Genomic DNA, 131309 nt, shown 5'->3' with positions numbered 1-131309 from the left:
AGCGCAAGCTGAAAATTGTTGACATTCTGACCTAAAAAACTGACATTCTAAGCACTTTTTGTAATCATTAACGGTATAGGTATATAACCAAACAATATTGATGCGAAGCGCAAGCGGATAAAATGTGATTTCTGACCTAAAAACTGGACATTCTATTCATGTTTTGTAAATCATGAAAAAGGATGGGTAATTTGGTATCTTCCTACATTAATAATGCGAGCGCAAAGCGCGAGCAGAAGATTTTTTATATTCTGATCAGAAACTGAAAAATTTTAGTACGTTTTGAATAAAGATCAAGCTGCTTATCTCAATAAACATGCTGTGCGTGTTTTAGAATTAGACAGAATCTGGGCATTCTGAATACATTTCATTTTTATCATGAAAATCAATAATGCGTGCGCGAAGCGCGAGCTGAAAATATTTGATATTCCGGTATGAAAAGGGTAAATTCAAGCACCATTTAAAGCACTTTGTAGGGAAATTGTGAAGTGGATGTGGATAGCACTTTATAAATGATGCGAGCCCTAAGCGCGAGCTGATATTTTTATTATCATTTTGAATTAGGACCTGGACATTCTTGGCCTAAGGACATTTTGTCATCATATGAAAATGATGACTATCTTCCTATTCCTCTTCCTAAGGGCGATATCAAACTTGTCGATATTGCTTTCTGAAAAGGGAAAAATTATTAGGAATTCATGAAAATTTCATCATCTTATTTATTAATCTAATAAGCCTAATGAGTGCGTGAAATTTACATTGAGGCCTGAAAACTGAATATTTTAAGCACTTGTATTCATGAATAGGATCATGGGTTGATATATTTTTAATAATAAGCCAGTTCACGGTTAGCTCATGATCAACTTCTCTCAAATGACCTTTGTGATTTTTCATTAGGATAAGCACTATCATTTTCAAATGTAGATGTTGCGTAAGCTTTACCGGTAGAGTATTCAAATTCTAAGAACAAAAGGCATTGTATATATAGACCAGGTGACTAGAATAGTACATCAGGGATAAAGTTTGGAAATCTGTTTTATTGTCTGCCTTTGGCACATTTGACTATTGTTTAGGCTACTGTCAAATACCAGTGATTATGAAGGCTCTATTTATTACTCTTCAGCTTGGATGTGACAAATATTTTGAAAGGAATACATGAATAATCATCAAATCACAAATGCCTATGTCAGTGAATTTGAAAGCCACCTTCATGGTTGTCTCCAATGACCTTTTTCTGCTCGTGCGCAGTTTACAACCGTGAACAGGCTTATTAATGCGGGCGCAAATCGCGAGCCGAAATTTTTGATACACTGTCATAAAATGGGGATTTTAAGTAGTTTGTTATAGAATTAATATAGAGGTATGCATAACTCACCAATCAAAATGCGAGCGCACAGCGCTAGCTGATAGGCCTTTGTTTTTTACAATTACACCTGAAAAGGGATATTTTGATAATCTCATGGAATACACAAAGACAATAGGTAGGCCTACTTGGCAAATCAAATAATGTGAGCGCACAGCGCAAGCATGAAAATGTTGACATTCACACCATAAAACGGACATTTTACAGAGCAATTAAAAAAAATCAATTTGTAAATCAAACAAAATACAATGTAATGAAAGCTCGATGTCCTAGCTGAAATATGTTTTTAATTGACTTTAAAAAATTGATATTTTAAGCTCCATATCAGCCTATTGAGTAAGATTTGTACATGTATCTCATCGAATAAGCAATGCGAGCTCGAAGCGCCAGCGAAAATTCAATAAAGTGACATGAAATATAAAAAAAAAATATTTTCCAAGTCTTCCCTGACCTTATTTTATTCACTCGTCTCCCTCCTCTTATTTTTCCTCTTCTTTTTTCCCCTCCTTTCTTTCCCCTTCTTTTTCCTTTTTTCTTTCTTTCCCCCTTTTTTCATTGTTTTGCTCCGCCAATAGGGGGGGGGGGGTCTGGGCTCCTCGCCCCCCCCCCTGGATCCGCCTATGCATACGCCTGCCCAGTTGCTTCTCTGGTCGTTCATCAGATTCAATTTCCAAAGGCTTCCGATTCCCTTTCAATTCCACTTTTTTTTCCTCACCCCTGGTAGTGTCATCCGGGTACACTTCCCCTTTTTCCAAGGCAGTATAGCAGAAGTAAATATTTAAATAAATCATTCGGAAAGTCATCTTGCAAATCATACTTTATATTGAACCTATTATTTTGAGCATGATGATTGTTGTCTCCGGTTGACGCTCTTATGTATAAACATTTAAAAATTGCCATCTTAGAGTGATTGTTTGCATCTTCAGCACCCCCTCCCCTTTCCCCACTTTCAAAACCGTTCCGCGCGGCCCATGCAACGGAGAACTGTACGTGTATAGATTTCAGTTGAGGAGAGCACTGCATCTGTAGGCTGACAGATCAGACACCAACAACTTTGTTAACTGCAACCCGACCTACCCTAGTAAAACAGGCCAACTTTTATTTTCTTATTCAGTTTTGACTCCTCAAAATGTGCCTACCACCCCAGGCGCGGGTCTAGACTAATACATATATATATATATATTTTTTTTTTTTTGGGGGGGGGGCTTCTTGGGGTTTGAGAAATTCGACGTTGGTTTATTCAGTACAATGAAAATGGCCTTTTGTAAGTGCCCTATACTGACTAAGCAGCTAGTTCCCCCTATAATATAATTAATATCATGCGAGGAAGTGTAGCGACCGAGTGAAAAAAAAAATCACATTTTCAAAATGCCTGAGAATTTTTCATCTATATTATGCATCAGTGCCTGAAGGGTGTTATAGATGTAGATGGCGGTAGGACTGGTTATCGGGAAATGGGTTTGTGTTATTACTCTCTCCATGCGTTTTTTAAGACTTCGAACGTAAACAGGTATAATAGAAGAAGGCAATTAGAGACGGGGTTTTAATGCCAATGACACCCCTTAAAAATATTACGAGGGAGAACATTTTTAAGTGAAACCTAGCATTTGGAGCACTTTATGAACTTCCAAATAAATCTGCAACATCTTTACTGGATGGGATATTAAACATGCATAAAAGAATCAAACCCAATGATCACTGCCCAGTATAACACAAGAGTCTACAAAATAGAATATTGTAGAAAAAAGAGTCAAATCATTTTACACGATTTCTTTCATTTGGCGGGGGCAGGAGCGATCGCAGTGAAAATATTGGGGATGCGGCAAACATATAGATTTGCCCTTTCAATAATTTTGACAAACTTAAAAATATGATCATCCATTGCAAAAATGTAATTGAAAAAAAACTGGAAGGGTTATAAAACCATCAAACTTGACATACAAATACAATTGAACATATAAAATTGTAAATTTGACGGTATGCTTCACGTGCAAAATTCTGCATTATAATTTGGCGCCGACAATTTTGGACATTGTCTTTACCCTCTCTCGCCATCCAAATCATGGATCGGCACTCCTGACTCTATTATGTTTTAAATAAATTTAGCCTCAATCAGGGAAAATATAGCGACAGACCCATTTTTCAAAAAAAAATGTATCCTAAAGAACGACAAAAATTTTTTGAACGCTTTTGACAAAGCACGGACAGATTTACAGTTAAAACTTCAATTTTATGGCATTAGTATTGTTATATTGAATTGAATTGAATTGAATTTATTTTCATACTTCACAAGATAGCAAAATAATAACATAATACAATATTCGTGGTGGGTGAAGTATATAGGGAGGTTAATTTGGAAAAAAAAGTTGCAAGGCAGTCTACTATATTGCAGGAGATCATTGAATTCCTATACTTGCACTTTAAGAGAGCATTAGTGTATTCTGCATTTAGATGATATTTTGCGAGGGAGCGTTTAGGGACCGAGCGAGAACATTTTCGAGTTTGAATAGTAAAAACTTTTATCTTAGAGCAATTGACCACATGAATGGAATACTGCATTAATCGTGCCTACATAATATATTTATTTTTTGTGGTCGAAATATATATATATATTTTTTTTTGGGGGGGGGCCTTTAGTCCCCAAAGCCCCCCCCCCCTAAAACCTCGCCTGACCTACCCTGATTTTCATTCATTTTATTTTTTTAATGTTGATACCAGTCGGGCTAAGAGCGCAGAAGAACATCGTCAGTATCGTATCAGAGCAGAAAAAAATATATACATATACACGATGCGTATCTAACTAACCCGGGCTAACTAAGCAATTAATGCGAGCGCTAAGAGCGAGCTGAAAAATATTGATATTCACACCTGAAAAAGTAACATTAAAAAAGAAATAGGAATTCATATTCATAGAGATTATATGTATCTCAGTAAATAAATCGACCTAATATGAGGGCCAAGAGCGAGCTTATATATATATATATATATGTATATATACACACACACACATGATATATATATTATCTTAAGTACTCTAACTAATCATTAACATGATGCATAATTATATAATATTGGCCTTGAGGGGAACATCAAATATGTCGCCCGCAACAGAATCATATTGGCCCGAGTCTTTCGAGGGAAATATGGTTCATTTCAGGGCAACATATTTGACGTTTCCCGAAAGAAGAGCCAGTCAATATTATTATTACTACCAAAGACTGTGCAATGGTTAAGCTATTATTTGGAACAATCTATATGCATGTTTGCTTATCACGACTTCTGATTTCAGGTTATCCACGAACTTAGCGAAGTAACTTGTAAACTTGTAAACTGGTATTATCATTGCATTGCATTAGATAACAAATTCATTCATTCATAAATAAAAAATAAGCAATTGTGAAGTAAATTGCAGTCGCGCATCATGCATGGCGCGCACATACACTCAACGCGTAGAAATCTTGCGCTTGGGTTACGTTTGTGTCAACGAACGTAGAGGGCAGCAACACACAAGCTTGTGTGTTGCTGCCCTCTACGTTCGTTGGTTTGTGTATGCACCATTAGTATACATCTCTATGGTATGCACTGGCAGCGCCGCGCATTATCTACAATACGTTGGTTCATGAACCGGTTCCAGCTATATTTCTCAAATACTGAAATTAGCGATCAAAATCGACTCCTATACTGCGCACTAGCAGAAATATATGGACAATGTTGCCCTCTGTTTTGTACAGGATTCCTCTGGGCAAAGCCCGGGGTGGGCAACATGGCGAATGTTTACCTCGTTGCTTTCGGATTGAAAATAGCGAGCGAAATGGGACTTTTATTTATCTCCAGCTCCTAGCTCCTTGTATAGGTAATAATAACAATTCTCGCTACCCCAAATAGCGATTTCGCCGAGATCCGGGAAAATCCCTGTAACGTGCATTGCATTATGGGATAGCTTTTTCGGTATTACAACTTCCTGTTCGGAAGTCCAACGCTCTGTTTTGCCATTTAGATCAACAGTGCCGTCATGCACAACAACACAACGTAGCTTTCGCTCGGAAAGTTCGTGATCACAACCCTCTCTTTCACTAACAGTTTTACAGCCTTTTCTGCTAAAGTCACTAATTCTGCCTGACGCTTTCCATTGCACGGTATTCATCTGTCAGTTAAGATTTTTTAAGTTCCGAAACTGATTTTTATCCATTTTGTGGTCGACGAAAAATTGAACGAAATGAATGCTGAATATATTTAGTGTCTAGTTGAATACGATCGTGATGTCAGGCCGGTCGCTAAATGCAAAATTTTAAGATATTCATTATTTGTTTGATTTTTTTATAACCAAATAAAAACATGAATAAAAATTATTCTCACGTGAAATATATTTTTTATTTTTATTTATTATTCAAATGGAATCAAAACTGACCAAATGTAATAAAAAGTATTATACTCTGTACATATTACGCTGATTGGCATCGATTTCAGCGTGGTGGAAAACTCAGTATCGCGAACCTCGCGCGAGCATGACTCTAAACCGGAAGTGGTGATGACGACCCGACGGAGTGAAAATTATCTCGTCTCGCGCATTATGAGATTTTTGTTCCTATTTGGGGTAGCGAGAATTCATTCGAGCGCGAAGCACGAGCTGAAAATTATTGATATTTAGACCTGCAGTCGGGACATTTTAGGGAGAAGTAATCCATCGATGCGTAACTAACTAAGCAATAAATGCAAGCAGGAAGGGTGAACTGAAACTTTTTATATATACAATTACCAGACAAGGAACATTTTTTAAGGACTATTTGTAGGAATTCATGAAAAGGATACCTATCTCATCGGTGTAATATATATATATATATATATTTATCCTCATTTGATAAGGGGACATCCCCGGGGGGGGGGCACTCGACCAAAAAAGTGGTAGGGGTGTGCCGCGGGCGAGGCAAAATACGGGGGCCTTGGAGCGGGCTTATTGTAAAAAGGAGGGTCCTCGGAACGGGCTTCGGAACTACAAATGTTTGTGAAAACGGGGGTCCTCGGAACGGATCTCCGTATCTCTGTGAGTGCGTATGCATCCCTATGGAACGGGCAATCGTGCATGACGCAGCTAGCGCGGCCTCCGCCGGGTGCGCTCGCGCTTAGGCGATGGTCGAAAAGCGCTCTACGGCCGCTTTTCACCAAAATTGCAGCTCCTTGTAGTAGATCAATGCGACCGGAACGGCGTAACGAAAAATATGCGAAGCTTTGGAACGGATTTCTTTCTTCTATTTTCTCGATAAGAAGGAAATGCTATGCCTTGGAGCGGCTTTCTTTATTCTTTTTCTCAAAAAGACAAAAATGCTATGCCTTGGAACGGAAATTTGAGTGTAAAAATGGGGGTCCCCTCCGCGGCACATACCCACTATGCATTATATACTGAGTGCCCCCCCCCCCCCCCGGGGGGACATCTTAAAGGAGAATGAAACTCTTGGAGCAAGTTAGCTTTTGTGAAAGCAGAAAAATCAAAGAATAAGATCAACAAAAGTTTGAGAAAAATAGGACTAGCAATAGAAGAGTTATGAGCATTTGAATGTCGAGATCACTAATGCTATGGAGATCCTCCCATTGGCAATGCGACCAAGATCTATGATGTCACAGATGAACAACTATCCCCTTTTGGACACTGAAAACATACCCCAAAACATCTCTTTTTGCTCATTCTAATCATATGACAAACGATTCATCAATGATATATTGTTGTGAAACCTCTGTACTTGTCCTCTCATAAAGAGAACACCGCATCTTGTGATAGACTCTATAAAAGTGAGAATATAAGTGAGATAAGTACTAAAGTAATGAGGGAGTTGTACGTGTGTGACATCACAGATCTTGGTTGCATTGCCAACGGGAGGATATACATGGCATTAGTGATCTCAATATTCAAATGCTCATAACTTTCTTATCATTCATTCAATCTTCCTCAAACTTCCAACAATATGTTTCTTTGATTTTTCTCTTTGATATGGATTCAGCTGGTTTCAAGGGTTTCATTCTCCTTTAATGATTTAAAATCAATGAAGAGGATTTGCATCTTTCTTTTCAAATCAGCGCGTTATGAAAATCTTAGACAATTAAACCAGAAAAGATGTTTTTCAGAATTAGTGTTTGTAATAAAGAGTAACGTATCAAAATGCAAACCAATTGCGTTTGAAAATGAATCTTTTATATCGTGTATTTGTTGGAATTATATCACTATTCAAAAGTTGGCACGAACATATAGCTGGATAATTAAAGACATGCAAAATTCATTTTCTTAACATGTTGGAAACTGCATTACCATAGTATTAGCGCAGCATAGGGCAGTGCTATTTCTTTTCTGCGCCTTTATTTCTTTGCCAGTTGTCGCTTCATTTGGTTTTGTTTTCCTTTTCTTTATTTGCGCCCCCTCCCCCTGAAAGTGGCGCCCGGGGCACGTGCCCCCTTGCCTCACGCTAGATACGCCACTGCATATAATAATAATAATATAATAATGAAAAACAAAAGTGATAATAAATACCGACCGACCAACTGCCGATTTTTCACAAATGTTATATGAGCGATGGTCGAGAGTCATTGAATCAATGGTCGAGAGTCGTTTATTTCAAGCCGTAGGTGGGGCTATTTGAAAATTTATCACAGTGTCCATTTATCAGAATAGTTGCACGACATGCATGACATGAATCTCATTGTTTGTATTTTTCATCGTTCCAAAGCGGAACATCATTTGGTCCGATAGGCGCTGAATTTTAAACATACTCGAAGGAATACAAATCGGACATCAATAGCTACAGGCTATCGAATAAAATACAAAACAAACATCATGAACATCAGCTCAGGGGACGAAACGCGGAGATTCAAGGCAATAGGCCTATTCTTCTTTACTTGTTAATTAATCCTCCATAATACTTCCCGTTGGAATTTAAAGAGGAATAGAATGGATTCTCAAGAAGAGTATCTCTTTCATAAACTGTAAATGATCTGGATTGTATGACGCTGCGGTGATTAAGTTTATTTCTATTGAATATTACAAGGCGGATTAAATGGAGATTGGACTTGAAGTGGACACAAAATGGCTTTAAAAATTAGCTGTGTTCAACTTTTCTATAAATAGATAGGATGTAGACTATCCCAGTACCAAAAATACACTTTTACATTACACCAACCTAAGATATAAGTCTAGTCGGAAATGAAGGTTCCAGTGCACCATGTTTTTTTATATGAGGTTTTGCAGTTCTTTGTAAATCAGTTCTATAACTGAAAGGGCTACCCTGCGTAAATAAAACTGAAATAAATAAATATATTTTGAACCAACTTTTTTGTATTATGTCTAGTTAATGAATCTTGATGTTCCCTATGCCAAATCCTGTCCCAAAGGGTTCAAAATAGGCAAAGTTTGGGCGGCTATCTTGGATTTTTCATGACAATTAATTATTTTCATATATTTTCCACAGACAATGGGAAAATCTTAAATGAATACACGTTTTACTGTATGGTTTACATATTACAAATCGATTACAATCGTGTTTTTTTTGGACAGTCCAAATATTTTTTGAAAACATTGAGAATTTATGCCTAAATTTTCATGTTTTGTCTAAATTTTGCTTGTGCATTGATATCTTTCTGTTTTATCATAAACATCATCAAATACGAAAAAGGGGTAGTGTGACTTCGGCAACCCCCCTGAGGAGGTAGGCTTTGCTGTGCCAACAATTCTTGATAGCTGATAGAGAAGAGTCTCCTCTTTCGTCTCCAATTGATTTCAATAATATAAAAATGGTTTTTCTACATAGCCGTAATACAATTTGGGGGGGGGGGTCCAAAAGGCACGATATTTTGAGAGTCAAGCTACGGATAAGGGTGGGGCACCTTTGACAGGCTCTTGCGGGACTATGCTTTAAAGTGCCCGAACGTAATTGCATGCAACATGCATGCAGAGAGCAATGCATCCTCTAACTTTTCCAGAGTTTTTATTATCATAAAAGTTGCTTTGATAATGTAGAAAACGCCTTTTTTGCCCTCATACCCATAAGACTTTACACCTTTCCATCGCTACGCATATTACATTGTATTTCTGCGTGTTATACCTCGGTCACATTATTTTGCTCTACGGCGGCCGTACACTGTTAGAAAATTTATCCTTAAAATAAAAGAAGTTCCTGCAGCAGAGTCTCGAGAACACCTGTAATCTTACCAGATTGCGTAATCTTACAGGAAATTGGTATTTGGTGTATGGAATCTTACAAATTTTCTTAAATAAAACACCATTTTCCCCTTTTTAAACAGACATGTTCTGTTAAATTGCAGGAAATTCCTGTTTTATGGATTTACAGAATGATTCTGTTATTGCTTTCTGCAAAATCTTCTTTTTTTTCTGTAAAATCACAGTTTTTTTAAACAGTGTACGGCAAGTCGAAAACAGCCGTTTAAACTTTTTTAGGTGGTTTGAATAAAATGAACAAAACGGCTGTTTTCGACTCACCGTACGGCCGCCGTAAAGCAAATGTGACCGAGGTATTAGTCAACAAAGGCGATGCCAGAGCGATTTAATCTAATCTACCCTTTTGAAAGGCATGCCAGCGATAGCATAGAAGTCGGTATCATGAGTGTGACTTAAGCCCGTCTCACACTATTTTGATCCGGTGCGACACGATTTTTCAAGAAATCGCATTTTCCATCAAATATGAAAATTCCAAGAAAATTATTTTATTTAAGGTTTGGCATATTGCTACGAAAATTAAAATCATATTTTTACTTTGTGGCAAGCCCTATGGTCGGATTGAAGTCCAAATCGGCTTCAAATCGCAGCCGATGATGACGTCATTGCGATTTGAAATTGAATTTGTTTTTATTCATTCAGGGAGGCTCTAAATGGACTGAATTTCGATTTCAGTAGTCTTACCACTATTCTGAACTCTGATCCGTAATATTTTAATAGTTAGAATATCCATATTGATATGTTATCACAATTGATTTGAAATTCGGATTGCAACGAATCGCATAGTGTGAGACGGGCTTAAAAGCCCCCTCACACCTGACCGAATGTAGGCGGGCGAAGGGTGACGAATGGTGAAATGAACGAAATGCACGCGAATTCAACGAAATTCAAATAAAATTTCCTTCAGATCATGCGATCAGTAACTATATATTGTCAAATTTTATAAACGAACGGTAAGCGAAGGAGAAATATGACATTCAAAGGATACCGATTTTTCGGTTCACCTCTTTGAGAAAATTGCTTCCGAAGGCGAGCGAAGGGTTGATAATTCAGTGGCGGATCCAGGGGGGTGGCGCAGGGGGCGCGCGCCCCCCCTAATATTTGAGCGGCGCCACCTAAATCTAAATCGGGGCCGGACAAGAATAATCAGCGCCATCTGGTTATAAATCGGCGCTGCCAGCGTCTTAACCGGCGCCGATCAAGATTAATCAGCTCCACCTAAATCTAAATCGGCGCCGGGCAAGAATAAACGGCGCCATCTGGTTATAAATCGGCGCCGGTAAAGAAAAATCGGCGCTGCCTGAGTTCGTAACCGGCGCCGATCAAGAATAATCAGCTCCACCTAAATCTAAATCGGCGCCGGACAAGAATAATCAGCACCACCTGGTTAAAAATCGGCGCCAGTCAAGAATAATCGGCGCCTACTGGTTCTAAATCGGCGCCAGTCAATTATGAATTGCCGCTGCCTAAATCTTACGTGACGTCGGTAAAAATAATCGGCACTACTATTCTTGTTCCAAATCGGCGCCGGTCAAGAATAATCAGCGTCCCCTGGTTCCAATAAATAGGCGCCGGTAGAATAATGAAGAAGGGCCTATTGCCAACCAAAATCTAGATCGGCGCCGGTCAAGAATGATCAGCGGCACCTGGTTATACATTTTATTGTTGAATGGTCATAACAAAGCTTATCGCATGCCCTTAATGAGTGGACTGGGGCGGAGCAGTTGCCCACAGAATGACAGATGTCATGAAATCTTTAATTTGTTTAAAAAAATCCCAGAATCATACAAAAGCGTAGAGCAAATCCTTTAAGTTTGATCTTATTTTCCAATGCTTTAATAAAAAGAAGGTCAGTCACGTTTCTTCTTTACACATTCCACATTGTGCCACCTCTATGGCCTTTAGTTTAAGACAGCTACTATAGTGTTTTATGAAGATGATTCGATATTTTAGCCCAAAACTTTGCTAAAACCCGTTGCTAGTACCGGGAGTGTATAATTACGCAACCAGTCGTATATTGAGATTGAGCTACACAACTCGTTCTTTATTTAAAATCGTGCTTAAGTTATCCGCTTCTCAGATTGGAATATAAAAATTTTCAGCTCGCGCTTCGCGCTCGCATCATTTCTGTAGCTAAACCCCATAGTTTTCATGATTAAATAGGTGAATAGAATGTCCCTTTTCAGGACTAAACGTCTAAAGAACTCCCGCTTCGATTTGCAATAATCTTTTGCTGGATATAATCTTGTTCTTTATTACAAACGTCCATTAAACTGTCATTTTTTTCAGATCGAAAAATCAAAATTTTAAGCTCGCGCTTCGCGCTCGCATCTATTTTTTTTTTAGATACCCATCTTAATCATTGGTACCAAAAATGCATAGAATATCAAGCTTTCTGGTCAGAATATAAAGAAATTTCAGCTCGCCCTCGGCACTCGCATTATCTGTGCAGCGAGATATGTATCCTCCTCATGAGTTACTACAAACAGTCGTAAACAGGCACCTTTTTCCTGTTTTCAGGTCAGTATACTAAAAAATGTCAACTCGCGCTTCGCGCGCGCATTAATTTGTTGGTGAGATATGTGTTTCTATCTCATGAGTCATATAAATATATATATATGCATATGTGTGTTTGTGTGAGTTTGTTTGTTTTGTGTGATATCGAGCGCTTTTGGAAAGTTGATTCATGATTTTGCCCCCAAAATCTTTAAAAAAGGATCGACGCCCCTGTGTGTATATATATATACATACAGTAAAAAAAAACTTGTATCTCTATTAATATACAAAAGTATTGGCCTCATCGCAATAAAAGGGTTAATACACAAGATTTTGAAATCGCACATAACATGCATAATTTGTGTTACTTTTTGCTTGTTTCTTTCTTTAATAAGTTTTTCAATCTTTCTCTATATATGTTTTAGAAAGATTATATGTTTAAATTGATTTATATTTTCTGTTATAATGAAATATGTTTAATTGGACTTCAGGGAATGGTCGTACGCAGCAAGGGGATGGGGGGGGGGCCACATTCGCGATCTGCTGTTGTGAAAAACAATTTTTTTTACTTAACATTTCATGAAAACTATTAAAAATGTGCAAATGTGAGATGTGCACCAAATTTTCGAGTCTTGCCCCCCCCCCCGGAAATATTATCTGCGTGTGGTCATGCAAAATGGCATGACTGGAAATCCTAAATTTTGAAAAGAGCATTTGACAGGGTCAGACTTTACCCCTTTTTCAACATTTTCTTTTATGGCGCCGGTGAAGTGCAAAAATATGTGCGCCGCTCGGCAGTGCGCCCCCCCCCCCTTTCGCCAAAAGCTGGGTCCGCCTATGTAATTATAACCCAATAAGACGAAGGAACAGTCACCAATGGTTTGATATGGCGTGCGATTAGAAACGAAGACGAGGGAATGTTGCTTCGTTACGGGTTCTTTCGAGATCGGTCCACTTTGGCAAAAGCGCGAAGAGGGACTATGCGCGACAAAAACACACGAACGATAACGAACGATTACCGCAGACTAAATAGGAGATGCGAATTCAAACAGATGACCAACGATTTTTCAATTCGTCGGGAAATTTTAAACATGTTCAAAATTTCCGCGCGAATTTGAATAATCGCAGCTGTTAGTTCAGAAGATGTACGAACCCAAACACGAAGGGTAAATATGATTTACCATTAGTTACCATTGAAAACGATTTTGTAAAAAATGCCTTTCGCCAGCCATCGCAAGGCATATTTCAGGCAATTCGGTTATTAGGTGTGAGGGGGCCTTTAGACACGGAGGTTGCTTTTTGATGTAATTTTTATCATGTTTATTGCAATATCGAGTAATACATTTGGCAATATTTGCCCCTTTTCTAAGCAAATTAGGACATTAATACTGCCATGAAGCATATTAATATTCTCGTTGATATATCCTCTTTCGTGTCAAATGCTGATATTTGTCATTAATTGATGATGTTTAAGGATAAAACAGAAACATATCAATGCACAAGCAAAGTTTTGATAAAAAAAACATGAAAGTTTAGGCATAAAGCTTAAATTGACCTTTTTCAGATCGTTATATCTATTTTTTCAGCTCACGCTCGCGCATTATTAATTTAATAATAAAAGAAATGTATAAAGCAGGGGCCTCGGAACGGTTTTCAAAGTGGGGGCTGAGCCAAAAGTGGGGGGGGGGGGGGCTGACCATGCAAAAAAATCAAAATCATATGGTCATTTTTACGTTTTTGTACACGGTTTTGGAAAAAAAGTGGGGGACTGAAGCTACCCCCCGCTTTCGCGGCCCCAGTTAAGAATGCCCAGATCCTAGGTCTAAATCTCAAAAACACGCGCACATAATACGCAACTTGTTATACAAAACGTGCTTAAATTATCGGGTTTCATATCAGAATATTATAAATTTTCTCCTCGCGCTTCATACGCTCGCATTATTAACAGAGAAAAATACCAAATTACTCAACCTTTTCATGATTTAAAAAAACATGAAGGCATAGTGTCCTGTAGAAAACATGAAGGCATAGAGTATCCTGTTTTTAGGTCTAAATCTCATTTTTCCCGCTCGCGCTTCGTGTTCGCATTTATTGTTTAGCATAGGCAGATCCAGGGACCCAGGGGGCCCGCCCCCCCCCCCCCCCTATTGGCGGAGCAAAAAAAAGAAAAAAGGGGAAAGAGAGGGAAAAAGGATAAAAAGATAGGGAAAAGAGAAGAGAGAAAAATGTATAAAGCAGGGGCCTCGGAACGGTTTTCAAAGTGGGGGGGGGGGGCTGAGCCAAAAGTGGGGGGGGGGGCTGACCATGCAAAAAAATCAAAATCATATGGTCATTTTTACGTTTTTGTACACGGTTTTGGAAAAAAAAGTGGGGGACTGAAGCCACCCCCCGCTTCCGCGGCCCCAGTTAAAGGGGAATCCAACCCAAATAAAAACTTGTTTTTATAAGAAAAAGAAAAATCAGACAAGTTGATAGGTGAAAGTTTAAACAATATTGGACAAACAACAAGAAAGTTATGAATTTTTAAAAGTTGTAAATATTGGTAATCACTATCTATACTCATGGAGACTTCAAATTGGCCGCATATGGGATCTCATAGTGATGTAAGGCAAGGACTACTCTTTCATGCTACTCCAATACATATTATGGCTAAAATGTCATTTTTCCCAAAAGTTTTATTTCAAATTATATTTTTCTTTCATGAGGACATAAAACAATATACTACCTGGGTTATATTTAGATTACTGCCCCAGGGGAATGGGTACTTAGGAGAAAACCACAAATCCCTGATAATAAAGTACATGGCCTATGGGAAAGTTGTCCTTGCCCCTTGTCATAATTTACTTACCTAGTTGCCAATTTGAAATCTACATACTATTAGTGATCTCAATTTTAAAGCAGCTATAACTTTCTTATTGCTTGTCCGATTTCTTTCAAACTTTCACCATTCTGTTTAAATTATTTTTCTCCTTCCTAACACAACATTTTATGGCCAAGGCTGGATTCCCCTTTAAGAGTGCCCAGATCCTAGGTCTAAATCTCAAAAACACGCGCACATAATACGCAACTTGTTATACAAAACGTGCTTATTGTCCGGTTTCATATCAGAAAATTATAAATTTTCTCCTCGCGCTTCATACGCTCGCATTATTAACAGAGAAAAATACCAAATTATTCAACCTTTTCATAATTTAAAAAACATGAAGGCATAGAGTGTCCTGTAGAAAACATGAAGGCATAGAGTATCCTGTTTTTAGGTCTAAATCTCATTTTTTCCGCTCGCGCTTCGTGTTCGCATTTATTGTTTAGCATAGGCAGATCCAGGGGGCTCGGCCCCCCTATTGGCGGAGCAAATAAAAGAAAAAAGGGGAAAGAGAGGGAAAAAAGGAGAAAAAGAGAGGGAAAATAGAAGAGAGAAAAAAGGGAAATAAGAGGAGGAATACGAGTGAATAAAACAAGTGAGGGGGAGACTTGGAAAAAAAAAATTTAATGTCACTGTATAAAATTTCGCCCAAAGTGCCCAATTTTCAAGATTTACAAAGCATGAATAGAGTGCCCCGTTTTGGGTCAAAATATTTGTGTTCGCTCGGGCTTCGCTCGCATCAATCGTTTAGTCATATACCTATCCTGTTCATGATTACAAAAAATTAATGCTCAGAATTCAGTTTCTTAGGTCAATGACGTCAAAAAATTTCAGCTAGCGCTTCACGCTCGCATTATTTGATTGTTGAAATATGTATTGTCTTAATGGCTAACTACAGTCCTTATTAGGTCCCTTTCCGATCAGGCTAGAACGTATATTAAAACTTTATTTAGTCATAATGTTCAGGATCACAAACATTGCACAAAATGTACAATTTTCAGGACAAAATACATTAAATTTCCAAAAAAAAAATTCTCGCGCTTCGCGTTCACGCTATTTAAATAGGGCTTATGAGATTATTGTATATTTTATGTTGTGTTACAAAATAAAGCTATAGTGGCTGCTAGGACTACCCCTTCTAAGAAACAAACAAAATCAATTTTGAGCGGCTGATAGGGGAAAATATGGGTTAAAAAAATTCGCCCCCTATTGGCGAAGGCTGGATCAGCCACTGGTTTAGTGATATATATACCTATCCTGTTCATGGTTATAAAAAGTGCTTATAATGTCAAAAATTTTCAGCTCGCGCATCGCGCTCACATTATTTGATTGTTGAAATATGTATCGTTTTCATGAGTAACTGCTAACAGTCTTTAACAGGTGGCCTTTTTCGTTCAGACCAGAACGTATATTAAAAATATCTGCTTGCGATTCGCGCTCCCATTAATTATTTAGTTACATACACATCTTGTTCATGATCACAAACATTGCTCAGAATGTTCAATTTTCAGGACAGAATACATGAAATAAAAAAAAAGAAAAATTAGCTCGCGCTTCGCGCTCGCACTTAATATCAGTTACAATCTAAATTCCAAGGATTGAAACTAAATCCAGATCGGCTGTGAATGGTGACCAGCCAAATTTTGGATTAATCTTTAGGATTAACTTTTAAATCTAAAATGATTTAAATTCAAATCTTTTAGCTTTATTCTTATATCCTAATGGTTTGAGTCTTAATCTAATATTCGGCTGGTTACTATTCACAGCCGATCTGGATTTATTTTAAATCCTTGGAATTTAGAGTGTAGGGCTCATGAGATTATAATTCATTAATGTTTTTTAAGAATAAAGCTAAGGTGTTAGGGACTGCCCCTTCAAAGAAACAAACAAAATCAACTTTGAGCGGCCGATCGGGGAAAATATGGGCTTTTTTTCGGTCCCCCTATTGGCGAAAGCTGGATCCGCCCCTGAATAGCTCCAATTACAGTTTGGTTTTCAACAAACTTTATGTATTTCAAACATACAAATTTACATATTGCTGACTTTCCTTTCAATATAATCATAGACAATACTCCTCTGAAAAGAAAAAAAGGATACAAAAATTTTAGGTGTTAAAATAGATGAAAATTTAAATTGGAACGAACACATACGTTGCATATCTACTAGTATCTCGAGAAACGTCGGTGAACTTTACAAAATGAAAAACATTATTCCACAAACTACCCTTGTTACACTATACAATTCATTAATTTTACCCTATATATCGTACTGCAATATAGTTTGGGCAACCTGTGCAAAAACTAAAATTAATACAATATATTTATTGCAGAAAAAAGCTATTCGAATTTGTACTGATTCGCAGTATTTAGCACACATAAACCCATTATTCCATAAACTAAAGACTAACAATATTTGACATAAATTCACTTCAAAGTTTACTGATGATGTTCAAGTACATAAATAACATGCCTCCATCTTCATTCGACAATTTTTATACAATGAACACATCTATTCATTCATACCCTACACGGAACTCTTCAAATTTTCACTTAATCAACCCCAAATTGCTCATTGCACAGAGATCCATAAGACACCACGGTCCCGATTTATGGAACTCTCTACCAGAGTCTATCAAAAAATGTTCATCTCTTTACTCATTCAAGGCAAATGATAAATCTATATTATTATCAGAATATTTGAAGTAAGTTTTCTGTGTCAGTATTTCAGTTAATCATTAAATCACTTTTCCTGTGATTTAATCATCACCAAATACTCTCCCATGACCATCATCATCATCATCACCATCTCTATATATCTCCATCATGGCCTTCATTTCACCATTATCACCATCATCCTCATTCATCTCCGTCTTCATCATTATAAATTTATGAACAAAATAAAATTTCCATTCTGCTTTATAAATGTATATATGTATTAATTTAATGAGTTTTATTCCGGGGTTGTCATTTTTTTTTCAAGCAATCTGCTTATGACAATCCTTCTCCTGCAAACTGTAAATGTTAAAATTTCTTTGTTGGTAGTAGATCATATTTGTAAGAATGGCTTTTTTATTTTTTATTTTTTCTCTTTATGATTCATACCAAAAACCAATTACCGATTTATTATGTTTATTACGTAATGAAAATTGTATCGTTTATACGAATGTCATGAATGCAGAAGAAAAAAAATCAAATCAAATCAAAATCATATGAGCTGGATAGCCCTCTTTGGCCGAACGGCTGTTCTAGAGAGGTCCAGAAGTTATTATTAAAAAGAAACATATAAAGAATACTTTTATTTTTAATTGTCATTTACATCTTTGTGTTTTTAGAGCCTGCTGAGTTTGAGCTAAAGTATTCACCGGAAAATATTGCTCCATACGTTGTTCGTGTTTTATGTTTTTTTCTTTACCACTTCTCATGCACAAACAAGGTCAGTAATCAGACGCCAATAGTTTTTATTGATATAGGCCTATACATAATTGTTAATGTATTAAACTTATAGGCCGACGGACAGACAGTAGGCCTTTATAGGCCTAGCTTTATAAACAGTAGAAATACATTTTCCTGAAAATAAACTTTTCCTAAATTTATTGGCTATCTTTAAAACTAATGAATCCGTGTGAAAGAGACAATCATAACCGTTTTTCTCATCTAGATGCAAATTGCGATCAGCCATGCATGAATATAGTGACATTCTATTTAGTATTATGCAATGTATATTACCCTCACTTGCCGTAATAAATAAGCCTGTTCACGGTTGTAAACTGCGCACGAGCAGAAAAGGGTCATTTGAGATAAACCATGAAGGGGCTTTCAAATTCACTGACATAGGCATTTGTGATTTGATGATTATTCATGTATTCCTTTCAAAATATTCATTTTATCACATCCACGCTGAAGAGTAATAAATAGAGCCTTCATAATCACTGGTATTTGACAGTAGCCTAAACAATAGTCAAATGTGCCAAAGGCAGACAACTTTATCCCTGATGTACTATTCTAGTCACCTGGTCTATACAATGCCTTTTGTTCTTGGAATTTGAATACTCTACCGGTAAAGCATACGCAACATCTACATTTGAAAATGATAGTGCTTGTCCTAATGAAAAATCACAAAGGTCATTTGAGAAAAGTTGATCATGCTGAGCTAACCGTGAACTGGCTTATTACATCGTCCCCGGGGCCATTTACGTTATTATTATTATTATTATTATCATTATTATCATTATTATTACATGGAAGAGGTTCATCGTGGCGAAGGATTGAGCAGTAATCGGTTGTCTCAAACAATGTTTGATCCATCGTGAGACAACCGATTACTAATCTTCTACTCTATTATTATCATTATTGTTGTTGTTGTTGCTGTTGTTGTCATCATATCGTCATCATCGTAGATTAGTAACCAAGGAAATAGAGACAAAACTTGTTCCAGGTCATATGGGGAGAAGTGGTCCGTCGTAATATTCAGGCGAAAAGTCGGAAACAATTATTTACCAATATTGATTTTTTTTTCAAAGGCGACACGAACTGCAAAACAAAACTGAAAAGAAAATTTAAAGTTATACAAAAATAGTACTTTCATTTCCTTTTGATAGACCGCGTCCTTCCTCCAAGTGTGATGTTACCAGTATGTGCAAGCTCTCTTTTTACACATTTCTATCGATAAATGATCGAATATGATGACAGTTATTTTTGGGAAGAGTATCTTCAACAATATTCATCGTTTCACGGATCAATGAACATTTAATGAAAGCAAAAAAATACGAATTTCAAATATCATAGGCAAGTATTGTTTCATTTTGGTAACTGAAATGATCTTTTTTCAACTTTTTTCGTTATGTTCATGACCAATTAACATGCGTCAATGATTCAAATGCGTTTAATTACACATTCACGCTTGAATAAACATGTGGAATGTGATTAGCTCTTTTTTACGTTATTGGATATCTGTCACAAACCTCCTTGCATAGTTCATTTGATTTGATTTTTGTAAAAATCCCCATGTCAAATGCTTCAGTGAGCTGAAAATATTCGAAAATTATGCAAATAAGAAGAAATTCTAAGGCCTTGGCCCCACTCTGCATGCCGTATCGAATTATTATTTTGGTTTGCGCGCCTTTTGGATAGTATTAATCTGAAGCCATGTGCGAAGTTTCATGAAAATTTTTTTGGCAGAAGTAACAAAAACCGTCCATGAAACAAACCCTCGTTTCATTTTTGTTAAAATTTTGACTTCCTCTCTCATAGACATTGCGTACACTATGGGTGCATAAAATTATGTTTAAGAATAGGTGACCCCTTATTCATTACGGTGGAACTTTTTTCAAGGCTGTCTTTAGCAATGTCATTCGGCAGTTATGTTTATCAACCTACGGGCAGAATTCTGTGCAAAAATGAAATCGATATGTTTATTTCTGGATGAGTGAGCATGCATCAAAGTGGGAAAAGGGGCATTTTCAATGTCACAGACTCATTTCAGGGGTAAAAAAGTGAATGATGGGGGCAAATTCGGTTTCAAAAGTGACTTAATTGCTGTTGTTTTTATCATCCATCAGTTTTATCACCACACACTTAGGTTGAGCGAGCACATTATAAAATTGGGAATGTATACTCTTTATACTGCATAAATGTATTCTTTTCCTAACAAAATTTCTCAGGATCAGTTGAATTCATGGACAAATCAGTGGTGGATCCAGAATTTTAAAATGGGGAGGGGCCAAGTAATTGGGAGAGCCACCAACATTTTCCCATTTTAACATGTTTTAACGAGTTGTAGGGCATACTATACCATAAACCCCTATGATGATACGTCACAAATCATTGTGCTCACTCAACCATAAACATACGATATCAAAATTTTGTGTGAGGTGGCTAAATGAGGGATAGTAAAACAGTATTAACACCATAAAAATTCACCTAAAAACAACCTTTGCCCAACTTTGTATTTACACAATCTGAAAAACGACTCTTGTGACTTTCAAAAATTGTCCTTTTTAATTCAATCTTTGATTACTCATGCATGACTCAACCGCCAATCTCATTTTCCCCCAGGAGTTGCTTAATGAGTGTAAAAAACCACCTACGAAATATCATATTTCAAAATTATTCCGTTCAAAAGTTACAGCAATTTGATTTAGGGGGGACTTACTTTTTTCTTGTGTATAATATATTGATATATTACGTTTACTAAAAAATGCTTTTCTTTTGAAAATTTAGTAGGCCCCTATAGACTTTATGACAAGTTGATCTCATATTTTTTTTATTTATTATTCTTCAACGATCCGTACCCGATTCCTAGTGCACTATCATGTAACAAACTTATTCATTATTTATTTCAGGCCTCGAGAAGAGATAGCCTATTTATTTTATTTTTATCTTTAATACCTAAAAAATGTTTTCTATTTCTTGCTTTTCTTTTGATTGTCTTAGGCCTAACAAAAAGTATAAAATTGCCAGTATAATAAGTATTGTAAAAAGAACAAAGATCATAGAAAGAAAAAAAATGAAGAAAAGAGGAATATAACAAAAGGATGGCCGGGAAAACCGGGGGGGGGGGCGGAGAATTGGAAATGAGATAGGAGTAGGCCTGGCCGCCTCCCTATTTAAAGGACAAGTCTACCTAAACAAAAAATGGATTTGAATAAAAATAGAAAAAACCGTAAGCAAAACACTGAAAATTTCATCAAAATCGGATGTAAAATTAAAATTTATGACATGTTAAAGTTCCTCTTAATTTCACAAAATAGTTATGCACATCCCGGACGGTATATGTAAATGAGGGAACTGATGACATCGTGGCAGTCAAGTTGGTCTTTATTGGCAAATCATAAATTGAAATATTGTTTAATTCAAACAATAAAAAAAAATAGTGAGAGAGGGACATCATCGATTCTCTCATTTGCATGTGACTAAATTATGCATATAACCCCATATAACTATTTTGTGAAAAATAAGTGAATTAACTTTAAAATGTCATAACTTTCTTATTTTACATCCGATTTTTATGAAATTTTCAGCCTTGCTTGTCTGATTTTTCTCTATTGATTCAAATCAACATTTTTCTGAGGTGATGGACTTGACCTTTAAGTACTTGTAATAGGTCCATGATTTAAGTCACCCCCAAAAAAAAAATGTCTCAGAGTAGGGTTCTTCTGTCCGAGGCAGGCTGCATTCAGACCAGGGAAATAAGAGCGAGTGACAGTTTTTGCACAGCAAAATAGTCTATTGATGGGGCCGGGGCGCCCCACACGTGGAAATTTCTGTAGATCGAGCAATTCAGCGGCGTGCACATGTGACCCATCTATATAGTGCAGTGCGCATAACGTATACCGGGTATAGGTACCATACCGTATTCTCAATACGCGTGAACCTGTACCGTACCGGTACTGTATACTTCATCAACTTAGGCTTAGCTTCGCTTCGGGGAATATTAAAAGCATTTAGCTTTCCACAAGTGATACCAGCAATTCACAAACACTTACCAGGTTTTTTGCTACTGGAGTTCTCTTCTACCCATCTTTATTTGATCAGGATGAGCGTCGAATCACAGGAAGGTGAGCCAGAATTTAAGACATAAAGTAGCCTAAAGAACTAATGACTGTTCAACTTCAAACTTCAATTTCAGCGAGACGGAGCTTGAGACGTGACCCACGGCCACGGCCACGCCGAGTTGAACCGGTGGACGACCCCACGACATAATGAGCGGTATGATGGTGGTCCCCAAGTCTGTGTCAGTGTGTGCGGCTGCGCACCTAACGATTTGAGTTCAGATTTAAAATGAATTTCACAAAATATTTAACTTTTAAGTTGATGATGTTCCTTATAGTTATATTATTATGAGTAGACCTAAGGGCAGGCTAAGTGTGCCAAATATCTCATTAGATTAAAAAATTGAAAGAAATACTAAAATAGATCTAAATATAAAAATTAATAGGCCTAGATCTAAGTTCTATGGTAGTAATGGAGGGAGAGGGTGCCGCGAAGTAATGTCGTAAGTTGGAGCAATAACGGGATCGGAGTTCGGTTCATAAGTTTTGCTCCTAAAATCGAAAATAGGTTCAGATTTTGGATCGGCAGATATTCAAAAACAAGAAAATACATTAAAATTTGTGGGTGGCTGGCGTGTGAACAAATGCTGCTAGCTACAATGATGACAGAATTTGTTTTGATCTCCGACAAAATCGGAGGAAGAAGATGATTTGTTTTGATCTCCGACATAATCGGAGAAAAGAGAAGAAGATGATGTCGCAGCGTGCGACAATACCGCTGATCAACGATAGTCCTCTTCTCTACAATACAACATCGTGATGATTGATTGCGGAGGCAATTGTAAACTCTTGGAGGACGCATTACCAAAATAGACGCACTGCTATCCGAAGTTGTTTACGATGATTTTCACCTTCTCTACAACGTCGTGGTGATTGCAGAGGCAATTGTAAACTCTTGAAGTTAGAGGTCGCATGACCTACCGAAAAAGACGCACTACTATCCAAAGTTGTTTATGATGATATTCACCTTCTCTACAACATTGTGGTGATTGCGGAGGCAATCATAAACTCTTAGAGGTCGCATGACCTACCGAAAAAGACGCACTGCTATCTGAAGTTGTTACAATGATATTCACCTTTTCTATAACATCGTGCAGAGGCTATCGTACACTCTTCTTAGAGGTCGCATGACTTACCGAAAAAGATGCACTGCTATCCAAAGTTGTTTACGATGATGTTCACCTTCTCTACAACGTCGTGGTGATTGCAGAGGCAATCGTAAACTCTTAGAGGTCGCATGACCTACCGAAAAAGACGCACTGCTATCCAAAGTTGTTTATGATGATATTCACCTTTTCTACAACATCGTGGTGATTGCGGAGGCAATCGTAACCTCTTAGAGGTCGCATGACTTTCCGAAATAGACGCATTGCTATCCAAATTTTTAAACGATTATATTCACCTTCTCTACAACATCGTGGTGATGGCGAAGGCAGTCATAAACCCTAACTTAAGATGTCGCAGCTTGAGATCATTCCTAAAGAATATACATGTATATATTTTTATCTATTGTAAATCGCTAGCACCTAAATTCAAAATATTTTTAAAACATGTTCCACCGATCAGTCATTATTCTGTTGGAGACTTCTGCTCAATTTTAATTGCATTTGCGACAGTGTCAGGAATATGTGTCTTTTATATTTCTTCTACTTCTAGGAGAGCGAGAGATCATTGCCAATAATAATTCTTAATTGCTAACTCCTCAAAACACGTCTAAAACATTATCACACATGTCAGCGTGTTCAACTAAATTTATTTGCCTCCGCTTATTAAAGATCAAAACAAATCATCATCTTCTTGTTTGTCTTCTTCCTCCGTTTTTGTCAGAGATCAACACAAATCATCACCATCATCTTCTTCCTTTCTCCGATTATGTCGGAGATAAAAAAAAAATCATCATCTTCTTCCTTCACTTACGTCGGAGATGAAAACAAATCATCATCATCTCCTTCTCTTCCGCTATTATCGGATATCAAAACAAATCACAACTTTCTTCTCCTTTATCTTATTTTCCTTCTACCGCTTTTGTCCGAGATCAAAATAAATCATCAGCACATGTTGACGACGAACATGAGGACTTCGCTCGAAGCATGTTCATTCTCAGCAATAGCGCTCCACCGCAATACATGTTGCCATATGTTTTTTGTCTTGTTATGTTTTGGTTTTTCTGATCCGATTTTTTCCCCACTCATCAAATATTGGAGTTTGGAAAAATGAAGAAATAAAAATCGGTTACAACATTACCGTGAAGCCAGACAAAGTCTTAGTGGGGCATATCCTGACCAAAATAGACTGACTTTTCGGTCTACGGCGCACTTGGCTTGGCATTCAAAATACAGTCACACGAGCCTGACCAGGCGAGGGTGACTTTTATGTAAAATCTTATATATGGCGGCGGCGTCAACATTGACTTGAAACCTTAACCAATTGAGTTTAAAGGGATGGTCCAGGCTGAAGATATTTATATCTCAATAAATAGAGTAAAATTCACAGAGCAAAATGCTGAAAATTTGATCAAAATCAGATAACAAATAACAAAGTTATTTAATTTTAAATATTTGCATTATTCCGGTGAAACAGTTCTAAGCGTGTCTTCATGAATATTCATTAGGTGGGCTGATGATGTCATATCCCCACTTGCTCTTTTGTATTTCATTAAAATTTTTCTACCAAGAATTAAAACAATTTGATTGACAACTGATTAAATGCTTCAGTTACTTATTGCCGCAACTTATTTCATCATAATGGAGACACATCATTTATACATGTTTGAAAAAATGACAAATTAATGATTTCATGTAATATCATAAGAAAAAGGAAAGTGGGGATGTGACATCTTGAGCTCACCTAATGAATATTCATGACGATGTGCATATAACTGTTTTCATAAAATATTGATAAAATTCAATAACTTCGCTATTTGTTCTCTGATTTTGATGACAAATTTTCAGCATTTTGCTCTGTGAATTTTACTCTATTTATTAAAATATAAATATTTTTAGCCCGGACCATCCCTTTAAGAAACAACATTTGAAGTGGTTCTGGGTGGGGGGAGTGTTTTTTTTTATTTGAATCATTGTATAGATTATGTTGCAATTAAACAAATATTTTCCAAGTTAAAGATTGTGGCAACTTTGTAGGCAAATCTGTTTCTCTTATGGTACAGTATATGTATGTTTGTATGTATATATGTATGTATTTTATTTCTAAAAGCCCCCTCACACCTGACCGAATGTAGGCGGACGAAGGGTGACGAATGGGAAAAATAACGAAATGCACGCGAATTCAACGAATTCAAATAAAATTTCAGTCTGATCATAGCGATCAGTATCTATTGTCAAATTTTATCAACGAACGGTATAGTAAGCGAAGGATAAACATGACATGCGAAGGATATCGATTTTTTGGTTCACCTCTTTGAGAAAATTGTGGCCGAAGGCGAGCGAAGGGTTGATATAACCCAATAAGAGGAAAGAACAGTGATCAATGGTTTGATATGGCGTGCGATTAGAAACGAAGACAAGGGAATAGATCGGGCAATCTTGTTCATTGTGTCATCGTGTTGCTCCGTTACGGGTTCTTTCAAGATCGGTCCACTATGGCAAGAGCGCGATGAGGGACTATGCACGACAATAGAACACGAACGATAAACTAACAATTACCGCAGACTAAATAAGAGATGCGAATTCAAACAGATGACCAACGATTTCTCAATTCGTCGGGAAATTTTAAACATGTTCAAAATTTCCGCGCGAATTTGAATAATTGCAGCTGTTAGTACAGAAGGTGTACGAACCCAAACACGAAGGGTAAATATGATTTACTATGAGTTACCATTGAAAGCGATTTCTTAAAAGATGCCTTTCGCCAGCCATCGCAAGGCATATTTCAGGCAATTCGTTTACATTGTAGGTGTGAGGGGGCCTTAAAGCTGACATGAAAAATCCATCTTCCCATTCAAAACATCAAGTCTAAAATAAGTATTGAGATTCTGTTTTTAATCCTAAGTTGGCTTTTTTTTTGTTCTGTGGCCTAATGTAGGGGGAGGAGGGCCAATCTCCCCCTGGTCCTACATGTACCCCTAGTTCATGGCCACTTATCGTTCTTTTCCTCCATTTTACATGGTAGTATGATAATGTGCTACATGTATTTCTATATGATGTTATTCTATTAATTAATTCCATTGTACATGTATGCATAAATTTTTGCATTAATTCACTGAATAAAGCCCCTAAAATTCTAATATTTGGTGTAAATATTCTTTCTATTATTCCCAACCATTTTTTTTTTTTTTTAATTGTTTTTCAGTTGGTTGTTTTATCTTTTTTGTCAAAATTTGTTTCATTACCTTTTTAAAGCATGACTTTGGTAAAATTGGTTAATACATTGTACCAGCCAATGAAAATGAATAAAATAAAAATCTTAAATCAAGGTGAAACAGCTCCATTTGCATTGAACTTGTACCTACAATCACATTTTTAGCAATTATAGGTACATGCAGGCCTCTACAAAAAAAAAATCATCACTTGCCCTGTTGGGCAAGTGATAAAAATATTTGCTTGCCCGATAGAAAAAACTGCTTGCCCGATTTTTAAAAAACAATTCTTTTGCTCTTAATTATTCTTTTCCATTCTTTTCTGTCCTGGCTGAACTTGATTTACTGGCGCTGCCCTTGGCATTTCTTTTTCTTGACTCTTGTTCAAGTTGTTCTGGTCGCCGATCACGACGACAAAAGTAGCCTATTTTAGTCTGACGACTCATTGTTTATTTGGTTGAAGTTGAAGCCGAGTCCTGGCCAGGGTGACAAGATTTCACAAAATTATGAAATACAGGACAATCGACAAAAAAAAAGATCAAGAAAGAAGGCTACACAGTGTTAGACTTGTGAAAAAAATATACAGAATTGGAAGGGAGGGTGAACGAAAGAATAAAGGAGAGAAAGAAAAGAGATAAATTGAGAAGAAAAAAAGAAAAAATGAATGAAATAATAAAGAATATAAGAAAGTTCTAATAAAAGAAGGATCAGAGAGAGAATAAAAATAGATAAAAAAGTTTCCGTCATTCTTTGAATTGAATATAGAAAGAAAAAAAAGAAAAGAAGGGAAGATGAATAAATGTGTGAAAGTCAAAATAAAGAAGAGAAAGACAAAAAGAAAGTAAGAAAAAGGGAGGAGGAAAGAAAGAATGAAGGAAAGAAAATGTTTCCTTCATTCTTGGAAAGAAAGTATAAGGGAAAAGAATAAGGACAAAATGAAATAAATAATGAAAGAAAGTAAGGAGGAAAGAGAGGGAGGAAAGAATGAAGGGAGGCCAGAATGAAAAAAAAGAAGAAAATAATGGAAGGAGAGAAAGAATGAAAATAAAAACGAGTGGAAGGGAGAAGGAATGAAGGAAATAAAAAAGGAAATGTAATAAAGAAGGCAAGTAAGAGAAAGAAGGAAAGAAAGAAAATGAACAGAGAGAGAAAGGATCAGGAAATAAAAATAAATATATAACAAAAAAGAGCAAGAAGGAAGAAGGATAGAAAAGAAAGAAAGAGGAAAAAGTTCAAACTTCAAGCAAATAAAAACAATCCAATCATATAACAAAAATCCTAATGATATTTGGTGTTTTTTTTTATATATTAAAAAAAAAAAAAAAACTAATCTGTTCTAGAAATGAATAAAATATGGGATGTCTGGTCACCCTGGTCCTGGCCGAGTCAGTCCGAAGCTTGCATGCATTCAGTGCGATCTATAATGTAGCTCGAGAGTCGACTGGCTCGCGATTGCTCGTGTACGTCCGTACATGTACTGTAGCGCCGATGTATTAGAGCATGCGCTCAGAGGGCGAGAGAGGGGTTTCCCCAGCTAGCTCCTTCGTCGATTGGTAGCGCATGCGCACAGTGTAGTTTAGAAAGTAAGATGGCAGCCCCCATCGAACGGGACCGCTGGCGATAAAATGTTGGTAAATTGGCGCTGATTTGACATGTTTCCACTGTTTTTTGACTGGTATGACATTGTATGAGAGATAATTGGCCGATGATTGCAATTTATCAAAAAATTATTAAACTTTACTTTCAATTTATCTTTTTCATTTTCAAAACAAGCACTTGCCCAATCGGGCAATTGACTTTGAAAAATGCTTGCCCGCATGTCAATTTCACTTGCCCCGGGCAAGCGGGGTTTGTCGCGCCCTGGGTACATGTATGAAATACACAAAATATTACATGATTTCAGAACCATTAAACTGAGCATTGCTAATTTTTGTTTCAATTGATATGCAAGATTTCATTGTTGAGCCACTGAACATTGGAATACAACTGGAAAAGTTGTACAGTGGAGCCACATTGCTTAATGTACAAGTATAAGGGAAAAGAATAAGGACAAAATGAAATAAATAATGAAAGAAAGTAAGGAGGAAAGAGAGGGAGGAAAGAATGAAGGGAGGCCAGAATGAAAAAAAAGAAGAAAATAATGGAAGGAGAGAAAGAATGAAAATAAAAACGAGTGGAAGGGAGAAGGAATGAAGGAAATAAAAAAGGAAATGTAATAAAGAAGGCAAGTAAGAGAAAGAAGGAAAGAAAGAAAATGAACAGAGAGAGAAAGGATCAGGAAATAAAAATAAATATATAACAAAAAAGAGCAAGAAGGAAGAAGGATAGAAAAGAAAGAAAGAGGAAAAAGTTCAAACTTCAAGCAAATAAAAACAATCCAATCATATAACAAAAATCCTAATGATATTTGGTGTTTTTTTTTTTATATATTAAAAAAAAAAAAAAAACTAATCTGTTCTAGAAATGAATAAAATATGGGATGTCTGGTCACCCTGGTCCTGGCCGAGTCAGTCCGAAGCTTGCATGCATTCAGTGCGATCTATAATGTAGCTCGAGAGTCGACTGGCTCGCGATTGCTCGTGTACGTCCGTACATGTACTGTAGCGCCGATGTATTAGAGCATGCGCTCAGAGGGCGAGAGAGGGGTTTCCCCAGCTAGCTCCTTCGTCGATTGGTAGCGCATGCGCACAGTGTAGTTTAGAAAGTAAGATGGCAGCCCCCATCGAACGGGACCGCTGGCGATAAAATGTTGGTAAATTGGCGCTGATTTGACATGTTTCCACTGTTTTTTGACTGGTATGACATTGTATGAGAGATAATTGGCCGATGATTGCAATTTATCAAAAAATTATTAAACTTTACTTTCAATTTATCTTTTTCATTTTCAAAACAAGCACTTGCCCAATCGGGCAATTGACTTTGAAAAATGCTTGCCCGCATGTCAATTTCACTTGCCCCGGGCAAGCGGGGTTTGTCGCGCCCTGGGTACATGTATGAAATACACAAAATATTACATGATTTCAGAACCATTAAACTGAGCATTGCTAATTTTTGTTTCAATTGATATGCAAGATTTCATTGTTGAGCCACTGAACATTGGAATACAATTGGAAAAGTTGTACAGTGGAGCCACATTGCTTAATGTACAAGTATAAGGGAAAAGAATAAGGACAAAATGAAATAAATAATGAAAGAAAGTAAGGAGGAAAGAGAGGGAGGAAAGAATGAAGGGAGGCCAGAATGAAAAAAAAGAAGAAAATAATGGAAGGAGAGAAAGAATGAAAATAAAAACGAGTGGAAGGGAGAAGGAATGAAGGAAATAAAAAAGGAAATGTAATAAAGAAGGCAAGTAAGAGAAAGAAGGAAAGAAAGAAAATGAACAGAGAGAGAAAGGATCAGGAAATAAAAATAAATATATAACAAAAAAGAGCAAGAAGGAAGAAGGATAGAAAAGAAAGAAAGAGGAAAAAGTTCAAACTTCAAGCAAATAAAAACAATCCAATCATATAACAAAAATCCTAATCCATGATATTTGGTGTTTTTTTTTATATATTAAAAAAAAAAAAAAACTAATCTGTTCTAGAAATGAATAAAATATGGGATGTCTGGTCACCCTGGTCCTGGCCGAGTCAGTCCGAAGCTTGCATGCATTCAGTGCGATCTATAATGTAGCTCGAGAGTCGACTGGCTCGCGATTGCTCGTGTACGTCCGTACATGTACTGTAGCGCCGATGTATTAGAGCATGCGCTCAGAGGGCGAGAGAGGGGTTTCCCCAGCTAGCTCCTTCGTCGATTGGTAGCGCATGCGCACAGTGTAGTTTAGAAAGTAAGATGGCAGCCCCCATCGATCGGGACCGCTGGCGATAAAATGTTGGTAAATTGGCGCTGATTTGACATGTTTCCACTGTTTTTTGACTGGTATGACATTGTATGAGAGATAATTGGCCGATGATTGCAATTTATCAAAAAATTATTAAACTTTACTTTCAATTTATCTTTTTCATTTTCAAAACAAGCACTTGCCCAATCGGGCAATTGACTTTGAAAAATGCTTGCCCGCATGTCAATTTCACTTGCCCCGGGCAAGCGGGGTTGTCGCGCCCGGGGTACATGTATGAAATACACAAAATATTACATGATTTCAGAACCATTAAACTGAGCATTGCTAATTTTTGTTTCAATTGATATGCAAGATTTCATTGTTGAGCCACTGAACATTAAAATACAACTGGAAAAGTTGTACAGTGGAGCCACATTGCTTAATGTACAATGATGTACTGCCACGTGTTTGCAATTCCCTGATGTTAATAGACATTCAACTTGCCTTGTCCCGCCTCTTCCTATCACCTTTTCATCAATGTCTACTTCTGTTTCAAATAGTGGGTATCAGGTGTAGAAGTAGATCATACTGGCAGCTAAGGTCCACATCTTAGGCAGTTAGTGATACAGGATGTTCATATGACTCCAACACTGTCTCATCTGTGACAAGATCATTTATGTTTCTGATGACTACATGTGTGTGAAATAGCTCTTTAAAAAATTGAAATTCTGGGAATATTGTTGTGTCTTTAAACCAAAGTGTCAATCATACACTCAAATTTGAATGAGATGCAGTGTTTCCACACTGGCAACTTGTTTGCTTGAAATGTTACAGTATTGTGCTGTTCTTGAGTTTGGATTACTTTACTGATTGTTCATCACTGAATGAATCAAGGAATTGCTGGTTAAGTTTCTTTGGTCTTATACATATATCCACATGTATATAGGCTTTGATCACCTCAACACAATCAAGTAAGTACATATAAGCACATGTCAGTAAGTAAGTAGCAAGTCAAGAGAATTACAAAGGAAATCACCTTCAAGAAAGTTATCTGATTTAATGAAGAACCAGAAGCTATAAAACGTACAATGTAGTTCTGGTTTATATGTAACTACATGTAAAATCAATTTGGAAAAAATGGATGGTTTCAAATTCTTTATTAAAGCCTCTCTGAAGTCCTCAATCAAAGATCTTCTTTCTCAATTTGATTTCATATTTTTCTTGATACTTACATGTATACTATAATACTCCTATAATATTAAAGATGCCCCTCCCTTTGATGCGAAATCACCTCTACTTTTATTTATAGAGCTCTGCATACACGTAGATCTATTAAATTACCTGTATAGTTAATATTCTCCTTATAGGCTTATTTTTGTCTCGCCTGCATAGCAGAGTGAAACTATAGGCACCGCTTTTCCGATGCTGGCGGCAGCGTCGTCAAACATTGAATCTTAACCAAAGATTAAGTTTTTGATATGCCCGTCCGAGACGGGACGTATTATGGTATCACGCTCGGTGTCCGTCTGTCTAGTTTAATCTAACCTAGGCTCATATAACTTGGTGTGTATGATACTAGCATGGATCCCAGGAAGCCTATCAATTTTGAGGTCAAAAGGACAAAGGTTAAGGTCACAGTGACATGTTTTCATCTTACCCTTCTGAAGTCCTTGTTAACACGATAACTTTAGTTGAGTTTAACCTAGGCTCATATAATTTGGTGTGTTTGATGCTAGCATAGATCCCAGCAATTGTATTGACTTTGAGGTCAAAAGGTTAAAGGTGAAGTTGCCACCTTCCCCCTTTTCTTGCTTGACCAATAACTCCATTTTCTGCGTTACAGGCGGGCGTATTATGTGCTCGCCTTAGCGACACTCTTGTTTAAAATGTCATCATAACTTAGAAAGTACATTGTACATGTATATGGGCGTAGTTCATGGAACTTGGACATAAAGGTTATCAAGTATTACTTAGTAAACATCCTGCCAGTGTTTGAGGTCACATGTCCAAAGTCAAAGGTAATTTAGGGTCAATGAACTTAGACCATGTTGGGGGAATCAACATCAAAATCTTAAACAAAGGTTAAGTTTTTGAAATGTCATCATAACTTAAAAAGTATTAAAATCTTGGACAGAAGGGTAAACAAGTATTACTTAACACCCTGCCTGAGTTTGAGGTCACATGACCAAGGTCAAAGGTCATTTAGGGTCAATGAACTTTGGCCATGTTGATGGAACTTGTTGATTTCCATTGATCATAACCTTGAAAGTTTATGGATCTACATGTAGTTCATGAAATGTGGACATCAGGGTAATCAAGTATCACTGATCGTCTTGCACAAGTCTTCGGTCACATGATCAAGGTCAAATGTCATTTAGGGTCAATGAATGTAGTATTTTATCATCATATGAATGATGTTTTTTTGTGAATGATTATTCTATAGTTTTCAAAGTCTGCACTGCTGCTATCGCGTAATGCAGGCAAGTCTGCCAGAGGCGCTCCACTCGTTTTTTGTGACCATAAATTTGCGCAGGGTTGTTATCTCGAAAAAGTAATCAATACATGTAGCTTGAAAATGTGATATCACCAACAAAAAAAGCAACATAAAATTGCCTTGTATAGTAACTTCATTTATGATAAGGACTGCATATACATGTATGTGAAAATATTGGCAACACATCAGCAAGTTTTGTCACCTTTTGCATCTGTTTTAAGAAAATTCAAAGTTTGAATTTTTCAAACTACTCTAATATGCTTTTCACACTGCATTTCCTTAACCCCATACTATCCTTAACCCCGGACTATCCTTAACCCCATACTATCTTTTTTTTGGATTCACACTGTCTTTCTTGACCCCATACTATCTGCTTAGCCGGGGTTAACGCCTTAACCCCAGACTATCACACAGCTCATGAATATTGATGATTTTACCATACAGAGCGCGATTAACGTGTAATTTCGACTTCTGTGATTGGCTAATGCTTATCCCCACTTTTCCTTAGCCCACTTTCGTTTCACACTGCATCTCTTAGCACCGCAATTGTGGTGCTAGCACCACAATAAGCCAGCTAACCCTGCTTTTTTGCAGGGCCAGATAGTACCGTACTATTTACCGTGCTAGCCCACTTTGCTAAAACGTAGTATGAAAACGAAGTGGGCTAAGCTTAACCCCAGGAAATTGGTGGGGCTTAACACCCTGCCTCAAACTCAGGCAGGGTGTTAAGTAATACTTGTTTACCCTTCTGTCCAAGATTTTAATACTCTTAGCCCCACCAATTTCCTGGGGTTAAGCTTAGCCCACTTCGTTTTCACACTACGTTTTAGCAAAGTGGGCTAGCATGGTAAATAGTACTATCTGGCCCTGCAAAATAGCAGGGTTAGCCGGCTTATTGTGGTGCTAGTATGCTAGCACCACAATTGCGGTGCTAAGAGATGCAGTGTGAAACGAAACAGGGCTAAGCAAAAGTGGGGCTAAGCATTAGCCAATCACAGAAGTCGAAATTGCACGTTAATCGCGCTCTGTATGGTAAAATCATCAATATTTAGGAGCTGTGTGATTGCCCGGGGTTAAGGCGTTTACCCCGGCTAAGCGAATAGTACGGGGTTAAGAAAGACAGTGTGAATTGAAAAAAAGATAGTATGGGGTTAAGGATAGTCCGGGGTTAAGGATAGTATGGGGTTAAGGAAATGCAGTGTGAAAAGCATATAAAAGCATAAGGAATCAACATTCTAAGCAAATGTCTTCAAACAAGTATTGATATCAACCAATTTTATGGTATGTTAATCTACATCTGATATAATTATTTTACCTTAATTTTTACTTAAGGCTTGTTCATTAATTGGAGAGCTGTGCTTTTGATATTTTAAATATTTTGTACTTTGTTAGCAAAACAGTTAGCTACTGGTACAGTACATACATATACGTGTAGGCCTATACATGTGATGTACATAAGGGATCGCAAACTTATTATTTTTGGCGTCCCGACGCGGCGGGTCGACGTGTTGCGGGAGGGACGATCCGGTTTCTTTCCTGTTCAAAAGTTGACGAGGAAAAAAATTAATATCGCGTCCCGCCGCGGTTGGGGCGATTGACGGCCCGCCGCGGTTGGGATGATACTCGCGAGCTGGCGCTGGCCGGTTCCTCGTCTGATTTGAGCTCACATGAAAGCAATGCCATACCACGCTCAGTCTCGCCATTGCCCCTGTGTAAAAGATGGTATCAGAAAAATTATTGTTCGATCTCTAATATTGATCGAACAACACCCTGACCTACAAAAATCCGCAGACTATCAAATTAAAATACGATAACGTCGCTTTACCTTTGAAATTGAGGTTAGAATCGCCCGATATTTTCCACTTGAAATACGTCTTGAAACCTGCCTGATAGCACGGTGCGCGCCGTCATTTTGAATTGTGGAAGCGAAGAAACTTCAACACTGTCTGTACATGTAGTACGTACTGCTCGGCCGAGCAGTTCGCCCCTTTACAAATTTTTCGACTTCGACGACCACGAAAAACTATCGGATGGTATAATACCACATGGTCTACTTATCAGTTCGCCCAACTTTACATAGATCTAGTCTAAACCCATTTCGTCTACAACCAGTCCTCTGAAGTAATATCCAATTCGTCTAATTCTCACTTGGTATAATAACCAATTCGTCTAATTTCCACTTGGGCTAATCAAATTCATCTAATGAGCATTTGGCTGAAAGCCATTTAGTCTCATTTTCAGTTGGTCTAACACCACTTGGTCTAATTTCCACTTCAACTAATGTTCACTTGGTCTAATTGTCATATATGGTATTATGACCGTTTGGTCTAATTTCCACTTGGTCTAATATTCAATTGGTCTAATGACCACAATAGCCAATTGGTCTAATGAACAATTGGTCTAATAGTCAGTCTAATGACCACTTGGTCTAATGCCCATTTGGGCAAATGTTGTCACTTCGTCTTTTTTTCATTTGGTCTAATTGCCATTTCGTCTCATGTATTTAATTGTCATTTGGTCTAATTGCATTTGGTCTAATACCAGTTTGTCTAAATAGTCGGTTGGTCTAATACTAGTTGTTCTAATCCTCACTTGGTCCATTATTTATTTGTCTATATTGCAGTTGTTCTAATGTGCAGTTGGTCTAATCCTCACTTGTATATCAACAAGTAGGTGTAGCCCGAATGTTGCTAGCCCATCTGATGATTAGACCACTAGCGTACCTATGGGGGGGGGCAGACTGCCCCCCCCCCCCCTGACGAGTCACAACCCATGCAAGGAATGTATACATGCCATCCACCCCTTACCAGCCGCCAATGGCCCCTCTGAAGTTTAATTTTTTTCTGGTGCAAAATGTCCTTTATATCCTGTTGAGGACCTTTCATATATTTTTTTTTTTTTTTTTTTTTTTTCTTTATATTTTTGCTTGTCTATTTTTTCCTGGTACGAAATCTTTATTTGTGGTTGAAGACTTTTTTTTCCTCTCAAAATTTTTTGGCGGACGATTTTGCCCCCCCCCCCCTGTGGAAAATCCTAGGTACGCTACTGGATTAGACCAAGTGATATTCGACCAACCGTCAGAAAACCCTTCTACATGGGTTCGCTTTGGTTTTATAAAGTGCTAATTTGGATTGTTGGATTACTTTCGCTCCTAAATTATGTCTCAGAATTTATTTAATTTTGTCTTTATTGTGAGATCATGATTCGTTGAGGTTTTTTTTATTATGAATTGTTGATATTGGAATGAATATACAATTTTTTATGTTGACCCTGTAGGCCTATACCACCACCCCCAAGAAAAAAACCCTCCTTACAGACGACGTTAAGGGGACTTGAAATTTGTTCATTCTGGTAATTTAAGGGTCAAGCAAGAGGAATGCGAAGAGAGTAAGAATAAATGTGACTTTACTTTTGGTAGAGAGGAATGGATCTTGCTTCCCAATTCTACAGTTTGCATGTCACGTTTGCGACATCCCCATCCTGATCTGACTGGCCCTCATTGCGAGCCCGCCCATTTTTTGGTGGGGGGGGGGGTTCCTGTCCATGCTAACACACCCCCATCCTGATCTGACTGGCCCTCACCCGCTTTGGAGGGTCCCATTTTAAATAGTCAAACCAGTTGGGACGGATCGAATAAAGTCTGTTCATACGAAACAGTCTGTACATCATTTAGATTTTAGTCATGCTTAAGGTTATTGTAACGAATCTATGTGGATTAGGCCTACAAATGACTTTTCTGTCTTTTTGGTTTTCTCTGTATTGTTTTCAAATACGTACCGATTGTATCTCCATGATTGCTCTTTATACTCAATTTCCTACCACTCTTTGTTTTATGTAGAAAATACGGGATCAGCCTATATAGACTGGTCTTTGGCCCTTGTTTTCTCACATCCACTGCATTAATTCTGTGTGTTCATTTATCATTAATAGGACCATTATGTTTCAGTATGTGCACTTTATACATTTGGACACTTTTGCCTGTTTTACTGCATGTGAAGAAAATTGATTTTGAGTTTGAATTTGGATTGATCGTTTATTAAATCAGTAATGTTGCATGAACATCAGCCATCTGCATTTTAAAAACGGATGTAAAATAAGAAAGTTGTCATTTTAAACTTTCGCTTATTTATCACAAAATAATATGCACAACTCAGTGATTAATGCGAATGAGACGGTGTTATATTGTTTAAATAATACACTATTTCATTTTTTTTACAAATAGGGATAAAAAATATTGACTGAACCATACAGTATTATCAATGTTCAGGGAGGAATTCATTGTTGTTTCACTTGATAATGAGGAGAAAATTAAACATTTCATATTTCATATAATAAAATATAAAAGAAATATTGATGTCATCAGTCTCCTCAATTTGCATACCGATCAGGATGTGGATATAACGGTTTTGTGCAAATCAAGCAAACTTATAAAATGTCATGACTTTCTTATTGATTTTTATGAAATTTTCAGTGTTATGCTTGTTGGATTTTTCTCTTTTTATTCAAATCGATGTTTTTGTTGGGGTAGACTGTCTTGTTCTTTGTCACTCCTATACTTCCTATACGTCAATGATGGTTACATGTAGTTGTCATTTTGATGGAACCTTTAAGGACAACCCATATAATAATAGAAGGAGGCATCATTGGTCTGAAAAAGTCTGAACATTTTTATCTGTTCTATTATTCCATTAATAGTATTTACTTACCTTAACCTGTTTCTTGCTCGTATTGATTTTACTTTATTTTTTATTTTTGTGAGTTTTCATTTCATACCATTTTCAGTGTTGCATGCATTTTTGTTATCATGCACGATTTCATCATTGGTCTTCACTAAGACCCTACGATGGATCATCGGTCTGCACTCAGACCCTACGATGGATCTTTGGCCTCAACTATTGACCCGTCGATCGAACATAGTAACATTTCCCTTACGGCGGCCGTAAGGCGAGTCTAAAAACAGTCGTTTTAACATTTTGAACCAGATTCTAGCTATCATGGTTTGAATAAAAATAAATAAACCTGCATGCTGTTGTCGACTCGCATTACGGCGCCATAGGGGGAATGTGACTGCGGCATGAGGCCAGACGAAGGATCAGATTTGCCTTGATAAGGTAAGGTATCCGATGACCGGGATGTCAGATACATAATGAGACTTCAATTTCAAAGGGGAGCAGACCCCCCCCCCCCCCCTCCCCGGCAGCAGACATATGGCATTAAGGGCAAGATCTACAAAAAGCTTTGAGCGTGCGATAATCACGATCATCGCCCCTCCTCATCATGATCATATTTTATTGTGATTCATCATAAATAGGCCTAATATTACGACCGACCTTAAATTATTGGGTGGATATAACACAGACCACCCCCACATTAAGATTGGAGGGTCGCCAGTCATGAGATGGTCGCTATACGCGAGTCATTTAATATTATGTAAGACATGTATTAAGCTGAGGGTCGCTATAAAGTAGCAAAGGATTGTAAATATATATAGGCCTAGTCATAATAGAGAAAGAGGATCGCTATTCATAATCAAAGAGGGTTGCTAGCATGGTCAGTCCAAATATGTGGAAAAGCGTAGGGTTCAATATTCAGAAGGGTCGTCAGTAGTTGAAGAGGGTCGTTATTTATAATGAGAAGAGGCTATACTCATGACGGTTGCTCGTCAGGGTCGCTTGTCATAATAGCAGAAAAGTCGCTAATCATAAAAAATAGCAGATGGTCACAAAAGCAGAGGAGGGTCACAAGTCATATTCTGAGGGGGGGGGGGGGTGACGGAAAATATATTCATCCACATTTCCCCCAACAAGATATCTTTAAGTCTAATTTGATAATGCAAAGTTGAAGCTTGAGTTAAAATTTTTGATAAAATTTTTATGTATTTAAACCTGAAAATGTGAATATTCCAATTCTAATCCATACTGTTTTTTTCAATGTATCTTACCTATTAATGCAAGGCGCGAGCTGCAAATTCTTATTCTCCCACATAAAAACTGATATTCTTTTGTAATCGTGAAGAGAATAAGGACAAGTCCACCCCAATGAAAAATTGATTAGAATAAAAGGAGAAAAATCCATTGAGGATATAACACTGAAAATTTCATCAAAATAGGATGTAAAATAAAAAAGGTATGACTTTTAAAGTTTTTTTCTTTTCTCAAAACAGTTATAATTATGCACATCCCAGTCGGTATGCAAATGAGGAGAACGATGATATCATCCACTATTTATTATATGAAATATTCTAATTTTCTCATCGAGTGAAACAAAATGTAATTCCTCCCTGAACATGTGGAATTAGCATTATATGGTTCAGTAAGGTTGGCCCTTATTGTCAAATCTATAAAATATGAAATATTGTATGATTCAAACAATGATATACAAAAGAAATAGTGAGGGACATCATACTGTCTCATTTGCCATTTGCAAGTTACTGAGTTGTGCATAACTGTTTTGTGAAAAATAGGCAAAACTTTAGAATGTCAACTTTCCAATTTTACATCCGATTTTGATGACATTTTTATAGCATTGTGGTAGTTTGATTTTTTTCTCTCTATTTATTCAAATCAATGTTTTTCTGGGGTGGACTCGACCTTTAATAATGAGCGCGAAGAATAATTAGAAGAATTAATTGCTCTTGATATTGCAACTTTCAAATCAGCATATTATTATTATTTTTTTTTTTGGGGGGGTGTTATAGTATGTTGTGTACTTAAAAATCTCAGTTTGTCATATCACAGAAAATACAAAAATCGGCTTGATCATTTACTTCGCACCTGCACAACAAGGGCCTTTTTATCATTGCAAAATAATGTGCATAGAATTTCCTGTTTCGGGGTCTAAATCTTAGAGAATGAGCTCCCGCTTCGCGCTCGTATTAATTAGATGCATGCCGTTCAGCATGTTCAGAATGTCCGGTTCTGTCAAGACATTAAATATGAAAAAACGAATAATTTCATGCTTCATTGCAATATTGTTTGATCGATCAGATACCCATCCTGTTCACAAAAAGGAATTAGTGTCCAGTTTTCAAATGGGGAAAATAAAATATATCCGCTCGCATCACTGTGAAGATAGCCATACTTTACCTCCCTATTGGAAAAATTGGATCCGCCCATAGCGACCCTCTTCTTATAAGGTCATAATATAGGCCTACGTACCCTTATATTATGAATAGCGATATGACAAGCAGACCCCCCCCCCCCGTATTAATAGCAGCTCTCTTTGTTGATTATTACTGGCAGGTCTTTTTTCACGATTGATGGCTATTGCCAATTGCGGTCGATGATATTGTGACTTTTGGTGCCGACTCGTGACCCCCTTTCCCTTTTATGACTAACGAACGTTTGCAACTTAGTGGTCCCTTTGACTAACGGTCCTTATGACTAGTGGACCCCGTAATAGAGAGTTGAAAGTATAACCTTATGTGCACTCAGTGTACCCCCCCCCCCTCCGGTCAGGATGAAACGAGTGTTATTGGGATGGTGAAAGCGGTAAACATTACGTGCGTCTCTTTTGGATTGTATCGCGAGTATTAAACTTGGAGAAGTTTCAAGGGGCTAGTTTTTATTTCATCTTCCAGTCGTATAGAAAAAAATCACAGAATCATTAATGACTTACAAGATGCTCATTGTAAAAATTGAATGAATCCATTAAAGGTGAAGTCCACCCAAGGTAAATGTTGATTTGAATAAGAGAAAAGTCAATTTAGCATAAAAATTTCATCAAGATCGAATGTAAAATAAGTTAAGACATTTCAAATTTTCACTTATTTTTATGCGATATGCACAACTCGGTGACATGCAAATGAGACATTCGATGAGCTCCCCAACTCTCTAATTCTTTTGTTATTTATTGTTCGAATATAATACAATGTTTCTTTATCAGGGTTCCCATAGTCATGGAAAATCCTGGAAAAATTTATGGTCATGGAAAATGTCAGGGAATTTGGAAAATTGTGAAAAGTCATGCCCTCTTGGCTATGGCAGCTTTCCAGTTTGTCGTGTCTCGCAACTCTCATTTCTCTGTGATCATACTATGCTATTATAATATTGGTGTTCATGATTCCCATTTTCTCCCAGTGTTGTGACATCTCAAATTCTACATAACTCCCGGGACGTCACTGGAAGCCATGGAAAGCAGCAATTTAGTCATGGAAAGTCATGGAATTCTGTTTTCAAATTTCTGTGGGAACCCTGTTTTTAACAAAATTTGATAAGGATCAACTTGACTGAGCCAAATGAAACAATGCTAATTCCACATATTCAGGGAGGAATAATTGTTCACTTAATGAGGAAATAATATTTCATATTTCATTTAATAAAATACAAAATATATAGTGGATGACGTCATCAGTCTCATTTGCACGCCGACCAGGATGTGCATAAATTATAACGGCATATAACCTTTTGTGAAGATAAGTGTAGCTTTGAAATGTCATAACTTATTTTGCTTCCGATTTGATGAAATTTTCAGTGTTATGCTTAATTGTTTGATTTTTTTAATTCAAATTTTGGTTGGGTTAGACTTGTCCTTTAAGTTCTTTGTTTTCTGAAAGGGAATTTCATGAGAAATTCAAATATGACAAGTAAAAGCTTGAGGGGCAAATGAAAATTGATATTGACGTTTGAAATCAAGTATTCCGGGGGTCTTAAAATGCAAATAATTTCACTCACTATACATGTAAGATGTGAGCAGTTTATCCTACCCCTAGTGCCATTATTAGAATTCTCATAAACTTTCCTTGCAGAAAAGTAATTTGGTATGGATAGGGCTAACATCAAAGTAATGATCATTAACCGATATGTGCTCTATCATTAGATTTGGGAGACCTAACAAGAAACATGACAAGGAGCATGACCACAAGCTTCGATACATATTTTCTCATATGAATTAAGCTAATAAGAAGTGGCGAAATATTGACGTCAAAACATGCCAAATGTAGACTCTATATGGTTTATCGAAATCCATTTTGCATCGATTTGGGTTGTTATATTTACACTGATTCTGAAGAGAAAGTTTTAAAATATTCGGACAACGCAGATATTATGTAGTTTAAGGATTTTGAAGGAGTGGGTGCTCAATGTTGAATAAGGGCATTTCGTCTCCCGAAAACTTAACATGCAAATGAAAAAAAAATGTTCAACAAAAATGAAGGGTTTGCCTGAATTTCGTTTCCTTAAAACAAAGCTGACATGCAAAACATATAGGCGAGGGAGGGGGGGGGGGCAACGTCATGAGTCCTAAGACAAAACAGTTCAGCACTTGAATGGGGAATACTTTTTTCTTCAAATTTAATTTGCCTGCAATGGCAAATAGGGAATTTGTTATCTGGGGCAAAAAAAAAGAAATGTAGCCATAAGACCGAATAATAAAAAGTGCCCGTGTGAGCTGCTCAATATACCTATACGTGATGATTCCGATTTTATTTTAAATGTTTTTAATATATGGAAATGATGCACTTTGTTTTCCTTTTTGATGCCAAAAAATCCCTGTAAGCTTGCATGAAAAGTATCAGCGTGCATGGCCGCGGTAGGGTTTTTTAAATTATTTTAGGGGGAACCTACCTTAGACTGTCCAATGGAGTCTGTTTGGAGGTGCAGTCATCATCGTCGAACTCTGGCTTAATGATCCATCGTTGGGCCCGAGTTCAAGCCATTTGTAGTTCATTTTATAGTTCATTCGCAAACTCTAAACACTGAAATGCTCCCCGTATACGAAATTATTTTTCATTTGACATACTCCTATTGTCTTGTACGGCAAATGGACTTTACAAAATGAACATTTTATTCACCAACAGTTAATCTAATATTGGCTAAGAGATGTGAAATTTTAGAAGAATATTTGAAGGTATCCGACGAAATGGGTATACATGATTGTACATAATTATATGTAGCCTTAATTCTGCATGGATTTCAGTCATGATCAAAATGTGTTGTATTCAAAGTCCAAGATGTAAATAATTATTACCGAATACTACCGATTGTGGGCGAATTATGATTAGAATCTAAACCATACCAAGAACGGGAGGTTCTGATAGACAACGTTGGAGTACACCAAGTGGCAATTTCTCTTGAAAACCGCTTCTGGTAAAAAAAAAAAAAACCCAAGCATAAACTACATATATGTAGTTTATGCTTGGGGTTTTACCAGAAGCAGTTTTCAAGAGAAATTGCCACTTGGTGTACTCCAACGTGTAAAAAGAGACTGAGGGAAAGAGAGAGCTAGGGACCGGGTGGATGACTGAGGCAAATTAAATGAGGAACAACGCAATAGTTTTAGTGTTTCATTTTCATTCACGAATAAAAAAAAATCACGAGACCTGGCAGTTTGTTAAAGAAAAAAAAACAGCAGTCTTTAAAGCGACTACTTCAGTCCATTGATTACCTGATGCAATTGAGGGAACTTGTCATATAAATTGTACATTTGCGTGCAAATCTGTGAATCTTTTATCATACATTTTTTAAATATTTGTGTTGTTTTGTAATAGTATTTATCAAAATCATTCAGTTCAGAATCATACAAGTAATAGTACATCAACAAAACATTGTTCACAAAGTAATTATTCATAATACACAAAATTGTACCAAAAAATACAGAATATAACATTCAAATCATCTAGAACAAAGTAAATACTTATAGTCTGTAGACAAAAAAAATACAAATATAACAAAAAAATGATAAAGGCGCAATTGAACTGAATGAGAATTAGAAGTAAAACACCCTCCCATATTGTTTCTTTATTTTCGAGGGAGGGATGTCGAAACCGGGGATCGAAAGAGGGAAAAGGGAAAATGCATATGATTTTTATAATCATATACGATTAAATTCTTAATTGGTCTAAAACCAATCTAGTTGGTCAGTACAGTCTCGACCCATTACCTAGGCCTAATAGCATTTTGTCTACCAAACAATGTATGAAATGGTGTCCCTGGACTGGAGCTCAGAATATTTTTGCTCCATCTTCATTACCACCACTACCATTACCTCTCGTTTATATTTTTTAAATCATGAATTATAAAGTTATGAAAATAATATTGTATTCTGCATATCAATCATATTCTCTGCTTATGATGATATTCCCACTAGCTTTGCTCAAAAACAGAACATGAAGATTGTTCGCAAAATCCAGATATCCTTTTAACGTTAGAAATAAAAGTACACACAAAACAGGCGTCAATTTGAATAAAGAAAAGATAAACTTGACGTATTATCACTCAGTTTTATACCACTATCATGACTATAGCAAAAGTTAATTACGGCAGCCCACCAAAAAAAAATTATAACGACGTAATTGAACTGAATGAGTATTAGAAGTAAAACACCCTCCCATCCCAACTGCTCCCCCCCCCCCCCTATCCCATCTAAGCCCAGGAAGCGCGGCCTAGCTGCTTCCCTCCCCTATAAACCCCGGCTACCCTCCATCTGCCTTCTGTACGTGTACTGTAATATAATACCAGATCGCGGCGCGGCTATCGCATCAGGAAACTGTGCATGTGTGTATTGTGTATGTTTGTGCATGTGGCACGTGTGTGCATGTGCTGCTCGATTTACTTATACGCGCTCAACCTATCATCTAAAAATAGAAAATATGAATACATAATTAGGTACAAGTCTAACGTAACCGAGTCTACATATTCTGCACGAACTTCGCCCGATATCGAGGTAGGTAGCTGTGACGTAATTTCGTCCCACCCGCGGCGGGATGAATCTCGTATAAGGCTACGGCTGATATTGCAGAGCTCTTGGATCTGTCGTCCCGGGCGCGGCGGGATGAATAGCGGTGCGCCGCGTCCGGGGCGCGCTAGGAGAAAAAGGAGCTCGCTGAATAACCGAATCGTCCCGGACGGTGGGATTTCGTCCGAGGCGCGGCGACCCGCAACCGATAATAAGTTTGCTGCGCCTAAATGAAAATGACTATGCTACATTCAGTGTATATTAGGTCCTAATTTTAAACAAAGGTGAAATTTGTTTGAACAATATTGGTTATTTGAATCATGATTTGAATCATGATTCAAAACACAAACATGAATCACAATATCACAGAATCAGCGTTTAGACGACCTTCATTCCAATGCTGTTTCTCCTCAGATTCGGGCCAATCCAGTGCGCATCACTAGTGCGCAGTTTGACAGAGGAAGTTTTTCGCACGTGTTTCGGCTCTCGAAAATTATTTTGCTTCCATCAGAATTCAGTCTATACCTCATTTTGTTTACTTCTATCATAAAGGGTCCATATGCTTTATCCAAAATGGTGTTCGGAAGTGAATTTCAGCGTAGATCCAATTTGATATTGATACTGTATACTCAACAACAACTGAGATCATTGTCTGTCCAGTTAATTCATTTACTAGAACTTGAAGTTGAAGACATGACCAAAAAATGAAAAGTAGTGGACGATGCGATGACCAACACAGAACTTGAACATGACAAGAAATGAATTCATAGTACATAGTCATGTACATACAATGAGCATATAGAGCGCCATGAGCTTGGCAAGAGTCAAACCGAAAGGAGCCCGACACAACAGTGAGGTCATATAATCATGATTGTAATCACGATATCGTTTATTCGAACATTTTCGTACGTGATTCTGCAGAAACGTCTTTCCAAACGCCCCTTTTTTCGTGTTTCATGTTTGTGATTTTAATCATGATTATATTCAATTTTGACTAAGGCTGCGTTTATGCGACCTCAAGCCAGAATCATGATTTGAATCATGATTTGAATCATGATTCAAAACACAAACATGAATCACGATGTCACAGAATCAGCGTTTAGACGACCTTCATTACAATGCTGTTTCTCCTCAGATTCGGGCCAATCCAGTGCGCATCACTAGTGCGCAGTTTGACAGAGGAAGTTTTTCGCACGTGTTTCGGCTCTCGAAAAATCTTTTGCTTCCAGAATTCAGTCTATACCTAATTTTGTTTACTTCTATAGGGTCCATATGCTTCTATTCATCTTGTTAGTTTATCCAAAATGGTGTTCGGAAGTGAATTTCAGCGTAGATCCAATTTAATATTAACACTCTATACTCAACAACAACTGAGATCATTGTCTGTCCAGTTAATTCATTCACTAGAACTTGAAGTTGAAGACATGACCAAAAAATGAAAAGTAGTGGACGATGCGATGACCAACACAGAACTTGAACATGACAAGAAATGCATGCAGAGTAACCATGTACATACAATGAGCATATAGAGAGCCTTGAGCTTGGCAAGAGTCAAACCGAAAGTAGCCCGACACAGTGAGGTCATATAATCATGATTCAAATCACGATATCGTTTATTCGAACATTTTCATACGTGATTCTGTAGAAACGTCTTTCCAAACGCCCCTTTTTTCGTAGTTCATGTTTGTGATTCTAATCATGATTATATTCAATTTCGACTAAACGCAATCGTGATTCTGCAGAATCGTGATTTGAATCATGATTCTAGGGTGAAAAAGTGGCGGATAAACGCACCCTAAACGCAATCGTGATTCTGCAGAATCATGATTTGAATCATGATTCAAATCATGATTCAAATCATGATTCTAGGGTAAAAAAGTGGCGGATAAACGCACCCCTAGATTCATGCAAATATACATGTGTATAAAGTTTGGAATTTGTGTGTTGCATATTCTGTCATAGTTGGTTAATACGGGTTTGTGATCATTTAAATTATTTTATAACAATGACCAGGTAACATGAGTGGAATACATGTATCAAAAAACAAAGTCTTGCATGCTTTTCACGGAATGTAGACAATATGAGAATTTTTTTTAAATTCAGTTTATGCAACTTTTTGTACCACAACTTATAAAGAGGATACCCAATTCTTGAACATTATTGTACTTAAAAGAATATATTTTTCAAGAGTTCAAAATCCATGTAGTCATGTTGCCAATTTAAAATAACCCAAAGTAAAGATTTCAGCTTATGTTTAAATCCTCCATTGTGTTTTGGTTTTAACTGTGGTTGACGACATGACGTCATTGTGGCTTCCAAGTCACAAAATGAGTAAAAATATGCTTGTCAACAATTTGTACCTGTAGTAGTCTTTTGTCAGCATCAACTGCAATGATAGAAGCTGATTTTGTATGTCAACCATGAGTATGCCTCAAATGTACCAAAATGTATTTAATTCTAACAAATACCATCAAACTTTGAATTTTATCCTCAATCATAACGGTTTATTCCTCCATCATTTCATTAGGTATCCCAATTATATTCAATTGGCTTAAATATGTGAATACATATAGATCAGCAAATCTCTTTGGACAACTTTCAAACAATATACCAACTGGCACCCTATGAAAATTAAAGATTACAGTGATACTTCTAAGTTTTCATGGGCTCTTTGTGTCAGTTGGGGTTGGGCACAAGATCACACCAGTCCTTGTTGAATTCTCCCTCTAGTCTTGGAATCCCTTTGTTGCACAAATATTTCAAAAGAAACTTTATTTGTTTAAAAAATTATATGTGTCTACTCTGAAGGAGTTTTAGGTCTTCTTATGGGAAGTCATCAGCTTCAAGCAACATCCCCTAGGACATTCCTGAAGCTGTTCACCCACTTATCTTGTTTCAGGCCATTGTTTTGATGCCCTCATCCAGTTTCTATATCACTGTCTGAGAGGGCAACATTTAGTAGAAGTCTCTTTGTCACCCATGCACATCATATGATATCCAGATTTCATTATTGGATATTTAAGGCAGTGATAGTTACACTGTAGGCCTGTGACTTTAAAAGGAAAAAAAAGGAAATTCAATGAAAAAGATTAAGTAATCAAAGATATAGTTTTAAAATGTTATTTATTTCTTAAACAAATTATTGCTTCTCAAACATGTGCATTTGAGTTTATTTCACAACATGTCAAGGACTCATGCTTGTAAATCCCCAAGTTTTTACCCTTTTTTTGTTTCCTTAAGCCTGCATGTATTTTAATTTTGGTAAATCCCCCTGAATTCCAATTCATTACTATATTATATGAACATCTACAGGTATATGCCCTCAAATGAAAATATCTTTGTCCTGATGAAGAGCAGAACTCACCTGCTTGAAACATTGAAACCAACAGTTTTTCTAAGAACTATTATCCAAGAGATTACACAACAGTGCTTTTCAAGACTTGTGTACTTGTATCTTACATATTATATGCAGTGAAACCAAAAACTGTGTCATCCATAAAACCACGTCTCAAGCATGGAATGGTCGAAAATTTCAGGATATATCTTTGTTTGTACTCTGTATATTTCTTATATTCAATCACTAAATTCAATTGCCAAGACAAAATTTAAAATATTACAAGTACTCTCGGAGTACCATGATACACAGAGACTCTCGAACATTGTCATGTTGTTGAACTACTTTGATTTTATACACAGTCAGGATGCTCATATTATGTATGAATCTTTCACAGTGAGAACCCAGTATAGGATATCATTTGGAACTGATGTGATGTCCACTATACTAGGCCTATTCCAGTCTGGGTATTTTGTAAAAACACTAGATAAACTCAAACAGAAGACGGTGTTGTCAGAAGAGACACTTCATTCAGGGGAGAAGAATGCTATATTACAAAAAAAAGGGGTCAAACTACATGTTCTTGTCTTCTCAGGCCTGAATAGGAAAATAAATTTATGAAAAATATCTTTTGAATTTATGAATTGCTATTGTACATGTAGTTTGGGGTGTCGACCTTGAGGCTTGATATGCATGTAGTTCGGGAGTATCTTGTTATGAAAGGGAAAAAACTCTGTGTTTTGACTTGGAAATGTTCCCTGCATGGCAATTGCAACCATATGTACAATATATACAAAACAATATCGCAGTTTCACATGTAGACTTTCATGTAGTTTGACAGAGTGTGATATCAACTGGAAACAATCTTTCAGAGTCAAGAAAGAGGGTATTATTTTCTTGATAGTTTACAACTAAATCAAATAGTTTACAACTAAATCAAAACAATTTCAAGAATACATGTATATGAAAAATAGATGGGCAATTAATGGATTTAAAGATGTGAAATATGAATTTTCAGGAACATTTTTGGAAAGTTTTTTTTTAATTATGGTCAAAGGTTGTCGAAATAGGAAAACGTTAATGCTTTTAACAATCATTTTAACAATATGACTTGTCCCTAAGTTTATAGGAAACATTTTTTCTTCTTGATTGGTGAATCTTAAGGCTCAAACTAGAGTCTTGTTCATTTAATCATTTTCTGATTCTTTTTACTAACTTCCATCAGTGCAAATTGCATTCAACTCACTTCATGAAAGCAATACCTTGTGTACTCTCGTCTCCTATCCTACAATAGTTTTGAACACGCTTAGAGACTGATATAGCCATTTGAGTTCTTTTGGATAAAAATCCTTATACAAGATAATGAAACCCCTCCACAAAAAATGATTGACAGTGGATTCATTTCACTATTTTGCAGTACTTGAAGTGGAAATACATCTTAGAACTATCAACAATACATGCTATGGTCCTGACAGGCACTGGTCCATAATGAATGTCATGACCCTAGATAATTGAGAATTTCAGTCATGCAGATTTATTGGGAATGGCTGTGGTCTTGTTTTGGGTGTTTAGGGGTTGGTCTTGTTATGGGCTTGATCGACCTGCTGTACACTGAGGGATGTTGTTTGGAATGATGTTACAATAATGTGTTTCTCCATTCAGTTTTGTTTATGTTTATGTTGAAGAGGGTAGATGCCTGAATGGATACTCCTTGTTGGCATTCACTTTGCAATTCAATTGATTTCCATGTCCTTGAGAAAGAGTGATGATATTTGCAGATTGATATTGGTGAGATATTTCTTGTGGCAAAAGTAATTGGTGTTCACTGTTAATATTCTAGTTACATCAAAGCAGGAAACTTTATAAAGTCTTCAAAGCTGTAATACCAGATTGGTAGGTATTATTTAAAAGATGTGTGTTTTTCTGTGAGGAAAATAAAAACAAGTAAATGTTGGTTTTTAATTTGAGGGTTTAAAATTATTTTTAGTAGAGGAGAATAACTTGGTTGCTCTGTATTTGAAATGGTTCATTTGGTTTGATAACAGAAAAGGAAATGAATTAATTGCTAATGTGTATTCCCTTTTCTGTTTTTTTTTTCCAGCTTCTGCAGAAGTGAAGGAAAACATTGTGTTTGACTCCAATAAACCAAAGGCTGCAACAGAGATCAACACCATGAAGCGCCCTTTAGAAGACGATGATGAACCCATGCAAGATGAGGCAGAAGGTGAAGAAGATGGTACCGGAGAGGGGAAAGACTCCAAGAAACCAAGAAGGAAGAAGAAGAAGACAGTACCAGGACCACGTCTACCAAAGAATGCCTTGATGCAGCTCAATGAGATCAGACCTGGACTTGCCTTCAAGACTGAATCTCAGACAGGGCCAGTCCATGCTCCCACGTTCGTTGTCTCTGTCGAGGTGAATGATCAGCTGTTTGAAGGCACTGGCCGTAGCAAGAAAACCGCTAGAATGCATGCTGCAGAGCTAGCACTCAAGTCTTTTATCCAGTTTCCCAATGCAAGTGATGCTTATCAAGCTCTTGGTAGGTATCAATTCACTGCAGATTTTACATCAGACCAACCAGAAGTCCATGGTGGCTTCAATCCTTTTGATGCTGACCAAGAGCGCCCTGTGACCCCACCAAGCATGATGAAGGCAGTACTAGCTGACAAAACACAAAACAGTCCTGATGTGATGGATGTGAAAGTAGAGCAGGGTCAAAATTCACCACTGGCAAAGAAGAAAGAACAACCCTCTGGGAAGAATCCTGTGATGATCTTGAATGAACTCAAACCAGGACAGAAATATGAAATAATAGAAGAGACTGGTCAGAGCCACTCCAAGAGTTTTACTATGTCCCTGACCATAGATGGTAAGAATTTCCAGGGCACTGGACGCAACAAGAAACTTGCCAAACAGCGGGCGGCCCAAGCTGCCCTTATTGCTCTCTTTGATATGAATCCCGTCCTGGCTCCAGATCTTCAGCCAATCACAAATGAAGAAACATCAAGCCATGCCTTGGCTTTGGCAGACCATGTCCACAAGTTGATCCTAAACAAATTCTGTGAATTGACCAATGGCTTCCAGTCCCCAGTTGCCAAGCGCAAGGTTCTAGCTGGCATTGTGATGACAAGAGGTGAGACCTTAGAGAACTCTAGTGTGATAGCAATCTCTACTGGTACAAAATGCATCAATGGAGAGTACATGTCAGGGCAAGGCTTAGCCCTCAATGACTGTCATGCTGAGATCATATCTAGACGGTGCCTCATCAGGTACTTGTACTCCCAGTTGAAGCTGTTCCTCGACAATCAAGGAGACAGCTCAATCTTTGTTCCACACCCATCCAGCAGAGGATACAAGCTTCGTAGCGAGATCAAATTTCATCTTTATATTAGTACTGCACCTTGTGGAGATGCACGCATCTTCTCCCCTCATGAGTCATCCTGCAGTGAAGAGCCAACTCCAGATAGACATCCAAACCGACGAGCCAGGGGTCAGCTGAGGACAAAGATTGAGTCTGGGGAAGGAACTATCCCTGTGAAATCCGGACCTTCCATACAGACCTGGGATGGAGTGCTTCAAGGGGAGAGGCTACTTACTATGTCCTGCAGTGACAAGTTGGCCAGGTAATTGCATTCTATTAGCTCAAGAAACATTCACACACAAACAAAATTAATACAAATTGAGTTCAAGAAACCGTTTCAATTTTTCTTTTTATTTTTTATAAATTGATTCAAAGCTTGCTTTCTTTGCAAACTTTCCTATGTGTATGTACATGTAGTGACTGCGCACAAAATTAGTTTGCTGATCCAAATATACATGTATATGAAGAGAAACCTCATGCATAGTATACCAGCTAAAAGTCAATAAATTTAGTGTGTCTAAGTAAAACATTGGTAGTCAATAGACTCAACACAAACATACATATGCCTATTGCCTTCAAGAAGAATTCTCCCCCGTCAGCATTACCCTACCCTCTACACCTCACTCAATTTATTTTGATGTACTACTGTAGTATTTACTGTATACTTCACCCCCCATCTACTTCATTCAAGGGAGCTATCAAAGTATTACCTTGCTATTGGTAATGACTGTGGTCAGTATACCCCTCAGGAATACCTGTCTCTAGCATTGAACATTGCAGTCATCTTAAACAAGGCTCAGTGATAAGGTTATTAAGCATGTGAGAAATGGAATGAAGATAGGCAGCATGGTGCCTACTAAAGGATGTGGGTATCGAAATTTTTAAGACGACATTGTGATTCGATTGGAGTGTGTATACTCAGTCAATTACATGGAAATGCCCAACCAAAATATTGGGTTTGAGTTTGCCTGCCAGAAGACTGAATTGTATACTCTGTGAACAGTACCAACCGCTGTCATAAACATGTAGGTGCAAGCTACAATATGTATTGAAAACAAGTTGCAGAGGTCTGTGGATAATATTTATGAAAGAGTACCCAGGTGAAACACTGATATCTGGGCCGGTTATATAAAGCTTAGCAATCAATGGTCTACTGATTTCTATGATTGATTGCCTTCATAATTGTGTATGATCAATCATAAAATTCGCCCTATGATCAACCGCTAAGCTTTAGGGCCTAAGTAGCCAATTACATTGGATGCCATTGGCTGGGGGGAGTGGGGTCACCATTATAATAATTTGCTTGTTATTCCCTTACTTAGGCAACACCATAACACGGGGCCGTTTTATAAAGCTGTCTTAAGTTATATCGATTTTAAGAACGACTGGTGAACCCTTCTTACGCTCTAAACCATTGCCAATTCAGTACCATTTACCACAAGAAAGGATCACCAGTCGTTCTTAAAGTTGCTCTTGACTTTGAACAGCTTTATGAAACACCCACCCATACTTTAAGATTGATTTGTATTGTATGAAGCTAAACATTTAGGTTTATGAGTAAACAAGTGATGTTGGGACTTTTAGTATTTAAGGCAGGTAGTGTCGTTTACAACAAAGAATTGAATTATATCATATATATATTGCTAGTCCATGTCCAAATTCAAACAATTCCAACAATTTTTATGACCAAATTTTAGATTTCACTTGCTTCTTTGCATCAGATGAATTTGATGCCAAATTATTCAAAGTATGTCTGTGCCTCTTTGTGGGATGTTTTCTGACCCTCTCAATCTTTGCCAAGTTTCTGCTGATAGTGTACTTATATTTAGAATCCACCAGTGACATCTAGGCATTCAAAGAATTGATACAGAAGATGTGCATGCTTTCATACATTATGACCAGTTTATAAGTCTGTTTCTACTTTTACATTTCAGATGATTCCTTCACATTAATACATTTGAACAGTGGATTGTGTCACAGTATTTTTTTTTTCAAATAATAAGAGAAAACTGTCCAATGTACCTATAGAAAGAAAGTAACAAATTTGTCCTTCTTGCAAATGTAACCATTTTGTATGTTCAATTGAAAAATGATAGAATATACATAATGAAGGTTGTTTTTTATTTTCTTCATTTCACATCATGTACATGTATTTCGATAAATGTACATTAACATAATGACAAAATTGTGGACTTGTACAGGTATTGCCACTTTTGTTACAGTTATAAAACTATTAGAGCAGTGGTGATGATTGTGACAGTGAGGTTAATGTGTTCTTTTATTATTATTATTATCTCAGGATACTCGGGTGACCTCAAATAGCTTAGTTTCATGAAAATAACCTTAAAATTCATTACCACTTGCACAGTCAGTACCTGTATGTAAACTATTCATTGAGGAAACAATTGATACGTGATCCTTGCTCAATTGACAGATGGAGTAAAGCTCTGTCCTTATTCTGGCAAGTACATTGCCAGGAAATTAAATATAGCACATCAATCTGTCCAGTGAGCTCTCAGCTTGTTTTTGTAGCTGAGCTGACACAGATATTGTGACCTTCATTTGCTGAGGTTTGTTGCCTATTAATTTTCTAATACAGCTTGTATGTAAATGATTGCTGAATTTGTGAATGTTATATTACATGTATGCACAGTTGTCCGAATCATCTAACTTAATTTTCAACTCAATTGAGAGGCAAGAAGAATGCAACTCAAAAGGAAAGGGATACGTGTACATACATGTATATGTTACTAAAAACAACTAGACTCTTCTAAAAAAAAAAAAAAACTGTTTCATATGCATACATGAAGACATTGGTTACAACATGGCTGGATAAGGGAGATCCAAATGTTTTTTCAAACCTGGGAGCAACGGTATAATTCATATGAAGCCTGATCAGGATCCTGATTCTAAGCATAGCCTCTAATCATTATTTTTTATAGTGCCTGTTGCAAATAATTCCATGTACTGTACATGTATACATGTTCTCATACAAGAATTTTTTTACAGCCTCTGATCTGGAAATGCTCATCTTTGGTAAATGATAAGCAGTTGGTATTTTTGGATGATAAGCCATACCAGATGTACATGAACGTGTTTGTAGATATTGTTAATCTCAGCATTGTGTCCTTTTTTGCCAGGCCTGTAATCAATGGTAATAGCCTCATTAAGCCTTAAAACTTTCTTGTTTGTGGATATTAGCATCCCCCATCTGTGATAAGTGTGTTAGTAGAAGTGAAAAGTTCCCATGAGAATTATATATGTTTAATATCAAATTTGATGTCTTAAAATTATGTGTATACTTGATATTCTTTACAGATGGAATGTACTTGGTGTCCAGGGATCTCTCTTAACTAATTTCATTGAGCCTATCTACCTGAGCAGCATCATTCTTGGATCACTCTATCATGGTGACCATCTTTCCAGGGCCATGTTCTCTCGTCTCTCTACCATTGAAGACTTACCAGCTGGCTACAGTCTCAACAAGCCACTCTTGAGTGGTATCAGCAATGCAGAAAGTCGCCAACCGGGCCGGGCACCAAATCATAGCGCCAACTGGACCTTTGATGACCCCTGCCTGGAAGTTATCAACACCACAACAGGCAAGAATGAGACTGGACAACCCTCACAACTCTGCAAGGCTGGCCTCTTCAGCCACTTCAAGCAGATCTACAACAGGATTTCCATGATCACCAATCCTGGAGCACAGCTGGCAAGTTCTTATGAGGAAGCTAAGCACATGTCTACTGATTTCCACAAAGCCAAACAGGTAATGACAAAGGCCTTTTTGAAGAGTGGGTGTGGTAACTGGATAGAAAAACCACTTGAACAAGACATGTTTGAGTAAGTACATTTAGGGCAAAAAAAAATTGTACGTATTTTCTGCATATTTTCTCCAGCATTTGTCGAGTTTTGTAAACAGGTTATAAATATGTTAGTAAGATGGTGTTATGTAAGTGCAGCATATCAATCAATGGAAAAGAACGTTTTTTATAATGCTAGAAATTTGAATCTATTATGCTGTTGCATCTGAAATTCATAAAAATACTGTATGTTTTTAAGTGTTATGGTATTTTGTATATGGATAGAATTAGATAGGATTTAGATTTCCTGTATGTTTTTGGATGAAAGCAGAACCAAAAGAATCTCCATCAGCATTACTGTTTTAAGGCTTGAAGAGCATTGTCAGCTTTTTTGTATGCATGATGTAACAAATTTTGTAAATAATGTAATGGTATCTATATTGATTTCTTGTAATTTCATATTTGTATCTTTATTGATTTTTATAAAATACAACATACTGTAATTTCACACTGCTGCGTTAAGCAGTATTAGTCAATGCATGGTCCTCCCTTGCTTTTATGGACCCTACATGTACCTATTGTACCTGATAAAAATCACTCTCATAATATGTGCATGTTTTTGCGCAAATCAAAATCAATTTATGGAGCTAAGATATCATATCAGTATCTTTCGCAGGAAGTGCTGTAGTGTTAAATGATAGGAATTTAAGCGTATTCAAACGTGTTGCCTTACATATACGTGCATAATAATAATTTTATGAAAAATGTATTAAGCAATCATGAAAAAAGTTTTTAGGTGTTTCCAACCAGCACCAACCAAAAAGAAAAAACCTGTAGGTGTAGTGTGATAGTAAACCCACATGATGTACACGTGTAGGTGTTTAACTGTGTTCTGCAGCCCCAACACCAAACTTTCAATCACCTTGTGTAAATGTATTATGCAGTGTGAACTTGATTGGCATTCTAGTTCATGAAACAGATTACAATTATAGTTATAGCCATGCGGATGTAATCCATTATATGCATACTATATTAAACATATGTGATTGCATGAGGTCCCCTAAATAGGGATGGTGGGTGGACCGTATAGAGAGAGAGAGAGAGAGGATGACTCTCAGCTCTACGTGGAAGAATGTATGTACATGGCTCAGCAAAGGAAGATGAGGAATTGATGATACGTAAGAGACCCAGAGGTTCAGTAATCATCCATATACACTGTACATGTACTCTTTGTACTTCATGATGTTAAGTTTAATTTTTCTTGTGAATGCCTTAATAAATCTCAGCTGTCGCTCTGTCACTCTCTGAGTCCAGAAAAAATATAAAAAACATGTATTTTGATCATATACATGTACCAACTGCTAGTCTTTCTACCTTTCATTGTTATGATTCTAGATTGATAACCTGTTGACTTCTGAATTCTGTATCCCCATATAATTTATTCATGGACCACCCAGTTCAAGAGGACAATAGATTAATACACCCTTCACTCCCTGATTCTCTTCCATTTCCTTCCTTTGACATCTTCATATTTCTCTTGTAGGAATAACATGTAACCTTCATCGCTGGTTGTCCCCAGTCCACTTCTTTCTCTCTTCTTGCTCTCAACTCCATGACTTTTTTCTCCAGCTTAATCTCGCACTTGATACAAAGTGTATTAAAGCATCATATCCACTTGTGTTTTTTTTATTACATGCAGTTAAGTATTTATTTTAGACTTTTATGAGCACTAAAATAGCATTTTCCAACATCATTACAAGATTTCAATATTCATGAAGTATAGATTTTCCTTCAATTTTGTAGCATGTTTCCTGCCACTGCCAGAAGTTACACAGCACAAGAAGAGCATTAAGAGCTGAGTTAGATTCAGGGTTTTCTCATTTCAAACTTTAAACAGGAGTAAATCATATTGCTCATCATTCAGGTTTTGATTCAGAGTGTATAACAGTTAACATAGTCTTTTTTCCATCCATTGTAGACATATAATGTTTCTGCAAAAGTTTGTGTTACTGTTTTGAGAGGGTGTTTGTAGCTCCCAGAATCTTCTGAGAGGCCACTTTATATTTGGAATGGCATGCAGATATGTGTTTGGCTCTGTGCCCCACCTTGGGTACTAAGTTTCTGCATCACTTGTGCAATTCACCTCGTCTCACATCACAACAGTTCACTATGTATCAAAATGTCACGTCCTAATGTCTCAGCTATAAAAGACTCCTTTCCGTTGTGTTGCGGGAGGTCTTTCTTCTTCTCATCAATTTGATGATGCACAGATACTTTTACATCTTATATCAACATTTTTGCTGTCCACATATTTGTAATGTAGTGTTTCAATGCAAACTTTTACTTAAAAGTAACTGAATTTATTTTTAATGTAATGCATGTTTTAAAAGCAGTGAGTTCGAGTCAGTTACTCAGAAGAGAATCAGATGTAGTACATAATTTTAGATTGATTACATTCATTTGATCTGATTTGATGTTTTATTTGTAAAAGAAGAGACATTTTAGTTTTGGTTTTTAATGGTTTAAAAGGGTCAATAAACACTGAGTAGTGCAGGCATGTATATTTTGTCTGAATGTATGTCTTTTTGTGTTTTATACACATCACTATAGTCGATTTGGATGAACTGTTATTTTAATTTTTTTTATTGCGTATTTAGTATTTGTCATCAAGACCTGTAGTGAAACTGGTAACTAAAGTTAACACCAAGCCCTTCTTCATTGGAAGACATGTGAGCATAGCCCCATAGTTAATTTGATACCCTTGATGAATATAAGATGGGATGCATCTTTAATGTCATGACAAACATGATTAGTTATAGTTCTCCCTATCTGGAAAGGTAAACGACAATGAGGAGGGGGTTAAAGACAAGGAAGGAGGTGTACACAGGGAAAGAGCTTCAGATTCTATTGTAGGTTTAAGCTAAGAGAACATGTAAATCATAGGAGGGGTAAGAAAAGAATTAGAAAGATGGATACGTCATAAGATCAGGAGAATGATAGTAGAAGTAAGGCAGGAGAAGGGTACGGTGAAGGAGAGTAGGATGAAAGAGAAGGGGTTAAAAGCTTTTTTTTTTAAATGGGGGGGGGGGGGGGTGAGTTAAGCAAGATTACTATAATAAATATTTTTTTATGAACCCTTTACATAAAGTGTGGAACCAAAATTATAAATATTTGATAACTTTTGAAAATAACTTTTATTTCAGGAAAATGCTGTTTGTAAAATGTAAAATGAAAGTTCTGTTGGTATTGCCTGAATTGTAAATGTTTTTGTCCTTGATTAAATGTAATGTTATGTCAGTGTTTTGATGTGTTATTTATCAAGAAGTTTTCCAGATTGAATATATTATATGGAACTCTAAGAACTTATTACCAAAGCCTGTGAATCAGATACAATCATTCCCATTTTCATAAAGATTGTTTGCAGTGATAATATAATCTTTTGTTTAGCCCAATTTTGATAACCCAATATAGATATTCCCAATTGAATGGGTTTATAGAACAGAGTGACAATATGTCACATGTGTCTCAATATGAGAAAGTAGTATGCAAAACTTTAAAAGCTGTCATAAAGATTTTAAGTTGAAATTGTATCACTTTCTTTCGTACTATGGCAATGTCAGTTTGAAAAAGTAATAATGTCAAAATGAGTTTCTTGTAAACTTGCTCTTAAGTCAAACGTTTAAATTGAAATTGTAAGGTGTTACTCGCAGGAGATGCAATTCATAATTCTAAATCTATCCCAGAGGAAAACCGTTGGTCGGGGGGAGGGGAGGGGGAAGTCACTCACATTACATTTACACGTATAGATGTATGTGCTACAAGCACATCCACAAAAAAGTGTTGAAAAGGGTCTTGTTTTCAGCCTGGTGTTCAATATGACCCCTCCCCTTTGTCTGCAGACACTTGGAGGTGTGGCCAATATGACCCTCCCAGGCTCTCCCCCTTTGTCTGTCAATACTTGGAGGCGTGTTCATTATGATACTTGGAGGTGTGTCCAGTATGACCCTCCCCATTTGTCAACGGTCACATGTTTTCCCATCTTTCATAGAGGTGTGAGCAACTGTAACAGATACATATATGAATACCATCACGTAGAAGACACACTCATCCATGGTGTATCAATGACTAGGCACTAGCTATGTTTCCAATTCGTCAGTCAAGACTGGTGTCCGGTTATGACCATGATGGAGTTACCACCCCTCTTTATATATGGCACTCTGTATAGTGTTTGCTTTAAGGAAATTGAGGTACATATCTGTAATTTTATATATCCTCAATTAATAAACATATCTTTTAATGACAGTTTCTTTTATGAATGGATTCTCCATTTGGCATTTTCATATTACAGTTTTACAGTGTACAATATATGTTTGTAGCATTTTGGGACACTCGCATCGTTAAATCTTGTTGATACTGAAAAATAAAAATAATTTAATCTGTATTGTTTCCAATTAATCATTTCTGCAAATCATTTCTGCAAATGTGAAATGTAAAAATTTTGATAGAAAATGTTACAGATTTAGTTAGGAAACAGTCAACATGATTTTCTTTGTCTCTTTAGAAAAATATGTATGTAGTAAGACAGTATGTCAGTGTTAAGCTGATAAATATAAAAATACACTAGTAGGCAAGTTTTTTGGGCAGCTTATCAATTATTTATTTGTCTTATAAATGCGAGCCTTGGAAATGGGATTTATCATGTTACTCAACAACCAGGATTTTATGATTTCTAATGTGAAGAGAGTTGTTATTACATGGGTTGGTATGTAGAAAGGATAGATTATTTCATTTATCCCAGATTAATGCACACATTTGACTTTTTATTTCCAATTAATTTGCACCTATAAGAATTAATAGATTAATGTTTAGAAACCTAGGACTCTTGATGCTATTGTGATTTCTTTGTTTGCATCTTAATTGTCCATTATTGATTTAATTTCTATCACTCTGAATGCAGATATTCCATTAAAAAGCTGCTTTAAAAATTTGCCTTTAATATGGTATGAGAGCTGTAGGTTGAGGAAGAAATAATTTGTGTTGTTTCTTATGCAAATCGTTACTAAAAATTGTAATTTGTAATCTGGAAAATAAAAGAATACTGCAACTTATCTACATGTACATTTAAATGTGCATAATCACAACTCTATTGTCTCTGTTCACACATGACACTGTAGAATTTAGGTCAGTGAGAAGCACAATTTTGTAGACACAAATTTAAGCGCTTCTAAAGAAAAATGATAGGCTAGCATACATGTACATTGAAAATGCATGAAACATGAATTGGTGTATTCTTATTCTTCATACATGTATCTTTCCAATTATATTTAATTGTTTTGGCTTCCAATTATGGGTTTCATGTGACTTCTATGGGAGCAATTGACCATTAAATAAAGTATGCTCTATATTTTGTTAATAAACATGTCACCTGAATTGATTGGCAATTATGTTTATATATTTTAAAAGTATTTTAGATTTGTCATTTTTAAATGTTTTAATTAGCATCTTAAACTAGTGATAAATTCTTAGAGTTGTATATATTTTAATGAGCTCTGGATATTACAGCATACTTTCAAGAAGAAACAAACTTTGCTTTAGAATTGACACTTGATTCAATGAAACCATTTTGCCTATAAAAGGAATACATGTAGATATGAGATACCATGTAATAAAAGAGCCTGAATGTAAATGCAGTGTTGAATTGAAATTCAATTGAAAAGATATCTCACTGTCACAGAGAAAATTGTATGTCATCATCAATTTGTACCAAACACTGTGTGATTTTAATCAAGTTTAGTGTTGACAGCTGGTGTTGGTAGTGTTAAGTCAAATTAGCAAAAGCACAACACAGAATATGAAGTGAAGTTGGTGCTAGGATTGACGTAGGTGTTGAACTAGGGATTATGTGATACTGAGGTATTTCTTGTATTGCACTAATACTAATCAGTGTTTAAGCAAGAATTAGCATCCCAATTCATGTCCACAACACAATTACCAACACCAAACTTGGTATCATCACTGTCATCCATATAATTTAGGGTGATAATGCCCTACGCCCATTGTAAGTTCATATGGAAATTATGGTTGCATAAAAAGGTGACACTTCATGAATGATAACATTTTACAGATGAATACTCAATTGTAGGACTTGTGTGTACCCTGTAATGACTATGAAACAGACTATCAATGTATCTGTGCATACATACTTCATTATGATGTGCATGTAATTAAACAAGATGTGTTGTGGTATTTCTATATTTGTAACATCAATTGTGTGTTTTGTCAAACAAGGGAAGAAATAAATAAAACAGTCCTAGGCATATGGGCTGGCTGTAAAATTTGAAATGGCTTTTAATTTGTAGCGTAGCTGTTCATTGCATGGTTCTTCCAATAATTTCCAGTATCCTCTCACCTCAGAATATATACATCTTTTTAATTTGAACACCCCTTTTATCACATCACTTAATACCAGATGTTCAAAATCAAATGAATAGATAAAATTGCTTTGAGTCTCAAAATATTCAAATTTTTATTTCAGAAAAATAAAATGGGGAAAATATACAAAAAATGATGCACATACAGTATTTCAACATTCATGGAATCCCTATAGTTAACATTATCTAGATTTTTAATAAAGGTCAGTGATTCAACATAATACCAGGGGGAAAAAGAAAGAATGAATGGAGCGAGAGAGCGCGAAATAAGAGGAAGGAGAGAGAGAGAGATGAAGAATTTAACATGAGTTAAGGACAATGATAGATGGGTGCGGGGGACATACATGTAATGGCCAATTTCACAGTTTACATTACATTTCCACAATCTCTAAGTTTTCGTGTACGTTTCATAATCCCCTCACATAAGCACATTATTTAGCACAAAATTTGAGCTTTACAAACATGTTTTTAAGATCAGAAAAATATTTTTATTTTTGTAGTGCGTCTACGTAAAGAAAATGTGTGTTACTCGTGCTGCATTTTATAAAGAGTACACTTAATGTCTTATGGCCTCTGGAATATGGAAATGCATAAATATTTACCTCAACATAGATTTTGGATTTCTTGAAAATATATCTCCAGTCAATTTCAATAGGGAGTTTTCACAACCACTACGTAGACTCATTCTGGAATGTGGACAATCTATTGTCAAAAGCCCTTCATGACATAGCGGTCTTTGTCGAAAATCGGTGAATCAAAACAGCAGTGTCGTCCGTGACTGGACAAACAACATTTGCTATTTTTTGTCAGCTAAGAATTTTACGATGATCAACTGTCCCGGTTTACTAATTTTCGACTAAGAACTCTCAACTGTTTATTGTCATTTTCACTAGATTTACTATGTTGTAGAATCCTGGAGATCTCAAGGAAATTGATAAAACCAAAAGCAAAATAGCAGTTTGAAAGGCCTTTATGATCTTTGAACAGGTATGAAGCTAGGTTTGTGAAATCAAATTAGCGCATAAGGCACATTATTTTCTGCATTAATTTGATACCTTGTCTCCCTGCCTTGGGACTTGCCCATTATGTACTGTATGGAAAAACTGATTCATAGATACAAGAACTTGTCATCTCCCATAAGTTTCGCCAGTTCCTTATTATAAGGATGAAAGAAACTATCAAGGAGACTGACAGTCTCTGGCCAAGCATCCTCGTGATTTTTCTCAGTGATATGCTTTGTTTCACGGTCCATTATCTCTCCAAATTGACTCTGTGTCAGTTGCCCTGAAATGAATGAGATTATGAAAGAAATCATATATATTTATTACACACCAAAATATAGTTCTTAACAAAAATACAAAAAGCAAAAAAGACGAGGCTTATGGTATTTCATAAAGGGGAAATGTAACATTAATTTCGTCACAGTTTTACTACTCTTGGTTGATTTCAATGCCCTGGCGAGGGATCTGCCCTCCAGTAACATATGAATATGCAGTGATATGTTACGGTTTCTACTAAATCCCCCTAATATGTTTCAGATATATTCAAAATGAAAGGGTGATGCTAATGAAAGTAATAAAAAATTATAATAATGGTATATTACATTACATAATGAACGAAATCTTTGTGCTTTGTGGGCATAAAATGTTAAAATTACTTATCACAATATCAAAAGTTTCGCCTTACAATTTCCCTTGATTTTAATTGGCTTAGTAAAACAGATGTCTGACTGTTACTATGGTAAACATCGGATAAAACAGACTTAATCGAATCAAACATCCGACAAATGTTTCATGAAATTAGAGTTAACTTCAAGGAAAAGCAACAATCAACCATGCAATGCCGGTATAAATCCCATTTTACCCTTCTTTCTCTTAATTTCTCTTCTTTTTTTCTTACAATCTCTCATTGCATTTCTTTCTTTTCATTTTTTTAGTTTCCTTTAAATCATTTATACATAGACGACTATTGCATAGATTCTTATTATTTTTTTTCTCTCAGCCTATTGTTTTACAGCAATATATTATAGGATAATGGAATACTTACTTAAATCTAGGAATTCCATAACTTTTCTGTAGAGCTCTGCCTGATTGGTGTGCCAATCTTCCACTCGAATGACGAGTACTGAGTCACGTGAGAAAGCTCTTATCCAATCTTGGAGATACACGTGGTAAATTCCAACTTGAATGTTGGGAATTAATTCATAAGGCTGAACAGAGAAAACATAAATTAGAATTTCAAATCACGTCAGATTGTCTTGTTATATCTACTAAACTTTTTAAAGTACGTGTACGTTATATTAAGTTACATTACAATATATCTTTAAAATTTGTATTAGCTCATTGACTATACCCATCATGAACACATTGTGAGATGAACACTTTCAACATTCTCATTTCATCATCATGATCACACCGCCTCTTAGTGTATTAAAACAAATTACACTAAAAATGCTAGAAATCAATTAGTTCATTCTTATTACAAAACATTTCCCTCGATGTTTTTGAAGAACTTTTATCTTCTTCTTCTTTTTTTTTTTTGGGGGGGGGGGGGGGGGGCTTGTCAGATTTGTTAAAGATTTTGTTGAAAGGAAACATTGGTATATTGCGTTAGAAGTTCAAAGGTCTTTTGTGAAAACATTTCCCTTTATTCAGTGCAATTTTTGGGATGCATTTTTTTTCATAGATCCCTGTCATCATCCCGATTCATTCGCAAGATATCCTCAGATTTTGGTTAGTTTAAATGCATAATTTCTTCTTCCCAGACAAGGCAAAATTATGACTTTTATTGTATTAATTGTTTGATTGTTTAAACGTCATGGCATATATGCTCTGCCATGACAAAAGAAAAAAATAAATGAAATGCCCATTTCATTGATAAAAGTTGGTTATCTTTTCTATATGATTTAAAATTCATCGCATCACGATCCTTGACGCTTCTCTTGCAACACTGATTGTTTTTCCCCTCCATTTATCGTTTTTTTATGCTGTCATAATTATTATCTTCATATTGGGGGCCTTCCTGAACCCCCTCGCTAAATTAATATAAAATACTCACACAACCGGCTGCGTAGGCACAATACCTGAGATTGTGCTCCTTCAAACAATCATTAAAACACTCGATGTATTTGACTATTTGTTCGTGTAAAGTCTTCGCAGAATATGGACTTTTGAGGCTGTGAATATGAGATCTGTGACTGTACCACCACCATGAAATAGCCCTGTCAAGGAGAGATTTATAACCAACATATCATAAGAATATTATTATTTCTTCGCCAATGAAGATTATATCATTTTCTTTAATGACTTTGAGGTAAATAGCTGTCAATGATATGTTTCGTCTTAAAATTAAACAAAAAGTTAGGATGAGTGTTAAGTCAGTTATATTTTATTGATATATATATTCTATTTACCCTGCACAATTTACATTTTAGCAATCGTATATATTAATCAACAAAGTCTATTATCTGTGAATAGCCCCCTATATCATATTACACCTTAACAAAATGATAGTCATGTAGTATACTTCACAACTGAGGCATTTGATCCTTGGGGCGATCACCCTAATGAAAATATTTTTGGGACAAACATGTTTTACCCCCAATAATTTTGACAATACAAAACATTTATCGATGCAATGCAAGTTTGAAAAGCATTGGAAAGCATGCCCCCAATCTAAAACATGGATCGACACCCCTGCTTCACAACTATTTTATCTCTTTATAAATTTCTTAAAAACAGAAACTACTACTCTGCTACAGCCAGGGTAATATTCTGTATTACTAGAGCGCTTAGATACTTTATTACGTAAGTGTTAAGTGCTCTAATTATTAGTAACATTATTTGAAACAAAAATCAAGTCGTTAGTGGCATACGATAATTTCGACTCAACACACAAAATAAGACTTATTTTTTCTCTCTAAAATAAGATCTACGTTCATTACTATTGGATTTTGTTAATCAGCGAGAAAGGGATCTTGAATCGATTTAAGTACTCCAGATAATTCGTTTATTCTGTTCATTTTTTTAGTAAGATTAAAGAAAAATGAACCTAGGGAAAAGGAAGAGGGTAGATGAGAAGAAAACAAAGAATAATCACAGGGGGTCTTCAATTTACTATCACAAAATCAGGGTATGAGTAATTTTCCGTTTTCGAATTATAATAAATACCAAGATGAACAGAAAAACAATAATCGAAAAAGTCTTCAACTTTCTAATTTGCACCTGAAAATGAGGCAAAGTAAATTATGATAAAACAATAGAAGCAAAACAACAACAACAACTTTTTGTTTCTTAAGGGGCGTTTTAAGAAAGTTGAGTTGCAAACAAAAGTTTCTCGCGACGCCCCATAATACCCTTAGTTGAAACATTTTTTGTCGGTACTTTATCTGTCGATTTTGTATTGTCTTTGAAGGAATTGTTTCCTTACCTCTGAGTGGGGTTCCGCACCATAAGTATAATCTTTGCATTAGGTTGGAGAGCTCGGATAAGATCAGCGTTAGTGTATGGTGGTTCTTTATCGTTCGGGTATTGTTCAATCCATTCCAGCCCCATGGCAGAAGCGGTAGATATCGAAGCATCACCTTCATTTAAAAAATGTAGTTTAAAAGATTTATTACAGCTATTACCACTATACGACTTGCATACAGCTTGGAGGGGGTGGGGGTTGGAGACACCCCCCCCCCCCGGAAAAAAAGTATATGAGATCGAGAATAAGTCTCTATATCCTCAAAAGGCCTAAAAACACTATTCAATTTTATGATTCACGTATATAACTCTAAAAAACTTGGAGTTGATCATTTCCCATAAATCAATAAACATTACTATATTCATTATGTATATTAAATGGAATAATTCAACTGATGCAATTAGATCGCTCGTCGCTTGTATACTTTTATTGTAAAAAGCAAAAATATCGATGCATGGAATATGAATAATCTTCCTTTTGTTTCTTTCTTACTTTTTCCACAATTAAAAATAAGTTACTCTCATTATATGTGCGCTCTTCCTCTTCAGGCATTATTTCAAATTCTTTAGCTTTTAGATGGTTAAAGAGGTTATTAAAGTTTGATAGTTTTTGCAATTACCAAAAATTGTTAACATAATACAGCTTACCATAGACCATTGGGTAGTAGTATTGATTTCCTCTTTTCTCCTTTCCTTCGAGAAGTCTACGAATTACATCAAATTTGTAGATATTGAGATACCACTCTAAAGAGCTATCGTCTACACCTCCGGTCACGTTACGAGAACGTAATACTAAAAATAAAAATGATGGTCATAATATTATTGACTTGTGAACGATGGTGAAAAGTGATAGTAGTAAAAAATAGAAAAATACACTAATGACAGTTCTTATATCCATGATGCAAAACAAGAATCAATAAAGGATGACAATGTGTTATATTCGTACCAAATTGAATTTGATATCAGCCAAAGAACCTACCGCATAATACGAGACATGCAAAGTAGCTGCTTAAGAATACCTATAATTGTTTCTTTATTTTGAGACAAAAAACAAGATCAATTAATGCAAATAAAGTTTTTCATTCATAGATTTTTTCTATCTTATATATAAAGAACTTTTTTAAGTTTGTAAGCTGACATAGCCTAATATCGGCCAGTGAGCCAAGCCTCGTAACATCATGATGGCAGAGAAAGTGGAAATTCATAGACAGTAAAATAACTTTGGACAGAAAAAGGGTGACGATGATTCAGTTGCTAAAACAGTCAAGCCTTAAAGGCCTATAATGGTGATGGTTGGATTTCACATAACCATTAACGATTAAGCAATAATTTTTATACCATTGAAACAACTGGGAACGAACAGGTCCATCATGACAGTCAGCTATAGGTTTGACGTCAGGGTATATATGCTTCAATCTTTCACTTTTGATACTTTGGAAGAAGATGATAAAATTGATCAAAGTTCAAAGTTTGTACCGACCTAGCCAAAGATTCTCCTCATCATGACTTGTTGACAATTTTAGTGTAATTGTTGGTATTTATTGTCTGCAATAGTATTGGTGATATGACTTATCCATGTATTGGTCATCTTAGTTAGATATGAGCATTCTTCAAAGTCTATATACTTTCTGTTTACGTACCTACTTGGCGAAAGACTCTACTGACTGTGTATCCGTGTCTTCTTGGCCCCCACCAGTGGGGTTCCTTGGCAGCCTTCGAGATGTCTGGATGTTGAACAATCTTGTCCCAAATATCACTGGTTGCACACTTGTACATGCCAATGATGTAGAAGTACGGTAGACAATTCAACTCATTCCCTTCTCGAAGCCAGCATGGATTCTTAAAGTTATCCAGAAATCGGGTGGGAATTTTATCGAACAACTGCAGAATTAGTAGAAGGAACGAAATTGAAAGATTTATTGAAATTACAATGTTTCTCCCTTTTTTGTGTTTTTTACGAGTGCCTTTGATAAATCCGACACGGGTTTGACTCAATAGGGTGATTTCGCACTGTGAAGCAGAAAACCTTTAAGAAAATAGAAAATTTATTTTCAAATGCCCTTCATGACAAAGAGCAACAAAGAAGTCTTCGTCGTGTGATTAAAAAACAGCAGTAATTTCGTCCTGGACAGGAAAAATGACATACTTGCCATTTCTCGATAGCTCCAAAACTTAGGACGAAACTGCTGCTCCGGTTCACCAATATCGACTAAGCCCTCCCATTTGTTCATGCATTGTCATTATGACGGGCATTTTCAATACATTTACTGTGTTCTTGAATTCATTCTGCGTCGCGGTCGTGAAAACTCCCTAATATAAGATACAAGACAGGATGTCTTTTAGCTCTCCCATGAGTCAGCCCCTCCATGTACTATGGCCACCATGGATGATCCAATCTCGTACAGTTTCCATCAGAGAGAGAGAGAGAGAGTGATGAGAGAGAGAGAGGGGGGAATGCAGATAGTAAATAATTTGGTCAGAGTACAGCGATATTTTATTTCTGATTTGCCCGAGTCAAGCGTTTTCTCAAAATTCAGGTAAATGACACTAAAAAAAGCTTATAAGGATCATCATAATTTTAGTGAGCAATATGAGTCATTTACCATGGGTCTGGGGCTTATAGCCTTATACTTTTACACCCCTAATTCAGTCGTTCTGTTGGGCGCCATTCGTAATGATTTGGAACACTGCATGACAATATTTCATTCATTGATAATTTCAGTAAAATGAAATGCTATAATGTTGAGTTATTTGATAATAAACTGCAGGGCGCCTATGGAAAGCAGTTTTGCATAACTGAATAGGCCTACCCTGCAGTATAAAATAAAGAAAACAAATATATTTTTTTTAATATGTATTTTTTAATGAATGTGACTCCGGATAACTATATAAGTAAAAAATTATAGTTAATGCGGGAGTTCATGCTGCCAACAAAACTTCATGAACGGCATTATTTCAATTCAAGGTTGATCATTATCAAAGATCCTCGTCATTAATAAAAGAATTATGGAATTTCTGAGCGGTTGGCGCAACATAAAACATCAACATGATGAAGGGCAGTCTTTTTATTGGGTCCATGCTATGGGTATGTACCAGAGGCTGTATTTACAAGATGGATCCCGGGCATCATATACTCGTATATGGACCCCAAAACAAACATCATTCTTCGATCCCAGACTACCCTAAAAGTATTTTGTCATGTTTACCCTTCCATGCCCACCGAGATGTGTCAATTTTCATGATATAAGGTTAAAAAATATACGCCAATTCCCACACGAATTTGGAAATGTTCGATATCTATCACTCGACCGTTAAAAAAACCTTTTTAAGCGCTTTTGTGTTAGAGCAAATTGCAACCCCCCCCCCCCCCACCGTATGGTACTCACCTCAGGAGCAGATAAGACAAGTTCTTTGGTGGCACCGGGTCTCATGGTTGTCATCTCGTTCTTCTTCAAATACAGAATGTTTCCTTCCTCATCATATTGAAACACATTAGGATAATAGGGTTCCGATGCCTTTCGTAATACAATGTTGTACTTTGGCTCATTGTTGGGGGGAAATATTGATGAAGCATTTCCGTTCCAGTTTGGTCTAAGATTTGCCTTGGACCCCATTCCATTATTTTTTTCTCGTTTCTTCTTGTTGGTTTTAGTATGTTCCTTATTTATCCCCTCCCCTCTCCCACGCTCTGCGTTCTCTTGTATTTCATGTATATTAATCGGTCTATTGCCATAATGTTCTGAGGTGGATTGTTTTTGAACAGATGAGCTGGAAATAAGATCTGAGATGTTGGTAAACTGGAGAATGATGAACAGGATTGTAGAAACGACGATGAACAAAAAGAAAATTATCTAGAAAGTAGAATAATATAATAATCAAAATAATTATATCATATCACCAAAATATGCGAATGAGGGTTAACAATAGTCAATTTTCATAATAAGCAACATTAATCGTTGAAAGAAGTGTAAACCATCTCTAAACGTGATCGAATTATATTTTAGGGGCCTCCAGAATAGTACTATTTTATGAAATATCAGTGATCACATGATTGTATACCAAAGTTTAGTTTGAACTCTTGACAATGGCATAATACAGAAAGCAATTTTGTATTATATGCTTTTATTGTCCTCTTATAAAATGAAGCTTTGTTAAAGTTAATATTTATGCTTATAACGATCATCTTAAAGGACAAGTCCATTCCAGCAGAAAGTTGATTTGAATAATAAGAGAAAAATCCAACAAGCATAACACCGAAAATTTCATCATAATCGGATGTAAAATAAAAATGTTATGACATCTTTAAGTTTCGCTTAATTTCACAAAACAGTTATATGCACATCCTGGTCGGTATGCAAATGAGGGGACTAATGACATCACTCACTCACTATTTCTTTTGTATTTTATTATATGAAATATGAATTATTCTAATTTCTCCTCATTGTCCTGTGAGACAAAATTTGTATTCCTCCCTGAACATGTGGTATTACCATTGTTATGACATCTTATGGTTCAATTAAGTTGGTCCTTAATGTCAAATTGGTAAAAATTGAAATATTGAATATTTCAAAAAATAAAAAACATGAGAAATAGTGAGTGATGAACATCATCGACTCTCTCATTTGCATGTCACTGAGTTGTGCATAATTATAACTGTTTTGTAAAAAATAAGCGAAAATTTAAAATGTCATAACTTTCTTATTTTACATCCGATTTTGATGAAATTTTCAGCATTGAGCGTGTTTGATTTTTCTTTATTGATTTAAATCAAAAATTTTCTGGGGTGGATTTGACCTTTGATATCCATGTATATGTATTTTCATTGTACTTTATTATCATCTTGACTGAAGTAAAATTACAAAAAAAAAATTAAAGCACATCAGTTTTCTGTCAGAAGATGTCGCAGACACATGCAATATTTTAGTCTTACTGCGCCAAAAATTTGAGAAAAAAATGCAAAAAGAATATAGTTATTATCTCTAACAAAATAATATTCATTTGAAATAATATCATACTCTGTCGTATTTTAGTCCTGACCTACTTCCCTCCGTTTTTTCAGGCATAATCCTTGAATGGGTTGTTTTACATATAAAAATGGACTCGAAATAAAACATCAAGAATTATGTAATAAAACATGACTAATCAGTTACAGACAATAAATTCAAATCTTAACACGGAAATTATTGAGACGTTACGGCTTTGTAGAATATTTGCAATCTTAAGACGATGTCCTATGACTTTATTAGGTATTGGCCGACCTTAACTCTAACCTAATACCTAGATAACCTAAAAAGAACAACTAAAATTCATACAAAAAACAACAACTATAGGTCAGACTAACGAATGTGAAACAATAACATCTCATCGAAGCACTGATAGAGCCTTACCCTTTTTGAAAACCATGCCATTGTTGATCAATCTTCGCAGAATAACTAAATATACTATTTCATACAGCAGAAATTATAATTCGCCAATACCCAGATAGAGTACTTTAGTATATACTCCCGCCTGATCAGTGTACAGATGGACCCCGAGATGGACATTACAATAGACCCTCATTCTTTTATTGTATTTTAGCTGCTGCTCCATCGATTACCTTCGGTCTATACGTGTATACTTCTCAGAACGTTTGCAGGACAATATTGATCGATTAAGACTTACTTTCTTAGCCATATAGGGGGGGGGGGGGGCGGCGGGTGATAGGCTTAGGTATAGGGACAGGGGTGGAAAGCGGGGGGGTAGAGAAGGAGACAAGACCAATCGATTTTCATCCCACCTTGACGGTCTTCACTAAAACGTACAGTTCCCGTATAACGATCTTTGTAGTTGTTCATATTTTTGCTTTTTGTTTTATATTTTGAGTAAGTATATATAGTCTCTTTTTTTTTGCATAAAACGCCAAATTAACTATATAGGCCTACGTAAGGTTTACGGTGAGTAGCCTAGACTGTAAAGAGTTGAAGGAGAAGTTTACCCTAACGATAAGGTTTTTTTTAATACAAGCAAACAAAATAAAGAATAATATAGATGAAGGTGATAAAAATCTATTAAACAATAGATAGTTTTGAATTATAAGATTTTTAATTTGTTACTTTTTTATTATGCGAGCAGCTCTCCTATTATAGATTCCAGTCTTTAATGAAACATGATGTATGAAATAATGTGCCTCATGATATAGTTCTGAGCAAATAAAATCACTTGCCTTTTTCGTATTTTAGGATTTTTTAGTTCAAGTTAAATCATGCTATGGAGGGGCCGCTCGTATGTGACGTCACATAATACAAAAAATGATATCTTTGCTATTTTGGATGGATTTTCATCAAACCTTCAAAGTTTTTTCTTCAAGTTATTAAAATCAACTTATCGTCAGGGTGAATTTTCCCCGGAATTTTCCTTTAAGAAATTAATAAACAGCAAGTTTTTCAGCAGAGTTTTTAAAGATTCAACAGAGATTCAAGTCTTCAGGGGTCATATCACAAATTGGGGCAAAATGATTTCTCACAAAAGTAATTTTTTTCAACTGGTGGCGTAAAGACTTTTGCCTTGGTAAAATAATATTCCTTTTCCTTTTCTTACATGTCACAATATTTTTCTTTATTTAACCTGGCAAGAGCCGTGATTGTGATCATCGGATAGTAAACTATACTTATGTAGTAGGTTACAGTTTGCTCTCCTACTTTAATCGATGCACTGGCTAGATTATTAGCCTATAAAAATCGTTATTTTGTATAAAGTGATCTCGGTCATAAATTGAACTGCAGAATAATAAAAAATAATGCAATACGTTCCAACAATTTCAACAAATTTGCAGTAGGTTAATAAAAATGGTATCCCAGTTCACTCGGCGTCCATGTTCACTGGCTCACCACATGGGCCTAGCCTTTCGGCTTCTTTACCTTTGCTTTGCCTTACATGAATTCATTTCAACTTTTTGTTTTGTATATGCAAGACTTTTCTTTTGTCTAACGTTATATAGACCAAAGTTTGCATATAATCTTCCAAGATCTGTTTTTATTTTATTTTATTTTAAACACATGCTTACGTTTATATATTAAGGCATAGAATTAGACATTTATCATTTATTTGATGCAAGACAAAATAGGAACGTAAAAAATGCTTTCTTCAAGGCAAAGGGTCGTGCTGGGAATTGAACTCTGGACTTCCATCATTGTGTAGTCAGGCACCTTCGGCCACGGCACCTCGTCGGAGATCTTGATGACCGGCAGTGAAATGAATGCAATATCACCATCTACGTTCAAAATTGGACAGGAAGTAAACGCGCGAAGGATATGAACGTGGGAAAGCTGCTGTTGATAGGCTAGGTATGGTAGGTTGGGCCAAGGGACTAAGGTCCGAGATCGAGAAAGATAGCCAGGGCCAGGGGCGCGGCGGCACAGCCGGTCGTTTCAGTGTGTGTACGTTCAAGTCGCTGCTGTCGATCTCGCTGGATACGTTGCCTTCATTGTCTTCCTCGTAATCTCGTTAGCTTCGAATTTGTTAGTGATTGATACATGAGCTGTCACAAAAAAAATGGCTGAGAAGAAACTGAATCTGATAGCTGCTGCTTGCACCAGTAGCGGAAAAATGGGGATTGGAATCAATGGAAACTTACCATGGAGACTTCGGTAAATATGCATGGCGTCTGTACGGTAGTAGTGTACGGTACTCTGTTGCCAACATGAACATGGGGTCCCTTAACTTAACTTAATAATAATAATGATATAGATTATAGGCCTATCAGGTATTATATTTACCCAGGGAAGCCACTTCAGTTCTGAAATCTGTTCTCCCAGCGGGCCCTGCTATTATCATTACCCCGGCTTTAGCTGGGCTGCCTAGGCTAGGTGCTCAAAACTTAAACAGATAATCATAATAAAGATCAAAACAGTTTTGCTTCGTATTTTCTCTCTGACTTATTTGCTCTTTTAAAAGTTAAGTTCAGTTTAAGTCCTTATTCGATCGTCCATTAATGAAAAAACATCTTTAACTATGTTAGATTGCGAATCACTCAAAAATTACCGACCGGTTATTAGTAATCTTCCTTTTTTGTTCAAGATTCTTGAATTAAAGGGTCACAGATTATTTGTTAAAACATGATTTATTTGACCCATTTCAGTCTGCCTACTGTCTGACCTCATCACACTAGTGTTGAGACACTCCTCACTAGGCCTAATGTTTCTAGTTTTATCATACAGAAAATGGCCAGTGGATCTGTCGCAGCAATAGATCTATTTCTACTACTAGATCTGTCGGCCGCATTTGACACTATAGACCACACCTTACTTATTAACACTGACTGTCGGCCGCATTTGACACCATAGACCACACCTTACTTACTGACTAGTTTAGGTAGGGTGCCCAATCTAAAATATTTATTTGATCGTCTTTACATTTATAATTACTGTATGTCAGGATCAAACCTGGGTTTTTGCTTACCTAGAGATTTGGTCACCAATCACCCCAAATCAAATAAAACAACCTCACACACCCCAAGCATCCTTTTTTAAAGTGAAGAGAGCTATGATGTAGTCAAAGTACACATAAGTAATTGCACTGCACAATAATAATTCCGGTTTAAAGTTATTTATTACAACTATATCATTTCGCTCCAAATGCGATTCATTTCCATGAAAATTTCAACAATGAATATAACATAAATTAACATATAAATGATATTGACTTTCAAAAGATTTAAAAAAAAAAAGTTTGATTTTATCAATTTAGAATTTGATTTGGAATATATAAACAAAAATATTATCGATTTAGAATTTGATTTGGAATAAGCCTGAGGCGAATTGATTTTAAAATTGGTGTTCGATCGATGTCATCGAGCACCGGTGCAGATTTTGCAAAATCGGTGCATCGAAAAAAAATAAAAATACGTCGGCTGGCCGATTCGTTTGGTTCACACAATCAATCATCAAAAATCAAAATAACAGTAATGTCCAACTTGACTACTACTTGATTTATATTGCCCCCAAAATGAAACCGATTGTGTAATTATGATGCCTATTCACCATTAATTTGAAGTTTATTTCGATCATAGTTCGAGTCTTACTCTTCTGCTCGTGCTGAGATAATTTATGCACGATGAATTCATGAATGGAAGTCGCCATCGATCGTGCATGCGCAGTACTGTGCTGTAATCAAATCAGAAAATGGCCGGAAAATTGGCGCGATCAACGTAAAATAAATCTTGCTTTCATGAACAATATTAATATCATGACCATAGAACACGATTTAATCGTAATAATTAACAATAATTCGCATATGATAATCATTAATATGAATTTAGAGCTTGATGTGAAACGTTTGTATTTCGTATCAATTTTCAATGACGGTCATCACATGACGATCGACTTGAGTGAGTGCACTTGTCTAAAAAAATAATTATCACGTCAGGATTGATTCTCGAATATTGTCAACATGCAGAAACTCTATTCAAGATCTTAATATCACCATATAATAACATTTTACATGACAAAACAGAAAATTGCGTTTGATATTTTTTCCCATCAATTTGAAGCTCGTTTGTGCCCAACTTTGGGCTCTGATTTCATGAATGGAAAATATGTCATACGTCATCGCATGCACATTGTGCTTCTTTTCTCGGAGCTCAGAGACATCGTCCAGATATGGAATAAAAATAAAGATTATGCCATTATAATACTATTAAATCTTCCATATATGAACATAACATACTTTGCTGACATCTTCATTATTTTTAGTATGGCCATAAAATCTTATTAAATCGTAATTATTTAACATCCAATAATAATTTATATGAATTTAGAGCTCGATCCGAGACATTCGTATTTATTTCGATCGCATGCTCTTGTGTCTGACTCTAAAATAAAGAATGGATTATCAGGATTAATTCTCGAACATCGTCATAACTCATATTCCACAATATTTCCTCACAATCGTTATATCAGCATTGAATACCAATTCAAATGACCATCCAGAGAAAATTACGTATTTATTCCCATCAATTTATTTGGAGCTCATTTTGGATCCAACTACCCCGCCAACTACACAATCTCAGGCAAGTTACAGCGCTCTCTGTTGGTCGAACTTATTTGCTGGCGCTGGTAAGCACGCCTGTCGTTTCAGGAGAGAGTGTACGGGACTGCGGACGGGGCTGGTGTGTGCGAGTCTGGACTGCGAGTGCTATATTGACCGAAAATCATTCGGATCGACTCTGCGTGATTCATGTCTTTAATATTGTTTCATTTTAAACTTATGTTGTCATCTGCAAATGTCATTGTTGGAGAAATTTTGTGAAGAATTCTGCACTGGTCCCCGGCCTTTTTTGTGTTTTGTGATGATGGAAAATACAAACGAAATTTGCTCCGTCATCTGCTTGTGCAACGCTCACCCGGCCAGCGCATACCGTCAGTGCATGCAGTGCATGCATAGCGCATCGACGGCCGGAGCAAAAAAAAATGACTCGATTTCCCCACCTTCAAAATTCGATGCATCGATGTTCAATCGAATTAAAGCTGTCGAACACCGGTTTTCAAAATAATCGATATGACTCAGGCTTAATTTGGAATATATAAACAAAAATATTATCAGTAATGGCTGGGAGAAATAATAATTTGTCCGGACAATATTAAGGGTTTATTAAATTAAAGGACTTCCCTGATTAATCATGGATGCAGTCCATATGATGTCGATGAAAAAATGGCGATAAGTTGACTGAAGTAGCGGTTATCCGATGACCTTGAAAACCGATGACGTATGTCGAAGGTTATCGTAGATCCACAAAGTCTGTCGAAGAATGGCGTCACCGAAGTCTAGGTGCTTTCGACCTGTCGCATGACGTCGAGAAGAAACTAAGCAGAAATCCGGGTTGAATACTTGGGATATGACAGCTTGGTTCAGGGCTGACGAAAACTGAAGGCTTCTAAGGATGTAGCCCCAGAATAAAATGGCTGTCCATGGGTGACAGCTCCCTGACCATAGGACCCTTGAAAATTGAACAAATTTCCATTATCTGAAATGGCAAATCCTAATTTTTAACATCTCAATGATTACTATTATAAATCATTTGATAAATACATGTCTTTCTTATTATTTAATAAGCAACGACAGAATATCTAGATAGTATTAATTCATCAACATAAATATATCAATCCTAGGAAATTGACATAAATTCACTCCTGAAAATTACTTAAAGCCGGAAATTGTTAAAAACTCACAGCGTAAAATTATGCCTATCAAAGTTACCGAAAACAGGCTTCTGATTGATATAATTATTGCAACAAAATCTGGATTAGAAATTCAGACCAAAATAACCGTTTAGATTGAAGAATCTAATATTTCTCTTTTTGAAGCTGAAATATACTGATAAAATACAAAATAGACTCACCACCATTGTGGGTAGGAAAACTCCACAATTAATTAAAACTGAGGGTCATTTCTTCCTTGCTCCTCAGAACACAACCTCTCTCAAAGAGTAACAAAATGAAAGTGATCCTACTCTCTGTGCACAGCAATTAGGTGCACTGTACAATCAATAGACCTCGGGTGGGTCTTGGAATGCTATGTGTTTATTCCACCTGCTACTAGAACCTGGAACCTACAACAAAAGAACCTGCAAGAGCTGAATACATTATAGCCCTTCCTATTTAAAGTAATTAAATACATATGTTTTTATTACACAACTCAATCGATAATATTGCCATCACAAGGCCAAAATGAGTAATTTATCATTACCTTTTAAATTTAGATTTTCTTTATTTAAACACAACTTTCAGAATTTTTCCTGTTAACATTTTCTATGTTAAATAAACAAATTTTAGAATTTGGCTTTAGTGCAAAAATAAAAAAAAGAATTGCTTGTGACACTGTACAATGACATGAAAGAGAATACAAAATCAAAGCAAACATACCAACTCCCAGTTCCAAAGGTTTCCAAAAAGTGATATTAAATGTCAAAATATGGCCTTTCAAGGTCAGGAATAAGCCGCTTAGGCCCCGTAACTCCCATGAGGCTAGTTGTCACGTGTCTTGGTTAATATTAGGTCAGTCCTCCTAAATGGTGTTACACTGTACCTCTTCATCTAGGCCATTGGTCTGCAGTGTCCCCCAGGCCAGGGCTCTGTTGGAGTACCCACTTTGTTTTCCATTTATTTGACAGGGCTTCGAGATATTTTTAAACGTCACTCTATTAACTATCATTTATATGCAGATGCTATTCATATTTTTGTATCATTTTACCCAATCAAACTAGTGCCACACAAGCCCTGTGTAATCTTGAAAGATGCATAATGGACATTGACACTTGGTTGAATTCAAACTCGTTACTTTTGAACCATAGTAAATGGAGTTGTTAGTTTTTGGCTCAAAGTTTCAACTTAACAAATTCAACATTGATTCCATTTCTATCTCAGGCAATAACATCCCCTTGTCAAAATCATGTCGCAATCTTGGAGTTATTTTTATTCTCACATGTCCATGTCCAACCAGATTACAAGCATTTGCCGATTGGTTTGTTATCAATTGTGCAATATTGGCTTCATAAGAAAATATCTCACTCGCTCAGCAACAGAGAAACTAGTATATTCACTCATTTCTTCACGATTTGATTTTGGTAATAGCCTCCTTTACAACTTGCGAGATTCTCAACTTAGGAAATTGCAAAGGTTGCAAAATGCAGCTGCACGTTTTAGCAAGCGCAGCCACATCACCCCTATATTGAAAACTCTTCACTGGTTGCCCCTGAAGGAAAGCAGTCTTTAAAATCCTTTTGATTTTTCATATAGTCACTGGAACTTGCCCCATCCGTGGGGTAAGTTGAGCCACAAAAACTATGTACAAAATGTATGCGGGAAGAACCAGCATGTGCATGTCAATTTTTCATTTAAAGTCTTCACTTGCTAATTCTCTATAAATACTAACATCTTATAAAAGTAAAAGAACTGTCATATGAATTTGCTCCTTTCTGCCTGCATATCAATTGCTTTTTAAGGTTTGTTTGTTTTTTTTGTATTATAGATTACCATAAGAATTACTATGGCTCAACTTGAACCATGTTGACTGGCTCTAATTACCTTAGTCCGAGCTTAATGCAATATTTTCACGTCCACACATTTTTATGCATCCATCACGTAAAAGACTATGACAAGAATGATAATCCATATCTAGGATAACAATATTGATCGTGTTTATATTTAAAGATGTGTGTGGGTAAAAAGCACTGACCTATTTCACACCCTTTTTCACTTTTTTGGCTAAAATTTGTATTTTTCCCTCTAAAAAAGTCATTTTTGTTTCAAAGTTGAAAACAATGTGGTGGGAATAAGGGTTATGTAATGGGTCATCAATACATGACACCACCATAATGTCTGACTCATTCATTATTGGTCTGGGGGTGGTGGCTCAACTTGCCCCTATGCTCAACTTACCTCGCCTTCCCCTATGACTCACCAATTTGCTTGTTTTTTTTTTTGTTTTTTTTTTTTGCATTGCACCTCTGATTGAATTTTCACAAATTCAGGGCAGTATCATGCAGAATGTATAATTTATTTGGCATGCATGCTTGTTAATCCCTTTTACAGGCAGGAGATGGCTTACTTTGAAAGGTTAACTAACACCCCTCAGCTAGAAGGAATGAAGAATGCTGTTATTATGGGAAGGAAAACATGGTTCTCAATACCTGAAAAGTTTAGACCATTGCAGGATAGAATCAATGTTGTACTCAGTAATACTCTCACGTAAGCAAATGCTTTATCCTCATTCATTTTCTTTTTTCTTTTTAATGAATATACTTGTATATTATATAAGTTATGTAGATTCGAATCAGTGATAGGTCAATAAGCCATCACGTGACCATAGCTGCGAGGATTGCATTTGTTATATTCTAGGTTTTGACGTCACCTCAGTGAATATAACTGCGTTGTATTGTCAATTGCGGCGTTATATTCACTAAGGTGACGTCACTCGCTGCTTACAAGTTGCGTAACAAGGTAGTTTATTTGATGTACGGGCTAGTGTTAATGCGTCGATTGCATGAAGAACGCGCTTGATGTATTTTGAAAAAAAATCTATTATGACGTAGATGGATCAGAGCTGTAGCAAGAATTTCGGGTTGGAGCCAGATGATGAATGCAATCTCTGATGACGAATCCACATAGACTATATAACATAACAGATATTGCCTGGTCTATATATTATCGTTTTAATAAAAACATTTCAACTCCCCTCGGAAGATATATTTTTCCATCGGGGAATATTTTCCCTCAGCGCTGTGCGCTTCAGGCAAAATATAATCCCTTGGGAAAAATATAACTCCATCGGGGAGAGGAAATGTTATATTCAAACTCTAGGTAGGCAATATCTGTATAATACTGACCTTAGCACTTTAAAAAAAAGTGTAAAAAGCACTATATGATAATATAGGCTATATAAAAGTAACTATTCTTTAAATAATATGTCATTTTTTTTATTTGAGCATAAATTATTACATTATTCAGATTTCCTTCATAGAACAGACAAACAATATTTCCATCATCGAAATTCTGTTCACCTTTGAATTGTCTATCTCATCAATGTAGTGCACTGTAGAATAAACAAGGCAAATTACTTTGTGACCTCTCAGGTGATATGTTTTTTTATTGTAATCTTTTTTTTTTAAGGGAATGTCCATCTGGTGCAGATCATCTATGTTCTTCAGTCAGCGAAGCTGTGAAGTTATTGTCATCTCCTCCTCATTCACAGACAGTTGATATGCTCTGGATAATTGGTGGTAGTGCAGTTTACAAGGTATAAAATGCTTTGATGGAATTTTCTCATAAATGCCATCATTGACCAAGTTATACAAATTAATCATATTTTAAATCAGTGGTTTAACCATTGTGAGCCCAAGTATTGACATCTCTTTCTATAAAAGTTCTCTATATCTGCTTGGCTTTTTGGAGTATATCATGAAGCAGTTTGATATTTTCACTGACACTTATTCAAAAATTAATATTTTTTCCTTTACTTTGATCCAACTTTCACCTATCTGCTTTTATGATATTTCCTCTTAAAACCACTTTTATTTTGAGCTTAGTTATCACTTTTTTAATTGCTATAAAACAAGAAAATGATAATGAATCAAACATTGTCAGTTTGTGTCTCATTTGGGTACCCATGGTTGAATAATTGGCTTAAGCTATAGTTATTATTATTATTATTTATTCGGCAAAGAAAATTACAAAAAACAATATATTTCACTATAAACAATACAAGATAAGAAATATAAAAAAATAGTTTAACCTGGTACACCAGCATGTATGATGTAACTAAGTAGTAATGATAGCTTTAATCAGTAATGTGCGCAGTGTAGTTGTATTGAGAATGATGGATTAGTTTAAAGTCAGATGCTTGCTGTCACACAAGGGGCAAGCTTGTATACAGAGATGTCAACCTTCTTTATTTCATTGTGAGGCTCCAAACTCCCAACCTTACAATCAATATCCTTATGCTCCCAAAGTTACATTATTTTTTTAGATTGATAAGGGAGTAAAAATAAAAAATGTTATGCAGTTTTCTGATGAAGTAGTTTGTAGTGATCACTGCTGTCCTAACATTTAAAAATAAGGCTTACATTGCATTGCAGAACATCTTGAACCACTTAGTTTCCTGGAGCCCTAGAGCAGCCCTGGTTCTGACTGCAAAGGTTGAAGTAATACATTTTGATCGAGACATGTGATAGGCATTATTAACGTGAGATGTCGATCGTCCCTACTAATGCAAAAGTTGGCATTACTGAAGACAGTCCCTGACTTTGTATTAAAAATCAATAAATAAATAACCTATTACGAACGTCCTGTGATATCACTCTGCGTTATAAATCATTCTGTTAACTTCTATGGAACAGTGAGGATAGATCTAGGGCCCTAATTTATATTGCCCTATTTGGTTGGCTGTGTCAGGACCAATGCCCATCTGAATAAGTGATATGATTGGATGCCATTTCATTGAAAATTCAAAAGATATTTGTATGAAAATATCAATATTGTCTCATGATAAATGGAATTTAAACTTAAGGCTTTTATTAAGATGTATTAGATGATGATCGTAAAAGGGTTGGATGTACTGCCATTTCATCCAGGGATCCAAATAAATGAGGTCTCACAGTATATGAAGTTGCCATCAATGGCAGAAGAAGAATGATATATGAAAGAGAAGTGGATAGAAATTAAATTGCAAAAGTGTGTCAGAATAGTGAAAGATGGTGTTTCATGTATATAGACCTCCAAACTGGGATAGGATGAGAAGATATATAAACGATGTTAACTCTACATTTCTGTATTCACTGTTTTCACTAGGCTGGCATTGAGTCTTCTTGCTGTCATCGGATTTATCTAACACGAGTCTTGAAGGAGATAGAGTGTGACACATTCTTCCCAGAATTTGACCTTGAAAAATTCAAATTAGTTGTGTAAGTTGCTCGTCTTTATGACCTTTCCTTTATTTTCTTTTTTCTTGTATTAAAAAAAGTAGGAACGAAAACTAGTACTTATACAAGGCTCTTTTAGGTTTTGTAGTCTTGATTTGAATACTGGTAGGTATGGTACGAGAAAGAGTACCACCGTTAATGCCGAGTTGCAAAATTTTGAAAAACGTGATTATATCTTTCTGTCAAATTCAATCTTAGTTCGGTGAATTTGATACCAAAATGATATTTGAACCAAAACTAAGGACCTGCTTTGCATCGTTATATATTTTTAAAAGGTGTTTCTTAATCTCTGCTTTGAATAATATGGTTTTTTTTTTAAGACGATTAAAATTGTGTGAATTTAATGTACATAACTACAAGGTGATTGGGTGAATGAATGCCCTGCTCGGTGATAATTCTGTTAATTAAAGTTTTACAAATTCCAAATTGATTAGTTCCCTTTTCTTTGCGATATACTTTGCCGTTTTTTTTTCTAGTTAAAAAAGATGTGTTTAATAATGTGAATTGATTTTTTCTTTAAAGCCCATTTGCAAAGTCTCCCCCATTGTGATGGTGATTTAACTGTTTATAAATAATCCAATCATTTGATTCATGAAGTGACAATATCTACACATAATTACCTTTATCAAAAATAGTAATATGATACTTGATGATCAAGTCCACTCCTATGAGATGGTGATTTGAATTAAGAAATAAATAGAATCGAACAATCACAACATTTACAATAAAATCAAAATCCTTGTAAAATCAATGACAAAGTTAGACATCCAAGTTCCGCTGATATGTAAATGAGAGAGACAATGATGTCACATATTTAGCTTTGAAAATAGGCATGTTCTTTGGTAAATGAAAATATATTACAAGGCGACTGCACATGTCATGGAAGAGTTAAATGTTTTGCATTATTTGGAAAATATTTCAGTATGTCATATTTCATTTGATTGTATACAAATGAAATAACAGGTGGGTATTGTGGGTTATATCATCAGTTCCTCATTTCATACTGCTCATCACAGGTTTTCATCTAATTTGATGATATTTTCTGGCCGTGTCTATTATTTCAAATCCAGTTGCTGTTAAGAAAAAAAAAGTATGTACATGATTTTGATATGCCTCTACATCAGTGTGGCAAAAGGCCAAAACATACAGACTCCCTCTATTGAGAAGAACCATATAATTGCCTCCGAGGGGGTCATGTTAAGACATAGACCTTATATGACATTTCTAGACATCTGATGTTTCCTTAATCAGCTCCCAAGCATAGTAGATGTAGAGGATTGGTATCTGTTTACTGTGGGTAAAACAAACTCTTATCTAACAGATTAGATGACCTATTAAAGTAATAGGAGTCCATTAATAATTAATAATGAGATGAGATATACAACAAAATAAACAAGGTGAATAGAAATAAAGTGGTTGACAGAGAGAAGGACCGAGGGGGGGGGTGAATGTAATGTCAAGTCAGGGTCAGAGGGTCGATTTAGGTCAATGACCTTAAATCTTTATATTGAAAAACTGGAATCTATACTCCATTTTCAAAAGTATTGATCCTTTTTCATTTTCACATTAAATGAAGTGAGTATAAATGTATTAGGGGTATCAATCACATAAATAGAATTTGAGATCATTTTATTGAACTTGATGGTCATTTCAGACCAAACTTAAATAATGATTTATGTTTTGTTTAAAAGTACTTGATCAGACCCATCCATAATTCATGTAACGACATACAAACAAAATAGTGTATCAGGCACTAGCTCACTCACTTGTATACAGGACGGGTGTTGCAGTTAATTGTTTTTTAATTTCACTTATCGTTATTTAGAAATAGTTCACAATGCAGTAAAAGGGTCCACAGTAAATACTTTCTTCTCAGATGCCCTAACATTAAGAATATGATTAAATAAACAGCTGGAATGTTCCCTCTGAATGTTTGTGCAGTCCCGTACATGCATTTTTGTGTGAGTTGCAAGCGATTTGACATATTTCTGATCATATCAGTGATTGCTAAATCTTGATCTATCCAATTGCTTTAAGAAAGATGCCTCATCAGTCAATTTCATATCCAGAACCTATGCCTTGTCTTAAAAGAAAGTGGGAAAGGCAAATAAAATACATATTCTTTTGTTTATTTTATTTCAATTATTTTAGAGACCCTGCTGTCAGCCAAGAAATTCAAGAAGAAAAAGGTATTCAGTACAAATTTGAGATCTATGAAAATTCATCATAGCACCTACGTTGCCTTGATTTTCTGCCTCCAGCAAAGCAATGAAGTGATTCCAAGTTGGTGGAAGCATTAATCAAGTCGCTGATCCTATGTATTTGCTGAACTATGAATGTCGGTTTGTTCATCATCATCAAAGTCTATTTCCTTTTTGGCCGGTCCTTGTATTGTCTCAATACTAGTTTTCAGCACTCACCTTGAAATTAACCAACCATTTAAGGATGGATTCAAATCTATCTTTATATCCGTCCTCTTAATTCAAAATTGGTGTTTGGTATTCTGTGGTCACTCATTGTTGAGTAGTGAATAGGGTACTATTTTTATTTGGTGTTGGCCCCTTGTATTCAAAGTCTCACAAGGAATGTATGTAAATACAAGATGGGGGGTCATTATCCATAGACTTCCAGTAGAATATACTTCATTACATCAAAGGAAGGTAAAACTGGTTTAATTCATGGCCCTGTACAATGTAGCATGGGTGAAAATAGTCAAATTTTCATCCTTGTTATCTATCATACAATGAATTATGTCCACAAGAAGCAATGCCATCTACATGGGGTTTCTTCTTAACTATTTTCTAACATACCTAATATTTGGTTACGCAATATTTGTGTACTTTCATGTCAGATCAACGATTGTTTTAAAATATTTTGTGTACAAATCCAGTAGAATTTGTGTTCCAGCCAATTTTTCCTAAATCTATGATAATTCTTACTTTTGATTAGGTAGTTCAATTAGTTTTATGCTGGGGATAGTGTCACCAACAAATGCTATAAAAATGCAAAAGACAAGAATAAAAAAAGAAATATATGAGAAACTAAAAAGAATGCATTGACTATTTTTATTACACTTTTAAAATCATTTTTTATCAGAATGCTACAAAGATAGACCCCACATTAATAGTTTTGGTTCTTTGTCTGTTTAGTTATAGTTTATTAGAGAATGGGTAGTATTGACCCATTTGTCTGATTGAATATGAGCTTTTCTTTCAACGTAATATTATAAAAAATAAACCTGGTCACATGTCTTGTACAGGTAATAATTATTGTGGTAATACTTAATGTCAAATAATGATTTGCATAATTCATCTTCTTCTTTTTTCAGAGTACTAAGCCAAAAATATTTTGTGCTAGCTATTTACATTTTTTTTTTGCTTTAGCTTACATGTATACAATTTTCATTCTTGAACAGTTACTTGTATGACATTTTATTATTTATAAGTATCAAGAATTTAAAGTAATACAATATGAAATCATACATTAAAAAAAAACACTCTTTAGTGTGACTTTTGTTTGTATTATAACTAAATATACTACCTTGAGTGCTTCACTTGAAATGTCTAAGTCAAATTTTTATTATTTAGTAATACAAGATATTGATAATTGGCTTTAACTGTATTTTGTATCAAAAGTATTTGCTGTTCAGACCCCAAATGTGATGATCATTTGAAAACTGTTTATTGTCATGTTATCTGCCAGGGGGGACATACTTCTCAATTCTTTTGGGCATGGTTGATAGTTTCATTCTCTCTAGCCGTCATAACAATTTAAATGCAGCAAATTCTGAAGTTATGTTAAGCAAAAGTTAGTTTTTTTCTGTGGTAATACTTAATGTCAAATCTGTCTCCGACAGATTTGAATAAAACTTACTATGCATGAATTATCATTGTTGTCCCACAGGGTGTCCCACAATGCAGATTTAAAGCAGGGTTAATGTTAGGTAAACTTTGGATAAGTTTTAAAATTATTGTTATGCTTTTTTTTTTTTTTTTTAGTAACTGATAATCATGTGAAATACATTCCAAATACCAGCAATAGTTTCATACCAGTTCTTGTTTCAATATTTGTTTCTATTTATGAGTACTATATATATTGAAGCTCTTATACCCTTTTATGTTTCGCCTACATAGCATAGCAAGACTATTGCCACCGCTTTTCTGATGATGTCATCAACATTTGAAATATCCTCATAACTTAGAGAGTATAAAGACATATTTCATGAAACTTGGACATAAGGGAAATCAAGTGTCACTGATCATCTTATGAGTTTCAGGTCATATGACCAAGGTCAAAGGTCCTTTAGGGTCAATGAAATTTTACCATATTGGAACTCATAAAACAAGTTTAAGATTTTGACATATCACCATAACTTATATATGGATATAGTTAAAACTATATATTAAACTTGACATAAGAGTAATCATGTATCACTGATTATTTTGCAAGAGTTTCAGGTCACATGATTAAAGGAAATATTGGAGCATAATCATTTCTATATCCGATAAGTTGAATATTGTTACAATATTACTCTCTTTTTTTTCTCCATTGATATGGGTAACATAAATACATAGGACAGGAAATATGCTGAAAATATTGCATACCGGCAAGAAAACATGTGGAAGGATAATACAAGGTTTTACTCTATCGAAATAATGGATTAAATGTGTAATAATGGACGTTGTGGATCCGGAGCCGCAAAAAATGGAATAATTGTGATTTCAGATATTGAAATATGAGATTAAGTGTTATTACCTTGTCAGATCTCTAGTCATGAATTAATGCAAACTTGATGCAACTTTGTTATTTGTCATCCGGATTTAATGAACATTTTACATTCTTGTTCACATATTCAATTTCACTTTTTATTCCAATAAACATGATACCTTTGTGTGTGTGGCCTTTAATACGTACTCTTACAGGGTCTGCAGAACAGTTCTGAAGGTGAGGGGGGCGTCAACCATGCAACAAAACACAATCATATTTCTTTATAGTACATGTTTAATGAAAGACAAAGTGTGTGTGGGGGGGGGGGGGGGGCTCCCACACCACCAGCCCTCTTCCTAAGACCTGAAACAAGTTTTATCTATATCATTGACACTAATATTTTATGAATGTATTTAAAAGTAATGATTAACTCGAAGTCTCGAGAATATTAAAAAAGAATGTTGCTATTATAATGATCACAAAATAAAATATTTTCAAAACTATTTGAATGGATACATAGTGTGTGCTTTGTTATTTCCTTTGGAATTCAGATAAAATGCATGCATTCAAGGTCTGGGGCCCGTAACACAAAGCTTAGCAATGATCGTAGAACATTTTTCTACATGATTGATTGCATTGACTACAATGTACAATTAATCGTAGAAATCAAGTGTACGATTAATCACTAATCTTTGTGTTACGGGGCCCTGGTCACATATGTCAGGCAATTGAAGTTATCAAACTTAGGAATTTGTCTCTCTGATGATTTCATGTGACAGGAAATGACTTACTTGCACTTAAAGAGATGCTGAAAATAGTGTGATTTGAACAGATAAAGAAAAATCAGACAAACAAAACACTGAAAATCGGACAAGGAATAATAAAGCTATGGCATTTTAAAGATTTGCATTATTCCGGTGAAACAGTTCTAGGCATGTCTTCATAAATATTCAATGAGCAAACCGATGATGTATCCCCACTTGTTCTTTTTTTTATTTTATTATATGAAATTAGGTTTATTCAATATTTTTTGCTTCAAGAACCAAAATATTGAAATGATATCTGCTTTAGTGCATTAGATATTCATTGCTGCAACTTCTTTCATTATAAGGGAGACGTATCATTCACACATGTATGAAAAATGAAACAATTATGATTTCATGTAATAACAAGAAAAGTGGGGATGTGACATCATGAGCCCACTTAATGAATGTTTATGACGACGCGCGTATAACTGTTTTCACAATATATTGCTAAACTTTAAAATTAAAAAACTTCTCTATTTTTTATCAGATTTTGATGAAATTTTTCAGCATTTTGCTCTGAATTTTACTCTGATTATTTCGATATAAATATGTTTAGCCTGGGGTACCCCTTTAACAAAAGAATAGATCTGAAAAGTTGAGGAATAGCAGATGAGAAATTGAAAAGGAGGAGCTTCGTACTACTACATCGTCTCAGAAAATGGTGTTATGTATATATATTTAGAATAAAACAGTTATAGGTTTTAAATCTGAACTGTTTTCATCACCCTAAAATACTTCTAAGACTTCCCTGCTGCTTTCAATGTACCTACATGTTAGGGGTATAATTCTCACCTGATATTTAGTCTCTATTTTCATGAATATTGCGATGCTGAAAGTATGAAATCATTGGATTCTTTGAGCAGATTGAAATTGGCAAGTACAATATGTTTTGCTGATAAAGTTAGTTTATGAAAAATCATAGTTGTATACAAAAAAAATAGTGCAAGGGCAAATGGGAAATTGGAGGTGTTTGACCTTTGAGATGACTATGCATCCCCTAGTGCCGTTCTTTAACAAAATGCAGTAGAAGATTGTTCACTTTCACGCAGTATTAATATTTAAAAGTTTTGTTTCCAGAACAATGTACAGTGATACATGGTTGAGCATAGAATCCTGATCAAATTTTATCGGGAAAGTTATAAAGCTGTTGTACTTACTTTTTTTCATTCAAAATTATAAAAGTTTTGATTTAATGTTCTTATAACCACTCGATTGTGATTATCAGTGTTGGTCAGGGTCCTATGTCAGGGCATTGTGGTAGACTTTCAGTAAAAAAAAGCTATATGCCATCATTTTACAGAAAAAAGGTTTCAATGATGTGTTGTGGTAAGTGATTTCATTTGTGGAATTTATCATTGTTTTTTTTTATTATAAGTGTACTTCAGTGTAAAGCACCTTAAAATTGATTACTAGTATTCATTACAGTATCTTATAAATTATTTGTAACTTTATTGACATCTAGATAACATTGTGAGAGAGGGTTACACTAATTTTCAAAATATATTTCATTCCTGCTATTTTTTATTTCTAGTATTGAGTCACCACACCTTTCGCATTATTTTTTTTCTCTCTCTTTTTTTTTTTTTGGGGGGGGGGGGTGGGTGATCATACTACACTTTTTAAAGATTTTTTTTTTAATCCGGGAACTGTTGTCATATGGTTGAAGAAATCAAGAAGGTGGTTTTGAAGCAGTTTAGATGTTGAAAAATTGATGACAAAGCATCAGCTGAAAAAAGGTGTTTTTTGTTGCATGTTAAGTTTATCATTTAAGAAGTGCCATATCTGACTGGCACAAGAATATCACATGATGGAAATATACTCGTAAAATATTTGTCATAACAGCTGTTGTAGGGATATGATAAAAATATTGTTTTATGATTGTAGTTTTGTTTTGAATGCGTTTGGTGCTTGAATTTATAAACTCACTTTATCCTGTTGCACTGATGATAAGAAAGATATAATAGATGGCAGTTTTTAGTCATTAACCCACTGGAATCTGAGTTCTTCATGAGGGCTGAGTAAAAATCATAAAACCATCCTATGGCCCCCCCCCCCCCAAAAAAAAAAAAAATAGAAATAACATTTCCCAATTAACAAAAAAACATGTAAATTCAATGATATTCATGCAACGCCATATTTTTTTTCACTTCTCTTTAACAGGATTATTCATGCCTACATTTTTTTTTCTAGAATAATCGCACTCGTAAAAATATAGTCTAGGCCTACAAATTAAACTTTGGTTTACGCTACTTCCTTTTTTACATTGAAGGGAAGAATTTTCATTGGTTAATGCATTCGATAAAATTTTCACACACGGTGACGCCACATGGGGGGGGGGACAACTGTCCCATATGATTTTTAATGTAGTAGTGAAAACAAAAATACGAAACAGGGAAAATGGAAGAAAGAAGGAAGGAAAAATCTGACTTGTATTATATCTTATTAAACTAAGAAAAAGTATGACATCGCATTATAGTTCGTCTTGTCCCTAAACATGGAAGTATCATCAAATTGCATTTTCCCCACTTTAAAATGAAATAAAAATAATTTCCAGTAACAAAGTATCTGCAAAGTGATTTAGCACCCCTCCCCCTCCACAACTCGCCCAATGTATTGGTCCGGCGCATGCGACACTGCAATCGTGGAAGTGTCCTGCCTAATCCGGACCGGACTCATGCGCGATCATCAGACATTTCACTCATCGTTTCTAGCAAAAATCTACGACAATGTAGATGATAGTAGAGTAAAAAAAAATAGCAACATAATATGATTCTTATTCATTCTTTTGTCGTTCAGTTTGAAAACGAGTGAAAATTTAATGAGTCATGTTAATGTTTGTGATTATTCAAGGGGAATGGAATCCAACAAAAAAAAAACTTGTTTTGAGAGGGAAAAGCAAAATCAGACAAGCTGATAGGAGAAAGTTTGAACAATATTGAATAAACAATAAGAAAGTAATGATTTTTTTAAAAGTCGTAAATTTTTGTAATCACTATACCCATGGAGACTTCAAATTGGCCACATATTGATGTCATAGTGATGTAAAGCAAGGACTACTTTTCCTTGTACTCTAATACATAAAAATTGCTAAAATGTCATTTTTTCCCAATTACTTACCCAGTTGCCATTTTGAAACCTATAGTCTTAGGGATCTCAACAACCATAACTTTCTTATTGCTTGTCCGATTTCTTTTAAAACTTTCACCATTCTGTTTTATCTATTTTTCTTCTTTCCAACACAGCATTGTATGACCAAGGCTGGATTCCCCTTTAAAATTAGTTTGAATTTTGAGAAATGTAGAGAACGACATAAATGCATGTTGAGATTTATTTTTAAAGATCAAAATGATAATAAGCATGACTTCATTTTTTTTAATGAAATAATTTTCCTTTAGGGTTAATCTTTAGAGTGAAAATATACGCTAATATTCTCAATTGGTTGTATAGTTTATACATGGTTTAACTCTGCCACATTCTTCTTCTTTCTTCTCCTTCTCCTCTTGATCTCATCCTTGGCTTTCTCTCTTATTTCCCCTTATTCTATTTTGCGCTGCCAATAAGGGGTGTGTCCGCTTCGGTCCCCTCCCGAATCTCTTCATAATTATGCACATAGGCCTAATTCTTTGCAGGGCTGCAACGGTAGCATCATGATTGGTTAATCAATAATTTGTCATTCGCTGTTTAATTCATATGATTGGTTAATTAATATGATTCGATTACATCCCCGTTGTCAATCGAAAGGAAGAATTCTTGCCACCAGTGTAACCCTTATTTCTGGAGGTTGGGGTCTCGAGACGGTATAGTTAGCATGTCAATAAAATCGATTATATTAATTTTTTTAAATATTTATTAACAAAAGTAATGCCCATCTTCCTAATCTAGCCAATTTTATCTACAGTAGGTTTGTATGTTTCCTTATTTATTTATTTTTTAAGATATTGTCGTTGACATTCTAATTTTTCCGGGGGGGGGGACCACTACCCTCTGTACTCACAACATGATTACTGGGAATCCTATCAGCTGGTGTTATTAATATTTGCCAAGAATACAGTATATCTCTGGAAGAAGATTAGTACGAGTCTTCACTTTGCTCTCATCAGTTGTTGATAGCTCTTCTTATAGTTCAGGTGAGTCGCTGGTATATTCGGTTCTTTATTATTTTAAACAAAATACTTACAACATGAAAGGAATCATCTTCACTTTTTATATCGATATCATTTCACAATCTAATTGTCATGGGAATACGAACCCATATTAGATTCATAGCACTTAATAAATTAATTCTCATTAGATAACCAAAATTGAATTATTAAACCGTGCATGTTAACGTTACTGAACTTAAGAAAACACAGGAATTAAATTGTTCTCTTGCATATATCTGCTATGAAGTAAGATACAATGTAGAGTCCAGTAAAATTCTATAATTTAGATGATATTTGGATATTATATATTGTAGCAAGAAACGAAAGTGTTTATATGGCAAGTTCACCCCAGTATAATAAGTTAATACTTTGCGTATCAAAAGAAGTTTACACTTAGAAATGATAATGTAAAATTTTGTGTAACATCCTGAAGTTTTTTCCACATTTAATCATTGAAGAAAATGATTAAGTAAGATTAAAAATGATTAAGATTAAAAATTATTAAGATTTTAATCTTTCCGCTTGAGTGAGCACCACTGTCTTACTTTTGAAAATTGTGTAAAAAGTGATTTGCGCAGAATTTGGAAATAGTTATATGAATAAAAGTATACATCAATCATGAAGAAGACGTCGTGGACTTTAGCTCGGAAGATTGATTTGAAGATATCTTTTAGCTTTTAAACCTGTTTCTTGACCAAAACACTTCATAGAGCATCACCCCCCTCCCACTCTCCTCTCCATTTATACTCAGAGGCCATCGTGATGATATCTGCTTATACACGGAGCTGTGATTCACATAAAATGGCTTAATTAGGCTTGATTTTCGTTTTGTTAATCATTGTCACGCTTGGGAAAAGTGTGGAGAAACAAGTATCAAATGAAATGTGAAATGTGGTCTCACTTTATATTATCAAAACTTAAAGAAATAATATTGGGGATGTCTTCAAGATCAAGTCAAGCCCAGAAAATTGTTGATTCGAATCGATATAGAGGAAAATCAAACAAATCAAAATCGGATGTCAATAAGAAAGTTATGACATTTTTAATTTTCGCTTATTTTTCAGAAAACAGTTATGCACAACTCGGTGATATGCAAAATAATGAGAGAGTCGATGACATCCCTCACTATTTCTTTTGTTTTTATTGTTTAAATTATACAATTATACATTTTTACAGATTTGACATTGAGGACCAACTTGACTTTACCATAAAGTGTTAGAATAATAGTAATTCAACATATTCTGGGAGGAATAAAATTCCGTTTCACATGACAATGAGGGGAAAAAAATGATTTTTTTCATATTTCATATCATAAAATACAAAAGAAACAGTGAGTGGATTATGTCATCAGTCTGCTCATTTGCATATAACAAGCGAAACTTTAAAATGTCATAACTTTCTTATTTTACATCCGATTTTGATGAAATTTTCAGTGTTATGCTTGTTGGATTTTCTACTTTTATTCAAATTAACTTTTTTTTGGGGGTGGGATTGTCCTTTAAATAACTTTTGTTTCAATTCATTTATGTCCTCACATCCAGCTGGCACAAAAAAGATAAAGATTGTGCTTACTTTGAGTTAAAATGTTAATTTGGTGGCAAAGTTGTTACAAAATGTTTAAATGTATCTGTTTTATTCAATTTGCTAAAAATGCAAAAGAAATACCGTACGGTCAGTTTGTTTTCGCCTTTTTCCCTTGACACAGCGTGAAAATGAGCATTTTCTGCGCAATTTGATTTCTACGAACTTAAAAAAAATGGACAGTGCTAACCAGTACTCAAGTGTAACGTGATAGAAGAGACCCGAACCCAAGAATATATTTGAAAACATCCCCTTGATTGATACGCACTGTAATTAGTAAACAAATTCAAACAAGCATTGTAGAAAAATCGGACATTTTAAAGCCATATTTGAGGGATCCATTAACTCACACTCATCATTTCCTGTGTATTTTATATTATGAAATATTACATATTTTATGTTTTCGCTTTATTAATGTCAAACTTGGTGTGATTACCGATGGAACATGAATATTATAATTAGCATACATTTTTTGTGTGATTTGTGGAATTCCTTTTTATCATAGAAATTGTATAAATAAAAGTCATATAAATATAATGTGAGTTTGTGAACCTCATTGGCTTCTTCATTCGCTGACTGAAAATGCATACATTTAGTGTTTTGTGAAGCATGCAAAACTTTCCAAAGTCATATAGTCTACTTATTTGATATTTTATGATTTTTTAAATGTAGTTTCTTTAAATAAAATTGTTTTTAGGGTGGACTTGATCGTTTACTTGATGGGCTTGTTTCCATGTCTTAGTAATTTAAATCTACCACCGGGGCTACTTTAGGCAAATATCTTTATCAGTATTCCAATTCTGTATTCATTTAGATATTGATCTGAAAAGAAGATTAATCTATTTTCTTTAATTTGGCCTAAGAGGTCAATTTTTACTTCTTTATTTTGGAATAATTGTTGATGTATTCTTTTATGAGACTGACAACTCCAGGAGATTAGAAGTACTTAGAAGCCAAAAAGCATTCACTCCCTTTTAAGTCACGTAAAATACATTATTGTCTGAAATCAACTGAGATCGAATTAATTATTGAGAAATAATCCACTGAAAATTACTGGATTGGTATATGACGATTACTTCAGAGAACAAGTGCATGATATGTATATTTTTTGGACGAATCATTGTGTATACATCGTCATCTAGATAAAAAAGAGAGTATTTTAATGTGTAACCTATTGCGAATATTATATCTACCACCTAATACTTAAAACTTGCGTGCTTTGGGATTAAAATTATTATAGTTTGGGGTAGTTCATTAATTTTCCTCGTATCTCTTCTCCGAATATCTTGCTGAAACATGTTATATTTACCTTATGGGATTGGGGGCTTTCTCGCTTCGTTTCCTTGCATTTTGTTTTTAGAGAAATAAACAAAGAAATTACATCAAACAAGTGAAAGAACTTGCTAAAAACACAAAATTGAATAAAAGTAAGGATTACAAAAAAAATAAAGAAAGTCATATCAAAGAGCTGAAAAATAAATAAACCAATGATGTCATCAGCTCAATTCTACTGTTGTATCAAATCAAATATCTCAATTTTATATCCTTATCATTTCGTATTGATTTATTGGAGCATAGATAATTTTAGATGTAACGAATAACACATAAAGTGAGCTTGTGAAAAGGAAATGTATCAAATTTAACCAATAGTTACAAAAAACAATCCCCATGACGTCCAAGAAGCCTCCGTAAGTTGTAGAAGAGGTCTTGAACATAGCCTTTTGATGCTACACAAAATGTTACTGAAAATGAACAGAATATTCAAAGATGGTGCAGAAAAACTTTAAATTTTCTTCTTTTTTTAATTTACAGGACCAAAGAAAAGAATGATGTACCGTGCTGTCATCTTGTTATGCCTGATAGCAGCAGCCCAGGCTGGCGATGAGTACAAATACCCAAATACTGCTAATGGTCGTTCTGCTATGGTTCATCTCTTCGAGTGGACATGGACAGCGATAGCTAGAGAATGTGAAACGTAAGTTTATCACAATTATTGATTTGTTATTTAAAAGCAAAGTCCATCCATAGTTACCAATAACGCGTCTAGTATCTTTATCATGAATGCCAGATGAAACAGCGCTGTTTAGTAAATCGCCTGGCTCATGGGCATTAGTGCCTTGGCCGGGGGTCGAATCCCATACTTTTCATGTCTAGTCAGGCGCCTTAGACCACTCGACCACATCACATCCACTAATATTGATAGCGAAAACGATCATGGATTTTGTACCATGATAATACCTTGGGTTCCTGATAATGACGATAACAATGTTGATGTCGATGCACAAACTTCAGATGCACAAACTTCAGAAAAAGGCTTTACGAATTTGTACATCTTCTCTTTTCCTTGCCCATTCTCAACCAATATTCTTTAGACTTAAAACGTTGAATATTTTTGATATTCATACTTACCAAACTGCTATTCTAATGTTCAAACTAAAAAAAAACAATATTACCTAGCAATATCTCTTCATTTTTTCAACAAAATAAGCATATTCATTCTTACAATACCCGACAAAGTTCAAAATTACACTATTCAAAAGTAGAAAATGATCGCTCACTGAGATTAATCCGTCATCAAGGTCCTCGGATATGGAATACTCTGAGTGTGAATGTTACATCATGCAGCTATTTAAACTCTTTTAAACAAAAATGTAAATCAAGCTTGCTATCCACTTATAGTCACTAAATATATATATTTTTTTTCTCTCTCTCTAATAATTGGATAATATGTATGTACATTGTGCTTTACCGGTATTTGATGCGTCTCACTCTTTGTGGCTGGTTCACTTGAAACTTATTATTATTTTTTTTTTTCTCTTCATTTACAAATTTTAGAATGACTTGTTCCAGGCACAATTGACTAGGCACAAATACCCCCCCCCCATGCCTGTGTGATTGACTGTGTTGTGGATGTGTTTGTTTTGTTTTTGCTTTGTTACTCTGTTTAAACGCTTTTTTTAATCATCTTCTTTGTGTACACAATCTACTGAATTTTTGTTCCTGGGGGGAACATTTAACCCACAAGCTTCGCTTTTTAGTTCCCCCCTTTTTCCTCATCTACTATATTATTGTACATGAATTATGAAATGCATTTTTTTTATGCTCTCTTTATGTATGTAAATATCTAATGACTAGAAATGCATTTATAATGTTATGTGTTGTAAATATGATTTTTTTTTTTTTACTGATATGGAAATAAAGACATTGAATTGAATTGAATTGAAGATGATGATTGTAATGGAGACGGTGCATGACAATCGTGTACTTAAAGGAGAATGAAACTCTTGGAGCAAGTTAGCTTTTGTGAAAGCAGAAAAATCAAATGATAAGATCAACAAAAGTTTTAGTAAAATAGGACTAGCAATAGAAGAGTTATGAGCATTTGAATGTCGAGATCACTAATGCTATGGAGATCCTCCCATTGGCAATGCGACCAAGATCTATGATGTCACAGATGAACAACTCTCCCCTTTTGGACACTGAAAATATACCCCAAAACATCTCTTTTTGCTCATTCTAATCATATGACAAACGATTCATCAATGATATAATGTTGTGAAACCTCTGTACTTGTCCTGTCATAAAGAGAACACCTCACCTCGTGATAGACTCTATAAAAGTGAGAATATAAGTGAAATAAGTACTAAAGTAATGAGGGAGTTGTACGTGTGTGACATCATAGATCTTGGTCGCATTGCCATTGTATTGTTATGTCGTGGTGGTTGAAGTAAGGAGAGTACTTTGAAATTTAAAGGACAAGTCCACCCCAACAAAAAGTTGATTCGAATAAAAAGAGGAAAATCCAACAGGCATAACACTGAAAATTTCATCAAAATCGGATGTAAAAATAAGAAAGTTATGACATTTTAAATTTTCGCTTAATGTCACAAAATAGTTATATGAACATCCCGGTCGGTATGCAAATGAGGGAACTGGTGACATCACTCACTCACTATTTCTTTTGTATTTTATTATATGAAACATGAAATATTCTTATTTTCTCTCCCTGAACATGTGGAATTACCATTGTTTGACATGTTATGGTTCAGTCAAGTTGATCCTTACTGTCAAATCTGTAATAAAAATGAAGTATTGTATAATTCAAACAATAAACTCAGAAGAAATAGTGAGTGAGGGACATCATTGATTCTCTCATTCGCATGTGACTAAATTGTGCATATATCTATTTTGTGAAAACTAAGTGAAATTTGAAAATGTCATAATTTTTTTAATTTTACATCCGATTTTGATGAAATTTTCAGCATTATGCTTATCTGATTTTTCTCTATTGATTTAAATCAACGTTTTTTTTTAGGTGGACTTGACCTTTAAAAAAAGTTGCAGGGAAGTCTATTGTATTACAGAGTATCATTGATTTGATATACTTGTATTAATTTATTCTGCATTTAGATGTTGCAGCGACCGAGCGAGAAAATTTGAATAGTAAAGACTTTAATTTTAGAGCACCTGGCTACATAAATGGAAAAATCCATTAGTTACTCTATATATAGGGCATATATAATATTTTTGTTCTTTGAGGTCGATTTTTGTTAGGGGGCTTCAGCGATGTTTTAGGGGGGAGGGGGCTTCAGTCCCCAAGCTCCCCCTATAGAATCGCGCCTGCATGCTACCTTTTAATAAATGGTATTTTAACTCTCATAAGTGTCAATATATATACAAACCAAATTATCTTGTTTTAAATAAAATTACTTCTGCATAATATTTTGATACTATATACAATTACTTTTTTCTTCATGCATTACTTCTACTGCTTATACTCCTGACTTTCCTCCTCCTGATACATGATGCTGATAGTAATAATTGTTATGATAATAGTAGTAGTATATAGTAGTAGTAGTATAATAGTAGTAGTAGTAGTAGTAGAAGTAGTAGTAGTAATAATAATAATAATAATAATAATAAAAATGCTAAAGATATTATCAATGATAATGATAATAACAATGATTTAATATTTAATTTTTATCAACCAAAAAAAAAAAGTCCGGTAATTATGCACTCGTTTTTTTTTTTTACAAGGGAGATATGTTGAACACAATGTATTAAAGGGATGGTCCAGGCTGAAAGTATTTATAGCTTAATAAATAGAGTATAATTCACCGAGCAAAATGCCGAAAATTTCATCAAAATCGGATAACAAATAACAAAATTTTGAAGTTTAGCAATATTTTGTGAAAACAGTCGTCATGAATATCCATTAGATGGGCTGATGATGTCACATCCCCACTTGTTCTTTTGTATTTTATTATATGAAATTAGGTTTATTCAATTTTTTCCTGCAAGAACTAGAAAATTTGGATCGAAAACTGATTTAGTGCATTAGATATTTAATGCTGCAACTTATTTCATTATAAGGGAGACATATTATTTACACAAGTATGAAAAAATGAAAAAAATTATGATTTTATGTAATAACATAAGCAAACGTAAAGTGGGGATGTGACATCATCAGCCCACCTAATGAATAGTCATGACGACTGTTTAAAAAAAATATTGCTAAATTTTAAACTTCAATAACTTTATTATTTGTTATCCGATTTTGATGAAATTTTCGGCATTTTGCTCAGTGAATTCTACTCTATGTATTAGATATAAATATTTTCAGCCCGGACCATCCCTTTAAGATTGGTCTACGATATAATTATCATTTGACGTTTTGATTGATTGATTGGAATTTTTACCTGATTGCTAAGAAAGCAGAATGCTTGTAAGCAAGCAACCAGAGGACCGACGGCTTAAGGTCCTCTCCGAAGGACCTGGTAATGAGGATTAATGCCTTACCAAAGGGCACTATACTATAGCGCACCAAGTGGGAATCGAATCCGGGTCACCGAAATACGAATCCCCGCTCTACCGACTGAGCTATCGCGTATTGTTTTACAATACGAAAAGAGAAAATTGCGTTGTAAGTTTGGGGGTTTTTCAAGACAACTTTGAAATTGCAGGGTAAGTTCACTATAGAATGCTTATAAAAACTTATTATCCCCAACTCTTTTTTTGGTTACTAGTTTCTTGGGCCCTCATGGTTTTGGCGCTGTTCAGATATCTGCTCCTAATGAACATCGAGTAATAACGTCTCCGGAGTCTTGGGGAGTACAGCGTCCATGGTATGAAAGCTATCAGCCAATCAGCTATCAACTTGTGAGTCGTCGTGGAAACGAAGCTGAGTTTATCGATATGGTAGAGCGATGCAACGCAGTTAATGTGAAAATATACGTGGATGCTGTTGTCAATCATATGTGCGGAGGCGATACCAGTATGTTCTAAAAGTATTAATTTACCCAGCATAAAAATGTCTGTTTTTATCCTTAAATAACAGAGATAATAATAATTAGAACTATGATAATTATAATAATAACAATAATAACAATAATAGGGCACTCCACTGAAAATAATGTAAATACTAAAGGCTGAAAATAATAAAAATTGAACAGATTCAGAAAAATTAGACTTAGAAAATACTTTGAAAATTATCCGAAATCGGGCATGGAATAACAAAGTTGTACATTCTAAAACTGTGCATTTTTTTCAGTGAAAAATAGTCTTCAAGAGCCTGCGATATGGGCGAGCTGATGATGCCCACTGATTTTTTTGTGTTTTATCATGAAATTGTGCTTGTTTCAATTGTTCCTCACTCCAATAATGTAAAAATATGTAGCATATTTTATGACACTGTTGGAAAGAAGGCATGGTATATACTTAAATGTATGAAAATATGAAATATTTATGACTCCATGTGAAATAGAATATAAAAAGGAAAAGTGGGGACACGACACCATCAACCAGTCCATTGCATATTGAAGACAGCATGCAAAGAATTGTTCTCGCAAAATAACTAAAAATGAATAAATTTATTTTACATCAGATTGTCAGCGTTTTGTTTGTTTAGGTCTTCTCTATTTAATTTGAAACTGGAGTATCCCTTTAAAGATTGTAAAGACTAATTTGATTAATTCACCTTCAAATTGGAGGAGAGGGTGGGGTGTGTGGCAGTGCACTTGTAAACCCTCATTATTTTTCTTTAATTTCCGTCTTGTCCCCTATATATATGGGTGAATCTTGAGAGCTTTCGAGTATTTCCAGTTTGATCTGGACCTGGACCTGGACACATTGAATGTCATGATTACAATTGATGTTCATGCCAATCATGAACCTGGATTTTTTTAGCGGGCTCTCCCAACGGTCTCCCCCCTCCCGGCAATCGACCCCGTTATGCTCCTGGATTCTACGTCCGCATTGAGTACGGGAAAAAAATAAAATTACAATACATTAATGTATCTTTAAAAAGATTGTTAAATATTAGTAAAAGGTTATGTAATGTATGTATTTTGTACTTTTTAGAGAGTAATGAAAGCTGTGGCGATAGCAAGTTTGATGCCAGTACATACAGTTTTCCTGGCCTATATGACAGCAGTCAATTCAACGTCCCTATTGGTAATTGTCCGACTGGTGATGGAGCTGTTAACGATTACAACAGTGCAGAAATTGTGAGTAATCATATAGAGGATTCATAACTATCCTCCAAATTCGATATGTGACAATGTTACGGACGTTGCGGTATTTACCATTCCACTTTTTCGGAACTCCCCTCCCAAGAAAAAAACTAGAAAAAAAATTGTGAGGGAAAGAGAGAGAGAGAGAATCAGACCGAAATATATTCTTATCATTCCTGTTTTAAATGCTTTTACAAAAAGAATTATTGGATCGAACTGAATATCTTGTGCAGCCGAATGGCCGAACCCTTTAGATGAATTTTCACAATTAAAGTAGTACATAATTATACCATGATATATATTAGTTATATGCATTCTTCCTCAAGTTTGAGAACATGCACTTTAAATTGTTTTTCATGCGCCACAATGAATTTGCAAATTGCGTTACTTGGTCGCAATGTTCAATTGCATCAGGACTTTGGGGATGATATTTTTTTACAGGGGGTCCTGAAGTAAATTTGACAAGCCAAAAAAAATGTTTCACTACAAAATGAGGGTCATTTGGGTCCTGAGAAATTTGAAAAGCCCCCCCCCCTCCCCCCAAAAAAATATTTTAACACAAAATGTTGCTCATTTTCTTTACATTTCTCCAATTTGCCACACCTACTTGATTTCCAGGGGGTCTGCCTATTGAGAATAATACACGCGGCACCCCTTAGGAAACATTGGGGGTGCTTAAACGCTTGTCATCCAGACACTATTTTGTGATTCTTCAGATTTTACAGCAGATCTATGTGCTTAGGTTAGGCTACAGCCTTTCCCCTTTCTGTCACTTTTCAATGATGAAATTTATTCCTGTACCATGGTACTCCTTATATCTTCACCCTGAAGGAGCATTGGACTTGTTCTTCCTATTCCCAACCCAGAGTGCTCCATCAGGAAAGCCATTTTTGTGATGTGAAGGCAATTTCATGACTTGAATAGCAGATCACAATAATGTTTTACCCCCTTTTTCATAATTTCAACTATTTTTGTAATATTATCTATTGCCATCCCACAATGATATTCTGTACAGAACCGTAACATCTTTGACATGTTCAGCGTTAGTGCTAAACTTGGTCGCTTTTCTACCAAATAACTCTGATGAAAGCAATAGGTGAAATGGAGGGAAATATTAAGACTGTGAATTTTGCAAGGGTTATGAATAATTGTGTTGTTAAATGTATGTGGTAGGCTTTTTAAAACTGAGAAGAATCAATATTTTTAGAATTACGGTCTATCAAGGGACATTTAGAGCATCATAAAGATGAAATTCAATTTACAGCACATTTTATGAGTATCAAATTTATGTTATGATTCTCAAATGCCTGGATGGTTGACAAGGGAGATGATAATATATTGCAATGTTTCACAGCTTAATAATTTCTTATTCTGTTTATTTCTTCTATTTTTAATTCATCAATCCATCCAGGTACGCAACTGTAATTTGGTTGGGCTTCTAGACCTGTGTCACGAGTTTGAGTCAGTCAGACAGAATATTATAGGCTACTTCAATAAGGTAATTGATATTGGTGTTGCTGGGTTCCGTATTGACGCTGCCAAGCACATGTGGCCTAATCATCTCCAGGCTATCTTTGATGGAACAAACAACCTGAACACCAAGTACTTCCCTCAGAACACCCGACCATTCTTCTTCCAGGAAGTGATTGACCAGGATACAGGAGAAGCTGTCACTTGTTGGGACTATAATGAAATAGCTCGAGTCACAGACTTCATCTATGGAAGAGAAGTCAGCGAGACATTTAAGGGTTCCAGATCGTTAGGGGGTTTAAAGGACTTTGGTAAATATAATTCTGTTAAGTTGAATAATGCAGATGGAGTTGTATTTGTTGATAACCATGACAACCAACGTGGACATGGTGGTGGCGGTTCTGTTTTAACATTTAAAAATGGTAAAGATTACCAGCGGGCTATTGTTTTTATGTTGTCATGGCCACATGGTTTCCCACGAATCATGAGCAGCTATAAATTCAGTGAACACTGGCATGGACCTCCAGCTGATGCAAATTACAATACCCAAGATCCAACATTCAAAGCCGATGGAACATGTGAATCGTCTGATACTGTTGGTTGGGTATGTGAACACCGCTGGAGACCTATCAAGAACATGGTCCAATGGCGTAACGAGGCTGGTAGTCTAACAGTAGAAAACTTCTGGGGTGACTATGACAGGATGGCCTTTTCCAGAGGTAATAGTGCTTACATTGCTATGTCTCGTGGAAGCTCAACCTTTGATGAGCAAAGATATACTGGTCTCCCTAAAGGTGAATACTGTAATTTGGCAGTGGTGGATTATGATTCACATGCTAAATCCTGCACTGGTAATGATATTGTGGACGTGGACGATTCTGGACATGCTCATATCAATACAAACAATGACGAGAATATGGTTATCATCCATGTTGGTGCTACAAAGAATGGGCCCATTGTAAATCCTACCATTCATCCTACCCAACCTTCAACTGAAGGGCCAACCCAAGGATCAACTCAAAAACTTACCCAAGGACCAGACCCGACTTCCCCAGCTGGATGGGAACGCACTGTCATTTTTGTTGAAAAGGCAACACAAACTGGGCAACTTGTTGCCCTTCGTGGCGGTATCGATGGTTCACAACGTAGTGGTTGTAATAACAACAACGCAGACACAGATGAATGTGCCATTCCTATCACACACAATATTGATGGACATGGAACTGAATTTGGTTCTTGGAAAGAAGGTGATGATTTTCTTGATTGGCATGGTCCAGAGAATGACCAAGGTAATCATAATGGACAGTCTGCATATGGCACTCCTATGGTCTGGACAACCAATGATCCTAACTACTCCAGCAATGTTGCGCAGCATGGTTACGGCTACACTGATCTCAATCAATGGGGAGAACACTATTGGATGGTGGATATTCAGATGGACTGCAGTAAGACCGAGGGAGGATGGTTTGAACTCAAGGCAGTCCTGAGTGGTCAATGGGAAAATGATTGTAACCAGCCAACATGCGAAGGTAGTGCAAGCGATACTACACGCCCGTACACCACAGGGAATCACTTTGCTCGATGTGGATATCTTAATGTATTTCACTTCAACAGTGATCACTGTCAGATCGATAACCTCTAATCATCTCTAAGGATGTATTCACCAAGGTTTTCTTGACATCTAGCCATCAACTCATAGCAATATGTTTGCCTTTGATTATATATACATTATATCCAAACAAAAATAAACAGAAAATAGTAATTTCATATACATAATACAATACAATAAACATAAAAAAGTTCACAATATTCCAATACAATCTATCAAAGATAACATACCCTACAGATGTTATTCCTGATATCTCTTTTCATGAAAATGTTTGCTTGCACTGGAAAGGAAAATACTAATAAAGATGATTAAAGATTTAAAATATGTGTCTTTGGCTTGTCTTTGTTAAATTTGCACTAGCTCCCAATGGGATCTAAGCATAGTTTTTCTCATCTCACTTGATAAACTCCGAAACATTATGGCATTCTCAGAAAATGTATTTTACATGAAATATATTGTAAGATAGTTTCAATTTCTTGTTAATTCTTGCAGACAAATACAGTATTAAAAAGAATAAAACGTACATTTTTTGATAATCTGTCAAAATTATGTTCTAAATAATGATAATAATATTAATAATACTCAATTTTTATATAGCACAAAGTACATTTAGGTCTCTTAGCACTCTAAAAGGTAGTATGAAAGAAAGAGAGAAAGAAAGAAAGAAAGAAAGGAAGGAAAAACAATCATATTGAAACTAAATGCATCATTAAACATATGGAGGAATTGATCTATATTGATACTCTAAAGTCATCTCTATCAGATGACACCATAAGAAAGTTCATGCTTGAGTGAACACTGACTTCTTTTGACTGGACTTGCACCAAACTGAAGGAAATGGGCACAATGAAAGCAGCAGTCTGAATTATTATGAATAGTGTTACAGATAGATTATGAAGTATGAACAGAGTTAAATGAGGACCCCTTACAGTCTCGACTAAAACTACTCTAGTGTGTAATAATGGCTTGTAAAGAGATGACACATCAAGCATAGCAACAGTTTGTGTAGAAAGTCAGAAATGTTGTAGAAGTAGGTTATTTCATTTATTTGACTGGATCTAATATCTGATTATTTTACAGCTTAACCATCAACCCCGGCTTGCTTCTGTTGACTCTGGTCGACATGCAACATACCTGTTCAGTCATGTCAGTTGTATTAGCCAAATACAAGCTCTAATCATATGACATGCCTTTGCTATATACACAGAGTTTGTCTCATTGGTTTTTAATTGTTAACAAAATTCTTGTAATAAAACATCATTAGTAAGTGGTTGGCTACATCACCTTTGAAAATAATCCAGTCCGAGATTTTCCAGAAGTCCAGTGTCAAATTTTAAAAATTCATTCAAGTTTCAAATTTATCAAACATTAGTTAAATTGCAGGATGATGACGATGTTAGAAATAGGACATCAAAAAGTTTCTCAAATTTAGCAATATGCCAATCTCATAATTTTGTGTACTAGAGTCAATTAAAGGAAAATTGGATCCTAACAAAAATTCAATATTGAGTATGCCAATTATGTTCCAATCATTTGCACACATTTTAATGTCCCATCATGTAATCCAGGACTAATAATCTTTGATATAAAGTACATTGCTTGATATGTTTATGCACATTTTTGCAGTTGAAAATAATATGAAATTCAAAAAGTGTGCATTTGCACATGGAACAAATTGAACATTTGACTTTTGATTAGAAATCATTAAAAGGGACAGTGAACAGTTGCCATAATATTATTTTCTTGGGAGCGTTTCATCTACATTTCTGTCCAACAAGTTGTCAGATCTGACAACTTTCCCTGATTTTGATGGGCCAAGTATCCTTGTTACTATGCTAATTGTCAGATAAAACGACCGTCCGACAAGTCCTTTCATGAAACGCTCCCCAGTTGGAGTTTTAAACACCCATTTTGGTGCATTTCATTATATCACCACCTGCAGATTAAGTTATTGGCAGCTAAGAGCATGGGGTCAAAGGAAAGCAGCTGACCCCACTCTTTTCTCATTTCCTGATTATATGAACTGCCTACAGTTGAGTCTTCAACCTTCTCCAAGTCAACTAACCACCTACATGGAAGCTTTCTTATGTAAAACATACCCTATTAACCTCTTCTACGATGAAGAGATTTCTTTGGTCCCTTGACATTTATTTGACTTCAAAAGGCAGATTCACCCATGATAGGCAAACTCATACTTTGGGTGAAATTGACAGGCTATGTGATGGTACTTACATATAGACAATTTGTGTTTGACTTTGACTGTATTTTTTATTTAAAATCCAAAATTATTTAAATATTCCTATAGGGACATCCCATTCACTTCTTTATGACATAATTAACATGAAAAAATGTTATGTGTGCACTTCACGGCCACACTTTCAAGTCCCCTTCCATTAAACTAGTCTTGCTGTCAATAAGAGTTTTGCATTAATTACAAGAGAGACTTCCATTGCAATTTAAAGTACAAATTTGAATAAAGTATACGGTCAAACATAAGAACTGCAACTTAACACATGGGAGATATGTTTCCACCTGTACAAAGTTATTTTTTAATATCTTGTATTTCTTTAAATTCATATGATGCAGACAGTACACAAGTAACAACATCCTTCACCAGATGTATCTACATCATTATTTTATTTATATTTACAAGACAATATAAACATGTATATACAACACAAGCCTTTACATGTATATAATTGGCCATGAGCAATAGTATAGTACACAGCAATGTCCACAAAATGCTATACCTTTTGTATTCAGTTGCTATTAATCTGTGATATCAGATATATATGAATGCATACATCAATACATGGCATGATACATGCCAAATGGCAGACTTGTGCACTACACAAGCAGCCACTATCAGAACAATTCAAATGATGCACATCATAAATGTACAATAAGTTCACAATTGAATTAAAGCGAATGAGATCTTAAATGTAAAGGGAGATCGGGCCTTTAAATACCCTTTATCGTAAACTTGATCATTACACTTTCACTTTAGCTTTTCATTATGCAGTTCTGATGTAATAAAATGTAAGAAAAACCTTTCAAAAGGAAGTAAAAGATGCTGATAGGATGAGAAGTATACACTGCTCATAATCAACAATACCCAAACTTTTAGATGAAATGGAATTTATACACTACATGTATCTGGAAAAGTAATATGTATTGAAAAACCTGATAACACCCAGTATTAAAGCAGACTGAATGTGTGACTAAGTGTAGTTGCAAGGGATAATGCCTGAAAGAGTAAAATGTTTCCTTACTTTTTTTGTTGGGCAACCAAAAGTTGAAGAGTTTAAAGGACATCCAATCCAGCAGCCTTAATGGCACCACCCTAAGTCTTTCACTCCGATCTAGTCGGGTTACCAAACCTTAATGGCACCACCTTAAGTCTTTCACTCCGATCTAGTCGGGTTACCAAACCTTAATGGCACCACCTTAAGTCTTTCACTCCGATCTAGTCGGGTTACCAAACCTTAATGGCACCACCTTAAGTCTTTCACTCCGATCTAGTCGGGTTACCAAACCTTAATGGCACCACCCTAAGTCTTTCACTCCGATCTAGTCGGGTTACCAAACCTTAATGGCACCACCCTAAGTCTTTCACTCCGATCTAGTCGGGTTACCAAACCTTATTAGCACCACCTTAAGTCTTTCACTCCGATCTAGTCGGGTTACCAAACCTTAATGGCACCACCTTAAGTCTTTCACTCCGATCTAGTTGGGTTACCAAACCTTAATAGCACCACCTTAAGTCTTTCACTCCGATCTAGTTGGGTTACCAAACCTTAATAGCACCACCTTAAGTCTTTCACTCCGATCTAGTCGGGATACCAAACCTTAATGGCACCACCTTAAGTCTTTCACTCCGATCTAGTCGGGTTACCAAACCTTAATGGCACCACCTTAAGTCTTTCACTCCGATCTAGTAGGGTTACCAAACCTTAATGGCACCACCTTAAGTCTTTCACTCCGATCTAGTCGGGTTACCAAACCTTAATGGCACCACCTTAAGTATTTCACTCCGATCTAGTCGGGTTACCAAACCTTAATGGCACCACCTTAAGTCTTTCACTCCGATCTAGTCGGGTTACCAAACCTTAATGGCACCACCTTAAGTCTTTCACTCCGATCTAGTCGGGTTACCAAACCTTAATGGCACCACCTTAAGTCTTTCACTCCGATCTAGTCGGGTTACCAAACCTTAATGGCACCACCTTAAGTCTTTCACTCCGATCTAGTCGGGTTACCAAACCTTAATGGCACCACCTTAAGTCTTTCACTCCGATCTAGTCGGGTTACCAAACCTTAATGGCACCACCTTAAGTCTTTCACTCCGATCTAGTCGGGTTACCAAACCTTAATGGCACCACCTTAAGTCTTTCACTCCGATCTAGTCGGGTTACCAAACCTTAATGGCACCACCTTAAGTCTTTCACTCCGATCTAGTCGGGTTACCAAACCTTAATGGCACCACCTTAAGTCTTTCACTCCGATCTAGTCGGGTTACCAAACCTTAATGGCACCACCTTAAGTCTTTCACTCCGATCTAGTCGGGTTACCAAACCTTAATGGCACCACCCTAAGTCTTTCACTCCGATCTAGTCGGGTTACCAAACCTTAATGGCACCACCCTAAGTCTTTCACTCCGATCTAGTCGGGTTACCAAACCTTAATGGCACCACCTTAAGTCTTTCACTCCAATCTAGTCGGGTTACCAAACCTTAATGCAACATTATGAGCAGTGTACTCTTGTCATATAGGCCCTCTTGAATAATAATTTTACTATTCAATACATTTATCCTACAAAGATTATATTACCAAGTTCAGTTTTTCTCTCTCGACATTTTAGTTTCCCTCAAATAAAACTATATGTAAATTTATTCTCTGTAGTTTTAATAATTTAGCTCAAATGTTATATTTAAGCCTAGCTATTTATAACATACACTCAATGAGAGACCATAAATGTCAGTTTGCTCCCCCTTTAAGATTCAACTTTTGAAATTATACTTGAGCATTTCCTCATTCTGAAATCAGAACATTAGGATTCTTTAGAAAAACTTAGTTCTTGTAGTACTTAACATGTACTTATGTAGTATGGTCAAATGTTCACTTTGCATTTAAAATGACCTAAAAGCAAATATAGTTATATTCAAAGGTACACTCATAGTGCTATCTCAGACAGAATCAGCCTGTGCATGTGGAAAGGATTTATGCAACTACCAAGAATTATTAACAACTGAGTGGTGATTGATGGTTAATCTTAAATAGCACCCTCTATCATGCCAAACTATACACTGATAGGTTAACAAAGAGGGACATACTGCTTTCGGGCACCTGTATACCTTGCTTCTCTTCTTTTATCTCAAAGTGACATGATTAAGTCAAAGGATAAAAAATTGAAGATAAGAATATTTTAATTTAAGGAGTAGAAGGGGGAGGGGTGTTCAATTTGAGAAACAGTTATAGACTAGGTTCTTCAATCCATTTTGAATTGGTTTTGATGTTGTCTTAAGTTTTATTCCACCTTGAAATTAAATTAGGTCCAACAGAAGCACAAAAAATGAGAATGATTAAAGGATCGTTAAGTTAGATAAAATAGGAATATCATTAAAAACTTTGAAAATAATGTAGCAACGTGACCATAGACTAATACCATCCCCTCACAATTTACAACTAACAGGAATGCAGAATGCTATGCATTCCTTTTCTTTCTCGATATTTGAGATAGGTGTGACGAAGACGTCAGTGAAGGATGATATTGCAGGCTCCTTTGACAAGTTCTCCCACATTCCAATATAAAAATATCTTCATGTATCAAAACATCTAGAAAGTATAATACAATACATGGATGAGCAGCTCCCAAATGAAGTAACAATAATAATAATAATAAAGAAAAATAGTACAAATATTCTCATTCTCTTAAGATGGATCGTCATCAAACTTCCTTGGTAGATTTCCTCTTATCTTCTGCCTTTCTTAAAACCAACCTGATTATAATGTGGACTTTTCTTAAATGCCTTATGAACAAAACTACATTACGCATTCAAAGATTGAATAAATAAAATGTTTACCCACCCCCTCTTGTGATGTCATTTATATGTATGTCACACCAACACCTGAACATACCTTCAATAATAATGGCATTTTCATGTACAAAATGATTGCAACCTCTTTTTTTATTTTGCTGACTTGTAGTGCAATGAGAAAGTAACATCATATCACATGTCACAAACTTTACATGGAATTTGTTAATTTCATGAAAGCAAGTCTAATGACACACATGTAATAATTTATGCGGATTATCATGTATGTTAAAAATGAAATAATTCATTATGAAGAGGGAAAATTGATAAATTAATGATTTTCTTTAAATGTATGACAATTACTCAACACATAATTATTCTGAAGAAAACAACTTAAATGATGACAGAAAAACTTTTACATGTACTATTATTATTAGCCTGCTCTCTCCAAGGGAATAAATAAATGTTTTCTTTTACCTAGATGAATTGAATACATAACAAAGAATGAACTCACAGAGAAATCAATGCTGACAGAACGACAAAAATATATAACTAAATAAAACAAAAATCATATCAGTCACTAAATTTTTTAAAAATACAAATGAGATATATGTCTTATCATTCTCGTCCCAATTACACATTTCTACCTTCTGAGTACAAAAAAAGAGAGAAGTGATTTCAAGAAATAAAATTGAATAAGCTTTGAATACATAAATAGAATAAGATCAACCCTTGTTTGTGTGGCTGTGTCAGGATCAGCACCCATCTATTAAAGGAGATGGTAAACATGTAAATGAGCATATGCAAAAGGCAGCATTTTCTTTCTCATTCAAATTGGCAATTAAATGAAAACAATGGACATTGATATATACAGTAAACAAATCTGTACAGGCTTAGTGATACAGATATTTCATTTCATAAGAATTTCTGATCGGTGGACAATCAAGTTTCTTCTAGTAATGGCAGCAGGTTGGTCAATTCTCAAAGAAACATTTGATCTGACTTGAGAGAACAGTCTGAGGAGAAAATTGATTTCTCAGGCAAATACTACAAGACGAAAATATCCGATTCACTTTAGTACATATGCACCAACCATCAAGATCAAAGGCAAATCAATGCCTTTGTTTGATGCATACATCAAACAGTTCATTAAATCTTTTGCCTATAAAGAGGATGATACAAATGTCGATCCTCGATATCCTTGGCATGGCTACCAAACTTTCCATCAAGTCCCACACGCATCGGTAGCCTCTATGGTAATCCACAGCATACATCAAACATTCATTAAATCTGTTGCCTTTAAAGAGGATGATACAAATGTCAATCCTTGATATCATGCCTGTAATACTAGAGGAAGTCAATGTGCACTCCATAATTGCAGGACATTGGAACGGCTACCAGCCTTTCCATCAAGTCCCACACGCATCGGTAACCTCTATGGTAATCCAAAGAATCCATTACTCTGAAGCAGAATCTTGTCTCTGCAGCCATTGGATCAGATCCAATTCTTCCTCCTCATCAAGGTGTCTTTTCTTCAAACCAATCTCTGGGAAGTAACCATCAAACACAAATAAATCCACAAGAGCCTGCCTGGGAAAGCCCCTGTTGCTCTCTTTGTGCCAAGTTTATATATTCTGTAGTCTCGGCAGTCGGTTCATAGTTTTTCTTGAATACTTTTTGCAACTGTAAGGAAGTATTTGATGAGATCATAATGATTCTAATCTATCCTTGCAGGCATTAGCCACTACCTCCAAACTGTCCCTATCCAACTCTTTGATGAGGGTGAGTACTGCAGATAGGATACTGGCATTCTGGAGGTTAAGAAACAATACAAGAAGTTCATTAGTGAAGAGCAAAAAAATACAATTTAAACATACATATCCTGAAAACTCTTACACATAAAGGCAGGGATGAGAAGGTGCAATATGAGTATGGGAGAGTAATTAAAAAAAACTAATAGTAGAAGTTTGAAAGAAATCAGACAAGTAGGAAAGTTACAGCAATTTTAAAAGAGAGATCACCAAGAGTATGTGATTTTCAAATTGACAATTTGGTAAGTAAACTATGACAAGTGATAGGGGCAACTTTTTTACTCGTTGTGCACTTAATTATAAAGAATTTGCAGTTTTCTCACAAATATCTATTCATATTCATGTGGTGCAGGAATCAAAGGATAACAGATGTATTATTGATGCATGTGCTCATTCAAACTTCCTGATTGTGCAATATCATTCAAAATCATTTAAAACTATCACTGAAGGTGATTAATACCCTTGCCGTGCACTCCCTGCCATGCACTGTTAGCATGGCAACAGTTTTCAACACATTGAAAAAATATATCTAGCCTATTTTTACCCTAAGACCAATGTGTGAGGTAAATATCATGAGAATTTGTTAAAAACTGATGAAGTAGTTCATACCGCAAGATTTTAGCATATTTTTGACATATATGTTGTTACCATGGCAACACCATTTCTGACACATGGAAAAATATGTCCTGCACATCTTTACCTCAAGACCAATGTCTAGCGTCAAATTTCATGAGAATTGGTTGAAAACTGATAAAGTAATTCAAACAGCAAGATTTTTACACAATTTTCACATTATAATATGCTATTACCAAGGCAACAAGATTTCTGACACACGAAAAATATGTGTCTTGTATATTTTTACCTCAAGACCAATGTGTGTGCCAATTTCATGAGAATTGGTTATCAATTGAGGAAGCAGTTTGAACTGCAAGATTTTTACCATATATTTGCCATAATATACCATTACCATGGCAACACAATTTCAAACACATGCAAAAATGTGCCTTGCACATCTTTATCCCAACACCAATATGTGTTCCAAGTTTCATGAGAATTTGTTAAAAACTGAGGAAGTAGTTCGATGCGCAAAATTTGCAACGGACCGACCGCTCACCCACTGCTTCCTATATACCCCCTTCAAACTTCGTTTGGCGGGGTATAAAAACAACCCCAAAGACACAAATTTAGTGATTAAAAACTGATGCTCTTAGTTCTAGGGAAATAATATATCTTTAAATAACAAATAATAAAACAAAAACATGATTAAATAAAAGATCAGAGCGTGAGAGAAAGAAAGAAGCTGGGGGAGGCAAGGGGTTAAAGGGAGGGGGAGAGTAAGAGTGAGAGAGAGAGAGTGGGGAGAAGATAGAAAATAAGAGTAAATGAAAAAGTGATAGTATTTCACCAAAAATATGATTCAGAGGTCAATTTTTCCACTTGACAAGAATCTTTCCTTCTGGAATTCCAGTGTTACAAATAGGAAAAAAAGTCTTCAATTATTAGGCATCTCAGGGACCGTGAGTAGGAACTCTCTTCCCCACCTGAGTTGGTCAAGTGTTATTTAATGGGTGAGTAAGAGGTAGTTTGGAATCCATACTCTTATCACATGGAGTGAATAATTGTTCAGCTTTCTTCATGTATACCTTTCAAATAACAAGTTTTTCTGTATTCATTTTAAATATGCTGATGTATCTGAACTGTCCTCAGCTGTTTTTCTTTAATCACTTTTATTGAATGATTGAATTTCATTGAATGATATAAGATTATTTCACTTCTGTTTTTTGCACAATCAAACAAAATTTTTCTTTTCCACAACTTAAAAGAAACACAACAGAGAGTTATTTGTTCGTATCTGATATCATTCATGTTCACAAATTCCTCAAGAAAAAAGTAACACAGTCAGTAATAGATGATGGATGCTTACAGCACACAATGCATTTTGTAAGTTAGCAAATAAGATAAAACCCAAATGACGGATCCATACATGTAAATGTCCAGTTCAGATTAAAATAACAATCCCCCAAAGCAGCATTCTCAACAATCAATGCCAAACTTTGTCATCAATTCTAATTAACACTGGTATATTTTAGACCAGGTGGGTGTTTCATAAAGCTGTTCGTAAGTTAAGAGCATTTTTAAGAACGACTGGTGATCCTTTCTTGTGGTTAATGGTATACACAAAAAATGTTCATTGGCGATGGTTAAGTGTACAAGTTTCAAAACTTCTCTTTCATCCATCTTTTAATTTTGTCATTTTTATTATCTGCAAACTTCCTACCGTTGGGTAAACCTCATCCATATTTCTGTATGGTATGATACCATCATGCAGACTTAAAAGGATATATTAACTTTGTGAGGAACAAAATATACCTAAATGCTCTCTCAGTGGATGTATATCATCTGATAATTGTCAAAACCAATCTAAACTGGACACTTACATTGTTACATTAATAACAATGGAAGTAATAAGTAGTAGTCAAACAGTTTAATTGCAAAGTCCCCTCTGCTTAGCATGTTTAGCAATAGACAAAGTAAAAAGTAGTACACCAACGAAACTGCAAAGCTGCCCTCTTGTTAGTGTGTTAATGTGCTTACTTTAGTTTTGTGGCTGCTTACAGTCTTGTGTTTGGCAGGAGAAAGTTTGTCAGATGATAATGGCTTCAGTCCAAGCTGCTCTCTGATTTTACTGTAAATAATAAAAGTTGGGTAAAACAACAAAAGATTAAAGATTAGTCCCTCTGTAAAGACAGACAAAAGAATATCAATTCATGATATCTGATTACACTTTATTACATGGGGTATAGGGAGAAAAAAGATGAGGGAAATGTGACTTTAAAAAAAAAATGAGTCACTTAAAATATCATTACCAATGATAAGATATGACAATACACCAGTAATGGACTCTACCAGAACAGAAGATCAAGAATAAAAACAAAAAATTACAAAAGGATTGATTTCATAATTCATCCTTCTGCATTTAATGCTATCAAAATGCATAGAGTTCATTTGGTAAATTTTGTTTTAAGTTTTATGCATTATTTCATGTATCAAATCAAACTTTGATAAAACACCCCCTTGTCAGAAATACATACACAGCCGCATCCACACCTCCACACAAACAACAATATGAAAAGGGGATGTAAGACTGATGAGTAATTGGAAGAGTTCACTGACTCAATGAAACACACTGGGGAAGAGTTTTAGAAGGTAACTGCGTGATTATTTGATGCTATCTCCTGATTTATTCATCACAAGACTGCAACATTGCAAGATGGCTCTATCGTCTTACGCTTCACCTGCTCAATGAATACAGACCAAGGCCAATATCAAACCCCTCCTCAAACCAATAATTAACATACTAATCACATTGTATTAATCTTTTGTGGGACCAAAGCATTTTCTATCTGCAGGCATGATCACCTACTCTACAAGGTCATCAGACCATCACAATCTTTCCATATTTTAAGGGTTTAGACTAGAAAATTTACAAAGCTATGAAAAAAAATAATGCTACTATAATTAAGTAATGTACACCTCTCCTTAAAAAAATTGCTATTCTTCAAGTCACCTGTTCATCTTTTACCTTCTGTCCACATTAAAAAAAACTATAGAAACTTTCATAAAATATGAAATACTAGAAAAAAGATATCTTGACAAATAATGGAGCACCAAAAAAAATATGGCAGAGTATAAAGAGAACTGTAATTATGAGATAAAGATGGAAGTTTTTTAAAATTCAAATAGATATGATATACATACAGTAAGTCAAAGCACAATTTTATGCACATTACAAGCATGAACCCTACAATGAAAGAAATGATTGTCCAGAGATGCATAGACAAACTCATGATCACATATTCTGCAATAAATTTGTAAAAAATTAAATTACTAGTAGCCAGTAGTCTCTCTGCACACAGGTGGCAGCTTGATCTCAAATAGTTGATGTCTCACACTAGTATCTGAGTTACTTTTTCACTGGCTGAAATGCATTCCTTAGCTTCGCCATGCCAAGTTTGTCACTTAATAAAGTAAGCAACAAACAGAAAGTCATCTTCAATGTTTCTCTACATGATATCTTTAGAAGATATTAACATACTGAATATATCTGCAGGCTAATATTAATAAACATCATCTTGAAGGTCACGTTCCCAACCCACTTTGGAGTTGCAAAACTAAATAATGTCAAGTTTCCTATAGAGAAGACAAATTTCAAGGCCAGGAACTAAGTAGGAGGAAATCTAGTACCTCCATCCAATAACCAATTCAATACCGCCTACACAAACACAACTCTTATTGAATCAGACCTTCTTATCTACTTCATTACAACTATGTACATCTTGATGGATGGTGTTATTTATGGTTAACAAGCCAAACATGTGTCCAATTACAGGACTCACTCGAATCCAAAGACATTCTGTAGAGTATGTACATGGGGACAGGTTGGTTTTTGCCTTGGAGCGCTTTGCTCACTTAATTTACTTCACTCTCAACTCTGATTGCAATTGCCAGAAGCAATAATGACAATCAATGTGATGAGAAAAAATGTGCTTGGTGGAACTGCTCAATGTGAAATATTAGGTTTCATGGAGAGACTTGAAAGAAAGAAAAACAAGAAGAATGAATTTCAACATTTCATTCCTCCCAACACGATGTTTACATCATACGAGCATTCATGATGTACTGACAGCAAAAAATATCAACAAAGAAGTCAGGACACAACAGATCTTTGTTTAATTCCTGTCCTTTGTTTAATGTATCCATACCTTAATCCATACTTGAATACTATTTTATCCTCTTTGCTAACAATGCAATCATACACAATGATTTTTTTATATCTTGTATCATGGATATGCCACAAGTTGAAATCATAATTCTCTAATTAAAAACTTCAAACAACTTTCCCATCCATATGAGCTCTTCATATAGCTTAAGGACCTGATGGCTGAATATTAACTTCCATTCTCTTAGCTTCATCAATTCAATGATGTACAGTATGTACCTTTGGAAAAGAAGAAGAGGTAAATTGATTATGCACTGTTCCTCTCAAGAAATTAAAGTCTCCCTCATGGGAAATAATCTAATCAACATCCCTCAGTGGTCTTTTCATGTTGTGCATGTTGATGATTCTCTATTGATCAACGCAAGTTTCTTGATAGAAATCCTCTGTAACACATGGGAATTGTTCTGTATACAGAATTAATAGCTGAGTGCCGTGGATAAATTGTTGGTAATCAGACACTGATTGAAAGTTGTTGATTGAATTAAGAATGATTGGGAAGCAAAATGATTCATCAATAATTGACAGGAAGGATTAATGCACTTCTTTTAACAAATAGAGCGTGGATGTTGAAGACACACAACACATTTATGCAAAAATATTCATTGTAAGTCCTTAGGAAACCATTACAAATATTTCTGAGCATTGTGCATCAGATCTGAACAAGCCTTTACACCTCAAACATTCAGAGAGTAATATAATTTTAACTAGTGAATAGCCATACTACCAATAAAATTCACAGAGGAATAAAACTAGACACTTTCAACAATTTCAATAAAAAAGTAACGAGTGCAGCTTCATGGAGCTTGAAATTAGCGGTAACACAATTCTATTTAATAGAACTCGCATCTGACCCAGAAGTTATTTCTACAGTCTAAATTGGAAATGTTTAATATTCCGTGAAGGCATGGCTTGGTTAAGATATTCCCCTTTGTACAAACTAGGCCCTACAAAGTAATTTGTCATCAATAAATGTTTACAAGGAAATTACTCCCATTTTTAAAAGACAAATCATGTGTATCAATATAGAAGAAAAGAAAAGATAAAATACAAATATATACATTTCATTAAAAAAAAATGAATTCAACAGAAGGTGAGGGAGTATGAATTATAAACTTAACATAAAAAAAAATGAAATATGAAAGTGTCACACTGAAAGGGTGTATCTTTGTTAATCTCAATACCAGGTATATAGGAGAAAAGAGTGTATATGGGTGTGTGTGTGGGGGGGGGCAGTATATGACAGAGACAGCAAAGTGAATATCTCATACCTGGATATAAATCAACATTAAAGGACCAGAGAAACTTCCCTTTTTTCATTCATTCATAAGACAAATACTGATTCATCTGCTCTTGGCTACAAGCTAGACACCTCCACTAACTACTGTCCTCAGGTCCGACAAATTCATTGAAATTCCCATGATTCACCGATTCCGGTTGGAAGGAAAAACGCCATTTTCCTCTGGGTTTTTGATCCTCTATTAGCCCTGGGGGTTGAGTCACTTAAGGGCCAAAACCGCCATGGCGTGGCGAGTTTGACGGGATTACGTGAGACAAACGTAGCAAGCCGTTAGCGATGCCATTATACCAATCCACCTGCCTGGGAGACTTGGCTAGGATTGATGCAGGGGGCAACACAATCTGCTTCATCATCATGACCAGGGATATGCTATGAAAAGGATGCAATGTGAGGGAAAAAAGTACACCCAATATATGACTATACTCAGCTCCAATAATGGTTAGTGCTTTTGAGATGCCTTGCATGAGCAGATACGGACAAAGGGAAGCAGTTTTCGGCACCAAATTGGCACGTTTTAGATGCGTTACTCATTCATGTATCCAGGCGTCAATCCCAGGGCTTGGTAGAAAGTGCAGGGCTTTCCCCCTCATGATCTCTTTATCTAATGCATGATGGTACCATTGCACACTGACAGGAAATGCAGGCTTGGTTTCCTCTTGTAAGGTATTGATGTCTATTAATGTATCAGATACAGATCCATTGTAAAAGTCACTTTTGTGCAGATAGTGCGGCACATCAAAGAATTATACAGCACAATGAAGATTTCTAAACCCTGTGGTCTAATCTTTTACCTGAAAAACTTTATAACAAGTGTTTCAAACTGAAGGCTAACATTTCTGAATTACTCACTCTGGGGGATTACCAAATAGATTCAATAATGCTAAGTACTTATTCATACTGGTTGTTAATTTAATAGGTAAAAACAGAAATATCACATTGTCACCTCACCGACAAACAAAATATGAAAGTTTGATCTAAAATAGCAGATTTTGCTATTTCATTTTATGTACATTTGGTGCACATTTCCAAATCATGCAGTTCAATATCATATTGTACTATGATGATAAGATTCAGTATCTTGCTGCCAACCATAATTCATATCATTCATAACAAATAGTTTTCTAAAAAGCATAACAATACCCTGTGGACTCCTTTTCATTCATATTGGATGTCCATATCTCAATTTTTTTTTCTTTACTGAAGATGAAAAAATGGAAAAGAGATACATTTTTTTATAATCTTTATTCTATAATTATCTTTCATAGATTAAGTCCATTACAATGAAATGACTTTTGAGTGAGTCACGTAACAGCATAATCTCTATCATCCACCTTTTCACAATTATGAATCAGAATCAGCCTTCTCCATAGATACCCCTCTCTTTCTTTGCCTAATTTGCTGGAAATATTGCATCAATGCACTCCCAATTTATTGAGTCATTATCTAACCAATACCAGACAGGTCTACGCAATCTTGCCATACACATAACGCTTATTAGGGGAGTAATGGCAAACAGTATTAACAACTAAAGCCTCCTACGTTTCATTACAGGGTAAAATTTTCAATCTCAATACCTAAGCCTTTTTTATTATTATTTTGGTTCTGTTATACCATATGAACTCATATTTGTACTTTTTATTGGATGCACCATATAACATTTAAGGGAGATAACCCTGAACTTTGGAGATTGCACATTGTCCAATCAGTGATATTGAATTTCATACAATGTCCGTGTAGAAAGAAATTAAACTGATGTTATAGAAATATCTGTTTATGTTCCACAACCCATTATTACAAATATACATGTATATATATTTTTAGGAAAAAATACACAATTTGATTTTAATAATCACTATAACTTTAGTTCTGCGGTTGATCATTGATATATTGATAAAAGGGAAGACATATACTCTGAGAGAAGTTGGTGAATTCTATAAAAATGTTGAATTAACTAAAGTTCCACCTTTATTTTCCATTAAGAGACAAAAGAAGGGGTGTCGTTTAGAATTATGCCACAAGCTTCATGCAGGGTTCCATTAAAAAGAGCTATTTTCATATTTCACGTAAATAATCTGACTGATCATTTAACCATTTTGAGAAAAATGTGCTGCTATTTATTATTTTTGTAGAGAAGAATTTACCTGTATCAATAACAATAATTTTGTATGGCAGCCGACTAATTTTGTGAATTATATCAAAGTGTTAAATTGATCTCTTAATCTGAATAAGTTGATATATAAAATCTTTGTCATTTAATATATCCATCTTGATTTTTTAAACCCTTAATCAACACAACATCCTCCTTGTATAGGTCTTTTAATTTCAAGACTGTTAAGTTCTAAAATCTCAAACAGATAAATTACACATAATAGAAGACCTTCAAACCATTCAGGATCCCTAATTATAACCTAAGGAATTGAGTTCTTTTTTTATTCATTTATTTTTTTCTTTTTTCTTTGCCTGATCCTTTTATCTCTTCCTCTCCAACTTATATTCTCACCATCTTTTGCATCCCTCTATTCTATATTTGATGCCTATATCTCTTAGACTCACTGTATTATCTGCCTCTCTCTCTTTCTCTCAACCGAGAGCCCTATACTAGCATCTTTTCTGACCTTCAGACTCTGAGAAAGATGCAGTTTTTTTCTCTCTCTTCATTGATTATCCATCCTATCCAATTAAGATGATTCAGTGCATTCTCTCTATGGATGAGCAGGTTCAAGGTTGAATATCAAAGGTCTCCAAATACTCCAATTACAGAGAGAAAATAAAAGCTACAAGATCTCTAACCAACCTTGAGAAAAATATGAAATTCACAAATTTACAGATACGATGCATCAAGCCTGGTTCTGGTTTTTGGAGAAGAGTTCACCAATCACATTTTGACAGGGCCTCAAACTTTAAACTTGAAATAAGTGTCTTTACTGAAAATTTTCAAAATGAGAAAAAAGGCAGAATTAACAAGTAACAATCTGAACTTCCAACTTTAAATCTTACATAGTTCATAGCATTGATTAAACATGTTGATCAACATTTTCTTTGTGTTTCCATATTTCACTTTCACAGCTGAATGTACTCAATCCAATACATAATTTTTATTTTTGGCATGTGTTTTCACGGGGTAGAGAGCTTTATTGTTTATTGTGCAACAAAGGACAGAAGTAACATTTAAGTAGGAAATTTCACTTTAGCAAAGCTGGACCAGCGATATTTATAGTGAATAATTAAAATTATGGAATAATCAATAGAAGAAATTTAAATACAATTGTTCATCTCTTCAGCCATCCCTGTGTGCACTTTGCTCATCATTTTCAGGTTAGACTTGATCATTGAACTTGCTTGTCTTTCATATTCACAACATTTCTGTCCAAGTATCTATACATTTCCATCCTACCATCAAGATCTACATCTAACATAAAAATGTAAATTTAGCCTTTAAGTCCCCTTCCCTAATGGTAATGGCATAGAGAGCTGCCCTGGCTTACACTACTAACAACCTCTCCCAAACCGGATTCCCTTTCTTTTAGGGATAGGTTGGCAGTTATGATGTCCCAAATGAGCATAGATAAATCTTTATGCCACATCATTTGGTTAATGCTGTCACCATAAAACCACATTTGGTGGCATGCACTGTTTGAAGGTATAGGCAGTCATTCCATGCAACTAGACAGCAATAGCTTCACATTTGAAGTTGAACTGATTAATTATTTTCATCAATCTCATCGTCACTTATACAATTGGAAAACGATCTCATTAATAGAGGAATTGATTTTTTCAAAAAATCCAAACATCTTATAAAGGTGTATAAATCATTTTAAATTAGATTTTCTTACATTATGAAAGTAACTCAAAATTTTTAATCAACAAAGATTTTAGGCCAATCTACATACAAAAATATAACAAAGAACACAACTTGACAGCATATGAGGTGTACTTCCTCAGCTAAGAATTTAGGAATAGTAGTAGAACCCTTCATCTTTTCATTTCAACATACACAGTACACTTAAGTAGTGTAAGACCCCCCTGTATCTGTCAGCCCAGTCACACAGGTCTGCAAGCCAACCTGCACTCTCTCGTCTTAATGAGTGTCTACTAGTAATCCCTGGATTAGGATTTCAATCCATCTGATTGACTGCTCAATAGTGATGACAAACATCTCAGGTATGCCCCCTTCAAAGCCTCTTGTTTCTATCTTCAATATCACTGGCAGTGTGCATGTCGGTATTATGCTCAGGAGTGTGTGAGCATGCATACCAAGTTCATATCATGATTAGATAGCAGGTTTAAGAACAGATTTCACTACATGTGGGTAATCTCTGATAATCAATGATTATATTTCTTTCATTCCTTAAATAGAATTTATGAATTTCTAAAATTTTCAAGTCAAGATTAGACAATGTATTCAGGAATACACTATTATTATAGTACAGAGCTAATCCAGCCATGAAAGCTTCGGTAATCAATCAAAGATTAATCGGTTCGATCCATTCCTGAAATAACCTTTCTAAATACCAGCTGTAGGTTAATGGTTTCAAAAACATATTCCCACTATGCCAACATAAGCTTTGGTAATCAATCAATGATGTATCTCTTTCTTTCATCATATAAAGTATTTACAATCTATATCCTCAGTTTCTATCATGAAGAGTACAAAAATAAAAAGGATTTTACTACTTCACTTCTGTCATCTCTGGTAATCAATCAATGATTTATCCTATTCTATAAGGTTTATCTCTTCCCCTATTCTATAAGTAATCTTGACAAATTCCTCTTTTTATGTTCATAACACCATATAAAACACTGTTCAAATTATCAGGAAAGAAGACACCAATTTCAGAATGCAGAATACAGATATTTTTGGTAAATCTACTTAAAATCATATTTAAACAGAAGTTTACAATCTTTCTCTATCATTCATGATTTTTAAGGTTATTGAGGTAAACACATAATTAACCAAATTGAAAAGAGAAATACAAAGTTTTTTAAAAGAAGATTCATTAGTCCTATAGTAACTTAATATAATAACAATTCATGATTTCTACACAGTAACCTAAAACTGATATACTTCATCCATTTTGTCTTTGCTTCTAGTATCATTTACATCCAGGATCCAGGGCTCGACACTAGCGGCGGTCCGACGGTCCCAGACCGGTAAAAATCGCTGTCGGGCCAGTAGATTTTCAGAAATAGGAAGATTTACTGGTCCGACATGACCAGTAAAAAATATCATTTTCGGGCCAGTAATTTTTCCAAAAATAGCAAGATTTAAGGGTCCGACATGACCACTAATAAAATCCACTGTTGGGCCAATAACTTTTCCAGAAATGGTCAAATTCACTGCAAACTATTTCCCCCCGTTAAATTCTGTCATTCACACACAGAATACACACACTAGAGTAGCATACAGTGTACATGTAGCCAGCCACACAACCCACGTGGTAAATTCTCTACTGGCTGCGCGAACGAAGCTTGGCTAAACTCTGGCAGAAATCTCTCACAGAACTGTCAAAATTCACGGTTCATACTCATGAAAGGCTCTTATAAGTCCATATTTTCTAAAAATTGGAGTAACTCTGTCATTTGTAAGCAGTAAAAGGAGAAATTTTCACTTCTGTTTTGGTTCAAACAGATCGGGTTTCGGGTGATATCTTCTGAATACATAATAGCCCCACATATGCATTTATGTGTGTGTTGATACACTTGGTTTCTGACTTTCTTTCGTAGAGCTCTATTTTAATTGAGCCAAAAAGAAACTGATGATAGTTTTAGCTTTCTTCCTCTGTTTTCTTCCTATCTTTCTTTCCATCTTTCTTTGTTTCTTCCCTCTTTTCTTTCAATTTTTTTGTTACTGTCTTTCTTTTTTAATTTCCCTTTTTTCTTTAATTTGTTCTTTCTTTCCTTTTAAAAATATTTTTCTCTATTTCTTTTTTCTCTTTCTTTCTTTCTTTCTTTCTTTCTTTTTTTCTTTCTTTCTTCCTTTCTTTCTTCCTTCCTTCCTTCCTTTCTTTCTTTTTGATATTTGTCTTTCTTTAATTCTTGAGTCCATCCATCCTATATTCATCTCTTCTCTCATTCCTTTCTTTCCTTCTTTTTACCCTTTTCTTTCCTTCATTCTTTGTTACTTTCTTTGTTTCTTTCTTCCTTCCATCCATCATTTATTTACCCTTTCTTGTTGTTTTTTATTTCTTCCTTCTTCCAACCCTTTCTCTCTTTCTTACATTCATTCCTTCCTTTCTTATATATGTCTTGTTCTTTCCTTTTTCCCTTTGTTAAATCTATCCTTTTACCTTTCCTTTTTTTTTTGACTGCTTGCTTCCTTTCTCTCCTTTATTCTTTCATTCCTTCCTTTCTTTGTCTCTCAGTCTTTCTTTTTTTCTTCCTTTCATCTATTCTTTTCTCTTTTTTTATATTGCTTGCTTCTTTCCTTCCCTTCCTTTATTTCTTTCCTTCTATCTATCATTTTACCTTTCCTTTATTTCTTCCTTCTTTCAATCCTTCCTTCCTCTCTTTCTTTATTTTGTCCTTCTTTCCATCTCTCCTTTTACCCTTTCTTTTTTATTGCTTCTTCTTTCTTTCCTTTACTACTTACTGGATTTGTTCTTTCTTTCTGTATTGCTTGCTTCATTTCTTTCCTTCATTTCTTTTTTTCTTTCCTTTCTTTCTTTCTTTCTTTCTTTCTTTATTTTTGTTCCTTCTTTATTCCTTCCTTCCTTTCCTTTAGTTCTTTCTTTTTTTCCTTCCTTCACATCTATCCTTTCTTTACCTTTTCTTTTTTTCTTTTTTCCTTCCTTTCTTTTATTCTTTTCTTTCTTTCTTCGTTTCTGTCTTGCTTTCTTTTTGTCCTTCATTCCTTCATTTTATTTGGGGGGGGGAACGAAAGGCTAGAAAAATAAACTTGCGCCTTTTTTTAATGTTTTCTTTATTTTTTGGGACCAGTAGATTTTAGCTTCGGACCAGTAAAAATTTGAAAAACTGGGTATCTACTGGTCCGACATGAATAGGTTGGACCAGTAGAAAAAATGGGTTAGTGTGGAGCCCTGCAGGATCATTTCTTTGGTAATTTAAAAAGCATCATTTACATTGTAGATAAGATGCAGAACTACAATTTATTTTGAATGAGCAGAATCTCTGTGGCAGCTCTGTACAATTCTTTTGTAAAACATAGTCTGGTGGATACACTAACTTGAAACTTATCAAGGTGTGAATACTTCATATTGCTTTGTTTGGGCAACCTTAAGACATATTTTTATATGAAATTATGCAAATTTCTTGTAATAAAAAGAGAAAACAACCACTATAAAAAGTGCTCATGAGCTCCATCTGATGGTTAAAAGTTGAAATATTCTTTAATGTCATGCGCCAAGTTCATATCTGGCTTAGATGGCATGCCATGACATACACAATCAATCACAGTAATTTATTTAAGATCATTCCAAACTTATTTAAAACTAAATTACAGGTACTTCATTTTTTATATTTATTCAAAAGTTTAAGAACGTAATTCAAATGATAAATGACCTAATCAGCACATCAAATTTACCTGGGGTTGTGAGTGATATTCTTCCTAATATTTTTTTTTTTTTGGGGGGGGGGGGAGCTTCCCTCGGCACAGTGTTTTTTTCACTAGTTGGAAGTGATTCAAATCACTTCTCGCCTTAAAACTGATTGTCCCTAAAAGTAATTAGTTTGAGGAATGATATTGAGTGTAAAGATAATTTTGTAATAGTCAATATTGATTTTAACCCCTGTGGCATACTAAAAAAAATATACAAAAGCAAAATAAAAGAAATAAAATATATCATCTGACCTATTAGAGAAAAATACCCCCTACATCTTCTTGTACTAGCAGATTACAGAAATCTGAAAGTACTTGCATGGCGCCCAGTGTTGTCTGATTTTTGTTTTCTAAATCCAACATATTGAGGAGAGTAGGCTGCTCCTGGGCATATATGCATGCTGAAGTGCATTACAAAACAAAAATCAGTACGCATCGCCAACCTTGTGTTTCTTACCCTCTAACCATTTTGCATGCAATGTATACATGCAGCCAGATTTGGCCTCTAAGGCCCCTACATACATTGTAGTCAATATTCAATGTATTTGCAATAGGCTAGTGGTACATCATTAGATAATTCACTTTCACTTAAAGGAGAATGAAACCTTTGAAACTAGCTGAATCCATATCAAAGAGAAAAATAAAAGAAACATATTGTTGAAAGTTTGAGGAAGATTGAATGAATAATAAGAAAGTTATGAGCATTTGAATATTGAGATCACTAGTGCCATGTAGATCCTCCCATCGGCAATGCGACCAAGATCTGTGATATCACACACGTACAACTCCCTCATTACTTTAGTACTTATTTCACTTATATTCTCACTTTTATAGAGTCTATCACAATGTTAGGTGTTTTCTTTATGAGATGACAAGTACAAGAGGTTTCACAACATTATATCATTGATGAATCGTTTGTCATATGATTAGAATGAGCAAAAAGAGATGTTTTGGGGTATATTTTCAGTGTCCGAATGGGAGAGTTGTACGTGTGTGACATCACAGATCTTGGTCGCATTGCCAATGGGAGGATCTCCATAGCATTAGTGATCTCGACATTCAAATGCTCATAACTCTTTTATTGCTAGTCCTATTTTACTCAAAGTTTTGTTGATCTTATTCTTTGATTTTTCTGCTTTCACAAAAGCTAACTTGCTCCAAGAGTTTCATTCTCCTTTAATATTTGCTGAAAGCATTGAATTATGCACTGATTTCTATTTAATTCAAGGTTATTATAGTAGGAAATTGTTGCAATCTAACAGCCAAATTTACATTCATTACTCTTTTCATGATTGAAAGGATATTCTATTGTAAACAAGTGGAACGCCTCTGGCAGTCTTGCCTGCATTACGCAATGCGATATAGCAGCATTGCTTCCTTTGAAAAAAGCTAATGAATATTATTCACAGAAGAAAACACTAATATGATAATAAAATATTATGACCATTGACCCAAAATGACCTTTGACCATGAACATGTGACCTAAGAAATGTGCAAAACAATCATTCATACATCCTTATGTCGATGTTTCATGAGCTAGATCCATAAACTTCCTTAGTTATGATGCCAATTCAACACATACTCCCTACATGGCCAGAGTTCATTGACCTTTAAATGACCTTTGATCTTGGCCATGTTCCTGAAATGCATACAGGGTATTCAGGGATACACTGCTGCTCTTATGTCCATGTGTCCTGAACTAGATCCATAGACTTTTAAAGTTATGACAATTCCACAAATACCCCCAGCATTACAAAAGTTTGTTGACCCTGAATTACCTTTGACCTTGGTCATGTGACCTGAAACTTGCACAGGATGTTCAAGGATACTTGATTGTTCTTATGATGACATTTCAAAAACTTAACCTTGGTTAAGATTTCAATGTTGACGACGCCGCTGCCGCCGTCGGAAAAGCAGCACCTATAGTCTCGCTCTGCTATGCAGGCGAGACAAAAATGAAGGTTGGGGACATCTTTTCATACTGTCTCTATCTGTCAATGTCATTAATAAAAAAACAAAGATCTGTTTGTTGTTAAAATAAAGTATTATCAATTTTTTTGATCAAATAAGTAATAAAAACAGATAACAAATCAGAATTACCAAGATAAATCAATGAAATGGGCAGTAATGCTTGCTAGTGTATAATTAACAATACCTGAACCTGGAAGTCAGACTAGAAATTATTAGCTAGCTAAAAGTAAAATGCAGTAAATAATTTTGGTTTGCCAAACACTGTGGCTTAGAGCAAACCTTCATGTTACAACATGTAACTGCAACTAAAAAGATGAATGTAAATATACTTGTCAATTCATATTGGCTCAAAAATCAATTACTATTATACTATTATACTATTGTTTCTATGATTAATTCTTATGGTTTATATGTATCACTCAAATTTAACATATTGGAATAAGATTCTGTATGTCTGTTACTTTAAATGCAAATTGATCGACTTCAAAAATGAGCAAAAATGGCTTAGAAGTGCACAGACTTCGTATTAAATTCATCTCTCCTAATAAGGCAATAGTAGGAAGTAAAAACTGAAGATAATCAAAAGCCGGAAAAAGGTAAAAAAAAAAGATCAACAAGCAAAACCTCAACCAGTCTGCCACTCTGTGCCACACTCGTGAGGTGAGACTGCTAAGATTGCCGACTCAGCTATAGACTGACAAAGACCACAGAAGTGTTTCACAAAGTTTTGTCAGCGATTTTCACTGACAGATTTCATAAGCTACTGAAAATCATTGAATCTGATCGGCTGAGAGCAAATTAGTCAGTGAAAATCCCTAACAAATCTCTTTTTGAAATGCTACCCACATCACTGTGTGTGCATTCAATGATTTCAATCAGTAAGTTGTACAGAACGATGGCTATGCTCTCTCTTCTATCGACAGATTCTATGCTTTTTAGTTTTACTGCATTTGACTCACGATATATTGATGAACAGACTGGAACCACATGTTACAAGTTTAGTTTGCATTTGGTAATATATATATTTGGTAACTATATGAAGGAAATATTCATATCGGTCAGAAAAGATGTGACTCTGCTTTGCTTTTGCTACACAGGTATGACAAAAATGAAATTAAACATGTGTCAGAAGTCATACTCTTAATCTTTGTAAATCAACTTCTAAAAACCCGAACCTGAATGAAAGGCAAAAAAAGGAGGGAGAATGTTGTTATGAATATTATGCTTACTTTGTTTCATCTAACGTCATGAATTCCATTGAGCTGTCTCTATTCTCCTTGTTATCTTTGTTGTTGTTTGGAATGTGGCCATTGCTATAGATACCAGTAGAGTTGATAGGGGGCTCTAACTCATCACCTTCCTCTAATGCTCTGTTCACTTCATCAAATGTGACGACTGGATAGTGGAATGAAAGAAAAAAAAAAGAAAAACAATTATCAATACACAGTTACTTCAGATAAAGTTATTAATATCATCTACATGCTCCATGAACATGTGATAGAGACAGAGCTCACAGAAAGTTGAAACATTATTCTTTATTCCTGTAAAATATAAATCACAAAGCCAAAAAATGTTAAAGTATTTCAAATGTGAAATTAATATCAAATATCCACATTTTATTGTGCGAAACAGAAATCAGCAACTCTCATCTTTTAACATCTTTTGGTCTGATGTGGCCGGGGTTTGAACTCCCAACCTCCCGGTTTTGAGACGGATGATCTACCAACTGAGCCAACACACATATATGATCAATACAAGTATAGGCAACTATCAAAACATACCTTTTTCCAAGCTCAACTGACAGAAGTTAAATAACCACATACTACATAATCATTGTATTGTACTAAATGGGTGATATTAGTGACTGTATGTCCATGCAATTTGTCAGGACCAGAGTTGAATTCGAAAGTTTAGTTACGTTGTCCAGTATGCAATTTCATCTCTCCTTTTTGTATTCGTACATTCTACTTGATTTGATTTTCTTATATTATAAGTAGGTTAGTGTTATAAATGAAATCTGATCCTCATGTGGACCTCTGAAATAGGACAGAATCAATAAAATGGTGGCATAAAGCTGACTTCTGTCTTGGTCTAGTGTATAGAAGTTTTCAGGCTGTACTTAAAATAAGCACCATCTGTGCCATTGGCCTGCTTCCTGCACACTGAAAGAATATATTAGGGGCATAAACACACATTCTCAGATTAAATTTCTTGCCTAAAGCATGGCAGACAGTCCCTTCCAGGATTGGTGAGGAAGTTATTGGGTGAGCCAAGAGGACAGTTTTAAAGAAGACTGACAGAAAGTATGGTAGAGAAAGGTATTTCAAACCATGTAGCTATATTCAAACTTCATCATATCTTGCATTAACACCCTGAGCATTGACTTTTCATAATTTACTTCAGTGTATAGAAATAATTATGCATTGCTTTAGGGCATTTCATTGATTTAAAAGTTACAAAAATGTACTGTATGGCATGTCTGCTGTATTCATTTTTTAGTTCATAAGTATTGAAAACATGATCAAAAGACAATAAAAAAAAATCATTTATTTTCTGGTAAACATGACGAATGTACCAAATGAGTGAAATCAAATAAGACCTAAATAAAACATTGATTTTCTGACACAAGTTGCATTCAGAGTGCAGAAGGTTAAGTGTAAAGAATAGTTGTGTAAAATCATTTTTTTATTGGTTGTACAAATAAATGTATTTCAAAATGCAAAATGAACTAAAAGGAGATGAGTTTTGAAAGGTGATTTGGCAGAACCACAGAGAAAAATGTTTGATCAAACACACTGAAGATCTCAATCATGATTCTGTAATATGCCTTTCTACAGCTCGGATACGGATTGCATACACTGCAAGTTCTGTACTTATGAGGTAAAACACACTAATCTGTGATACATGAGGGTGATCTTAAAAAAGGGGGAACAGTGTCATTACAACCTCTCCCACAAAACTATGTTCTGTGTTGGCGCTTTGCTATGTGATTCTTGTTTGTGATTCCAACCAAAAAAATTTGACGAAATGCACCAAGATACACATTTTATAATACTGCTGCCTCTCATCTTGGTACTTTTGTTATCAGGGAGTAGTTAATGAAAAACAAGCCCCAACTTTAAAAGACAGAAATTTGCCTCAAAATAAACTCTGTTCAGACCCTATCACATCATTCCATGCAAGCCTTGTTGTGGGCGAGTTGCAGGTAACCACCAACAACTCACCAGCAACAAAGTTTTGAGCATGGTCAAAATTTTCTGCGTGCAAATCACATATGTGTGCGCTTCTGCGTACAACTGCACGTGAAGTGTGTGTGAGATACTAGTACTGTCAATGTGGGTGACCTGCGGGTAGCAAAAATAGTTACCCTCAAGTCACATGCAAGGCTTGCACGGAACGAT

General features: G+C 35.4%; 5 protein-coding genes across 5 annotated transcripts; 3 read left to right on the top strand and 2 right to left on the bottom strand.

Annotated features, from left to right (window-relative positions):
* Nucleotides 1–44534: 44534 nt before the first annotated feature.
* Nucleotides 44535–61628, top strand: LOC129257032 (double-stranded RNA-specific editase 1-like). The gene is made up of 3 exons (XM_064097348.1): nucleotides 44535–44776; nucleotides 50224–51745; nucleotides 54802–61628. The coding sequence occupies exons 2-3, from the start codon at nucleotides 50295–50297 to the stop codon at nucleotides 55328–55330; spliced, it is 1980 nt and encodes a 659-aa protein (XP_063953418.1). The 5' UTR covers nucleotides 44535–44776; nucleotides 50224–50294; the 3' UTR covers nucleotides 55331–61628.
* Nucleotides 59932–71814, bottom strand: LOC129257033 (carbohydrate sulfotransferase 15-like). Its single transcript, XM_054895263.2, has 8 exons — nucleotides 71571–71814; nucleotides 69570–70034; nucleotides 67824–68064; nucleotides 66832–66975; nucleotides 66146–66299; nucleotides 64775–64937; nucleotides 63764–63926; nucleotides 59932–63001 (listed from the first exon to the last, which is right to left on the bottom strand). The coding sequence occupies exons 1-8, from the start codon at nucleotides 71589–71591 to the stop codon at nucleotides 62826–62828; spliced, it is 1527 nt and encodes a 508-aa protein (XP_054751238.2). The 5' UTR covers nucleotides 71592–71814; the 3' UTR covers nucleotides 59932–62825.
* Nucleotides 71815–73298: 1484 nt separating this feature from the next.
* Nucleotides 73299–87849, top strand: LOC129257034 (dihydrofolate reductase-like). The gene is made up of 5 exons (XM_054895264.2): nucleotides 73299–73808; nucleotides 79749–79904; nucleotides 80826–80952; nucleotides 82503–82615; nucleotides 84785–87849. The coding sequence occupies exons 1-5, from the start codon at nucleotides 73714–73716 to the stop codon at nucleotides 84861–84863; spliced, it is 570 nt and encodes a 189-aa protein (XP_054751239.1). The 5' UTR covers nucleotides 73299–73713; the 3' UTR covers nucleotides 84864–87849.
* Nucleotides 87850–91904: 4055 nt separating this feature from the next.
* Nucleotides 91905–104781, top strand: LOC129256234 (alpha-amylase-like). The gene is made up of 5 exons (XM_054894483.2): nucleotides 91905–92273; nucleotides 95682–95844; nucleotides 99896–100143; nucleotides 101229–101374; nucleotides 102792–104781. The coding sequence occupies exons 2-5, from the start codon at nucleotides 95696–95698 to the stop codon at nucleotides 104490–104492; spliced, it is 2244 nt and encodes a 747-aa protein (XP_054750458.1). The 5' UTR covers nucleotides 91905–92273; nucleotides 95682–95695; the 3' UTR covers nucleotides 104493–104781.
* A 2199-nt stretch (nucleotides 104782–106980) lies between these two features.
* On the bottom strand, nucleotides 106981–129729 carry LOC129257036 (cilia- and flagella-associated protein 410-like). Its single transcript, XM_064096012.1, has 4 exons — nucleotides 129690–129729; nucleotides 129138–129303; nucleotides 114901–114991; nucleotides 106981–112305 (listed from the first exon to the last, which is right to left on the bottom strand). The coding sequence occupies exons 1-4, from the start codon at nucleotides 129727–129729 to the stop codon at nucleotides 112201–112203; spliced, it is 402 nt and encodes a 133-aa protein (XP_063952082.1). The 3' UTR covers nucleotides 106981–112200.
* Between the last annotated feature and the right edge of the window lie 1580 nt (nucleotides 129730–131309).

Source organism: Lytechinus pictus, chromosome 3, assembly GCF_037042905.1.
Source record: "Lytechinus pictus isolate F3 Inbred chromosome 3, Lp3.0, whole genome shotgun sequence".
Classification (NCBI taxonomy): Eukaryota; Metazoa; Echinodermata; class Echinoidea; order Temnopleuroida; family Toxopneustidae; genus Lytechinus; species Lytechinus pictus.
This window is presented reverse-complemented; position numbering and strand designations above follow the sequence as displayed.

Bases quoted from the DNA above. Each gene is read 5' to 3' on its own strand.
- LOC129257036 (XM_064096012.1), bottom strand. From the start codon at position 129,729: ATGTGGTTATTTAACTTCTGTCAGTTGAGCTTGGAAAAAG. The intron at 114,992-129,137 runs GTAAGCATAATA...TATTATTTACAG, and splicing joins ATGACGTTAGATGAAACAAA to TAAAATCAGAGAGCAGCTTG. The intron at 112,306-114,900 runs GTAAGCACATTA...CTTAACCTCCAG, and splicing joins TAAGCAGCCACAAAACTAAA to AATGCCAGTATCCTATCTGC.
- LOC129257033 (XM_054895263.2), bottom strand. From the start codon at position 71,591: ATGGCATGGTTTTCAAAAAGG. The intron at 68,065-69,569 runs GTGAGTACCATA...CTAATTCTGCAG, and splicing joins TTGTCTTATCTGCTCCTGAG to TTGTTCGATAAAATTCCCAC. The intron at 66,976-67,823 runs GTACGTAAACAG...TTTTATTTTTAG, and splicing joins TAGAGTCTTTCGCCAAGTAG to TATTACGTTCTCGTAACGTG.
- LOC129257032 (XM_064097348.1), top strand. From the start codon at position 50,295: ATGAAGCGCCCTTTAGAAGACGATGATGAACCCATGCAAGATGAGGCA. The intron at 51,746-54,801 runs GTAATTGCATTC...TATTCTTTACAG, and splicing joins TGCAGTGACAAGTTGGCCAG to ATGGAATGTACTTGGTGTCC.
- LOC129256234 (XM_054894483.2), top strand. From the start codon at position 95,696: ATGATGTACCGTGCTGTCATCTTGTTATGCCTGATAGCAGCAGCCCAG. The intron at 95,845-99,895 runs GTAAGTTTATCA...TTTGGTTACTAG, and splicing joins ATAGCTAGAGAATGTGAAAC to TTTCTTGGGCCCTCATGGTT. The intron at 100,144-101,228 runs GTATGTTCTAAA...TGTACTTTTTAG, and splicing joins TATGTGCGGAGGCGATACCA to AGAGTAATGAAAGCTGTGGC.
- LOC129257034 (XM_054895264.2), top strand. From the start codon at position 73,714: ATGGCTGAGAAGAAACTGAATCTGATAGCTGCTGCTTGCACCAGTAGC. The intron at 79,905-80,825 runs GTAAGCAAATGC...TTTTTTTTTAAG, and splicing joins GTACTCAGTAATACTCTCAC to GGAATGTCCATCTGGTGCAG. The intron at 82,616-84,784 runs GTAAGTTGCTCG...CAATTATTTTAG, and splicing joins GAAAAATTCAAATTAGTTGT to AGACCCTGCTGTCAGCCAAG.